Below are 144,179 nucleotides of genomic sequence, written 5' to 3'. Positions count from 1 at the left end.
CCGTAAAATGCCACGAGTTTTTTTGTTCCGTTACACGGCATTCTCATAAAAAAAATAAATAAATACATAAAAAATAAATAGCAAGCACACACCACCCAGTCACCTCTTTGCAGAGTTGCCCCCAGGGGGGCACAGGCCTGGCCTGTGTGAACATCAAAGGAGTCAAGGTAAAACGGCATGTTTACAGGTGGGAGGAAATTGGAAGTTTCCTTACCCTTGCTTGCTTTGAATAGAATAGGAAGTCTTTAGTATGTCTGTGGAGATCAAGGTGCTACGCTCTTTAAAAAAAAAAAAGTCATCTCTGCATATCTTGTCACATGTTCCTCTCTTTTTCACGTGTGCAAAGAAGCACATAAGCTGTGAATGCATGGGCAGAAAATCAGCAACATTATCCGGTGTGTGTCTCCTGGTTTCTTTGTGTTCTGCGTGCGGATAATTGCACTTTGATGGTACACCTGCTCCTGTTTTGAAGCGCCTTGGCTGAAAAAGAAAAAAAAAAAAAAAAAAAAAAGGAAAAAGGAGGTACCTGGAAATGTCTCCTCCTAGCAGCACATTACCTACTGAGGTGAATAAACAGAACTGGCAAGTTGCTGTATGGGAGCCATATTGAGAACCTTGCTGCAAAAGCACCAGCAGGGAAGGATGCTGAGTTTTTGAGGGATTAGTGAAATTCTAACACTTTTTTTTTCTCCTCTCACTCTCTCGTCTTTTTGGTGGGGGGAATCCACAACAATGAGCGCACCTCGGTCGAGCTCGAGTATGTCATTTACTCTGCACCTCTCCACTTTGTGTTTCTCTGTGTGCATGAGAGGACCAGTCGAGCCAAGCGTTCTGCATGAAAGGGAGAGCGTTTAGCTTTTGAGGCTATTTGTGCTTCTGACTCTGTGGTGTTTGTGTCCGATGGGAGGCGCCTGCGCCAGCTTCCTTAAAGGAGTGAGGAGGGGTGGTGGGGAGTAGAGGGGTGGGGGTTTGTTTGTTTCTCCGCCGTGCCAGGAGAAGTGACAGCCATTCCGGCTCTTTCACTCAAACACATTCATCTGTGTGAGAAAGAAAAAGGCGGCCGCTGAACCTCAGATGAAAGGCCATGGGAGCTGCGCTGCACAGGAAGGCAGACTGTACATGGACTTCAGTGCAAAGCACAACATGAGCAGCGGCGTGACATAGACAGACACAGATGGAAGCAGAAAGAAAGAGAGAAAGGAAGAATGAAAGAGGACAGTAATTTCATAAAAATGAGTTTTTATTTATTCTCAGAATTTTCTTGAATCACAATAAAATTATATAAAAAAGGAAGACAAGAAACATGTGACAATGGTGCAACTTGCACTACTTTGCACAGTGGAAGCATTTTTAAGAAACTGAGTATTTAATGTTTGTTGTTATGCAGAGTAGTTGTACTGCACTCACCACTCCTCCTGCCATGACTCATCCAGAATGAGAATACGCCGATTTAAATGTGTGCACATAAACTTCTTACTTTTTATTGTTTTCCTTATTTCTCTATAACTTTTGTAAAAAAAATAAATAAATACATTTTTTTTTTATTGCCGACTTTGCCGTTTATATGGAGATTCGTCTTGTTTCTGTATTTATGGATCTGAATTTCTTAATAAAGCTGGAATGAATGAGGACCACACAAAAAGCCCCGAGCTTCAATTGTAAAATAAAATTAGTAATTGAAATAAAAGCTATATACATCATATTTATCATACTATGACAGGATGTTTTTTTTTAAACATCTGAGTGACTGAATAACTTTATTTCATAGACAAGAATTTTGTCTATGAAATGTAGCTCAGTACATTGTATTATTTGGCTTTTGCGGGTTATTTTAAGGAAAATCGGTTTGACAGCGGCTCTTTGTAAATATTCCCCACCACACGTATTCATTCGGGCACACTCGAATTCAATTAAAGGATGTGGCGTTTGTTTTAAAAGTTTTCTTTGAAAACATGCACACCTACGATTTTGGTTCCCCCTGCAATCCCTCTGTTGTTCCTTGCTGGGAGAGACGAGGGAGGGATTTGGGAAGTCTGGCATTGTGAAAATTAATTTGGCTGAGGAGACAAGAATTTCTAAGGGCCGCCCCCACAGGTAAGCAAAAAAAAAAAAAAAAAGAAAAAGAAAAAAAAAATAATAAAAAAAGATAGATATATAGAGATGGTTTGAGCTTGGACAGATTTTTTGGGGGGGAAACAAAGCAGCATCACAGAAAGTAGGTTTAGCGCTTGGAGTTTGAGCAAGAGAGCGTTTCCCAGAAATATCTAAATCTCTTTTCGAAATAAATGTATATTTCGTTCAAGTTAACTTTCTAAGTACTTGTTTTTAGTTTTAAATGACCAGCGTAATCCTTGCTTGGTTCTGAAGGTTGCTCATGGTTTATTTTAACAATCTTGTAATTCCACAATGGCCGAAACTTTTTATTTTATTTTCACAAGATAAAACGTCAGATTTAGTCTTCCGTGCCACAAACTGTCGCTCATTCCCTTACTGTATACCTTTTGAGTGAACACGTTAACGTGCCACATGCTTAAAAAGGCAAAGGTTTCATTTCTAAATAGGCGGACACGATAAACCTATGACTGAAGACTTCGCATATTAAAACGAGACATCATGGCAAGTTTCAAAATACTGAAGCTATAAAATCATCTGGTTGACCTTGGCGCATAAAAGCGAACGAATTCATGCGTGTTTGGACTTTTGCCTCTTCATGCTGCTTAACTTGTATTTTATTTTATTTATTTATTTATTTTTACATCCATTCATAATTAACACAAGGGAAAAAGTCAGAGTAATAAATCACAATAACTTGATTATCCTTTTAAACACGCGTAAAAGTTGATAAAAGCGCCACGTCACGCAGACGTGTCTGTGTACTTGATGAGCAAATTGACGAACGACTGACACGTGCGCAAACCAACAAGTCTCCATGGTTACATGGTGTTATACACACACACACACACACAAAAGTACCACATTCAAGAAATGGATATGTGAACCAACCCTGCTCCTGTCAAGATGATCATCAATATGTTCCTGTGATATTAGGGTCTGTGACAGCCCAACGTCTCCTGCTTCCCCTCCGTCACCCACATTAGGCAGCCGCAACACTCATCGCCTCTGACGTATGATAGGTGCGCACGCAGTGGCACATGTGGCAGTGATTAAATTGCGTTTCATCGTTCTTTCCCGCTGGTCTCGCTGAACGCATCTGTCATATTTTGACATGAATCATAAAAATTGCAAACAATCTGGATGATCGTTTTTTTATTATTATTATTATTATTATTTTTTGGTTTGTTTGTTTGTATACAATCGCACATAGTTTAAAAACCATTTAAGCTTCTGAGTTTAATTAAATGAATATTTCGCTCATATAGCAAAATGTTAAGAAACTTTTAAAACTTTTTATAATCTTATTTTTTGTTTAATTGCATTTATTTAGTTGTGCAATCTTAGAAATAAAAATACCCCTAAACTTTAATTTATTATTTTTTGTTCACTAATTAAGCCCGACCGGAACTCTCAAATGACCTTACATGATCTCTAGAATCTAACTTTGAACTGAGGCTGGAAAATCGCAGCTGGCCCAATGAGGCAGTGGTTTCTTCATTATTTACAGTATGGCATCCTTACAGTACAAACAACCGCGTACAAAGAGCAGTGAGAAGTATAAGGAAACAAAAAAAAGCGCTTCCTTTCTCTGCGGATCAATATCAGCGCAGCAGGAGCCGAACAGGAACCGACATCGACGCACTGTTGTGGAGCTGACCTTTCCCACTCTCCACGGGTCATACCTTTGCTCAGCCGAGGAGGTCAGCGGGCCAGCCACTAAAGGAGGCGAATATATATATATATATATATATAAAATTGTTTTTGCATACAAACCGATATTTCATACGTGCGCCTCTTGCGAATAATTGTTTAAGTTACGCATTTTCTGCTTCTTTTTAAAAAAAATCAAAACAGAAAATTTGGAGAAAAATAATAAAACAGAAGGAAGAAAAATTGGATTTTGACTGGAAAATAAAATAATAATAATAATAATAATAATAATAATAATAATAATAATAATAATAATAATAATAAGGCACGTGCTACGGCATTTTTAGTGGCTTCTGAGATTTTCGTTGAGATCAGAGCATCTTCCCTGGAGATACCACCAACCCGTTTTTATTTACTATACATGCGCTCCGTGAGCCAAGTAATGTGAGCAGCTTGTACAACAAGAGACAGCGTCGCCTGCAGTCAAGCATCTCCGTGAGGCAGAGTGCCACTTGCTGCTGCTGCTGGTGGTGCTGCAGAGAACCGGCCCGCAACGGATAACAAGTCCCCCAAGTCTGCGTGCTCAACAAGAATGCAAACCACTTATTCCTACAGAAGCGTGCGATAAAACATCAAACAAAACGGCATCAACGCGACAAAAGGTTATTTCCATCCTCCTCCTATTTATAGTCTTAATTTCGGCCTACTTTGACCACTTTGTAAAGCGCCATCTGTTCGAATAAAAGAAAAAAAAGAACGTGTTGCTTTGCAATTATGCTGAATCACAGCAGCTAAAACACACACATACACACGCGCGCACACACACACACGCGCATAGATACACACACACACACCTAAAAAAAAAAAAGCCCCGAAGCAGAATTAATAATATGAAGTTTGGAAGGAAAAAAGAAAGTTAAACCAACAGGTTTAATTCACTTCGATGACTTAAATCGCGACTGCAGCAGATGCGACTCCATGAGAACTCTACCAACATGGAATCCATAAGCAGCAATAGAGAATCCAATTTAGCCAAATGCAGTTCAGGTTAATTTAACTCCAGTCCAACCATCCAGCCCCCATTCAGACGCAACTATGCGCAGTACATTTTGATCCTACTTATTAGCGCAGCACAATCAAAGTCAGCTGGTTCGAGGACAATCTGCTACACAGGCCAGAAAAAAAAAAAATAAAACACACACACACACACACACACACACACACACACAAACGACTGAGCTCATTCAAGTTCAAGTTCATGACTGGTTCCCATCAAAGATCCAGTGCACTATGATGTGGAGGTTTTATTTATAAGGAGCTGAATTTTTTAAATCAACCCGCTATAGCTGAAACTTTACTGGCTCGGTAAAACAAAAACTAACCAGCATCCACAAGTGTTTGCTGACTGCTGTCAGGTTGGTTGCATTTAAAATGATTGCAAATTATATATATATATATATTTTTTTCTCTGTATGAGTTGGATTTGAAAGAGCATGCACCCCAAGAAGCACACATGATGCAAACCTGAATATTAGAATTGAAACCTCAAGCATTTCTGGAAGGCCCTAATCCATTCCAAAGGTAGATGCCAAACACCATGCAGCTCAGACACCAAAACACCAGCAGCCAGCGACATTAACAACAGCAACAAAAAAACAAAAGATGACAAAAGGATTATTAAGCACTTGCAACACCTTTTTATTATATTTGTAAGCAGTAAAATTCTTATCACAATTAAAGGAAGGAAACACCTCTTAAAACTTTGAACAAAAATTAGCACAGAACGAAACAACTGCCCGTGTTCGTAGCTCGTCATTGTACATATTTATAAGTAAAGAAACATTCTTTTTATAAATACTGTTTCATCTGTAGCAAGTAAATACCATAATTTAATTACAAATGGATAAATATGGCAGCTGATATTTACAACAAAAACAATAAAAAAGGAAAGGGTGTGTGGGTAGAGAACAAAAAAAAAACAAAACAAAAAAACAAAACATAAAAATAAATTGAAAAAACGACACAACGTTTATTTGACCTCACAATCTTTCCAGATAGTGTTTTCTCTTTTTTTCTTCTTCTTCTTCTTCTTCTTCACAATTCAAACTTGCAAAGCACAAAACATCACAAGTTAAGCCCCAGCAAACTAAAATATACATTCACGATCATGGTTATTGTGGTCTGTTGGAGTTAGAAGGTTAACTTTGGCACTCTCTCCAGTTTATAGATGTTTTAGTATAGTACAATCAGTTTGCCTCAGGATCACAATATTCAACAGTATTGTACAGGTTTTAATGGTAATATGTGCACTAAGATTCCAGTTAGAGAAACAGCTATCTGAAGGAACATCTATACACCAAAAGACTTGACAAAACTACCACAACCAAATGGGAACGTGGATTTTTTTTCTTTTTTTTCTTTCCTCTCCTTTTAAGTTCCTATTTACAGTATGAAACACACCCTTCTACGGTTTATTTATAATACACATTTTACTCTGTTGGTCATCATCATCATCCTGCCTGGTGGACAATGACATACAAAATAAATGTTTTTTTTGTTTGTTTGTTTTTTTATGTGTGTGTGTGTGTGTCCAAATAAAAAGTATATCCGGTGGAATGCCCCAGTGCTGTGAAGTGTGTGTGGCTTGCTGTTGTTGTTTTTTGTCGAGCTCAGTCCTACACATACCATTCACTGAAATTGGAGGACAGGCCACTGTGGCTGGTGGTGTTGTGCACAGCTGAGGCTGGGGACAGGGTGGTGTTGCTTTGGGTCTCGGTGGTGGGGGACACCAGGCCCGGGGGTGTGGACGATTCGTAACCGGAGCTTGCAGCTGGCGATGAGTCTGACGCAGATGGAGTGGACTCGTGGACCTGGTCGATGAGAGAAGAAGAATCAAGCATTTGAAGATAAAAAAAAAAACAAAAACAAAACACAAACAAGAACAAAAACAGGCAGATGTTGGCATTTGCAAACAGCTGACAAAAGTCTCAGTTATTATGATGCAAAATCTGAGACACAACCAGAGATTTGATCATTGACATCATAGCACACACACACACACACACACACACACACACACACACACACACACACACTGTTCCATAAGCCAGATATTATTTACCTTCATGTGTTTTCGTAGTGAGCTGGGGTGTGTGTAGGACTTGTCGCACATTTTGCACAGATATGGCTTGTCCGACGTGTGGACGTGCATGTGTTTCTTTCGGTCACTGCTGTTCGCGAATCTTCTGTCACATCCTTCGAACTCGCACTGGAAAGGTTTCTCTCCTGCAGAAGAAAAACAACAACAACCAGATATACATATGACTCAAATGTCTTTTTTTTTTCTTAATGTAATCGCCTTAGGTGTTGCATTGATGTAAGTAAAACAACAAGATTTGTGCGTAAAAATTCAATCCCTCCGCCCCCAGCTCTCTCTCTCTCTCTCACTCACTTTCTCTCTCTCTCTTTCTAGCAGTGGTGTTTAAAGTTTAGGCAGCTGATTTTAAAACGAGTGTGGATAAAGGAGGAGGAGGAGGGGATGAGTTGGAAGACTTATTTAGCCTAAATAATGCGCATAGTGATTTAGAAAGGGGGAGGTTTGGGGGGTGGGAAGGCCGTTGTCGATTGGGCCTTTACACTGGAGGCATACCATTTGGTGCGAAGACAATAAAAATCTAATTAGCACGTGATCAATTTCATGTATCCCCCCTCCCCCCAAGAAAATGCGTTCAAATGCGGTTAAAAAAAAGAGAGAGAGAGAGAAAAAAAGTGGCTGATAATGGCCCAGTCTAGCACCTCAGCTCATATCAGAAGGGGCGCAAACAAAAGGCTTTCCTCCTGCTGCTGCTGCTGCGATCCGCAACAACGAGATGCACGAGTCGAGATCGAAATATTTAATTAATAAAGCCCAGATAAAACGCGATGCAACGGGGAGAGGAGCGCAGCGGAGGAGATAAGCGCTATTAAAGCGCGTTCATGAACGAGCTGATGCGATTTACTACGCCGGCCCGGGCTGCTCAGCTGCGCACGCAAAGCGCTCCCACTGTTCTCACTGACCCATTTCTACTGGACGTTAAATAAAAAGTAAACAGCACCAGTTCGGAAGCATTCGGTGCGACCGGGAGGAGGTGGAGAGAAGAGGGTGGTGGGGAGGGGGACCTGCTTTAACATCCGATAGAATAGTTATAAAGGAGTCCAAAGAGAGCACGTTCAATGGTTAAAAACGAATGATAGCCGCTTCGGTTCCAAATCTACTTTAGTAGCCGTAAAATACTCGCTCTTAATCAGATTCTATTGTGAGTTTCTGTGGACAAGACGCGGTTAGGATGTCATGGGGGGAAAAAATAACAGCACATGCAGGCCAATAACAATTACACAAATCCTAATTGTCTAAATCAATTTACAGGTAATTCCCAGAGGCACTATTTTTAAATCTAAGATCCCCCCCCACTCCTCCCCCTCACCCCCTTCGCGCCGTGGATAAAATTAGGGGCCTACCTGTGTGCGTTCTCTTGTGGATCTTCAAGTTTTCCGAGCGGGCGAAGACCTTGCCGCAGCCGGGGAAGGGGCACGGGAAGGGCTTCTCCCCCGTGTGCACCCGAATGTGGTTCACCAGTTTGTATTTCGCCTTGAACGGCTTGCTCTCCCGGGAGCAGTCCTCCCAAAAGCAGATGTGGTTGGTCTGCTCCGGCCCGCCGACGTGCTCCACGGAGACGTGCGTGACCAGCTCGTGCATGGTGCTGAAAGTTTTGTTGCAGCACTTCTTGGGGTTGCTCAGCTGCTCCGGGTCGATCCACTTGCAGATGAGCTCCTGCTTGATGCACTGCTGCCTCATGTAGCGGAAAAAGGCACCGGGGTGATGGTGGTGGTGGGCTGCCATGTTCATGCCCATGTTCATATTCATGGAGCCGTACTGGTTGTGGAGCTGCGCGGCCGAGTACGGGTCGGTCCTCGGGCTGGAGACCTGGTGGTACTGCTCGGAGCGCCCGAAAACTTCACCCGGCAGTCCGAGCCTCATCTGGCCGTTCAGGACGTTCGGGGAGCCGTGGGAGCCGTGCTGGTCGTGGATCCCGGGGAAGAGAATGTGGCTCTGAGTGTCTGTGTGGGAGTGATGAAGGGACCCCGCAGTGGGGCCAAAAATAGCGTGCTGGCCGCTCGCCGGAGAGGATTCTCCAAAGCCGCGGCTGCGAAAGAGAAAGTCCCTGGTGGAGTTGAAAGGGGAGCTCGCGTACGACGTGACATGGGCGGCGTGGGCCCCCAGAGCCGCAGCGGGATAGCCCGGCGCCTGAGTGGTGAAGGCAGAGCTCTGTCCCGGGGAGAGATCGTGGTTCAGCTTGAACGCACCCATGTGTGCGGAGTCTACAAAGCTGTTCTGCGCCAAACTCAAGTCTCTGTCCTGCATCTCGCTCGCAGAGTGATGCCTGGCGAACGTACCCACTCCCAGTCCGGGGAACTGGTGGCCAGCATCAAGTAACATTTTGTTTTTAATTTAATTTACTTTACGAAACCAGCGCAGATGTCCTTTTTTATTATTACAGTAAGAAGAAAGAAGGTGAAAAAAAAGATCAAATGTTGACACGCAACGATGCAACTTCCAGCTTTGGAAACACCATATCAGGCGTGAATCAAAAGCGCTTCTCCGCGCATAACTAAAAGATTTCAATTTAACTAACAAGGGGGGGAAAAAAATCTAATTTACATGGGATCGAAAAATCCAAACGAAAGTGAAGGATTCCCTTGTGTCCTCTCCTCCTGGCTGTGCTTTAGTGGAACTAAGAAGAAGAAGAAAAATACTGTTCGATCAAAACAATTATCTTATTAGACGTCTTCTGCGCACGACGAGCGAGAGTGGTTGAAGCATCTCAAGACTTTAAAAAAAAAAAAGAAAAGGAAAAAAAAAACATTCACCGCGGTCCAGTTTGGGCACGGATTTATGTCTCTGGCTCGGAGTGAGCGCTTTATCGGCGGAGGGTCCCTGTTTCTCCGTGGACTGGCTCTACCTCCTCTTCCGCCCCCTTTAACTGGAGCCCGTTCTCTCTTTCCGCGCAGTCTCATTGGCCACCGCGCCTCATCAATCCCAGGTGCCCCTCCAATGGCAGGTAGAGCTCTGGCGACTTAATAGCGCGACGCCATTTTTCCAAGCAAACGATTACCGCCTACTTTTTAGGGTTGAAGATTTTCTCTCTCCCCCCCTTGTCCCCCAAACCCATGTTTCTTTTGAGCAGGCTTAGAGGAATCACGACAAGGGAGAAGAGAGCGCGTCTTTTTTATTTCTTTTTTTTTTTTTTGTCTTGTTATTGTTGATATTTTCAGGGTGTTACGCTGGTCATGGCAGTGAATGATAATTTGTTAGATAGGAAAATAGTGATTTACTTGATTAATCCTGCCAAAATCTGGCGCAGCAGCTTTGTGTATTTCTAAATGTATTCAAAGTTTAGCAAGTCACATGTCACACAACGTCAATAGATAGATAGATAGATAGATAGATAGATAGATAGATAGATAGATAGATAGATAGATAGATAGATAGATAGATAGATAGATAGATAGATAGATAGATAGATAGATAGATTTTATTGGAATTTCAATCCAACACAAACCAGCACATTATAAAGTTATAGGTAAAACTCCTTTAAATCTTAAAAGCAGCAGCTGTCTGATGAAACCAGAGTTGAACTTCGTGGTCTAAACAAACGAAACTTTTCTAACACAACATATTAGAACATATAGTCACATAAACATTTGCAAACGGACTCACAACCCCATCAACCTCATCCAAAGGACCTATACTAGATGACACCATATTTGAAGTTTGACCCTTAACTCACAGCCGCCACCATCATCATGGTGGTGGCATCATAATGCTGAGGGGCTCGCCGCTGCAGATAGACTCAGTTGACAAAGCATAAATGTGCGGCTCCATGTGGGTTTCGGTGGTTTCCCCCCAAACGACCACAACTGGATCCGGTCGTGGTTCTCCAGTTTTCACCCCACAAACCGCCGGTGCTTGTTGCTGGCGCTTTAATGTTAATGGTTCTGCAGAGGGCTGCTTCTGCTGCTCCCTCTGCGGTTCCCGGCAGCCACCACACCAAATGAAGTTGCATGTTCGTGGTGGTGAACAGCAAACGGATCAAAGTGAGTCCTCGGTGGTCTGTAAATCTGAGGCTGTTTTTTTTTTCCTTTTTTTTTTTGGATGAAACGTGTCGTATTTAGATTGTTTTTAGTTTCATCCTGAAATCTGGCTGAAAAATACGTTCAGACATTTTTTTTTCTTCTTCTCCTTCTTATGCCCGTGTTTTCCTGGCAACTTTCCACTCAGTCTGAGCCGAAACGGTTAACACACACGCCATACATCACAGCTGCTCATTCGCTCCCCAAAGCCAAAAAGGAAGTTTACTTACATTTTCACCACATAAAAATCCACGTAGGCTCCCTTGTCCCGTTCACCACAGAGGAGCCCTCAGTCAGTCTTGACTCTACGGACTCTGGGCGACAAATAACTGCGAAAGCCTAGGGAAAGTTTTTTTTTTTTTTTTTTACTTTTTTTTTCTTCTTAAAAATTGTGTGTCTCCTGGCTCGAAGTTAACGGCGGGAGGCTGGGGCCGCTGTGTGTGCGCCATTCTCCCGAGTCTATTTCAACCCGCACCACAGGAAACGCAGGAGCTGATCCAAGTTCAAAGTCACGTCTGCCGACCCCTATAAGAAGTTCTTTATTTTTGTGGGAAAACCAGGGAGCATTCCCCAGATAGAGAGAAAGGCATAAAGAAAATTAAAAAAAAGAAGAAAAAGGGAAAAAAAATCAATAGGGGAAGACTGCAGCTCTCTTCTAGCTGAAGGAAAATAAAGGAGAAGAAGGGGGAAAAAAAAGAGGGTCTGGCCCATTGCAAAATCCCCCCAAAGAGCAGTATTTCAACAGGTTATTAGAGGCACTATATTACACATTGAGAGCCGTTCTGCAGATGTAGTACCATAAATCACTGGAAATGTGAGTCAAAATGGGAAGTGAGAGCTCACGGAACGCAGTGACAGCCTCAGCACTGCGTGCGGGGGGAAACGCCATCAATAAAACCTGCAATCTTGATCACATAAGGGGCGCTCCGGCTGCGTTACTACAAGGAACGTTCCTCCTCTCTGTTGGCCCGACAGTATCAATATGTTGACACGCTGGAAGGTTACTTGTGTGGCTTCGGCGACCTTGCGTTTCATGGATGTTTGACCTTTGACCCGTTAAGACCACATATGCCGCCCCTTGACTCCTTTTTGTAAAATAACCCAGTTTATGACAAAGCGTCTTTGTTTTAGAGGGAAAGAGAGGGTCTCTGATGCCCCCCCCCTCTCCTCACCCTCAATCCTTATTCTTCTTACTGAGTCTGAGATATCGTCAGCTTTTAAGGTGATAGAGGAACTATAAGTAAACAGTTATTAACTCAAAACGCAAACATTTATGCCTTAATTTCTGCTCGAAAAAAAAGAGGAAATTCTACCCCAGCGTGCAGTCATGCATAAACCAAAACTTGTGTGCGTAAATCGCCCAGCAAGTCCAGTGACGAATTTTATAACCAAAATCAGATTTTTTTTTTAAGTGTGTTTATGGATCACGTCTACATTTATTGGGGCTTGGGAAGCAAAGCTTGCAGAAAAATCATAAACAATGCGCTCCAGCTGCTCCTGTGTGTTTAATGGGCTCCCATGAAGCAAAGCGCTCTTTTGGAGCTGACAGAATGTATTTTTTTTTAACTACATAACAGCTCGTACAAAAGGGTGTAATTTTATTTATTTATTTATTTATTTTTGGAACTTTAAAATTATAGGATAAAATACCAAATTAAATGAGAGTCACTATTGAAGTGAAGTTAAATGACCCTTGTAACTATTTATTTATTTATTTATTTATTTATTTATTTATTTATTTATATCCAAAGATACACATAAATATATATTTATCAGAGGAGCTAATTACAAAGTTCATCAATCATTTTCAGCCTGTGGTGCCATTGTAGTAAGTTTGAATTGAGTCAAACATTTTTTTAAATATAAAATTATGAATTTGAAATAATCTACTGACAGGGTGGGGGGGACAAAAACACTTTTGGTGCATTTTGCAGTTTTATTGCTGCACACAAACCGCCATTTGCAACCCAGGGATCAACAGTTTTAAGGTGTGTTACTGTAGTTCAGAAGGAAGGACAAATAACACATCTGTGATAGGAGAACATGATCGTCTAAAACAGGTACGTGTAGCGTCACAGTACAAGTTGGAGTTGAGGAAGTAAATAAAAACATTTAATTAAAAACTTTTACAAAAGATGCACAGGGTTAAATAGGACAAGATTTTTTTTTCGGAGGCAATGGAAATTGATGATTGGGTGAAGATATAAAAAAAGAGTCATTAAATTTATAGTAGCGTAGTTGTGTGGTTTTACTTACTTCCGTGTGATGAAAGGCAGATTAAGTAACCCCAGATTCACACGTGATTGCAGTTGACGAGCAAAAACTAGGATATTGAGGATATTAATAACATCCGGTTAAGAATAACAAAACCTGGAGTGTTTAGTAGAAAATTTATTTTCTACTGAATCATATGTAACTTTGTCATTTGTATTTTTTGTCCCTGTGCACGCATTTTATTTATTTATTTATTTATTTATTTATTTATCACTGTCATTTTATACCGTAGATTGTCTTGTAATGTTTATATATATTGTGTATTTTTCCACTCGTGCGCAATGGTCATCTTCTATGTTTTTATTTTTATTCATTTTTATTTTTTGGCAGATCTTGTTTACCCAAATTTCTGAATATTAAATAGATTTTTCTTTAAAAAAAAAAAAAAAAAAAAGCACCCCTGGTGTGTGTGCGTATTTCCCTCTCTCTTCTTCAGTCTAGTTGTGGTCTTCTCATCTTATACAAAAATAAGCATCTGGTTTATTTATTTATTTATTTATTTATTTATTTATTTGGTAGAATATTAGTGAGGCATTTGGAAACACCAGCTCTCGGGGTGAACTGGACTGCACTTGTCGCGTAAACTGATATTTCGGTCATCCACACACGCACCAGCGTCAGTAACACACACACACACACACACACACACACACACACACACACACACACACACACACACACACGCACGCACACACACACAGATGAAGAGAGAGAGGGGGGGGCGAGAGAGAGAGAGAGAGAGAGAGAGAGAGAGAGAGAGAGAGAGAGAGAGAGAGAGAGAGACGCACAAACCAGATCCGCTCGGTAACTTTGTGAGTACAACTTTTTGGAGTCAACAGCGATAAAGAGAGTGAGGGGGCGGAACCCTGCTGAGCCCCTGCGCTGAACGACAGCCAATCGCTTCGTTCTCCTAACTGCCAGTCACCGAAATCCGTCCAATACCCGCAGTGCCATTTCTAAACTGTATTCCCCACTGTGTCCTCCAACTGTTGTATGTTCTGCCAATCGCTTGAGGACAGAGTGGGGAAAGGAGCAAGCAGAGTTAGAAGCCGGACAAAAGAACTTATAGAACCCTTATGTACATATTTTCCTCATGTTTTAGAGCGCAAACGCAGCTGCGGTGAGCGCGGATGGACTTGTGTGTGTAAGTTATGGAACCCCCTTTAAGCAAGAGGAACCCGGCGATAAGATTAGCGGATTTGGCAGCAACTCAGCCCCTTCCTCATCAGAATATGACAGGCTTCCCGGGGCTAGGGGGGCATCACCCTCTCTCCCACCATGCCCACCTCCACCCTGGGGAGCTGGGCAACGACCCCGGAGTGGCACTCACTCCATTTGGACCCGAGCACATGGCACAGACAAATGCTCTCAAACTTAGCCCGTCTCAGCACATTCAGAGCCATCCCGAAGCCCAGACCGCGGCATCTTTCACTCCTGCTCAGACCACAGTGGGTTTCCCCGTGGCTCACCCCCACTCAGGCTACTCAAGCAGCAGGGACTTCATCCTCAGGAGAGAACTCTCAGCCTCTGCTATGCATGCACTTGGCGACCAGCATAGTTCCGCCTCCTCCCCTCATCACCATGGCATGTTCATCTCGCCAACAGGTGCTTACGGGCACGCGGAAAGTGGGGCCCATTCACTTTTCACTGGACTCCACGAGCAGGCGTCCCCAGGCGCCCACCACCACCATGCCCTCAACGGGCAGATGCGCCTGGGTCTACCGGGGGACATCTACGGCAGGCCGGAGCACTTCGGGCACAGGCCGGAACACTATGGCGCGTCCTCCCTGCACAGCTACAACTCCATGAACCTCAACGTCAACATCGCCGCCGCAGCAGCCGCTCCTCACGGAGCCGCGGGGGCGTTTCTGAGATACATGCGGCAGCCCATCAAGCAGGAGCTCATCTGCAAGTGGATCGACCAGGAGCAGAGCCAGAAGAAGCCCTGCTCGAAGACCTACAGCACCATGCACGAGCTGGTCAACCACGTCACGGTGGAGCACGTCGGCGGACCCGAGCAGAGCACGCACGTCTGCTTCTGGGAGGAATGTCCGCGGGAGGGGAAGGCTTTCAAGGCGAAGTACAAACTGATCAACCACATCCGAGTTCACACCGGAGAGAAGCCCTTCCCTTGTCCGTTCCCAGGATGCGGGAAAGTGTTCGCCAGGTCGGAAAACCTCAAGATCCACAAGAGAACGCACACAGGTCTGTAAGGCATGCTTTTCTGCGTCCAAAACCTCGAGGGGAAGAAAAAAAAAACAAAAACAAAAAAAAAACGTGATCGCTGAACATTTGCACTGTTTGTTCACCTCCCTAAACAAACGGTTGTGTTCGTGCGTAATTGCGCACAAATGGAAGTAAAACATTTAACGCAAAAAAGAGAGAAAAAGTAATTGCAGAGAAGTAAACATTAATTACGTCTCTTCTTTAATATTAACTTTTTTTTTCCGGCTCACTGGTCCAGGCGCCCGGAGGAGGCGTGAAAGGATTAGCGCATATGATTTGTAAAACGTGCTTACGTACATACTACTGCACGCGTAAATGTAATTGTCCTCGGGCGTAGGACGCTTTACGCCATAGCAGTTGAGATAGACTAGGATCCAAATAGAGTGCATGCAACTGAATGCAAAGCAGTTCATATGACTGAGTTGACCTGATGAGATAATTTTGGATAAGAATTGGACAGTTTCTCTTTTAAACATGCTTTACATGGCGTTTGTTATGAATAGTTCTTCTGTACGGAGATCAAATATATATATATATATATATATATATATATATATATATATATATATATATATATATATATATATATATATATATATATATATATATATGAGGTGATCAGGATGTGATGCCCTTTTTAAAGACAGCAGGGAGGGTAGACATTATGGTAAACATCGCGAGAATAGTGTGTTCTACTTGTGATGTGTTTGGGTCTGCAGTCAGATAAAAACAACTGCGTAACGAAGAGGACTCTGCAAAAGCTGTTTATTGTTGTTTTTACATTTTTAAGATTCCTTTTCTAAGTGACATTTCTATGCTTATCCTCGGAGGTTTTGTTGTTGTTCTTATGCTGCTGTTTGTGTTGGAGATAATCCCTCAACTAATGGTCTATTCCTGTACCGTCCAAGTGGACAGTTTTAAAGTTTTGTTGTTTTTTTTCCCCCAGACTAACTTTCCACTAAGTGACTCCCAATTGCTTTAGGAGTTTAACATCATTGCTGTTTTTCTCTCTCTCTCTTTTCAAGATGATCTTTTTTACTAAATAACTTCTTTGTACCAATTTTGTCTTCATTTCTTTTATTTTTTTTTCCCAGATAGATTTTTTCTTTTTTTCCTCTCCAGTCAACTTTATAGAATTCTTTTTTTAGATTAACTTTCAACTAGTGATCTTATTTTGTTTATATATTAATTTTTAATAGATTAAAATACCCTTCCTACGGGGCATTTTCTGTCCTTACCTTTAGAGTTTTTTTGTTTGTTTTGTTTTTTTTGTTTTTTTATCTTTTGTGATATTTTTTAAGCTTTTGCGGATAACGATGTTACTATTTCACAATAGTGTCATAATTTAAAATATATATATATTTTTTTTTTTATTGACATGAACCAACGCTTTCCGGCTGCTAGGGACATAATCAGGTAAAACTTGATACTGATCAAAAAGAGTATAAAATATAAGTCCAGCTTTAAATAGTTTTAAATTGCACACAGAAGAACTTGTGCCTCAGGAAAAAAAGCAAAAAAAAAAAAAAAAAAAAAAAAAAAGGAAGAAAATGCTGTGCGACATTACACAAGCGTCTCCTGGTGGTCTCCTGAGTGCCTTCCCCCCACCCTTCTCCCAGCCACATGCAAACATGGAAAACCAGAAGGCCTGGAGGCGATGTTACACGTGTTCAACAGAGGAATGAAGCTTATATGTTGAGATAAGTGGGTGTGAAGCAGCGGATAGGCATTCCGTGGCGGAAGAGTAGCTTATCTTTAAGACTTAACGCTGACAAGTTGTGTTGCAGTAGCTCCAGCGTTCATTTTTTTCTGGGTTTGTTCTGGCAGCTTTCAGACCCACAATGATGACTGTGTGCGTTTCTCGTTTGTCCAAAGGAGAAAAACCCTTCAAGTGCGAGTTTGACGGCTGCGATAGAAAGTTCGCCAACAGCAGCGACCGCAAGAAGCACTCTCACGTCCACACGAGTGACAAGCCCTACTACTGCAAGGTGCGGGGCTGCGACAAGTCCTACACGCACCCGAGCTCCCTGCGGAAACACATGAAGGTGCACTGCAAGTCCCCGCCGCCGCCCCCCTCCTCCGCCAACGTCGCCTACATCTCCTCCACGAACACCCTGGTGGCCGAGCACAATCTCTCGCCGGGCTCCGAGGCGCACCGGAGCCGCTCGGCGAACCTCTCCCCGCAGGTCACCAACCTGAACGAGTGGTACGTGTGCCAGGGGAGCGGGGGGCCCAACCACCTGCACACGCCGTCCAGCGACGTGCCGACGTCGGATTCGGACGACGAGGACACTTTCAGAGGCTCAGACCCGAGGACGATGCTCTGATTGCCTGTTTACAACCCGGACCAGACTATGTCCAGCTCGGCATTGACTTGACCCCTTTATAAGTACTGGCCACCAGAACCACCGACAAATGCAGCTCAACGCGTTGAAACAGTACAGACTGTGGATGCAATGCAGGTTCGCCTGCACGAGGAGAGTTCACTCTGAGATGACCCCCCTGACCTTTCACATATATACATGAAGCAATTTCGACCCTTAATCAGACTTTATATTTGAAGATCACTACTTAAAATTAATCTCAATTTGACTTATTTGACTTTATATTAAAGAATTCACACACAGGTTTTTATTAAGTCTTATATTTTGGACTTAAAATTGAATTTTTTTCAATTGAAAATATGTCACATTATGTCACACCAGGGGGTGGAGGTGGGGGCGGGGTACTGTCTGCTGTCTCATGAGTGACAACAAACAGACATTGACGAGAATACACAGGAAAAAAAAAACAGTTTGGTTTTGGCAAAAAGTGATCAACCGAGTGTCTGAGCAGTTCTTGTTTTTCAGATTTCTTTTTTTTTCTTTTTTCTTTTTAAAAAAACGCTTTGGATGGAATTTTTTTGTAATATTTAAGAACTATTTAAGACTGTATTTTATGCAAAAAAAAAACAAAACAAAACAAAAGAAAAAAAACGCGCACACACACATACACACAGGCGAAACACTCGTTTATATAGAGTCCAGTTAAAAAAAACAACAAAACAAAACAAAAGTCCCCCGAGACCCTAAAAATGTCGACTCTGTATGGATTTGTACATATGTAACCGTACCGATGCTTGTGAATGTTGTGTAGTTTTATTGACGGAGGGGTTCGTTTTGTACATTGTAATTTATTTGCTGGTGTCCGTGTTGTTAACTGGAATTACAGAAACACCAAAGAATAATATTAATAATAATATTAATAATAATAATAATGATAATATCAGTTTTGGTGATGTAAAGAGCCCTACTGATGTTCGAATCGTCTTCTTTTTTTTTTTTTTTGCAAATTTATGTTGAAGTTTTTTAAAATCTGTGCTCTGTAAAAGATGAAATCATCTACCTGGATAGGCCGTGAAATGTGAAAAAAAGAAAAGAAAAAAAAAAGTCCCTCCTCTCGCATGCCTTTTTGTAGTGATGTGTCTTTCATATTGAGGTGCATGATGCCGGTGGACAGTATGGATTAAGGACAAAAAAAAAAAAAAAAAAAAACTGAGAGAGGGAGATATGAATCAGTTATGATTGTGCAGACCCTTGATGTTTCAGATTTAATTTACAACCCAAAACTCTTGGTATATTTAATAAAAACAGTCAGGACGAACACAAGCAAACAAGTGTGGAATGATTGCAGCAGAAGCCAAAATACCTATAGTGGCTATTCTCAGGTTTATTACGAGGTTTAAGGAGGTTGTCCCCTCTCCTTTAATAGCCTTTTTAACTTTAATTAAGAGTCTACAAGCCATCAGTCTCAACAGCAGTGGAGAAAGCTGAAGTAGCGCCCTTATTCTCTTTAACATATTCCCAGAATCAGGCCCAACAGGCCAAGGAGGGCTGATATAAACTAATCACTGAGCTAATGGGAAAACTTACAGCCCCCTAATGGCGCTAGTTCCTGAAAAGGCTGCGACGACACAAAGCGGCTCAGGCATGAATCATTCATGGGAAAAATAAAAGATAAAAAGATATCTGACAATGCGCAAAGACTTGTATAGAGTGTATGAAGAAGAAAAAGGGAGGTGGGAAGTAGGTTCCCCTCTCATTTCCTCCATTAAAAAAAACGCAGAATCTCACTTTCAAAGAGTTGCCCCGTCCAGTCTGTAGAATAAAAATTGACCGGCGTCGGTTTATGCGAGCACTTCAAAGCTTCCACAGCTTCTCAAGGGGAAAGGACGCCTGCTTTGACAGTCTCGCACGCCGCGTTAGGATTTCTATGGCAATCGGGCAGTGAGACACTCTCATTTGAATACGTCCGGTTTGCACTGTCACTAAATGGAGTCCAATCAAAGCACTGGTGGGTCGGGAAGGCGATGCCCCCCCCCCCCCCCCACTTCGCCACCTCTTCCTCCTGAAGTGCGTGTTGTCACTGGCGGGTACAGTAGATGACGTTGACACGCAAGCTGAGAACTGTACAGAGTCACAACAGCAAAAAAAAAAAAAAAATCTTCAAAGACACTTTTATTCTTGTGTAGGAAGAACATCATGATAAAATAGGAAAGGGGTGTAAAAGCAGCTATTTCCTGTCAGAATTGAGACACACCTGACTCAGGTCAGTGTGGAGAATTTAATGAGAACTGGAAACTTGCTCTAATGTTCATTTAGAGCACAAGATAAGATGCTCTTAGCTGGTGCAAAGGAACTTTATTAAACACCGACCTCTATGGGTTTTTCTTTGAACGCCATGATAAGTTTTACTGGACATGAAAAAGAAACAAAATACCAAAATATTTCACTTATTTGGGCACCTCATCCAATATGGTGGTGTTATTTCATCATTAGGAGGTTGAGGTCATTAGCAAATCCTTAAAGTTAGCTAACACAGTACTTTTTTTCCTAAGAGTGACCATAAGAGAGGAAAGGATTGCAAAAATGTGCATATTTATCTGTTACAGAAATATGGTTTTGTCTTTTTTTTATTTACTTTTTTGACCTTAGAGCATGCTACAAGTTTTCGCTGTAACTTCTGAGCCTGCTGTCTCCTTATTGTACACGGCAAATCAAATCTGGGATCATTAGCTGTAATTTCACAGCAATTTATCTCAAAATTAATTCTCTCATTAAATGGAGTTTGAACTTGTACATTATATCAGGATCACTACTTGGGTCACACAAAAACATGAGAGAGCACAGCTCAAGTTGCGATCATTAACTTTTGCAGAGGTAAAAAAAAATAAAAATAAAAAAAAAAAACATGAAAAAAATTAAATTCTGCCATAGCAACAAATTGGAGGGACAAGTTACAGCAAGTTACAACATGGGGTCAATTGTAGCCCAGAACTTTTGACGAGGTGTGTAATTGTGTAATTGTGTCAGTGGTGTGTCTTTCCAGTAATTCCGAGACATTCCGTAAAAGATCATTTACACGTTTCCAGACAGTTCCCACTTCATTTCACAGAGATGTGCAGAAGTGGCTGTTTGAGCGCGGTGAAAGCGATACGCTTTCTGCTTAAATACCGAGCTGCAGGATTGATTCGTCGAATACCGTCGTGTTTTATGTTGATGCCGTTAAAAAAAAAAAAAAAAAGTGCAGTTCTGAAAAACACAAACATGTTATATTGTGTGGTAGCTAATAATGATCACTGTGGGAAATGTTAGTGCCTCTAAAACTTTACAGTGTCCAATAAATTATTCCAGACATCATTAAAAGATGAATCCAAAAGCAAAAAAGCCAACAATAAGTAAAGAACCAAGTAAATTACTAAATTAAGGAATGATTACCCGAGTAAAAGTTGCTGGAGTTGCAGTGTTTTTGTTTAAAATTTTGGATTATGTAGGTGTAATCACACACTCATTACAGACGGATGAATGGCATCAATTGACTTTAGATATGTTTTCAATTTATTACCCCATTTCATACTTAAGTTGCCATTTTGGCTCTTCCGGCTTCCGCTTCACACCTGTACATGACAAAGATAGGTCACAGGAAGCTCACAAATCTCACTTATCGTTTTATTTAAATCAATACTGTCAACTGGAAATCATATATTGCACTGTATTCCCATATAGTTTAGGTTCTGATTCTTGTTTGCGCTCGTCCGAATGTAAGCTGCTGACGCATATCATTTTATGAGATGACTTTGAGGAGAACAAAAATTTCACTTTAACTATCCAGTGTCAAAGCAGGTCAGTAGGAAATGCATGGTACCGTTTCGCACCCCAAAAAGTCAGACGAGAAGCAAACAAAAATGCAACAGTACAAAAATCTTAAATAGGAAGAATAGCCAACAGTTGTACTACTGCTACCTATCACTGTATTGTCAATGGATGATTGAAATTTAATATTTACAGGGCAGAAACGGGAAGCATTAGTGTCAATTAATAGTTTCTAAACATGGTTTCAATTACACTTTTTTTCCAGAAATTTTGTAATAAATAAATTAAAAATATAAATCGGTTGCTGTGTTCCACCACCTGGCCGCCCCTTTCTAAAACTCTCTGTAGACGCCCCTGTAAATAGGTAACTCCCCCCCCCCTCACCCCACAACTACCGAAAAAGGGGAGAGAAGCTCCTGTTAGGAAACAGACGCTCCAAAATAAACATGATGGAAAATAAGCAGAGACACTCCGCGGCCGTATTAAAAAAAAAAAAAAAAAAGGAGGGGGACTTAATAAAAAGGAGTGAAGCGGTCACCCTTCAGCGAGAAACGCTTTGAAGTAGAACTTATTATCTGAGGAATACTTTTTGGGTTGTCCTAACGACGCCGCTGAATGGGAAAGGCGCTGCTTTTGTCAGCGATTTGTTCTCCTTTAGTGGGATGTCCGTGGAAATCACTTACATGGGCCACCTTAACATATACTGCCTGCAAATCAGTAACTGGCAAGAGTCAGACATGCAGACGCCACTTTGGAGAGGACAAAGAGGGGGGAGGAGGTGGGAGTTAACTAAAAAGAGGGAGGGAGAGAGAGAGAGAGAGAGAGAGAGAGAGAGAGAGAGAGGTTCCCAGTGAGAACGTTGCTTGCTTCTCTCAATTGCGCCCTTTAAAGGGGTTGAGCGATAATTTCTCAGACGAGCGTGGACCCAAAACAAACGCGGACTTGTCAGCGTTTACAAGCTTTATCCATCTCCTGAATGCTGCCGGCACAATGCGCACGAAAGTTGCATGTGAAGCGACGACAAAAAAAGTTAAAGCGTCCTCTGAGTGTGTGATCAGAGAGCACCTGCAGCCGTGGGACGGCTCACCTCTCCGGGGGAATCAGAACGCAGTCGAGACAAAACAAAAAAACAAAAAAAAAAAAAAAAAAAAGAGATGATAATAATAATAAGAGTATTATATTTATAGAAATGAGAAAGGAAGTGCCACTCTTCACACCGTGCGCCCTAAATCTCCAGATCCCATTCGGCAGACCTGCGAACACCTTGTCACGGTTTTGGCCACACAATAAAATCACACTTTTCCTGATCCCTATTGGGTGAAAACTAAGAACATCGAGTGATAAACGCGAGGCCAAGGCCCCTGAAAATGAGGGTTACGACAGGGTCTGAGTTTAATCAATATTTACCCAACTCCTGTTGGCAGAATGAAGCTGCTCTCTTCACGCCTTTCCCGGTTAAGTTTCACAGGTCTTTTCAAAAACGACATAACGGCGCAGGATTTGCACTTAAAAACCCCCCACAAAAAACAATTTGTGTGCGTCAAAACTGAGCAGAAGTTCGCGCAGAACAATACCTGCTTATCTTACTGTCTCGTGATTTTCTCACGAACACCTTTTTTTTATTTTCTCAGCCACACACACACACACACACACACACACCCCCACACACACACACACACACACACACACACACATATATATTTCACGAGAAGGTCCGAAAACAAAGCAGTCCAGTTGCCTTTGCAACACTCTTCTCTTGTCAACAAAACTTTCTATTCGGAGTTGATTCTCTCTCTCTCTCTCTCTCTCTCTCTCTCTCTCTCTCTCTCTCTCTCTCTCTCTCTCTCTCCTCTCTCTCCCCCCATCGTAAGTGAAGCGCAAGGTTTTCAGTCTGCTCAGCGAAAAGTCAGCCTGGATGTTTCTTTTCTTTTTTTTTTTTTCTCCTCTTTTTCATGCTCGACAGCCTGGAGGGGATATGTTGGTCTTCAAGTTTAAGATGCGAATTTGTCGGAGTTTTTTTTTTTTTTTTTTTTTTGAGCCTTTGAAGAAAGTTTTGAATAGAGACTTTTTCCACCCTCCTTTTGTCGGATGTCTCCAGGGGGAACGTCGCGCCTCTTCAGCCCGGTCTCAGCAGCTGTGCCTTCACCCTTTAGCCCCCATGTGTTTCGCGAAGGAGCTCCACATCGGACAAGAAACTGATCTGCGGAGCGTTATTATTTTTATTAGCTTTTTTCTTTTACTTTTAGTGGAACTTCATTGAATTAATTGAGACACATGTGTCCTTATTAATGCTATATAACTGTCTTCTCCAAACTCTAAGTTCTGTTTGAAGGTGCCTTATATTCAACGCGTTTTTGCCCTGTCTCAGCAGGGGCGTTGCTAGACACAGAGACGTACTGGGGCACAAGATCTGAATCATAAACCACAGTCTACACATAGGTCTGACTTTGTTGTCGGTGCCCTGGAAGCACACGTAGAACACGACATTCATGGGGGGTGGGGGGGAGGGAATAAATAGTGACTTTCTTTCTGTATTTTCTGCAGTAAATCAAAAGTTTCAAAAAGTTTCAAAAGCTTCCATGTTTTAAATGCTTATTTGAATTTTCTGAGGTTGTCCGTGCAAACTCAGTCCCTGTCCACACATTATTCTTTAGTCTGGCATTCATTCTTTAAATATTTTAATCGAAGTTGTGGGACTTTTGTATCATCTTTAAAAGTTGATGTTAAAGCTCTTAGATGAAGCGCAGCCCCAGTGAGATGGGTCTTAGCATCACCTGTGCTTTAGTCCTTTGCACATTATTTACCTGTTAAAGCTCTCATTTGACCTATATTTGACTTGCAGGTGAAAAGTCTCATCATCACGAAAACCATCCATGTTTTTAGAATGAAAAATGGTAAACGAGAAAAATAAAGTAATTAAAATGAGAGAAACAAAAATTCTGTTTAAAGACACAGATACCAGGCAGTTATCCCCTAAATTTTATGAATTTCCAAATTCCGCTAACATAAGCATCAAACTTACACGAACGCTTTTTTTTTAATCTCATCTGTTAAATGATCTGAGTTTCGCAAACGTATGGGGCTTGTTCGCCGTGCTGCACCGCTGCTCAAAGGAGCGTGATGCATCACTCAGAACCTGACATCAAATCTGGTGGCTCAGTAACATCTGTGTGGGTACGGAAACTTGGTGCCGCTCCAAAAAGCCCCATCCCAGGACTGGGAGCCGCTCCAAGTGCTGCAGGTGAGGGGGAGCAAGGTCGTCCACGGACAACCGCATGAGCCAGCCGCCGCCGCCGTACCTTGGCCCTATTATACGGCCCACTGGCCAGAAAGTAGAAAACCAAAGTGCAGATGAGCGTGAGCATGCTTCCCCCGGCCGCCTCTTATTGAATGACAAGGCTTTTCTAAAAGCCTCTAAATGCAGGATGTAGGCCTCAGCGAAACTTGGAAAGTGGGGATGAGAGCGGGTGGAGGGAGATGGTCAGCTACTCCATCAAAGTGCAGCAGATGGACTTTTTAGTGATCTGTATTCTGATTTGTGCCCAGGGATGATGCTGGTTGCATGATGCTGGACGGAACAAGAAGAAACAGCTTCGCTTCTGGCAGCTTCTTTGACTTTCATGACCTTTTTTTTATTATTATTCGAAAATGCTGCACTTTTTTTTGTTTTTGACAGATTTACAGTTTAAATATACTGAGAAAACACGTGGATCTAATCACATCTGACCACAGTGTTTCAGCCATAAATGTTTACAATTTACATATGTCTTACATGTGATCACAGTGCAAAAGTATTATGACTTTTCCACATTTCATTACAACCACAAACTTTAGTGTATCTATGGGGAATTTACTAGAGCATATAGAGCAGAGAGACGTTATACATGGCTGTAAAAAGTTTTTTTTGAACATTTTTGAAAAGTGTGATGCACGTTTGTATTCAGTCCCTCCTGAGTCGACACTTTGTAGAAACAGCTTGTGTTGCACATTCCTCTTTGCATAATAGAATGTGAACTTCGATTTTCAAGACTCATAACAGATTCCCAATTGATTTTTGATTTGGACTTTGACTGGGCCATGCAATTTGCTTAGAATTAAAGAATAGCGGTCCCTCTCTACTCTCTTGCAGCCTCAACAGAGTTTCTTACAGGATTTTCCTCTATTTAAGCTTTATCCATTTCCACCTCAACTCTGACCGGCTTCCCTGTTCCTGTTGACGAAACCCAACGTCACAGCATAATGCTGCTTCCACCATGCCTCACAGTGGAGTGTGTTCAGATGTACTTGCTACGTTGTGGCAAACTTTAAATTTCACTTCTTTCTTTTTTCCTTTTTTCTTTCAGCTCCGGCTTTCTTTTTTCCACCACACATAGAGGCCGACTTGGCAGAGTGCATCACTATAGTTGTTGTGCTGACTGATTCTCCCACATTAGCAGTGGATCACTGCTGCTTCTCTAGAGCCACCACAGGCCTAATGGTTGGTTTAGTGGTTTCTTGAAGGGATTTGGAACACTTTTCAGGGGTTTTTTCTATAACTTAAAAAAAAAATCCAATCCTTTTGATTGTCTGCAATACTTTCTGTTGATCTGCTCCACAGAAACCCTGAAAAAGTTAATTGAACTTTGTGGGTTTCACATTGCAAACTGTAGTCAAGTTTAAGAGATGTGAATACTTTTTCCAAGTCGCGGTAAATCCTCTAGCTTTCTACGTGTCGGATACATACATATGGTTGCAAAGATGCACTTCAGCTCTTCATAAATAAAGGATTACCCAAACCATTATGACCCTTGGTAATGTGATTCAAATCCATGCTTCTCTCTTTTCCCCCCCACCTCTCATATCTTCAAACTTATCTGCGATTGAGAAAAAATTACTTCAGCTGCATAGAGCCAGACTACCACTTTCTTCAATCCCCTCTCTTTTGTATGATCAACCCTCTTCATTGTGGACAGAGATTGGCATCGGAGGCAGACTTGGAAAGAACGGTGTGCCTCCGACATCAGAGGGCTGGCCCCTGAATGCATCTGGGTTTACCGCAAGAAAAGGTCAGCATCCAGAGAGGGGAGAAATCCCTCTTACACAGCTGGGGAGGGAGGAAAGTGGGGTATCTCTTGGGGGGGCAGAAATAGAAGACAAGGGAAGAAAAATACTCATGTCAGTACACAAAGAAGAAACATGAGCGAGGAAAACTCCAGCATGAGTCGGAAAAATAAAGGAAAGACGAGAGAGCGCATGCACTGAGAACAACTCCTCTGCCTTTCACCATAGCTGAACTGTCACATACTCATTGTGGGCAAAGTGGTGAAGCTGGTTAGCAATCAACCTTTGCGTCCAGCTTATCTGTAGGAGTTCTAATTCAGCGCGATAAGCCAGCAAACTAATGCTAAAGCATCCAGGGTGGAGACACCACAGCCTCTTTCAGCACGAGGAGCCAAGACCTCCCTCTGACTTCACGGAAGAGGTCCGTATGGAGCCTCAAAAACATCACAAGCGTCTCACCTACTCGCTCTCGCCGACTTGACTTTGGCGTTGGCTGATATGGCTCCGACTGTCCAGAAGAAAATGTGGCATCTTGATGTTTCCAACTGACCAGGGATAAGCCAGAAAGGAAATATGGTTGGCTGGGCAATAGGATTGAGATACGGAGGTCTCCATCTGGCCCAGAGCTTCAAAGAGACATGGGCTCAGTCTGGTGAGGCCCCAGATGAGGCTTAAGGCAAGAAGTGATTGAATGCTGAGATGACTTTTGGCGTTACTGCTGTCCACAGAAACTATCACCCCTTTACCAACCACTCTGATTTCTTACGACGCTGAATGCACATTTGGCTCTAGAGCATTTTTATTTTTTTTTTAAAGATTGTAAAGACAAAATGTAGCCGGTCTGCTCTTGTCATGTTATGATACGCTTGAGTTTTTGAATGATAATTTTATATCGGGTTAAAAGAGGCAATTTTTAACCATGTAAAGCCAAACATGCTGGTTTTAACTGCAGACATTTCAAAGAGACATGGGCTCCACCATGTCTCAAAGTGGGTCGCTGTCTCTTTAACAAGGGTTGTACTTTCCTTAAAAATCTGCTATTTCATAAATAAGCTGTTGTATTTACAAGTTTTCCTTAAAAAAAAAACTTGGAAAATGGATCATAAAAATTAACCAAGACTATAAGACAGTTTTAAAATCTATGTGTGAACTTTATGTGTTTTTGTTTGTTATTACAATATTGCGAAAGCCTTGGGGGATCATTATGATGCCAAACAAGAAGAGCGGCAAAGTTTGAAAAACAAGATCCAGATGTTTTCTTAAAAGCATTCAGTAGTCAGCTAGCTTCGTTTTAATTTGAATTTTCTATCATAGATTTCTTGTATTTGGCTCTAACAGGATAAGAAATGATGGGTGATTATTCCATGGTATCCACATCATGAGTGTCACGTGTTTTATGCAGCTGGGAATACATCTACACAGTCAAATCTAGCTTTCTTGTAAACAAGAAAGCATAGGTGTTTTACAGCCAGCTGACAGGCAGTGTGCAGCCTTAGGTGGGGGCAACAGCACTGCATCACTCTATGCTCCATTCAGCTGGAGAAAATCCAATCGCTACAACACTTCCTCTGGGATATCTTAAAAAGTAGAGGAAAATGTTGCAGTTATAAAACCACAGCTGTTAAAAATCTTGGAGCACTTTGATGCCAGTCGCTGTCCATAACTTACAGAATCAAAAACACAAACAATGCAGCCTGCGACTCCTTCCTGTGAAGGTACAGATGACAGCCATAATGTGTGCTCCTGTCCCAGAGGACATTTGGTGCTGGACTGTCCCGATCGCAAGACTAATTGTATAATTAGGCTGGCTCCACTGGGGACGGGAACCTTTTGGCCCTTTGGAGACACTTGCCATTGTTAATGACAGTATATCTCTGGAAATATTAAAGCCTATCCATCTTTTGCACTATTAAATCTGAAAGGTTGTGATTTCATTATCATGTTTGACTGATGGCTGGTCGCATTCCTGTCCAAACGGATAACCTGTAACGTTCGTGGTGCACAGGTGAATCTCAATCAATGAAAAATATCAACACAAAATTAATAAGTAAATAAAGAAATACATTTCTTACAATAATTCAATTGAAAATGTGAAACACGTATGTAGATTAGTATCACTCAGAAGGGTGTATTTCAAGTGTGCATTTAAGCTAGTTTCGTCATAATGAAAATTAACCATCAGTTTCTCCAAAGATGAATCAAATTATGACAGGTCACACACACACACACACACACACACACACACACACACACAAAGGACAGTAAATCATAAGAAGTCATTGCTAAACTAGTTAGCTGTTCAGAGAGTGCTGTATCTTAGTCTGTTGGTGGAAAGTTGAATAGAAGGAAAAAGTGTGACAGCAGAAAAGTGCACAAGCAACCTGATTACACCTGATTTACCAGCCACATACAGAATCTGAGAGGTTTGGTCTAGAGGAAGTTGAAAAGCGCCTGACACTCTTTACACCTCAGCAGATTTAGAGGCTGACCGCCTCAGCAACACAAAATACTAAAGCAGCAATCCATACAAAAGGAGTCCTGAGTATTGAGAGCGGATACTGTGCAGCACATGGGCTAAAGAGTATGGTAACATTATTGAATATAAATAATAATTCTTTATTCATATTTAATTTTGCGTATCTTCTATATTTCAGAAATGAACTCCTGAAATGTCCCAATTTGTCTTTCACAAATCTATGCGAGTTTCACGTTTTAGCTACTGAAATAAACTTTCAATGATGTTCTAATTCTTTGGGATGTAATAATAATAATAATAATAATAATAATAATAAAGAGATTTGCTCACTTTCTCATTCCCCTCAGGTTTGAGGGAGGAGAAGAGTAGTCATGCCTTGTGTTCATTACGTTGGGAGTGAGGGAGCGGTGAAGGGGGGTTGGGGGTGAGGGTTGGGGGGGAGGGATGCCCATCTCCTCCTTCGATTTTCAAAATAAGCATATGCAGCGTTAGACTTTGTCACAAGTAGAAGTTGGAGGCATGAACTCTTGACGACGAGGGCGGTGACAGGAGGAAGCCAGGAGGGAGACCAGAGACGCGCAGGTGCCCCAGTTCCGTCTGGGGCCGTGGCGAGGTTAGGCCGCTTCTCTATCCAGGAGGGGCCCCATAGGTGCCCTCATTAAGCAGGCCCCTGTTGCATCGGCTGAGGAGAGGTGCGACTCCTCACGCTGGAAATCCCCCTCCCTCACCTGGCCCCTGTCCGTCTGTCGCGGCTCCTACAGGGAGCTCTCCCAATCTGAATGATAATAAGCATAACACCAACAATAACCCTGTGCAGGGATAACCTCCTGTTAGCCTAATGAAGCACTCCAATAAACTAAATCATCTCTTGGAAAAACAACAATAAAAGCAGAACTTTAGCTCACTGACCCAATTCCAATCTGCAGCTCATTCTCTACCCCACCTCCCACCCCCATCTCGCTCCCTCTGCTTATGTCTAAAGATGCACATCTGGAAAAAAAAGCAACAAATAAAAGTTTGTTGAAAACTTCCCCTGCAGCACGCTGTGACCGAGATTCAAAGGGCAAGCGGTGCTTCATTAACCGCATCTCCATTTACTTTCCATCCCCCCTGAGTCTGCCACAGAGCGGATTAATGTCAATTACCTGTCGTTTTGCAGCATCCAAGCCAACAATATGGCGATGCTGCCATACATTTCCCAGACATGACGTCAAAAAGTGGAAACGGTGTGAGATGCAGTTTAAGTTCAGCTCATTTTTTTTTCTTTTTAATGAATTCAAGTTATTAATTTCCCAAGGTGTAGTTACGTTTTTGCTTAAAGATTTAGTCAATTTTAAAATAGATTCTTGATGTTTATGGGCATAGGCCCAACCTATTCAAACAGAGGGCTCATTAAGCGCACGCACTTCACGTGTTTAATTGATTCCTAAATCCCAATTAGCAGGCGGTTTGGATTACAAGTTTTAAATGTTAAATAAATAAAAAAGAAAAGAAAAGAAAAGAAAAAAAGGAAAGAAAAGAAAAGAAGCCCGAGATGTTGCCAGATTCATTCAGACAGCCGCGCCGGAACGTGGTTCCTCTGTAAAGAGCCACATTAAAAGGACTGACCGTATATAGTGCAGGACAAAGAAAACACTATCCAGCTCGAGGACCAATGAGGGCTTCCTTTCACTTTTCAATCACTCGTGGTCCTTGCTCGGGATTAAGAGAGGGCTCTTGACTCCGTCTTTGACACAAAACCAGGAGTGCTTGTCTGCAAGTTGAAGAGGGGCTGGGGCGGAATGAAAAGGGGGAAGAGAATAAAACGTGAGTCCAGGGTTATCGTGTTTAATTGGATTAGATAGTGTCATGTCGAAGCGCGGAGAGATTCACCGGGATAAGCACACTATTACCCAAAGTGGATATTTGAATAAGCGAAATTAATTTAAGGAATATGCCTTTTAATAAATAAATAAATTGCTCAATGCGCTCTTTTTCTTATGGGAAAGAAAAAAAAACACCCGCAAGTTTCTAGTCACTCCGGAGCTGCGCCCGACTGAGCGTCAAGCAGCGACGGCGATAACAAGGTGCGCGCAGCTGTGCGTGCAGGTGCGCGGCCTCCACCTGCTCAGCGGCGATGAGGGAGGGGGAAGGCCGGTGCGAATCAAAAGCATCGGGGACTTGATTATGCGGAGAGATCAATGTGTTAGTCCGCTTATAAAATAAATAAATAAATAAAATTAAAAAAAAAGCGCCGATAAAACTTTGATCTATATATATATATATATATATATATATATATATATATATATATATATATATATATATATATATATATATATATATATATATATATATATATATATATATATAAAATGTTTCATGTCCTTGAGCAGAAATTAAGTTTAAAAGTTCAACGGCCCGTGGCACCACCAAGATGAGTGGGGCGTTGACCAATGAATATGCATTTTTACAGAGGAAAAGAAGCGTGTCAGATGAATGATTAAACTGTTTTGAAATGAACCAAAGTGTCAAAAGAGGATCTCATTACTGTATTCCGAAATATTTTTTGCAGGATTTTTCTTTTTTTAAAAAAACATAATTAACATATCGAACGAACTGATTTTTAGTGCAAGTACCTGGAGTGATGGGAACTCTAAGGATCGGGGTTCCTAAATTTTAAAGTCCCCTTAGAGTCAAACTTAATGCAACTCTTGGGATTGCATTAAGGCTGGTCATGTATTGTCTGAAGGATCCCTAAACGAAACAGCTCCAACTAATTGTTTAAAATGTATTCTTACACGGCAGATGGTGAATAAGAATATCTAGTGATATTAGCCTGAACGAAGACTTTCACTTGAAATCTCATCGAAATGCTTAAGTTTACTATAGTAGCTAGTGTTGTGAGAACTTAACCTACATTGAAAAAGCTAAAATGCAAGACTCGTATATTAATTTCTTGAATGGCTTATATTCCATATCTTCACAAATTCATTTTTATAGTGTGAAGGAGGCAAACTTATCTTGATCCGAGCACAATGAATGAGAGAAGTCCCTGCATCAGTAACGGTAGAGATCTAAATCTTTACGTGATTCTTCTTCAAACTGTCAAGTTGCGTGATGGACGAAAAGTTTTTCCACGGAGGAGAGGAGGACCCTACAGGACCTCGTAGGAAAGAAAAAAAAAGATTAACTATATGTGTTACAACCATTTTCTGCCAATCAAATTTGTAGTTGGAGGCAGGTGTTAGACTGTGATCTCACCTCCTTGTCATGTGACCACACACCTCAGCTGACGTCTGCCTTTTATTGGTTGCTCCTGCACCCCCCCCCCATCTCCCCCACACTTCTGTCTCAACTTTGTCCCATGCATGTGCGTTCAGGAACAGCGGATATTATGCCACTTTTATTAGTTTCATTCCATGACTTAAGCTAAGAGGTGTTACATCGGGTAGAGTAGTATTTTTTTTTTTTTTTTTGGCCAGGCTGCAGGGAACTAATTAAAAAAAAAAGTAACACGAGATATTCTGACAATAAAGACGACTAAAATAATACATACGAGAGTCAAACGCGACTTAAAGAAGAAAGATTAAAAAAAAAAAAAAAATGTTGTGGAGACCGTTTCATTACACCACCCCTCCTCCTCCTCCTCCTCCTCCTCCTCTTCCTCACCCCTGGCAACAGCAGACAAAGCGGGCGGGTTTTAGTGGTCTCCGCCGGGCCGGTCAGCCTTTGATCTGGGCCTGTTAAGAAGAAGTGAATCGTGGAGAGGGGGCTCCACCCAGGAAAGGAGCAGTGGAGGAAGGTAATGTCTCCAAGAAATATCGTGGTTTTTCTTTTTGTTTGTTGTTGTTTGTTTTGTTCTCAGTAATTACATAAAAAGAGAAAATCATATTCGTTTTAGTTAAAGGGCAGATAATCTGAAAATTAAGGTGATTCAATCCTAAAACTGCTGATAATAAATCCACACTATAAAAAAAGGAATACGGGGTATTAAATTTTAGCCACTAAAGTATAGTTCTTTCCTAAAAACAAATTATGTTAATGTAGAAATAGTGTTCAGTGGTGGCTAGATCCTAAAAGCACTGTCTGTTTTATTGGGGTAACAAATCCTGAACTTTCTAAACTGAAGATTTTGGTTCCGTTAACATTTAGCATCGTTTGACATGCTAAAGGTCAAACGGGACCACAGCAAAGGATCTATGTTTATATGGGCTGAATTGTGAATGGATGAACTTGGTAAAAAGTTAAAAACCTACTATCACACTTTAATTTCTTTGTTGGAGTTTAAATCCAAGTCTAGCTTGCTTAGCAACAATGCTAATGCTAAACTCAAACGTGTTAGCAAGCTGTACTTCTCGACCCCAATAGCTGTTGCCAATCGCTATCTTAGCTTCTGTCAGGAAAAAGATTTCTGCAATTTTGCTTGAGTAGACTTAAAAAGTTTATCGCTATTTTAGTAGCCTATAATGCTTAACTAGCTTAGCAAAAACAACAAAAACAAAAACACAATTTTGCTGGCTAACTGAACTTTCTATACTCTGTGGCAGTTTACATCACACCAGCTAATTCTTACTTTTTTTGTTTCTTTTCAACACTGATGAAACTTCAAAAGGTACATATTGTAATTTAGCTGTTTTACACTAATAACCTAAAGTAATTTGCACTCAGATTCAAATGTGTTGCCCTATAACATATAGGAACATCATTTTCTTTTTCAGGTAAACTCTAAAAGTTTGTTTTAACAGCGCACAGGTTGAAAACTCAAGAACAGAGATGGCCTGTAAAGGGCCACAGAGTTGGTGGGTAAACGCTGAAAAGGCCAAAGTGGATCATGCTTTATATATATATATATATATATATATGCAGCCTCTTGTGCAAATGGAAAAACAAATCAAAACAAAATCAAGCGAAAAGTTATTTATTTTTATTTTTGTCAAACATATGGTAAATGTAAGTTATAGTAATTACATTTTTTTTCTGTCTTTGCTAAAAAAAAGGAACATTTAAAGCCCCTTTTAAATTGAGTTAGTGATGGTATAATGTGCCAGCTGACGCAGCAGAGACAGGCCTTGGTAGATTTCACGTCCAGCCAAGCTCACTGCTACGGTCATCAAAGCGGCTTCACAAATGGCTTATAATCAGAATGAAACATTAAGATATATAAAGTCGGTTGCCGGGGTTCATGTTGTCACGTATGTGTTTAAAAAAAAAGAGCTCGCTGTGATATTGTTTAAAAGGCCCGAGGCTTTTTCTTTCTTTTCTTTTTTTACTTCAAAATGCATCGTTTCATGTCATATTATGAACTATTTACTGGTTAAACTTGAAGAACGCAAAGCAGAAATTCACTTCTTTTTTTTATTATTATTTAAAGCGTTTTAACTTTCAGCTGATGGGCGTAAGGGAGCGTTCAGCTGTCCGCCTGAGGGGCCGCGCATGAACGACCCTTCTGTCAGTTTCTCTGAGGCCTGAGCTTACATCGCTTCAACAGCAACAGCAGCTCCACAGCTAATGCAAACAGCATTAATGGACGTTAATTGGCACAAGTCAGACGTGTTCCTCTCCCTCTCAGCTCCCGTTATATAAAAAAATAAACAAATAAATAAATCCTCTCCTCTCAAACTGCGCCACACGCGCACATAACTGCGGCGTTTCTTATTGCTTCGGAATAAAATCTGCCGGTGCAATTAGTCCGTCACACATCGCCATTAGAAGTCTATTAAAACATCAAGTCATTATTTGAGCATCCCCGGGCAGGAGGGAGGCGGGGGGAATTAGAAGAAAACTATCTGTGCCGCACGGGTCCCATTTGGATTAATGGGGAAATATGTAAAACATTTCGTTTTAATTTTCCTCTCACGGTGTTTTGCATACGAGCCTTTTCTCTCTCTCCTTCCCTCCGCTGAAGCGCTCATTATTTATGAAAGCAATCTCGACCGGCACATTACCGGGCTATGAAACGCAGCTCGCTGCCTAATTGATTCCCCGTCACATTTTTTTTTTTTTCCTGTGAGCTTCTAATCGTGTTAATTGTAATTTAATCTCTCAGGGAATACCGGAGACGTGTATTTAAATAAGACTGCCGAGCGAAGACGTGAATTTGTATTACTGTTAATATTATTATCATCATCGCGTTATTATATAATAGAAATGTCACGCAGAATTACGCAGCAGAGTCAGACTGGGATAAATTCCTGTAATCTACAGAGATGTTAGGGTGGAAAAACAGGAGAAGGGGTTTCTACTGCATTTCTTAAAAAAAACAACAACATATAAACCTGTCCAAATCATTTGCTCCTTTATCCTCATGAGGAGCTTGCTTTGTCCCTGAATGATGCCGTGTTGCAGTCCCCCCACCCTCTTCTGCTCTGAGGTCTTCCTTCCTGTCAGTGGGTGGGGGGCACCTGTTGGAGCAGAGCAGCTTGCAGAGTCAAGTTGTCCCGTCAAACTGGGCTCCTGCAAAACTAAAGTCACTCTGCTACGCTCTGGTGGGCTTGCAGCGTGGGGCATTCACAGCCATGTGAGGCTAAATGGCTTTCTGAGGGCCTTTCATGCACCTCCACAGCACTCTGAATAGGGGCTGTGAGAAAGCTGTTTTACTGTAGAAAATAATGTTTTAATTGCCTTAGAAATTCACCTGAATGCGGCAACATAAAGCCAAAGTTGCTCTCGCTAAGTAGGACATTTTTAATTTGACACTTATTGCACCTCAGGTGGTTCTACAGATTCAGTACGGTAAACAGGATTTGAATAGGAAAAGACAGTGATGGCAGCTAAAACAAACAAACAAACAAACAAAAACGGTTGTTGGGTGTACCCAGATTTTTTTCTGTCCTGGATTCTGTTTCAGAGCTGTAACATAAACTGGATCAGAGCATTGTAAGTGGAGACAGCTGTCTGAACGGTTGCACTTCAAATTATTGCAGTTATTTTTTTTTTTTGAGAATTTCCTAAATATAACCAACATACAATACACAAAAAGAACTAAAGTCAACAACTTTCCTAAAAAAACACCAAAAGACATATTTAACTATTTAATATCAAAATAATGAATCGATATGTCTTGTTATTTTACGGTAAACATCTTGGGCTAGCAGAAATGTGTGTTAAGGTCGACTGGACATTCTGGGTTCATCACAACATCATCAGTGAAATCTTAAGCCGGAGCAACAAAAAAAAAAAATAAATAAATAAATATAAGTAGTCATTTCTGAAAAATAAAATGAATGAATAATAGAAATATAGACAAAATTAACATATAACTTTAAATGGTAACAAACTAACCGTTTAAAAATTCAGTACTTTTTCTGACTCTTTATGAACTTGGTTCACATGTTTGTGTTTCATACATCTCACCTATTCTTTTTTTTTATTACTTGATCCCAGAGATCAAGTTAACGTATTAATTGTATAACTTACTTGACCTAAAACTACAAGCATATTTGGATTTAACATTTTTAACTGGAGCGATTTTTTATTTTTTTTTTTTTTTTTAATGCAAATGTACGAAAGTTTCACAAGCAAGAGGAAAACATTTCAAAGAGAGAAAAAACATGGCAACAAGCTGCATTCTAAGCAATCAAGGCAAACTTATATGTTAACTGTTTTAGAGTTTACACATTTGATAACATCACAGAAAGTCCAAAAACGGCTTCAAATATGACATTTCAATCAAACAAAACATTTTTCTTTTCATTAGAGTTTGAAAACAAGCTCAATATGTTCATATGGCAGCAAAGAGGGAACCAGTTTCGAGTCACCAATGTGGCCGATTGCCAGTGCGACGGCTTACTGTCGGGGTCTTTGGCTGGACGCGGGAGCCGTTTCTGTCTGTCTTTCTCTCTTTTTTATTTTGTCTGGACGGGACTGGCATGGACACTGGGTCTGTCCCAGACACAATTCATCATACAGTAAAGGGAAAGAAACATGAAAAAAAAAAGAGAGAGAGAGAGAGTGCGGATGAGGTGGGGTAGAGGTGGTATGGCGCCTTTCATTACCATGGTCACCAATGGCACTATTAACCATTCGACACCCCCTCAATTATCCTCCCATCCGCAGTCAGAGAGACAAAGCCTCGGTCCTGGTCTGCTGGAGCAACATGGCCACTAATCTGTCTCTCCTCGAACATCACACCCACTTCACAGCCTCTGCGAGTCAGACAAGTGTTCCACAAAGACCCCTTTTGTGCTTTCATTTGTGACTTCTTCACTCTGCTCATTAAGGAGTTCATTTTTCATGTTCCGCTGAAGCTATTTTCGACGAACGCCGCTGTAAGTCCACGTCGCCACCAATGCAGAAAATGAGTGAAAATGTTGCTGCGCACAATTTACCTTGTAGTCAAAAATAAAAACACAAACAAAATTGAGTTTCTTCTTTAGTTTTTATGATGCAAAAACGTGAGGATGTTCATCTGAAGGCAGGCGGAGGAACCCGAGTGGAGCTACGAGGCCCGAGGAATGGACCCACCACAACAGAGTGGTGTTGTTTGTTTACCCTTTGCCCCCCCTTCCCTGCCCTCCCCCTGCCAGGACGTGCTGATGGGAGAGCATTCATCACGACTTTTGAAGCGACGGAGGGTGTGGGCGCGCAGGCTGCACGGTGACATGATGGTGAACGCGCACTGCTCACACTACTCACACACACACACCACAGCAAATTCAAGTAAGATTCTGATAATAGCTACATATTCCCGTCATAACACAAATATAAACCATGTTTTCCACTGTAATCTTGCACGAGGGGGACAGTTTGCAAAGTTTTTCGAAGTGCTCATTTTGTCTGTGAGATTTCCAGTCTCCTCTGTCCTGCTTCAGACCATGCGGCCCTCCCGATTATTTCTTGGACACCGCCGCAGCGAGGGTCAGGATGTTCTGAGCCTGCTTCAGCGAGGGCAAGTCAATCATGCTGCCGCGGAAGGTGAACGCACCCTGAGGAGAAACAAACATTGCACGTTTCATACATATAATCAGTTGCAGCAGGTCAAAATTCTGTCAATGTTTTGGGAGTTAGTATATTGGCATGGTTTTGTTTTGTTTTTTCTCAGACATGAAACTGGACAGACAAAGAAAGAGTAAGAAATAAATAAAATACACACAGAAACACGCGAAGGGCTCGACTGAGGGAAGGGCTAAGATGCGAATCCCTTCGGGCGCTGCCCTGGCAGGGAGACAGAGGTGGCGGGCAGATTGTGTATTACCTCAGCAGACAGCCCACAGAGCTCGGCACACAGGCTCCAACCATGCACTAAATTAGGGACAATAATATTGTACACTTAATTGGCCCAACTCCCCTCCCCTCACTGTCCTGAGAGTCACCCGGGGGTGTACAGTACGCAGCCTGAGCCATGGAGGTGCGCGCACAAAGGATCAGTGTGAGCGTCGGAGCAGAGAAACAGCCGTGTCATCGCAGCGTACGGGCAGCAGAGAGATGCTGGCCAGTTACAGATGGGTCCTGTAATAGCTGCTCTTTTATAATACAAACAACCAGGCAGGAGCCAGTGTTAGATTTCTATGGCATCACACTCTGAAGTAAAAACACTGCAGTTTCATTACATTGGGCTATTTATGCAAAATAAAAGAAAGAAAAAAAAGGAATATGTGTAGCTTTAATCTTTTATACTAGTTTTTATTCATACACAAAGAACAATTATCCCTGCTGTTGTTGTTACAGTTAAAATAATTACATAGAACATTTGGATATTGTTATTTTGAATTAGACGCACAGACCTAAAAAACAGCATGAGCACAAACTAATTTTACTAGTAGTTTTCAACCTTTTAGTTATTTTCTCATTTTAAATTAGCACCTATAATCTTGCCTTGTTAATTAGTCAGGCTATCTGCTCAGGGAGAGCATGCAGTTGACTTTTTCACATATACATGGCCTCCCAACTGTAGTTTTAATTGTATGTTGCCAAAATGTTTTTTTTTTTAATATATATATATATATACAAAATGTTCTCTCTAAAAATGCAAATATGCATTTCTTGACAGGAGTGACGGCAGAGATGCCATTCATTTCTAAACACGTCTGGTTTTATCGAGACCAGAAATGTTTGAAAATAATGAAGTTCAGCTTTTTTATGAGAGAGGGGAGGGTGTAGATGATGAGCAGTGCGTAGAAATAAGTAGGGGAGAGGGGAGCTCTGCATTACTTTATGTTTCATACAGTCAAATAAAACAGTTCTGATCATGTCAGGGCTTCATTACTTTAATCTGTGGGAACTGTGCAATGTAAAATGGTAAGAGTTTTAATCATCAACTTTTTGAATCTCCATCAGTAACAACCCCCATGCCTAAACACAATAAATAATATTAAAGTCTCGTTTGGCGTTTAAAATCATTTCAGACAAATGATTCATGATTCTACACCTATTATTACCTTTCCTTCTTTCTGATGCTGGTCAAAAGCAGCAATGAGCTCCTCGGCCCACTGGACCCTGTCTTGACTCGGGGAGAACTCCTCCTGCACAGCCTGGATCTGCCCGGGGTGAATGACCTGCTTACCTGCAAAGAGACACACACACACACTGGAACATTTAGCTCTTTTAGTCGAAGCTGCATGTTTTGTTTTTTTTCCAGCATAATGCTGGTAATTTTTGCCCTTTCAGCATTTCATTTTGTTAAGTTTTTCTTTCTTTTTTTTTTTTTTTCCAAAAAAAAAAAAAAAAAAAAAAAAAAAGGGAGCAATCTTCCTGGGGACGTTTCATACACACCATGCATCAATCGGTACCTGCTTTAACAACTGTCATTCTCTCTCTTCTGCTCATTCATGCAGTTTTATGACTTTGATCAACGTCATTTAATAGCAGGTGATCCCTCAGTTGTTTTGTTTCGATTAAAGGTAGAGCTGGATTGTGTGCCAAACACAGGTTGTCATCACAATATCAATTTGTGCAACACTGCAGCAGCAAAGGATTGCTTATTTGGAAAAAAAAATGTAGGATGTGTGTAAATAATGCATTTGGAAATATTTTTAGTGCCCTCCTTTGCTGATACTCGACGTCTATTTTTAGCGGCTGAGATTCTAAAGCTTTAAAGTGGTGGGTACATTGTGATGAAGGGCGAAGCATTTTAGTGCACTGGTAATCAGAGGTCATGTTTCAAGACTCAAGTGGGCCACATGTGATGGAAATATCACAGGGTGTATTAACACAATGGATGACATGATTATTCATCGGCATTTTGTGTCAAAAGAACTTATCTACCAATGCAAACGAAGCAAAATAAAATAGCTGAGTTCAAAACGGTTTGTCTACTGGCACAAATTCAAAGCAGAACTGGACAAAATGGAAATGAGAGAGAGAAATATCCTGGTGTGAATTGACCCAGAGTATTCAAAAATCAATGATCTGAAATATATACCCGTTTTCCCTCAAAAAAAAGCAATATTTTTGTTATTACTTTCTACTTTATAGCAAACACAACAATGTGCAGCTATAGATCAAAAAAGAGAAAATAGGTTGGGGAAATCAGTTTAGAGCTTCTATGCAAGAGATGCATTATGAACAGGAAGATAAAAAGGTAATAAGAGAGGAGGAGATGGAAATACACAACTGACTTGTCTCTGACAGCATGTCCAAACAGACTGGGGTGAAACAGATGGGAATGAAAACACAACTACACCAAAAGAAAAGTCTGCCTCTAAAAAACTGAAACTGAAGACTAACAAGGAGTTATATCTCTGTTGGTCACAATCTCACACACACACACAGCCATCTTCTCCGTTAAATGTGGGCGAAGGCTGCGGATATAATCCCGTGTACATTTGCAGATCAAACTTGTAGTGATAAAGTTGAGGGTTATGAACATGTCTGGCGAGAGCGGCGGCTCAGCGGCAGCCAGCGGGAACCCGACACTTTAGGGCTTAGCTCTGTCGCCAGCAACAAATCCTTCAAGGTGGCAGTGCAGGCGGGCTGCACGAGCGAGTAGGGTTAAAAAAAAAAAAAGGAAAAGGAAAAGAAAAGAGGGCAGGGGAAATGGGGGGTAGGAGAGAACTCAGTTGCTTCATCAAGCTCTGCCCACCCTACGTTAGCCCATGAAGAAAAGATCTGGCAAAGATCACATTAACTCTGAGGTGCTTGGTTTGCATTTTCACATCATACTAAACATAGTACAAAAGCTGGTGTGACCATAAATGTAGGAATGCATTTTAATTGAGAAAGCATGCTATATTACAATAGAATAATGACAATGATTTTGCTTTCATATTTTTAAGCTATTTTTTCAAAAAACAGACAAAAACAAGAACTTGGCTGGGGGTAGCCAACCTACAGGATGAACAGATTTATGTCTCAGACCTAAAAAGCTTGAAGTATTATTTCCATATGACCATATTTTGTAGAAAATATGGTCATATTTTACCACAAAAAAGTGCATCTTTCTGTCAGCCCGTGTGTGTGTGCGTGTGTGTGTGTGTGTGTGTTTGTGTGTGCAGCTGTTTAGGACAACAAGAGAACGATGGTTCCAACAGGGCAGGCTGGGTGACTCAGGTGCCCTTAGTTACAATCCATTGGTTCTCCCAAAATGCATCATTCACGCCCTGCAGCCAATCCCGGGCTGCCGTGTGGGGTTGGCACCTTATTGGAGGACGGCTATTTAGCAAAGTGCTCTCAGGCGAGTGATGGACAGGGTCCTAGGGACTGAAGTGAAATGTGGTCCCTGAGAGCAGAGGAAATGTTTTTCTATCTCTAAAAAAAAAAAAACTGCAAACCAAGAGCTCAGACTATATAAAATAAGAAGTTAATAAAATATTTAACTACACTATTATGAAAGATGATACTGCATTATCTTCTGATGTGCACATCAGTTCAAAACAATTCTGTCCTAAGCTCCCCAGTACGGAGCACTGGTGTTCTGTACTCTGCGCTTAATGGGTGCTGCTCCCAGCTTAGGTTGTGCCAAGGTCAATTACTGCACAGGTAGAGCTTCTGGCAGCGCCGTATTATTGCTTAAGCACACATGGGCCAGTAATAGCTACTAACCAAGATTATACCGAGTGCCCACGGCTCGCACGGCACTAATCCACTGCTTTAAATGCTTCTGCTCCCTTTCAAACCGAACCATTTATTTCATCAACCAGCTGTTTCCCCCTCCCCAGCTTTGCAGACCTCATGCGCCGAGAGATAAACTGCAAATCTGTCAGGCCCAAACAAACACAAACAATTAACAAAAAGGGCTTTTCGGTCTATTCTCTGCCTAAGCTTGAGGAATCGTGTGCCGAGTGTAGCTCTTAAGATGCAGAAATAGGATAGACAACAAAACACACGCACACACCCGTGCAACACACGGTAGGGCGGAAGTGGCAAACAAGGTCACCTGGGTGAGTTTCAGTGGGAAGCAGCAAGAAGTGCAACCTACACACTGATATAACATGATGTGCAGGTATTTTGTGTGCTTCGATACATGCCCCGTGAAGAGCAGGTCATTGATTCAATGTCTCTTTGCCATTTTTTTTCCCCTTTCATGGCAACTAATGCCTTGAGGAACTCTCACTGCTGTAGAAACCATGAGATTCAGCTACTTAGGTCCCCACTTCCAAATGGAGATATATTTAATTTTGACTTCTTGATGGATAAAATAACTAAATGAGATTAAAATAACAAAGCTAGAAAACGTGGCAAGAATTGCTATGAAACACATTCACGAAAAAAAGAAAAAAAAAACCTTCAAACCTTTTCTTAAATAACTTGTTAGAAATAGTAAAGGCTATTGATCTGCCAGTACCAGTCAGAATTTTGTATATGATCCAGCTATGTAGGTACATATTTGACATTTTAACTAGCGATGGTGGGGCAGTGCTTTCCACTGAATGGACACAAAACTGGGATAAAGGAAATTTGTTAAGCGTGCAACTGAAAATGTCGACATTTTATGAGAGCTAATGCTGCCCCCCAAGGATATACCGCTCTGGACAGAGAGCCACGGGCTAAAAAACCGGCACTGACTAGAACACAGACTCCTCGGGATGCAGTTGTCTAAATTATTAATATTTACCGAGAGTGGAAGCAGACTCTAAATTGATCAGTTGTGAAGCACAGATAGATATCATTTCATGCCGATGCCGTCGTTACAAAAGAACAAATCTAAATAGTGGGACATCTTGAGTGCTTTTTGCAGATGAGACCTTTGTAATGTTCTCCCACAGGGAGGATGCAGAAACGATACGGCACACAATTAACAACAAAAACCGATAACGGGAAGCGAGCGCAGTTATCAAAGGAGCACCTGGAGGATATTAGTCATGATTACAGTCAGAGAAAGAGGCAGAGATGTTACCGGTGAAACCCATGAGAGCTCCCTCCTTGGCCTGTAGCCTCAGTCCCTCCACATCTTTATAGTCGATGTAAACCAGGTCGATGGCCTGCAGCCCAAAAGCCTTGGTGGTCACCACCACCTTCTGCCTCGCGTAGAGCAGCTCTCTGGCATCCTTAGTCCGCGTGGCACCTGAGGAGGGCCGGGAGGCAAAGGCAAGAATGCTGAGGCAGAGGAGTGAGAGGTAATAAATAACACATACAGTGGCTCTACACTTAGAAGGAGGCTCTTCAAATCACCCAACAGGAGGGATAAACATTGAAATATACAGATTTTCATACAAATCCTTTACTTATCTTTCAAAATGTTCACATTTTGTTTGATTACAACAAACATTCAGTTCTTTTTTGTAAGGGAATTATGTGATGGATCGAAACAAAGCGTTCGTTTTAAAGTGAAAGGAAAACGATACATGCCTTTTCACCACTATAAATCTGAAAAGTGCGGTGTGCAATTGTATTCAGCCGCCACGAGTCAACATGTACAAGAACCGCATTTTCACAGAAGAAAACAGCAAGTGCTTAGGAGTACATCTCTACAGGGGTTAGTTGTTTAGAGGCGGATCGTTTTCGCCCTTTTCTCCTTTGCAAAATAGCGTAAGCGTAGCACTCTGCGAGTTCATTTTCAAGTCCCGCCAAATATTCCCCAGTTTAATTCAGGTCTAGACTTTGACTGGACCGTTTTAACAAGCCATTGTTTTCATCTGGAGGCGAGCCTTCAGCTTCAGTCTCAAGTTCTCCGCAGCTGCTAACAGGTTTGTTTCTGTATTGAACTCCATCTTCCGTTTATACTCTGACCAACTTTCCTGCTTCTTTTGAAGAAAAGCATCTCACAGCATGATGCTGCCACTACCACGTATCTATCAGCTTTGTGTGTGCTTAGTGATGTTACATCTTGGTTTTCCGTTTTATAAATGAAAAGGCCTGTTTAGTTCATGGCTAATAGTTTTCCTGTAACCAGGGAACAAGGGCATCGTGGCTGCTTCTCTGATTAATGATCTCCTTACCCTGCCTGTCAGCTTAGGTGAAAGGTGATGTCTTAGTCTGTTTGTTTAATAATCTAACCCTGTCTAAAACTTCTCCGCAGTATTGTCCCAGCGGCATCTGGCGTACTCCTCGGTCGTCATGATGCTGATTATCCACTAATGTTACGTGACAAACTGCTGAGGCCTTCGCAGAACAGCTGGATTTACACAGAGACTAAACTGAACACACGTGGGCTTTGTGAACTAGCGAAGCGATTCCTGAAGACAAATGACTGCACCAGATATTATTTAGGTGTATGCATATGCACACCACACTTGCCACAACTCTGCGTCGCCCAGTCAGTTTCAAATCCAAACAAAAAATATGTTGTTTGTTGTTTTAAAGTCAAAAAGGTGGAAAGGTTTAAGTGACTTGAATATTTTTGCAAAGCACTGCACAAAAAGTAATAGTGTGAATATCTAATCTGCTGGTATTTAAGAGTGTGGAAATGTAAGCGCAGAGTGCGACCGACACCTATGCTGGCACAGAAGTCATCGGAGCCAAACACCACGCCGTCATGGTGGAGCCCAGCCCTGGGAGAGAGTTGGCGGATTTCCTCACACACGGCCTGACAGAGAACAAAATACACTCAGCATAACAGCAGCAGGAGCAGCCGGACAGCAGAGACACATTTTCAACGTCAAAAACACAGAAACAACCACGAGCAAACAAAACAAAAAATAATAATAATAATCTGTGAATTCATCGCATGGATTAGTTCTGATGTTTTATCAGGAATAGATAGTCTTGAACTCTACAGGATTTTTGCAAAACTGCATTCCCCCCCCTCCTCTGTTATCTCATGTTTCTTTTAAATTATATTTTGACTTGAAGGACAAAATTGCATTTGTGCACACATCTAACAGCACCAGTAGGGAAATATTAACCGTTTCATCCAGGAAATTGCTCGTTAATTTATTGTTTTTGGCCAGAAATCAGCTCGGGGTTCGCTAAAAGATTGGAACAAAACATAATTAAAAGCCACACAGGTGTTATAGATAAAAGCGCATTAGACTAGCAGCCGCAGTCACGACTGAAAGAACAAAAACCTGGACTGTCTGTAGTAAAGAGTGACATTTAGTCGGATGTTTTTCAGGCTTTTTTTTTTTTTTCTTTTTTTTCCCAGCTACAAATTAATACCGCCTCTAGCTGTGCTACAGCAAGTTTGTTACCTGGTGTTCAGTCTGGGCGAAAATAAAGGGTTTGCTCAAGAAAGCAGAAACAGGCAAACCCTCGTATCCCCCCCTCCCCTCCTAACCGCCAACAAAACACACATGCACAGGCACAAGCACAGGCACACACACACACACACACACACACACACACACACACACACACACACACACACGATCACAAACGCGGTCGGAGAATTATACTGAAGAATTGACAGATGAACCAAAAGAAGGACTGCCAGCTGGTTGCTCCCCAAATCTGCTCTCTTTACCCCTCCAAGAAGCTGAAGGTCATGCTGCACTGTTAGGGAAATCTGACTGACTCCAACTGAAATGTCCTGAAGAATTTTCTCACTATGAGGATATTAAATTAGCACTAATTAAACAATGTCAGGACGACTGAGGACGGAGGGCATTTTGAGAGGCGGTGGAGGAGCTTCAGATCCTGTTTCTTTCCGGATGTTGTCGAGTTCTCCTCACGCTGATGGGAGTCTTTAATCTAAAGCCAACGATGAACAAACAGCAAAAAAAAAAAAAAAAAAAAAAATCTCTAACGTTTGCAGTTTTCCCTTTTATTCACTCGTAATCTACCTTAAAATTGAGCAGGCCCGCAGCGGTTTCCACGAAGGTGACGAGGCGAACGGGTTCTGTCAGCGTCCGTCCTTTCAAGTTGTGCTGAAACCTGTCAACAAACTGAACACACGGGCAACGTCTCAGGCTCCGCTCATTAACAGCACCCACGGTTCTGTGTGACTGGGAGACAATAAAGCACTCAGCAATCGCAATAAATTAATTTACTTGCAGCGCTTTCAGCCAATCATGTTTACACAGTCCAGATAAGTGGGAAAATAGGTTTTTAGTGACACAAATACCTTTAACTCTGAGGGGGAAAACAAACAAATGTTTTCTCATTCCATTTTTTATGTAACCCGACACTCTTTTTAACATTTGGTTGAATTTGTCAGTGTACTTTTATCACTTCATTAGTATTTACAAATTATATTAACAGCATAACACATTATAATGACAATAACCTTTATTTCACCAGACAAAAACCATTTTCATGATGGACCTGGTGACGTAGCAGCACCTTTTACAAGTATCAACATTTACATTCAACCAGAGAAATAGAATTGTTTAGTTTTAAAAGCACCAGGCACTAGAGTTTATCCAGGGGTAGCAGAATAAAGGGGGATGGACAGAAATGATACAAACAGCAAATAGGAGCCAAGAAATGGCACAAAGAGTTGCAATGGAAATGGGCCGAATGCAAATTCAACAAACAACAAGATCCAGCTACAAAACTGTGCACTGGATTTTAGTTAAGGGTAGCCAAGTAAAAGGGGCTGAATACAAATTTTGTAAACAACAAAAGCTAGGTAAAAAACACTGCAATGGGTTTTAGTTGGGGGTGGATCAGGCAAGTGGGGAGGGGGCTCAATATGAATTGTACAAACAGCAAAAGCTAGCTAGGAAATTATGGAGTGGATTTTATTCATAGGTGGCAGAGGAAAAGGGGTTTGAATGCATAAAACATCATGAAAACAACGTAATCATTTTCTTTCAATTGCACGCCTTTGCAATGTCGAAAACTCTGTCACTTTAAATTTAGATGCGTTGTTCTGCGGTAACAACCGCAAAGGATTACAACAGTTTTCAAAAACGGCGGAGCGGGGTGGGGGGCCGGGGGGGGAATGTCTTCATACGTTAAAATTCCTCGTTTGACGGAAATCCCGACACCTTTATTACCTGCGCCTTGGCAGTTTCAGTCCTTATTCAGAAACACATCTGTGGAGGCTCACGTGGCGCAGGGAGCAAGCACAGGAGAGCAGCAACAAAAGCGAAGAAATAAAATATTTTACATTAACACCAGGGTTCCCCCCTTCGTCTGAAGTGTTCTGCTCTACCTTCTTTCAGAGGTTCTCCTCCACTACAGCTTGTGCTCCCCTGAGAGAGCATGCAGACATGTAAATGCACCCACGCACACACGCACAGAGAAGAAACAAAAGTGCAGGAAAAGGAAGAAGAAACAAGACTTGGGACGTCTTTGAGCGTGTTTTTACCACCGCATTATTCTGTTTTCCGCGTGCCTCCTCCGTGGCGGGGAACAGGGGAGAGCGCAGCAACAATCAGAGAACGATGTGACACTTTGCCGAGGCCTTTATGCTGCACGACTCCTGCTAATATGCAAGCTCACCTAAAGTAGGGTTTTAAAACCCGAGTTTAATTCTTTGAAGACCAAAGCATTCCGATTTTTTCCAACAGACCAGTTCACAGCTAGCCCTGGACTGCCAGTGGGGTTGCCCAAATTCCTAAATCTATCATCTGGAAACACACAAAAGCCCCCTCCGTCAGATATTTCCTTTCAAAGCCAGACAAAAAGGGAAAAAAAAAAAAAAGACAGAAAGAAGAGAGAGAGCAAAAGCTCAGAGAAGAAATGTCTACCTCAGAGTTCCCCCTTCCTCTCCGTCTGCTCCTTTAAGACATCAGAAATAAAAATAAATAAACGTATAAACATTACAAATAACCCCAGGTACATCATGACTATTTGTCCGAATGAGGAGCACAATAGCCCTCACACTCACCACTCTTGTTCTGAAAACTGAAAGAGTGGACCTCCATTGAAGAGGTTCGGAAAAGAAAAAAAAAAAAATAGAGGCAATTTTAATCATCTCTCCATTCAATCTCGGTTGGATAAATCATATCGGGGAGATTTGCATAAATACAAACCATCAAAGACTTTTCATCTTCAAAGAGGTTTTCAAGACCCAATAGGCTTTGTACTGTAATCATCTGAGGTCACAACCCTGTGGGAGCAAGGCTGCTATGGCAACATAAAAACTAACGCTGGGGGTTTTAGCATAATATGCCCCCCTCCCTCGCCAACACAGGAAGGGTTTTTTTTTTTGGGGAGGTTGGGGTGGGAGTGGGGCTTGAGGGGATGGGGCGGGGGTCTGAGACGGAGTGTGAAAAGAGGGTGTAGATAAACCCATTTCTGTGACAGAGGAGACCCAGACTGATGTGGCCTCGTTGTCGGGGAATCCAGCAGACGTCGCCGCTGGCCGGGCGAGCGGTTTGGATCCTACCGAGAGAGCCAGGTGATGGCTCCACGGGACAAAAAGAAGAAGAAGAAAAGAAACAGAACACTTCCATGATTACATGTTTCTGTCCTTCCTCAAAACTCTCCTCTTCAACTATTATACACCTTAAGGGTCCGATTTACTAGCATAAGAGGCGCTATAGTGGCTGTTGTCACTCTGACACTCACAGCAACCATTAACTGTCGATGGCTATCAAAACTAAGACCCTTTACGGTGCCATTCAGGGCAGAATTGAAAAAATAAATAAATAAATAAATAAAAGAATTGTTACAAGGGAAGAAATAACACCTCTCCTTGCCTTTGAGAGCCACGATGCAAACAAGCCCTCTGACAATTTTCGACTCGCAATCATGAAAAGAGAAGGAGGGAGAGACGGGCGCGAGAAAGGAGGCTATAGTGGGACAAGTTTCAATTAATTTTCTTCAAAAGGGGGCCAGATTAAATGTTTCCGGCCTGCTGAAGTGTTCATTTCACAGAGGGGAAGCGGAGAGAAGGGGATGAGGGGAGGGGACGGGAGGAGGAGTAGAAGAGGAGGAGGAGCGGGACAGGGCGCGATTCTTTTGGTCCCCGGTGCACACCAAATAGTGTGGTGGGCAAAGAATGCGCACGGCTCCGAATCTGTGTGAGAATTGTCCTCGAACAAAAGAGTGCGTGTGTGGAGGGGGGTTTACGCCTGTTACAGCCCAATAAGGCCTGTCAGTCACACAAGGGGCTGGAGGAGAGCAGAAAGGCCGGGCAAAAGAGTTCAGCACAAAGAGAAACAAGCAAGTCCATCTTTTAGCGACAAATCAGGCTGAAGGTTCCTGTGCCAATATCAATAAAAAAAAAAAGGGGTGAAAAATAAACAAGTGACGGATTTACTGCCCGGCCTAACAAGAACGGAGAGAATCAGACACATGCTTACAACACAAACACACACACACACACACACACACACACACACACACACACACACACACACACAGAGGGAAAAGTCTGGGTAAGGGCACAGACGGAAAGAGCTGTGAGGGACCGAGGTGACATCAGATGAGCATGCATGACAGAGTCGAAGCCCAGTGCAGAACTTGTCTTCTGTCTCTGGAGCGTGCGTGCGCCCGCTGGTGCAGAAACGCACAAATAAATCACGACAGAAGCGCGGTAAGCTTAATAGCCAGAGTGTAGGTGGACTTGAATAAACGTACAATCAAGCGCATTAGTGTCACGAAAGGGGGGAGGGGGGAATAGCAGGCAGTTATCTGTGTCATACAGCTTTTAATTAGCCATCAGGTTTTTTTTTTTTTTTTTAATCTTCCAATAATAACAATAATAATTTTAAAAGGAAAAAAATGCATGACAAAAGTGTCTTTTTGAAGAGAATAAAAGTAGTGCAGGATGAAAAGCTGGAGCAGTGAATAAGCGAACACCTGTCAGCAATTATGCTGGGAAGAAAGAAAGGGCAGCAGGAAATAGACGTGTTCTAATTAAAACCACTAGTTAAAAACTTCCTGCGCCTGCCACTAGACCATGTATGCGTACATATTAGTGTGTGTATGTGTGTGTGTGTATGTGTGGGTGTGGGTGTGTGCGGGGACGTTCGTGTGTTTGCGAAGGTTTCCGACCAGACCAGACCAGACACATGCCTTTCACAACAGATTTAACCGAAGCCTTTAAAAGGGCTATATTAGCCACTTAAGAAAAAAGAAAAAAAGTTGAACAGAACATTTGCCTGTAATAAAATCAAAAGCTCAAGTATTCAGAAGTTTGAAGCATATTTATTATCTTTGAACTATTGCCATGCAAATAATGAAAAAAAGAAAAGAACAAAAAAACTGACATTTGTAGTTTTTATTTTGTGGTAAGTGAAGCATATGGAGCTGATCAAAAAGGTCTACATTAATGATGTCCCTCTCTCCTGACCTTTGAGAGCTTGACATCCGTACAGCAGCCTTTTACGAAAACCCACAGGCACGGTCGATGACAAATGCCTCTTAACTACATGTATTTATGTTATTTCCAAAAACATGATTATTAAAAACCCTTTTAAAGGCGTCAGACAAGCTCTTGGATAACTGTATTCTTTTATGCAATTGCACCACAATATTTGATAATTACACCAAAATATTTGGAAAAATTCCAGTCTTCAATTTGTGTTACATTCATTTTGTATGAATATTATATATATATATATATATATATATATATATATATATATATATATATATATATATATATATATATATATATATATATATATATATATTTGTTTGGATATGATTTATTTGAGCAAAATTATCTGAGCCACAAATAGTAGCACCACCAAATGTTTCTATATAGCAAATGCATCTATGACATGTTTTCCATTTATACTTAATTTTCTTATGCTGACTCCAGTGTCTACATAGTAATCCATGACTTCCTGTTTTCACTGGGTAAAAATATGACACGCTGTGTTCTTGTCACTCTTCAAAATGGAAAAGACAAGAGAACATGTCAAATACGGAGTACGAACAGACTTTTTTTTTTTTTGCATAATTAGCATAAATATATAAATAAAAAGATTTTGGCAATAACAGTGATAAGCTCAAACTGATGATGCTTTCAAACCCAAAACATCTTAGTGTGGATGTGATTGTTACTTTCGCAGTTTGAAACATTTTGTCAGTTTCATGTGAGCATCAGTAAATGCTCTGCTTGGGTTTCAAAAAGAAAACAGAAATGCAATTTCGCTGTAGATCTGAACTATTAATGCAGCTGCTGCACATACCTATTTTTGATAATGGATAAGTACAATTTTTAGAACAGTATTTGTTTTTGTGATGCTCTGACGGTGTAAAGTTATAAATTTATAGAAAAAAAAAAAGACTGAGGAGAATAGGAAGGTTAAACAATCTTCAAAGTGACTTTAAGAACTGTTGTGGGGTGAGGGGGTCACAAAGTCTCCATAGCAACCACTCTTTTTAGGGAATCACATCTTTACCAGAGTCGCCAATAACTGGGAATGTGCTCCCTAGATGTAACAATTTACAGCACAGCCATGTTTCATGATAGTCAACGCATGTTTGTGTGTTAAACAGCATATAAAGCACTTGGCTACTCATGGAAGTGGAGTATCACTGGGCCCTAACAAATTTAACCACACACTCTTGTTTTCATCAGTATAAAGAATTTCAATTACAGTATATTAAACTAAGACAGAAAAAAACTAGAGAAGCTTAATAACCTGGCTTGTAACCAGATTCAGATCATTTCCTTGCCTGATCAGCAGGTCAGAAGAGCCAAAATGCAACATTCTCTAAGAAGTAAATTGTACCTTATAAAGTGCTAAGTAGTTGTGATTAAAACTATTTTTAGTGTAGATGTGGCTCCTGAGTGAAGGAGCCTCAAAGTTAGCTACTTTCGTAACAGTAAGGTATTTATGATGAAGCACAAAAGCTGTTTGAAGAGTTTGTTGAAACATATCTACGGTTCTACCAGGCAGCGAGAGACAACAGGAAGGATAAATGGAGTACAGCAAAGTTCTGTTTAATCCCTATTAGCTCTAAACTTCAGCTCGTCCAGAAACACCCATTTGTAAATGTTGGAAACCTCAGAGTGGAGATCAACATTCTCTACGAAATCCACACGAAGGCTGTAATATTTACAGTATTTACAATGTAGCTACGACCCAAAATATACTTCTAACCCAAACACAAAACCAAAGAAACACCAAATACCAATGAAAGTCCTGCTTAAGTGTTTAAAGTATTTTTTAGTTTATCTGATGGTGAAAAAAATAATAAAAATGTACATTATTATTGAACGCTGGAAAAATAAATAGATTTTGGACAGCTGGCTCTGAAGCTCACCCATTTGACTTCGTGAATGTCCTCCACTTTGGGCAGCATGATGGCTGGAGGAAGAACCTCTGCTTGAAGAACCACTTGCAGGTCAGCCTCAGTGAGGCCACTGGAAACCGAATTTACCCTCACACACTTCTCAGTCCGGCCCAAGTCCAGCTCCCCCAACATCCGAGCGATGGTCTCTCTGGCTTCAGCCTACCAAACAGAGACATACAAGACACACACACACACACACACACACACACACACACACACACACACACACACACACACACACACACGCACACACACACACACATCAATTGTGATTATTTTAGGAACCTTTTGACTCTACTGCAGGTTGAAATTAACGCAAAACGCGTTCAATCATTTTAACTGTGTGAAGTTATCACCTTCACTGTGGACGAAATGAGGTTATTTTAATGATGGCTTGCGTATTTCAGCAGCCACTTAACATTCAAAACAATAATCATTTATATTCATCAAATTATAATTGAAAAACACGACAGGAATGCAATCAAAGTCAAATGTCCTTAATAGATATGTAGCTTTTTAAATTGCGTTGAGCACAAGCACAAAAATAATAATAAATGAGTGATCAAAGAGTTTATGCATCAATTTGGCGTAAATAATATGTGATAAAGCATTTGAGAACTCCCACTGTGAAAAAGAAAAAGTTTTTCTTTCCTTTTTACCACGTCTATACAGTCTGAAGAGCGGGCAACATGAGAAAATAAGCAGTCAGTTGATTGGCTGAACATTTCCATTTATGAATCAAAAGAGTTATTATTCTGGAAAGATTGGCTAAAATACATTTTGTACTTTCCTGATAAAAAAAAAAAAACTATGAACGTCACAGAAACATTTTGTGCAATAATTGCTTATAATATATCTGACTGTGTGAATAAATCTTATGACACTACAGCAAACATAGGTTTTAAATGAATAAAAATGTACTGCAATAAGTATAGACTTTGCAATGTTTACGTCTAAATGTAAAATACATGCAGATCAAATGAGTCATGCATCTTCAACACAGCAACATCCAACATTCAGTCTGGCTGTACCAAAATGAAGATTTTTGCATCAGTTGTCAAGACAACATGTAAACATATGCAAAATAAGCAATTGTATATTTCTAACTGATCGAAGCTGTTTTCAATATAAACTTCAGATCCTTTAGTCGCTCTTAACCCTGACAGGAAATAATATTCTCCTGTCCATAAAAAACAGATGTGTTTTGAACAGAGTAGATCTGAAATTATCTCTCAAATGTACAGAAAATAAGATTCTGCTGAGAAGTTCACAAACACTAACCATCAGCATGAATCCCAGAATACCTGCGTCACCGTCCACAATGAGCTGTGGTTTTCCATCTCCAGGTTACAGAGAGAGTGCCGACCGAGAAAGAAGCACCTGCTCCAAATTCAACATTCAAACTTTCAAGCTCCAATTGTATATGCAGCTGCCAATATGGACAAACTAAATCCCATCTGGAGAACAGTTTTATGCTCAGATGAAGCAAATCACTTTAAGGTATGAGCTAAATACCATTTTGAAATATTAATGATTTGTAAAAAGCAGTGAGGAAGGTAGAAGTCAACGAGACACTGCTACACACTGCACAAGGTGGAGAGACTAATATAATATATTTTAACTTAAATTAAAAGGAATTTTGAGGAAAACTGAACACAGTCGAGGGTTGCAATCAGACAGTGACCACAAACATGCATCTTAAATGGTTCTGGAAGGAATGAACCGTGTTACCATAAATATTCTAGAGTTCAACTCAATTGAAGATTTTGAATCTTGCTTAAAAGTGTTAAAATTTAGAATGTGACTGGTTTCTCTGGAGCTTGCAGAGGGAAAATTAGTCAAATATAGGAGTGAATGTGTAAATTTGAGACTGTATGTATAATTATGACCCTGTGTGAATCTTAGAAAACCCACAACATGTTCTAAAATTCTACTTTGAAAGACAAAAAAAAGTGTTTCACTGCAGCTGCTAATGAATTTTGTATTTTAACTTTGGTCCGCCTCATATGTAGCATTAGCTTATAGTGACTATGGGTTGGAGCCGTGTGGTGATTGGTGATCTTAATAATAAGTTAATGGCTGCATTACTCAATTCTAAGACTTTAGCTACTACTTCCATTCACTCTTAATGTGTTTCAAACAATTACTAAATGGGTCGTTAAAAGTAAACTGTTCTAGTAACACTTTCTCTCTTGCTCTAAATGAAGGCGGACACTTTTTCCCTCTGCTCCCTCCCTGCCCTTGTCTGCCCTGCTTGCTCTGTTTTTGTCCTGACTTCTATATTTTTGGAGCCTTTCCTTGTACATCATGCAGATCTACAAATTATGGATCTGGTCAACCGGTCTCTCAATGCAATGGATCAAATTTTCGACGAGAAGTCTGGGCACAGGAGAGCCCTCTTGTCCTGTGGGGACACACCTGGCGGGATTCACTCTGAATTTATTCATGATAACAGGATTTCTGCTGTTTGTAGTTTGTGGATTCCTGGATTATCGACAAATTTGTGACTGACTTGGCCGAACTAGTGAACACTCAAACTGTTTGTGTGGACAGAGACGAGGACTCTAAATCTCACTAACGACTTGGAATCGATCTAGGAGAAGTTGCTAGTTTCGGCTCAGTGGAACGACCAAACTAATTTGGATGATTGAGAACTGAGATGTATCGGAGAGACTTTAGGGAAGATTGAAATTTATAATCTTCCCGACCTAAGACATTCTGTTTATGAATTGGCTTTCCCCGTGTGGCCTTGGAAGGGCTGCATATCTCTAATCTCCTTGAAGATATGTAAACATAATGCTCCTTCCCACCTCACCCTCTCCTGTATCCATGGAGTTGTGAAGCTGAGCGCTCCCAAGGACATCATTCCTCGATAACAACACCTTTATCGGACTTTGCTAGGAGCCTCGGCCACCTGGCTTCATGGCCCTGTGACGTCACCGCCTTCACTTGTGTCTTTGTTTTGCCCTTTGTTTTGTCTGAATGTTGCCATCTGCTCTAATGTGTCCCTTTCTCTTTTTATTAGAAACGGTGGAGTACTCCCTATTTAACCGAGAAAAGGATTATTTTAGTTTATTAGTAATATCAGAAATTGTGGAGTACGCGCTATTTAGATCAATACTACACAGCCCAGAAATGGAATCAGAAATAGAATAACTACGAACTTGGAATCCAGAAATACTTAACATGAACAGTCACTGCTTAGTTTATATTACTTTTAACCCAGAAAAGGATTTAGAACAAACTTAGAATTGTGGAGTACTCACTTTAACCCAGAAAAGGAATTAGATCAGTCACTCTTTAGCTTATTTTATCAGAAACTGTAGAGTACTCACTATTTAGAAATGGAATTAGATACTTAGCAACCCTGAACAGGAGCACTTAGTTTACATACTTTAGAACATTAGATTAGTTTTCTTTCCTCTTTTTTCTTTCCTTTGGTTTGTTATTTTGTTTGTATTTCCTTTTAACTCATGTAAAGCACTTTGAATTGCCTTGTTGTTGAAAATGTGCGATATAAATAAAATTACCTTACTAGAATTTTTGTTCTGAAGGGATTTTGACAGATACATTACTATAGTAAAATTTTACCCGCACAAGTAAAACATCTGCCTAAATGCTGCTGTAAATCCTTATTAGACAGCTAGTTGGCTAAGTCTCTCAAGCTACTGTTTTGAAACCGTTCACCTGACTTCTTCCTCCTCACTGAATGAATATCCATATAAAATTTCACCTCATGAATTCAGCCTGAACTACAGGCTTGCCTTTATTAATTTCATCTTGTGCTGGCATTGTGTCATGCAGACTCAAGTTTCACATAACTCTTCAGCAACTTTTAGTTACGTTTTCTACTCACGTGAACTCGGTTGTCTTTTTCCATACAATTTTTGACATTTCTCAATTCTGCACATGAAAAGAAATATGGACATTTTGAAACAAAAGTTGCAAAACGGTATACACCTTTAAGGGTTTGTCGATTTTAAATGGAGGCAGTGATTTAAAAATATATACTTATACATCTCATATTTATGTTTAAATCAAACCCAACATAATAATGTCCGAGGCTACCCAAAGAAATTGATAACTTGTGCATGTGTGGAGCAATAGCTCCACACATGCAATATTTACTTATCATTGACTGTGTGATATGACCCTTGACTGTTTACCCTTTTCATCATTTGCAATACTTTTATCTGCTTTAGTGCCGTTTTTAAATCCCACTCTTGCATTTATCCATTTGCACCAACAAGAGTGGTTTCCCAGTTCTGTAAGAATGTTTTAATAATAACCATAAGCTGAGCCTAAAATGCAAATATATATTAGGAAAAAAGACAAAATACCGGATGCAGTCTCATGTTGTTTTTCTGAGAGTCAAAACACCATGAGGGTGCAAAAAAAAAAAAAAATGAAAGGAAGCCTACACACCCAATTTCTATCAGCAACCAAGTGGCACAAGCAGCTTTACTCAAACCAGATGCTGCAGCTGCAGGAATTAAGAGAAAACATTATGGAGTGGAGAGAAAAAGTCCAGCTATGGGAGAGGAAAGAGCTCCTGTGGGAAAAATGTGGTCTGAGTTAAGCAGTTTGAGGAAACAGTGGCTTGAAAGTTGTCAGCTCACATTAGAGACTATAGTCTGATATTTTTGCATTATATACATGTCTGCATAAATGCAATACATCATATATATATATATATATATATATATATATATATATATATATATATATATATATATATATATATATATATAATTAAATTATTGAGAAACTATTCTCGTGTGTTTATTGTTTTGCATCAGTGCAGAATATCTTAACTGTGTTTTGATTGGTGGACTGACCATTGAAGTAATGCAAGTGTTGGCAGCACAGAAGAAAATACGTGGAGGGAAGCAGCATGGAGGGACTGCAGTTCACAGCCTCTTGTAAAAACTTCAGAGAATGAAAGTAAACTTGACTTCAGTTTTATCTGAGCGTTGGGGAAGCTGTCAGGAGTCACAGGACTGAACAGTTTATGCTCTGATCTCCTGGAATGCAGAACTATACTTGATATTTTGAACGCTCCTCCAGTATCAATAAAATCCAGTATCAAACTACATATCAAAGATTTAGCCAGACTTAACAGGGGTCACGAGGCGGCTGAACTGCTCTGTGTCGTCTACGCCTCCCTTTTTCCATCGCTGAACTAGACGAGAGGGATCGTCACACCGTATGATGAGTATGCTGTGATCTTTGACTTTTATGCAAGCCCTTCTCTCTCCTTCTTTGTCTGGCTGCCGGCCTCAGGACCTGCGACTGTACGGAGGTAACTTGAAACGGATGGGGCGATTTATGAAGCCCTTAAATCACTAATCATAAACCTGCTACTTGGTGGATGAAATTCTGTCTGTCCCTCCGCTGTTCGTGGCAAAAGGGGGGGAAAACCGATCTGTGAGAACTACAGACCGCTCTGTGTGCCCAAAGTCACAGAGATCCTTAGCCAAACAAGATAAACAGAGGACCAGATGAGATCAATAAACAGGGTTTATACTATTCACAGATCAAATGAGACAGTAGTAACGCAAGCTGCCACTTCAAAAAGGGAGCCTCTGTGAATATTTTCTTTCTTGTTTCATGTAAAGTGAGACTCATCATATGGATAGCCTCTTGAACTTTTCTCAATTGCTGAATCTATGATACCAGAAACGGGCAGGTGATGATGCACTATCCTTCCCTTCATCTGCCTTTCCGCCTAAAGAAAGAGATTATTCTGCCAGATACCTTGACCCCGGAGGTATCCTGTACTCCAAGCTTGAATAAAGCCCTTTGAAAGCAAGATATTTTACATTAATGGACAGCCATCCAACAAGTTGCTTCAAAGCTCCCTCCGCAATCGCCTGGTCTCCCACGGAGAGCTCCACCTCAACGTCAGCTCCGTCTACCCTTTGATTCCCTCCATCATCCCCATCATTACGGGCCGACACACACACACACACACACACACAAGCGAGTGAGCGAGCAAGCGAGCCAGGCGGACAGGGCCGTGGAACGCGTAGACGCACACGAGAAGCTTTTCAAGTGCAGAAGAGCTGACCTTCCAGGAGAGCGAGGGCAGCTTCTTAACACGCAGCCTGAGCCTTGACGCTCAGGTTCCTACGGAGTGCTGTGTATATGTGACACAGCATGGCTGCTGCCTTGTAGACACCACATCAGACCGGAACGTCCAAACTGATGTGTGTACAGTCCACAGCAGGACCGGCTTCCTCTTCAACGTCAGATCATGGATGTCTCGCCCTCCTGTCAAGCTGCTTGAAACAAGCGTTGCCTATGGAGAGCCTATGTGCGCAAGTTCACTTAGTTGACACGTTGAATTTAAATCATTTCTCCTTGCAGCCAGAAGTGCAGCATACACTGAATACAAAGTAGATGAGATGAGGTGAGTGATATAGATATTTTAATGAGCCAATAGGGGAATAAGCAGCGATTGCATGCCATTAGTCAAATTTCTATCCCACAACAATTCTAGTGTCTGAATCCATGTTTCACCTTAAACAAAGGAGTGATTGAGGTTTGCTCAGTTTGTTAGTTTTTTTGTATTGTAACTCTCTAAGTCAAGTCCTAAGATCACTGTTTTCTACCTTCTTATTTCTGCTCCTTTTGCCCTTAATCTTCTAATCAACTCTCCCAGTTTAAAGGTTTAGAGGCCCAGAGAGCTCCGATAATCAGTCAAAACCGAGGTATTTATTTCCCATAACTTCCCTGCTCCCTTTTTTGGTGGTAAGTATTTTTGAAGTGTCTCGTGTTTCTTCTTCTAAGTGTTGTTGTGGCTTGAGATTTCTACATTTGTCTTCTGCCTTATCGTCTACTTTTTAACAACTGCAATGTTTGGCTGATTAGTCACAGAGATATTCTTTTTTTTTTTTTTTTTTTTTTTCTGAAGTTCAAGTCAAGTGTCAAATCTTTCCCCTCCAAGTGCAGGTCAAACATCGTCTCTAATGTCTTAAATCATTTTATCAAGTGTGTTCCATCTCGTGTGCCATTGTTGTAGGCTGGGAACTCTAACCTGTCTTAAATGAAGACGTGAACACTTTACTGCATTTCACTATCCGTTAAAGAAGAACAGCAGAGTGAAATAACATCCACAGATGTAGAATTTCTGAATGAATCAGTGTTTCAAATCATACATTTTTGGAATGTAAATCTAAATCCAGTTGGAAAGTTGACTTTTACTACTTAAGAGTAACTTTAACGCAAGTCTGAAACTTGAGTCACCGCTCCTCTTAACCCATTTTGAATTTTTCCATCTGCATGTAGATGTCCCAGTCGATCCAAGTCACTTCCATTCATTCTCCACTCGGATTGCAGGATCTGAGTGGATCTAATTCGTACTTGATGTTTCTGGTTGTGGCATCTGTATATAGATCACATAACTTTCTTTTGAAAGAAGCTAAACACATTAGCTACATTTGAGATATGTCTCAGATGTTTACCTCTGGGTTATGTGTAACTGTCCAGAACAGCCCAGATATTCCCAAACGTTGGTAGTTCCACATTTCAGCTGTTGTCACCTCGTCTCTCTCTTTTTAGCACATTTGAGCACATTCATCCATTCCTAATACCATCCTAATGACCTTGTTGTACAGCCTGCTGACATGGATCAGTGAGTTGTCTCATTCATCATGTCATCAATACAGTAGAAGTGGCTGATCATTACTGCCTCTGAAAGCCAATATCCAGAGTCACTCTTTTTGAACATCTGCCTTTATACCACAATTGCATGTGTCAAGAGTGGGAAAAAAAACATGTTTGTTTAGATGTAAAGAGAGTTGGAAATCTTGATTCACAGTAAAAGTGGTTGTTTTCCACTCTTTCTTTTTTTTTGTACCTTTTAAGAACCGGCATTTTGCTACCTGCTGCGCAACTCACAATGCCATTTAAAATGAGCTGTAGACGCTTGCAAGTGAAGACTGCCTGCCTGAATTGTTGCTGCATAACCATTTGTTTTTCTTTTGTCAGTGCATGCGTGTCAGGAAGTGTGTGTGTGTGTCTATGCACGTGCACATACATACGTGCGTGTTAGCGGGCTTCAAGTCATAGTGAATGCATTCTGACAAGTGACATGCTGCACTCCAGAAAGCCGGAGTGAGATGACTGTCTAATTCAAGCTACTCTGATAACTGAGATGTAGCAGGAGGAGACTCAGACCTTCAATCTGTCAGTTGGAGGCACAATGCGTTATGTGTTATCCCGTCACGGAGAGACAAGAAGACACGGGTAATCGGATAGAGAGTGGGAGAAATTTGTAAATCGTGATACCTGCTTATCAGCGTTGGTAAAAACTGACAGGGTTGGGTAGGAAAGCAGCAGTTTTTACACACAGTTATCATGCTGGTTAAGCATGAAAATGTATAATTAATGCTCTTTGGAGTACAGTTTGTCCTATCTGTAATGGGAAGTGACTAAGCAGATGCCCATCTACCTTGTGAAATTTGTTAAGTGAATATTTAATTTCTGCTCACTTTGCATCAATTTACCTTGTTCCACAAAATCTAAAAGCAGTATAACAATAACAATCTCAGGGGACGTACTGACAGGAATGTGGATGTAATTTTAAAGGGTTAGCTTGGATTTTCTGAAATGGAGTTTTGTAAAGTTATCATTGGTAATAGTTTCCTGTCCAGCAGAAGAAAAATGTCACATCACCTTGAACAAGAAACAATATTGCTTCTCATGTTGCAAAACCTCGCGCCATGTCAATTCATTACATTAGTAAAGAATTTGAAAAATGAGCATCTTCAATATTGTTACTAAATACTCCTGCCACCACATCGACTCTCTCCTCAAGTGTTTTCTCCAAATCCCACAATGCATCCAAAGTTCCTCGGATGCAGCAAGGAGATGGGGGGCGGAGGGGTGGCAAGTATCTCTTATTTCTTGCAAAACAGGAGATATTTGCTTATTTTGCACTATTCTCTCACCCACATCTGTGCTAACCCTCATTCTTTGATGCTCCCTTCTTCTTGTAGCCCTCCCTTCTCCGGCATAAGTTGCTCCCTGGTGTTGAGTGTACTGAGAAGCCCACTGCCATGGAATGATGTGGGTTATGGCTGCCAGTGAAAACACGAGGGTGTAACAGGATAATGGAAGTGTTCGGGAGAGCCTCAGCCCTCACCTTTCATTCCTTTTCTTACTACTGCTGCTGCTATTTCATTACACTTGAACTGACGTTTGAAAGACTTGCAAAAGTTGCCGCGGAATCAACGAGCAATTCGTAAGAAACACGCTAAAATGAACTTCGCCATCACTCATCTGAGCCCCATGACCTCTTGTTCGACCACAGTGCTCTCCCCATGAGGTCTCCAGTAGTTACATGACACCTAAAATCACACGTACACTTTGACAGACAGTAAAGCTCGGGTTGGAAGGGCTTTCTGATCTGACCAGCATGGAGTCCATTTTCTGGTTGAGCAGCTCGCATCCCGTTTGTGAATCTTGGCAGCCTAACTGGGAGTTTCTCTCAAGTCTCTGTGGTCATGTGAGGTGTCGGGCAGGAGTAAAAAAAAAAAAAAAACTTAAGGAAAATGTGTATTCATCCACAGTGGCTTGGAAAAGGATCCATACCCACTGAACATTTTCAAATTTTGTCATGTTACAACCACAAACTTCAATGCACCTTTGGGAAGATTTGATGTGATACACAAAAACAAAGTAGTTGTGTACTTCCATCCACTGTACTAACTGTAGGGTTGAAAGAAAATGATAAATGGGTCTTAACTCTGTTTTTTTTTGTTGTTTTTTTTACTACGAATACAAATCTGCAAAGTCTGGCATGACATAATTGTTTTAATGTCCCTGAGTCAATACATGATTTTCTATGGCAATTATGGTGCCCAGGCTATTGAAGTATTTCTTAACCATTAGAATAATATTTGTAAAGTCTTTGCAAACTGATTATTCTTAGTCAAATTTGATGGGTATCATCTCTCAGCATGGGTTGTTTATGTTGCCAACTGGATTTAGCTCTACACTTTCCTTTGACCATTCTAACACATGAATACATTTTGATCTAAACCATATTTGGAGAACCATTGTTGTAGATCTCTACAGTTCAGGTTAGCTGCCTTACTGATTTATGCTTTAAAAGTCAGATCTTGGTAGGTTTGCATTTGCTCGATAATCTAATTTCGGATTGTGGATTCAATGGTGCTAACCAAAACATTCAAAGCCAGGGATGTTGTTTCATAATCTAATCATCTCCCCATCTCTGACTAGTCGGTTGTGTTCCTTAGTCTTCATGATGTCATTTACTCCCCAATGATCTCTAAAAAAAAAAAACCTCTGGGGCCTTCACAGAACAGCTGGGTTTACAGGGAGTTTAAACTGCACACAGGTTGACTACTTACCAATTAGGCAACTTCCGAAGGTAGTTAATGGAACAGTATTTTATTTAGGGGCATCAGAGCAAAGGGTGCTGACACAACACAAATAAATACAACACTGAAAACCACTTCATACTTATGTGCTGCTTTGTGTTGACCTGCAACGTAAAATCTCAGTAAAGCCACTGATGCTCATGGTTGTAATCTGAGAAAGTGGGAAAAAAGTTAAAGCGATGCGAATACTTTTGCAAAGCACTGTACATGTCTTTCATATTCCAGCTTTGCAATATCACTTCCCAGGAGCACTCTCCGTTAAGACCGTACCTGACCGAGTCTGGTTTTAAAGAAGGGAGCAAAGCTTTCTGTGTCCTTTGGAAAAGCACAGTGAGCATTGAATCGAGGTCATGCAGCAATTGACAGTTGACTGCATAATTTATGTTAAGTTGAAAATCTCTGGTGTCAGACACAATTCATGCATACGGCACAGCTCATGCTGACTGACAATCAGACAAAGGTAATAGACTGTAATAATGTAATCCGTACAACAATGACCTGTTTGTCATTCAACCGCTTTTAATGGAGGCATGAGAGGACCCGCTCCAGACCACCGGTAAATGGTCCAATTGGGCATATAGAATCACAGAAAACACCACTTTTAACCTCCTCCCTCCACCCCCCACTACCCACTTTCACCCCACCCCCTGCCCACTTTTACCCCATGATAAAGGAGTCATTCCAGCAAGAGTACGGTTAAGGAGGAAAGTACCACAGAATATTCAGCAAGTAATGTAGAAAATTTATGCCTGATGGAGTATTCTCTGATTTTTACTTATGTGTATATTTGTCTTGACTACATTTATTGGCACAGCTTAATAAAGCTGTGCCAATAAATGCTCAATAGTACATTTATTGAACATTATGCTTCTACTATTGAGCAATATGCTTCAAAGTTGTTAAACTTTTTAAGTATTACTCTTCCTGGAAGTATGGGCCATTATCAAGTTATACCAAGGTTTATGCAGTTATTGTTCCAGATACTTCCATTTTCCATCATACCATATATATATGTTAAAGTTCTTTTAGTGGTATGCCGGAGCAAGAGTCACACCGTAGTCCCCCCTTCACCTGTTGCTGCGCCCTGCATGTCAGCTGGCTTAACTGAAGTTTGCTACACATTCTGCTTGCTTGAGAAATTCAGCTGTTTGAAAATGTTTCTGCTTTCAACAATATCACAACTGAAATGAAAGGAGAGCCAGCATCACTCTTTTGGTGTTTTAAAACTATAGAAAACAGTAACAACAATTTGTACGTTTATCCCCCAAAAAAGGAAAACAGTCTAAATTTAGCCTGTGTTTATTTTATGTTAAAAAATTATTGTTGTAACATTGTAGCAATAAAGTAGTTAAGCCTTACTTTTCTCTTTTATATAAATAGATCATAATGTACAGAACAGAACAGTCTAAGACAAATGGTCACCTTTAGCCAACTTAAAGCATACGTTAAAATAAAGTTTAAGATGCATTTATTTTATAGGAACTGTAAGTGTCAGTAATAAATCATGACAACAATCAAATCTGTCGTTCATTCTCGCTAGTCATTCCGATTAGATATGGATAATTATCACTTTTGTTAAGTGTTGTTGCTAAAACAATGAAAACAAACTAATTGATGGTTTTTACAAGCTCCTTAATCTAACAGTATGGCTGGGATTAGAGTACCTTTGCTGTTAGAGGTATTTTACCACTACTGGTAATACGATGCTGGCAGTGGGCATCATAAATACAGCCCATTGTTTGAATATTAGGAAAGGAAAACTTTATATTTTCAGTCATATTTTGGTTAATAAGTTAAAGTATTGTGCAATGGCCTAACTCATCCCCTCTGTGATGTTCTTATGGCGTGTGAGGTGAAAATGTAATCAAAATAAGAATACTGTTATATGAGGGGAAAAATAAGAGATGATTACGTGAATGAATTTATGTATAAATATCTAGGACTGAAAAAAAAATTCTTGAAGGTGCTCAACTTTTTTGACTGAGAAAAAGTACCTTAAGTATGACCAAAAACAAATCTGTAGCCACTTGAGATGACTCCACCACAACATGAATAGAACCACTGAAGGGAAAGGAAGCTACTGGTTCGTTCAGCTCAAGTCAGAGACTAAATGTGACAAGAAATAATCACCATCATATCTGCAAAATAAAACAAACAGTATCAGCTTAAAATATCAGCAATAGGTCTAAGTTCTAAATATCGGCATCCGTTTCAATTTCTTTGCAAGTTGCTTCAATAATTTTACAAAATCCTGCAGCCGTCATTTGTTAACCTCATATCTTGGTTCGTGTTTTGTTACTTACAGGATCAAAAATCTACATTACCACAATTGAAGCACACTTCCTGATTTAAAAGCTTTAAAAAGCTGCTGAGTGTCCACTGCTGGAGCACTGACACTTCACTAAGCAGCTACGTTTCACACTTCAGCGAAGTTAATTTGCCGTATCTACCCAATAGCTCATCGTCCCCGAGGAAATGTAGCGAACCCGGGGTGAAAACCCAAGGGGGGGGACGCTGGGTTCAGGGTGCCGTTTGTTGTCTGAATGTACCTAAACTGAACTGCACGCAGTTTTCTCCATCTCTATTTTATTCTTACCAATTCTGCTTTTTATGTGCAAACGTCTGTGTGTGTTTGTGTGTGTGCACGCTCGCGCGAGCGTTAGCACGTACAGACGCGTGCGCATGTTTCTATTGTGCCCGTCTTGTGTGCGTTTGCTGGTGTGTGAGAGGCGCTCCCCGTCGCGTCGGCCGCGCCACTATGCCATCTGGAGAGGAAATCGAGTGTGAAGTACAGTATAGTTTGGGACCAAGCTCCGTGGCAGCGGCTCAGCAGTTAGTTCATTAGTTCCAAACTTCCAGGGATTAGGAGAGACTCTCTGCGGCAGGGAGGCAGGGGGGAGTCATCGAGGATGGAGGGACCCATGTGGGGAAAGGAGAAGGGGAAAGAGGAACACCAGGAGGAATACTGGACCAAAGGGCACTACGAGACGGAGAGGGAACATGGGGGGAGGGAGAGATAAACAATCGTAACCCTAAGGACACCAAAGAGGGGGAGACGGGCAATATAGAGAACAAGACGGCAAGGGAGAGAGGAGGAGAGAGGACAGGTGTAGCCGTCAGTTCCGCTCCAGGGTTTTAACCTGCCCTCCTTATTCCTCCACCCCACTGATCATACAGATATGATGATATGTGTAAAAGTGTTAGAGCAGTCAGCCTTGTCTTCCCCTGCTCTCCTTTCCTCCACCTCCTCCTCCTCCCCATCAGGTCCACAGTGACAGTTAGCAAACTCTGGCTTCACTCCCCTGTCTTACCCCTCTACCCACTTAAACACTCACCGTTTCAGCCAATCTGAAGTGCAGACATTTCATGAGTCAAAGTGGCAATTACCAACACACAGTTCCAGATTTCAACTTCCAACAGAGTGGGAGGGAGGCCTTGTCATGTACTTTTTTATTTTGGTTTAAATTCATAAACTTCCTTTTCAGGTGAAGGTGACGAGTAATTAATAGAATGCATTAGTGGACGTATAATAAAACGGTGGTGGTCAGCAGCCTATTTAAGGGACATCCATGCGTACGCAGCGACTAAGTTCACACTTCACCCAGCCCATTGTGGCCTTCGTCTAAACACAGCTTCAAGATGACATTTAAAAAGCCAAGCCTGTGCTTTTCTCCCATTAGACATGCATTACGAGACTTTGAGTCATTGTCGAGGGCCTTGTGAGCCTTGCCGAACCCACAGAGCGGACTGTGTGGTTGTCATGGTGAATATAATCGCGACGAGGCTAGACACTGTAGACACTGTCAGCGCGAATACACACACAGCAACGTAGATTGTAATAGCTAGAACTGCCATTCATTTACCGATCAGTGGGACCCATTGGCTTAATAAAAGACGTTATGAGGTCTGTTTGGAAAGCTTCCAGCAAATATGTCGGCACAGATAAGGTGAAAGTGTATTTAACAACATCTGAGCTTAGTAGAAAGTATGCTTTGCATTGAATTTGGTGAATGATTGTCATCACAATTTACTAAGACACCCATTCAATCAAATTAAGGACAAAAATGTGCCAAAACGTCTTAGACTTTAAAAGTTAACTGACTTACAACACATTTACAAGAGAGGAGGGACTGAGGACATTATTTTTTCATGTTTTTAGGTAGAAAAACAGATGGATATCTAGGAAAATGTCGCAAACTTTAGGGGTGCACCTTGCTATCATTTTATAAACTCCAAACGAAGAGTTGATGTCAAACTTAAGGCATGTTTTCATCATGTTTTTCTGAACATATACCCTCAAAAATTGAATTGGTCCAAGACCTCAACCTGACACATGAGAAAAGTGAAAGTCTCCCTCTGGGGAAAAAAAAAACAAGAGCTGACATTTCCAACAATTAAAGTTCCAGATGATTCAAAAAGTCTTCATTCTGTGACATATGTAAAGTCACTTTAAACCTCTTGTAAATATGGAAAAATTATCTTCCAAGTGTTTCTAAAGAAAAATCTGTGATCTAAAAAGCAATCAAAATCCTGGAGGGACTGATAAATACTACAAAACACTAAGCGAAATGTCTCATTCTTTTCTGCTCTCCTTGTGTGTTTACAACGCAATTCAGCAGTAAGCTTAACTCCACTGGAATGAACACTTGAATCAGGATACAGGTTCTTTACTTCTGCTTTATTCCGGTGACCCAAGCACTCGTACAACATGGAGTAAACTGTAACATAAATAAAACAGCTGCATTTACTATGAGTACAAAAGAGTTCAAACGAAAAACAGATTCTTAATAAATAAGACACTAAATAAAATCTACTCTTAAATATTAAATGAAAACTTACAGACGGTGATGTCGATGGCATAAACAAAAGGCTGATTGTAACCGATTCACCTCCTCACGTGTGACAGTAAAAAACAAAACGAAACTTAACGACTTCCTGTCCTAGACCTAGCTTGACCTTCAAAATAAAAGCCTTATTACTCTTAACATAAAATTAAAGGGCATAACACTCCCCGCCTGGTATCTGTCAAGATGCCACATATCAGTACTTAAAACACAAACTTATAAACTTGCTAGTCCTAATTCTTTAAAAGCATAACAACTTCTGTGATAGGTCTGAGAAACTTTTTAGCGGTTCCATCCTTGATGACCTTGACCTCAATCCTGCGGACCTTGCCATCATTGCCTGGGAAAGTGTCGGTCACGAGAGCCATGGGCCAATCATTGCGACATATACGATCATCCTTCAGCAAAACGTCATCCTTTTTAACGTTGGGACTTGACTCTTGCCATTTGTGGCGAAGTTGTAGGGTGTGAAGGTATTCGTGTCTCCAACGATACCAGAATTTGTCAGCCAATCTTTGAACTTGACGCCACTGCTGCTTATACAGATCCTTTTCAGTGAATACTCCTGGAGGAGGTAAAACACTCTGCTTCTGAGTGAGAAGCATTGTTGGGGTAAGTATCTGTGGAACATCTGGATCTGAGGAGACAGAAACTAGAGGTCTTGAGTTGATGATGGCTGTCACCTCTGCCATCAGGGTGCACAGGACTTCATGAGATAAGCTGGAGGAGGGAGTACGCATCAACATCGAGTCTAAGATTCTTCTTGCGATTCCAATCATGCGTTCCCACACACCCCCCATGTGAGAAGAGTGAGGTGGATTGAAACACCACGTACATCCCTGATTGTTTGTGTACCTTTGGACTTCTGAGTCTGTTACCACTTTGTGGAACTCCAGCTCTCTGCAGGCACCTACGAAATTGGTCCCACAGTCTGAGTGTAGCTGCTTGGAAGGACCACGGATTGAAAAGAATCTTCTTAAAGCGTTGATGAATGAAGAAGTGTTTAAGGAGTCGATGACTTCGATGTGGACTGCACGTGTGCTCATGCAGGTGAACAATACAGCCCAGCGCTTGCTCTGAGCCATGCCTCCTCTTGTGCGCCTAGCTGTCACACTCCAAGGACCGAAAACATCCAGACCAGTGTAGGTGAAAGGCGGTGAACTGCTCAGTCGTTCTTGCGGGAGATCTGACATCTTCTGCTTCTCTCTGTTTCTACGAAGTTTTCGGCAGATGACACATGCATGAAGAACAGCACTTATACAACGCTTGCCACCTACTAACCATATGCCAGCAGCTCGAATGGCACCTTCAGTGAATGTCCGACCTTGATGCTCAACCTGCTCATGATAGTGTCTGATGAGCAACATGGACACATGGTGTTTTCCTAAAAGAATGACTGGGTGCTTTTCTCTGTCGCTTAAATCGGAAAGTTGAAGCCTTCCTCCAATCCTTAGCAAGCCTTCGGAATCAACAATCGGACTTAGTTTAGTCAGTGGGCTTCCTTTGGGAATATCATCTCCCTTTGAGAGAATGTCTAGCTCTTTAGAGAAGGAGGCTCGCTGCACAGCAAAAACAATCGCTGTTGTGGCCTTCGACAACTCATCAGTGGTGAAAGGTTTTGGACACCAATGCCAACCACTACATTCTGTGGTCCTTCTTTCCTTCTTGAAGGAATCCTTAACATGAATGAGTGTTGTAACTGCTCTTTGTAAAGACTTCCAAGAAGAGAACTTTGTAAACCTTTGAGGATCCAGTTGGTTGACCGTTTGACTTGTAACACAGCTTGTCACTTGTGGTCGGATTTCCACATCAGAATCTGGATTGATGAGCTCAAAGGTCTCTTGCTGTTCAATGGTTGTCCGTGGTTTGCGTAAGAACGCTGGGCCTGCGAGCCAGCTGATCTTGGTGAGCTTTGAGGCTTGAACTGACCTAGAAGCATGGTCAGCTGGATTATGCTCTGTAGGCACATATTTCCATTGGTTTGGTTCTGTAGACTGACGGATTCTCTGTACCCTGTTGTGGACGTACACATAAAAACGTTTTGACTCATTATGAATGTAACCCAGCACCACTTTGCTGTCGCAGTAGAAAGTAACTGCATCAACTTCAATGTCGATTTCTTGAACGATGAGTTCGGCCATTTCTACGGCTAGCACTGCCGCACAGAGTTCTAATCTGGGTATGGTTGGTTCAGTTGGAGGTGCAAGTTTAGCTTTTCCAAAGACAAAACCCACGTCTATCTGGCCGTTTTCGTCTGTAGTCTTCAGGTATACTACGGCACTGATTGCTTTGGACGAAGCGTCTGAAAACACACATAGCTCTTTCCGACTGGCATTGGAACAAGTAGTAGTATAAGCTCGAGGAATGTTAAGATATTGTAGTTCCTGTAGCGAATCTCTCCATGTCTCCCAAACCTCAGCTTTGTCTCGTGGAAGTGGGCTGTCCCATTCCGTTCCATCCATGGTGAGCTCCCTCAGCAACGACTTCCCTTGAATGCTTACAGGAGCAACAAAACCGAGAGGATCGAAGAGACTGTTTATGGTGGAAAGGACACCGCGTCTGGTAAATGGTTTGTCACTGATGGATACTTGGAAGGTGAATACATCGCTTTTGACATCCCAACTCAATCCAAGGCTTCGCTGTGTGGGTACTACATCTTGATCCAAGCAGAGGTCTTTAATACCCTTAGCATGATCTTCAGCTGGAAAGGCTCCTAAGACTTTGATGCTGTTGGATGTGATCTTGTGAAGTCTTAGGTTTGACTCTGAAAGAGATGCTTGTGTTTTCTGTAACAGAGAAATTGCCTCTTCTTCTGTTGGTGTGGAAACAAGACCATCGTCGACGTAGAACTCTCGCTCTACAAAGCGTTTGGTGTCTGGCCCATACTGTTGCTCTCCCTTCATTGCAGCTCTCCTGAGACAATACGTTGCCACAGCTGGAGAAGGGCTGTTTCCGAATACATGAACCCTCATCCTGTATTCAATGATGTCCTTACTGGGGTCATTATCTCGGTACCAAAGGAAACGCAAGTAGTCTCTGTGATCTTCTTTTACAACAAAACAATGAAACATCTGTTCGATGTCGGCCATGACTGCTATTCGTTCTCTTCTGAAACGGATGAGGACTCCCAATAGACTGTTATTCAAGTCTGGTCCGCTGAGCAGCACGTTGTTTAGGGAGATGCCATTGTATTGAGCACTTGAGTCAAACACAACCCTGATTTGGTCAGGCTTCCTTGGATGGTAGACTCCAAACATCGGCAAGTACCAGCACTCTTTTCCTTTTGATAGTGGGGATGCTGCCTCTGCGTGGTTGTTGTCAAATATCTTTTGCATAAAGGCAAAAAACTGGTCTTTCATTTTTGGCTTACGCTCCAATGTGCGCTGAAGTGAAGTAAGGCGGTTCATTGCTTGTTCACGATTATTAGGCAAAGGCGGCCTAGGGGACTTGAATGGAAGTGGAGCCACCCAACTATTGGAGTCGTCCTGAAAAACCTCATTGTCCATTATTTGCAGAAACTGTTTGTCTTCTATGGAGAAAGCCCGCTTATTATCATCTGCTGTTCTCTTAAAGACTGTGAGGCCGAGTGAGTCGTGATCCACCACAGCAGTGTGGTAACTGTGAGATAGTCCATTAACTGGGCTGAAGTTGGCCGTTTGCTTGAGATGGATGTGTTTCTCACAGGGTCTGAACAGTGAGGGTCTTCCATCTTCTAGAATGTTTGTCTTACAGTTATGGACAATTGGCTTATGGACCTTTCCCAAACACACATCACCCATTAACACCCATCCGAGATCAAGCTTTTGTGCAAAAGGAGCATTGCCTGGACTATTGATCTGCTGTCTCACCTTGTGAGCCCGGAGAACGTCCCTACCAAGCAGGAGAAGAATCCTTGCGTCATTGTCCAATGGCGGAATTTCACTGACCAGGCTCTTTAGATGCGGATGATGAAAAGCAGCCTCTGGGGTTGGTATTTCATCACGATTGTCCGGTAAATCATCACACTCGATCAGTGTTGGGAGTGGAAAACTAGTTCCATCATTCACTGCCTCAATTTGGTAGCCATTTGCTCTCCTGCCAGAGGTTGACACTAAGCCAGCACAAGTCTTCAGGGTGTAGGGATATGAGTCTGCTTTGATTTTAAATAAGTTGAAAAACTCTGACCTGGCCAGAGATTTGTTGCTCTGGTCATCGATCATAGCATACATTTTGATAGCTTGTTGTGGTTGCTCTAGTGGGTAGACCTTGACTAGACAGATCTTTGAACAGGATTTTGAAGTGAAGCGGTCGCCACAAACTTCAGTGCACAGAGGACTTGCGACTGGTCCTGGCATAGTGTCCTCCTTTTCAGGCTCCCCGCCGTCATCCATCACAGGACTTGCAGGTTTGATGGACCAGTGGGGTGGACCAGGGTGAAGAGCCGCGATGTGCTTGTCACTGTTGCATTCATCACACTTCAGTGTGACTTTGCAGTCACGAGCGAGATGAGTAGTGGACGAGCAACATTTAAAACAGATTCCTTGATCCTTCATATAAGTCTTGCGTTCTTCTATGGTTTTTAGCCTGAAGCCACGACACTTCTTTAACGGGTGAGGTTTGTTATGGATGGGGCAATGTTTGGCCACATCACCTTTAAGTGGTACTTCTTTTTGTATCACTCCAGAGAAGACATTGGTCTTGTGCACTAAGACTGGGGTTCTGAAATTACTGTGACGTGAGATTGGATTTTCCGTCACAGAACTGCTTCCAGAAAGGGCGAAGCTGGGATCGTTTCTTGTTTTGGCTTGGTAGCAAATGAAGGAGGTGAAAAAGGAGAAGGGTGGGTAACCAACCTTGTATTCCTCTTTATACTTTGACCCCTGAGTGATCCATTTTTCTTGCAGGTTGTATGGCAACTTTTCCAGAATGGGTTTGATGCCACGAGCTGTGTCCAAGTAAGCCAAGCCGGGCAAGTAGCCATCCTCTTTTGCTGAGAGTAACTCCATCAGCAGATCCCCGAGCTCTCTTAACTTGCGATTATCTTTGTTTGTGATTTTAGGAAAGTTGTCCAACTTTTTGAAAAGAGCACTTTCTATGACTTCTGGAGCACCATAATATTCATCAAGCCTTTCCCAGGTCATTTTTAGTGCAATATTTGGGTTGTCAATATGAACAGCTCTTAAGCGTCTGACATATGCAGAAGACTCCTTACCAAGCCATTTTGAGATTAAATCCAACTCTTCACTGGCAGTGAGATCCAAATCTTTGATGGTGTTTGAAAAGGCAGATTTCCATGCTCTATAGGACTCTGGACGATCGTCAAAGTGTGTTAAGCCAGTGCTCACAAGCTCTTTGCGTGCCAAGTATTTTGCCATGTTCATCATTACTGAAGACTCTGGCGGGTTTGTGTGAGAAGTGTCAGAGTACTGTGGAAAAGCTAACTTGGTATTTGGCCGAAGTATATTGGACTTTGGTTCTCGAAACTGATCCTCACTTTGAACTGGGAAGTCATCTTCTCTTGTTAGGTGAGCCGGTGTAGTCCAGATGTGAGCACTCCGAAATGGGTTAAAAGCTTCTGAACTTCGTTGTGGCTGAAACGGTGGAGGCCAGCATTCTTTCACAATATACTCCTCTTTCTTGATGTCCTTGGTTGGTGGTTGAGGTTTATTTTCAATGGGATGCTCTGATATCAATGACATATTGACAGATTCACTGTGTTGGTTAAGCTGCATAGATTGATCTTTGATGTAGTCACTTACACGTTCATGTGTCTGGACCACGTTGGGGAGGCTTTTCCAACTACGGTGTTCTTCGTTCTCTAAATCTGCTGCTGCTTCCAAAACTTCGGCTTGAGCAATAGCAGCTGCAGCTTCTTTTTCAAGATTGAGAGCTTCAAGACTAGCTTCTAGTCTAGCTTTGTCAACTTTAATGCTGATCTCTCTCTGGACGAATGAAACACGTGCACGAGCTGCTTCGGCTTTGGCCCTAGCGCGTGCTGCTGCAGCACCAACTGATGACGTACTTGAGCGTTTTGAACTGGAACCAGCACTTTTACTGCTTTTAACTGACGCTCCATCTTGAAAAGACTTCATGTCTTTTGGTCTTGCTCCTTCAAGGTGTGCTTCCTCCATATTTGTTAATGTAGCTGCTTTAATGCTGTTCAGCCAACTGCGCACCGTCTTTTACTTTTCTGCTCTCCTTGTGTGTTTACAACGCAATTCAGCAGTAAGCTTAACTCCACTGGAATGAACACTTGAATCAGGATACAGGTTCTTTACTTCTGCTTTATTCCGGTGACCCAAGCACTCGTACAACATGGAGTAAACTGTAACATAAATAAAACAGCTGCATTTACTATGAGTACAAAAGAGTTCAAACGAAAAACAGATTCTTAATAAATAAGACACTAAATAAAATCTACTCTTAAATATTAAATGAAAACTTACAGACGGTGATGTCGATGGCATAAACAAAAGGCTGATTGTAACCGATTCACCTCCTCACGTGTGACAGTAAAAAACAAAACGAAACTTAACGACTTCCTGTCCTAGACCTAGCTTGACCTTCAAAATAAAAGCCTTATTACTCTTAACATAAAATTAAAGGGCATAACACATTCTTTTAGGCAAACCTTACATGTATATTTGACAGGTAAAAAGCATCAGCCTCATGTGGACATGTGGAAAATGAAGGGGTCTGAATATGTTCTATAAGCACTGCAGGTGACGTTTATTATCCATTTAGAGAGAGTCAAATGTTGAATTTTAAATTGCTTAACTATTATAAAAAACAATGAAAAAGGTTGATTGCTCTTCATTTACATTAAACAATTATACATTTTTTAGGTGTTCCAGTCACAAAATGTGGTATTTGCCTTTTACATAGTTAAATGAAAAAGTCCTTAAAACATGAACATTTAAATATGGCTAAAAACTAAATGTTTCATGACCATCAAAATTAAGGAAATCTGGAGAATGGCTGCAATTTAACTGCCTATAAATCCTCTGCAAAAATTCTCCGTCTAGGAAAGATAAATGTCTTGAAATTCAAATCTCTGACACCCAAAACCAATATGATGCCCCAAATAAGGTACTGATTTTAGAAGAAACGCTATAAACCAACAACTATTGACAGCTAATTCTGGCAGGACAAAAGAAAAGGATGTCAATACCGTGAAAGTATTGAAAGAAAGGCAGCAGGGAAGGCAAATTTATTTATGGAGCAAATTACAGCACAACAAAGAAAACATAATGTAGCTCCGAAGCATTCCACACCGAGCTGAAAGCTAACACGGCGAATAGCAATGCGGTGGCAAAACCCTGTGCTGTGCTGATGTTTAAAAATGAGAAAAGGAGGAAGTAATGGGATTATTGGGTAGAAAAACCACTGATGTAGAATGCAATTTTCCTGAAGTTAGTGTTGGTATTTTGATGTGCATTACTCAGAGGGCTGCATGTGGAAGACGGAGTGGTAAACCTGCTGAGGAACATTATTTTCCATCTTAAAAGGAATGGTTCTACCCTGTTGCTAATGCATTTTTGTCTTCAATTGCAACAGCACATGTCAGGGTGACAAGTGCAACCCACCAGCTAATCGCTGACATAAAAAAAAAAGAAAAAGAAAAAAAAAGGCTTTTCAGAAAAATCATTCATGTCTTATTCAAAATATATAATAATTCCCACCAAATCCAGTCGGATATACAGTGATTGGCCAGTGTGGGCTATAGTGTGCGAAATGTGTAGGTTGGAGCGGAGCGGTTTTGGCAGGAGTCCAGCCTCAGACTTTTTCCACTAGCCTGCATGGCGCCTTCTGTGCTGCATTCTCCTCCACGTTTCCCCCCTTCAACACATTATAAAGACAGAAGCTCCGAGATCCACCAGCGCAGGGTCACAGTTTCTGGCCTGTCAGTCACACAGGCCATCAGCTTATTGTCTTTGTCTGCTACAGGAACAGCCTCCAGCCATATCAATCATCTTTATTATCATGACTTAAAAACCTTTGTTGTTTAACTTTTTTTGCCTGGGCTGCCTCTTTATCCTGCGCTCCAATCACGATTTCATGGGCAGTTCAGCCGGGCCAATGGGGAGGTTGAGTGGGCCGGAGGAGAATGCTTTTAACCTGCTGCATCTGGCGCTTTCCCACTGCTCACCCAGTGGGACGTGGTCACCTTGCTTTAAAAGGCTGATGGGGGGGTGCCGGGGGGGGCACCCGGGGCTTTTCTGCAACCACAATGGGGTGAAATGTGCTCGTTTTAAACATCTCACTTAGGTAGTTTTCCTTTTCAGTGATTAAGAGCAAGCACCTGTCTGGCAGAGGGAGGTGGAATTAAAATCAGGCCAAGATCACAAAATAAAGCATGTGTTTGTGTGTTCCCTGCTATCCCGTTTACAGCAAGCTGATTTTCATTTATGCGAGGCACAATAGGTGTTTTTTTTTTTGTACCTTTTTGGTGAGGGCCACGCCATCCTCACAGTCCAGAACGGCGCAGTCGACATCCAGCAAGGCCAGTTTCTTCAATTTTCGTTCATCATTGCCAGGGCAGTAGAGAACTGCCCTACGGGGGATGTAGCGCAGCGAGGAGCCGGGAGACTGATGGTGATGACAGCATGCTTGGGTATACAACTGCCAGACTGCAGGCGGGAGCCAGCCGTTCGTCCTGTCAGCACAGATATATACAAATGTAAGTGCACACTGGCACAGGGACATGGGCATACCTTTGTGAATGTGACACACCTAAACAAAAATCAAAGCATCAACTTTTTTTTTTTTTTTTTTTGCATTTCATCATGTTAGAAGCTCAAACTTCAGTATATTAGTGGAGTTTCATGTGACAGCTCAAAACAATGTATTGCATCATTGTGAATTGAAAATTAAATGAAAATGAAATAACAAAACTGTGGTTTGTATTCGTAATTATCCCATTTGTCCTTATCCTGATACCTCTTAATAAAATCCAGGGTTGCCGTAACAAGTCGCATAAATACAGTTGTGTTGTTCTGTGAAGGCTGTAAAAAATTCCTTGGAGATCATTAGTAAACAAAAGACATCAGGAAGACTAAGGAATACAACAGACCGGTCAGGGAAAATGTTGAAGAGAAGTTTAAAACAGGCTTATGTTCTCAAACAATGTCCAAAGCTCTGTTCAATCCATCATCGGAGTATGGAAACAGCATATTCACACCAAACAATATATGATTGTCCACATAAACTACAAGACCAGGCATGGAGCATTATTAAGAGTCAAAAAGTGCATGGTAACTTTGGAGGAGCTGCAGGGATCCACATCTCAAGCAAGACAATCTGTTGAAGTACAGATAGAGTATTAGTCTTTGACTCCAGGTAAAAAGCATCACCACTCCTCCTTACAGAGGCAGGAAACCGGTGAGAATTGTTGGGAAAATGAATGGAACCTGCTAAAGTCTCAAAGCTGGGGAAGACGCACAGCTTCCTCTGTTGCAGTGACCCAACACTGTAGCAACCACAGATGCTAGTGGATTATTTAGATTGCAGATGTCAAACTGTAATCCTAGAGGGTCAGTGTCCTGCGACCTTTAGATGTGTCGCAGCTTCAACAGACCTGGATCACAAACGTTACTCATTAGCAGAATTCTGTAGAACTTAATTGTATGTTGAAGAGCTGATTTAGCAAAGTGTGGTAGATTTACCAAGTCAAATTGCAGATCTAAATCAACCTGGGAAACTGCAGAAAGTGTCCTATAGACACTTTACATCCAGTCTGACTAAGCTCAGCTATTTTGCAAAGAAAAGTTCCATCTGTACATCTGCAAAGCTGGTAGGGACACAAACCAACATAATTGCAGATAGGTCCTCCTATGAAGTGTGCACTTAAGGAGCTGCATCTATGTTTTTTTCCCCACATCAGAGGTATGCAGTATAACTTTATGTTAATGTTGTTCTGCCTTCACCTCAGCCACATGGAGAACAAAGGATTAAACTGCACCTAAACTACAAAGAAACTGGTAAAGATTCCCAGGAATAGCCCAATTGCATCACGATCTCTAAGGAAAGATGGGTTTTCACACAGCTGGTGATAGGTATAAAACCAAACACAGAGCACTGTTCTGTCTCTTTTGCAGCTATGTTGCTGCACAGGAGGGACCTCCGGACCTGAACGCCTTGATCTCGCTGGACAAATAACAGACTGAATTGGCTCCAGTTGGAAGACAATCCGAGCAGAGATTCTCCAAGAAGAGACAGGCGTCTCTGACTATGTCAACAAAGCCAGTTTCCCCACTACCTGAGAGAAGGAGACGCAGGAACAGCAGCGCTGTGTGCGGAAAGCGCCCCTAAGCAACCGCTTACTGTTATTCAGAACCAGTAAGCGATTGTGTTTGGCCAGAGGTAATTAGATTAGGGCAAAAACAAGTTAAGTATTGTGTATTTCACTGTGTTTGGTTGTGTTTTACATTTTTCCAACAAGAGCAAGCCCCAGAGTTGCTAACTTGAGGCCATCAATGCTGCAGGCTAAAAGTATTTCAGTACTAGTAGTCTGGCACTGTGAGATTATCCCGTTGCGTCTGCATTTTGTCTTCCTGTTCCCTTACTAACTCGCATGAATACATGATAGCATAAAAATTAGATATGGGTGAAACGGTTGTCATTTGACCCACTTGCTAATGCTACAGCTCTCCAATGGCCAAATTCGACACGTGGCATTGCTACATCTTCCATCCGCCCACAACTTTGCAAGTTCATGCACAACTTTTGATGTCATCTTGATAGTCCATAGTTACCTTGCACCCATCACCATGACGGCAGATCAATACAGCATTAAGATTGTAAAATGTTAGTGATTTCTAAGGTTGAGCTGAAAGTTTTATTTTCTTAATAAAAACTGGTTTCCAAGAGAATTTGTTTGTAATCTCTACTGTGTATATGTTTCTTTCTGTAGGGAATGCCAGTGTGCAGATGTACTCCTTATCTTTTGTTCTGCAGTACCATCTCACCAAGGAGGTATTCATAGAGCAATAAGTGACACATACAGAGCAGTGCAAAAACACAGTCATACTCACCACTTTAATCCAGCTCTATAATAATAGTCTTGATAAAAAATATGCCTGTTAATCATCAAATACACCCAATTACAGCGGTAAACACCATCTCTGCCAATAATTCTCTCTCGATATAAGAAGGGTAGACAGTACGTTTTATCTGAGCTGGGCAGAAGAAAAGCAAGAACAAAAAGGGACATCTGTAAAATAAGGGTGCTGAATTATTCTCTCTTTTTTTGTCTTTGGCTCTCCAACGGAGCTTAAGTGACTTCAATAGCTTACTAATCCTGTCAACTATGCTTCCCTGTGCCCTCCAGCTCCAATAAAATTTAATCTACACAGAGATGTTGCAGTTGGAGCAGGTAGTTAGAACCAATTCAGAAGGTTTCAAACACTTCAGTGCTTCTAGGCATAAACCCTACAATCCAAAGGCCTGGGAGAAAGTAACGAAGATGAGGCAAATAGATTTTGACTAAAACCATGGGAACTATTGGACATATAAATCACTGTAAATACAATTCTTTAAAACAGGTAAAATGAGTATTAAAGACAATTTCATTTCATACCAGACATCAGTAGCAGCCCAAAGAAACAAAGAATTAGAGGAAAATACTTAAAAAAATGAAGTGATGGATAATAAAAAATATCCACAGGGAGTATCTGAAATAACATATCTGAAATGTTATTCAAAAGGGCATAAGAAAGTCAAGAACCCATCTGAAATCTGTCAATGTAAAGCATTCCTGCTGCTATGTACACATTAACATCAGCAGGTTTAATATAATAACATGGCCTATAAAAGGGTTCGTCATAATCAAAGTATTGCACTAATTGGTACAATAACTAAAAGCAAAGAGACTTTCTCAAGACAAAGTCTTGCTGTTGCAAATTGGAGAAATCATTTGGAAAAAAAGAAAAACACAACTCCACCCTGAACTAGTCACCACAATATTATTTTAATCTATAAAAAATAAAAAGAGACTAAGCAAAGACGGGGTTCAAGACAGAAGTCCGTGCTTTCTAAAGACAATGTGTGAGGGAGGTAATTCAACACAATTTTGACTTGTATACCAACTGCTGGCCAGCTATTTTATCCCTTCAATGATCCTATCAGAAGTGTGAATAGAAACTGATAAAAAGTCCCAGAAGGTATGCAGTTCTTCTCTCCAGTAGGTAAGCAGAGTGAGGGAGACCCCAGGACTCTTAGTTCAGGGGTGTTTTATCTTATTATTTGCTTCTTTTTTCTTTTTTTCCCCTCCTTTTTACATCACAGGTTATCATACCATGGGGCTGTACTGCAGCTGTAAAGCGGTTAGACTCAGCCACAGTGACAATGTTTACTACTCTAAGATCAGAGGTAGTTGTGTAGTTAGTGGGGTTATATATTGCTCGAAGGGGCTGCTTCCTATTAACACAGAGACCGCAGCAGACATAGCGCCACAAAAAAGAAAACGGAGGGAGGATCGAGGTACGAATTCAGGAAGAAGGGGCCGAGTCATGCATTTGACTCCCTATGGTTAGTTTAAAACCTAACTCATATGTTTTATATTTGGTTCTAATACCACATCATTTTAGTCTTACAATCTTGTTGCTTTTCTTAGTATGACAGCTCTGCCCATTGGATCAGCAGCGCTTTGCAAGCATTTCTGTGTGCATTTCTCTCCAGCAAAGGACAACCGTTCCCCAGGTAACAACCGAGCAATTGATCTTCAATACAACAGGAAAGGCTCAGATGATCTGACACTCTTGTTTCAACATCTCTGTACAGCCTGAGTGTGTTACGTACACCTTGAAACACACATACTTGGACCCGGGGCTTTTTTCTTATTTGTTAGCTTGGTGATTTATGTACCAGTTTTTTATATCAACCTTCTTACCTTTGAAAATACTTGCCATTTTAATCCTGACTTGTCAATTTTTTTTTACATTTTTAGTAGCTCAAAACATGTTATGCCATTTTAAAAGTCTGAAGTTGAGAATATTGGCAGCATTAGTTATTTGAAATGCATTAGCTTTCAACATACTTACTGTAAATACAAAACATGATGATGAATAGCAGTGGTAAAGCTTTAAATATGTAACACAATTGAGATTTTAGGCAGTAAGGATGGATGGATGACAAAATGGTGGAATTAATGAATGAAGGAGGGATGGAAGAAGGAGGGAAGGACGGCATTAAAGAAGAAAAAAATGAAATGAAATAAAGGAAGGATGCAATAAGGAAAGGATGGAAGCACTGAAGGAAAGAAGAAAGGAGGGAAAGAAGGAAGCAGCAACCAATTTGAAATACAGATGGGAGGATGGAAGCAAAAACTGAGGATAAAAACTGCATATTTTCTATGCTCTATATTTAATCTTTCTTTTCCAGAACTGAAAAAAAGTATCTGAATCAAATTCCAATCATTTCCAGACAGCTTAGGACACAGAGTGTCTCGTACCATCTCATCCCACATCCAGCTGCTAACCATCGACTTTGGCCATTTGCAACTATTGGTGTGTTTACTGAGAAGCTTAAAATGCTTCTAGTGAAGTTATGAACTGAGGGAGTTCAACCCGGCACTTAAAATCCATGAACTAGAATCTTCCTGGAGGAACCTTAAAATATGCTGAGCTGGATATTCAACCATCATCATTGCTGTGTCTAACTATAAACAGGTCACACTGTAAAGATCCTTGCCACGGATTAGAATGAATTTCTATTAAATATTGCATAAATATTGCATTACAGACAGTTTGTAGTAATTGCTTCATTGTAATGACCTGAAGAACACTATTTCTCGCAACTCTCCTGGCTTCCACATGGCAGCATAATCGCCTAATTCAGGTGCTAATATTCATCCTATGACATGAATTACTGCAGATAACAAGAGGCCCACTTGAAAACACACTCTGAAGACAGCCTCCCTCTCAATATGCAGATTTCCACAATTATCTCCAGCCTGGCGGCGCGGGCAGAAGCTGTGTCTAAAACGCACAAAATTAAAGATCTGCGTTTCCAACCCCACAATAATAAGGCACTTCTTAATGCGTGTACCCCGTTTGGTGGTCTGCAGTGCTTAAGAATCCAGATTAAATTTGGTGAAAGAATAAAAGATGAATAAAGAACAGGGAGGAAATCGATGTTTCTGAAGTACCAACAAGCTCTCTTCCCCCCCTTGCCCCCCTCCGCCCGTTCACCGAAAGCTGTCAGCAGGGAGGAAATAAAATGGTCAAGAAGTCATCAATATTTACCAAGCTACACGTCTACCTGCCTGTCTGACACTTGGTTTTTGAAAGAAAAAGAAAGCTGAAGCATTCCCTCGCATCTACTCAACCTCCCAGCGTGATGCTGCAATGTGTCTTTTCCTGAATTCCCCCCCCCCCATCCCCACCCCTTCCCCCTCGCTACGCTGCCTCAGAACTGGAAACACAAGCGATGGTACGGAAATGTTGAAAAATTAACCAGAGACATCCAAGACAGGTCAGAGGACAGAATCAAACACTTCTTTTCTACTTCTTTTGCCCCCCTGCTTCCTTTGCTTGCCCTCCAGCAAGTTGGAAGCTCAGGATGAGCAATCCATTCCCCTCCAGATTAGAACAGCTGGGGGCTGCGGTGTTTACAGCGGCCAGGCTCTCGTTTACAAAAGAAGGAGCAGGGGAGACAATAGCATTCTGGATATGTTACACTTTTATTAATGTACTGCTAGTCCTGCGTTGCTGGACAAAAAAATAAATAAATAAATAAATAAATAAAAAACAAACAACGCTCCTTTTGAGCATATCAATACATCTGAGCAGCTCTATATTAACAGACGGTGTTTATTTGTGTTACTGGTAGAGTATTTACACAAAGACGTTAAAAGAAAACAATTATTACCAATGCACCTAAAGTGGCGAAACATTTTAGTAAGCGAGGGAAAAGTGTAGCAGCCTTCCTTCAACAAGCTAAGCCAGCGGTGCACAGCAACAGGTGTGGGAGGGGTGGCGGCATGTTTGTCAATGCTCCATACAGTCGGAGACAACTCTGGTCACTAAAGAACTAGATACATTTTCTCAAAGTGTTATTAGAGTATTACTATGGTAGGCCTGATCATTGGCTGAATTCAATAACAGCCAAAACATATTTGATATCGCCTTTACTTGTGGTAATCACTGCAACTGAATCACAAAATATTACAGCTTAAACAAGGTAATGTTACTATGCATTTCAGAATAAAAAAAAAAGTGCAGTTTCTTGCATTTCAATGTTTAGTCTGATACTGTTTATCCAAGCTGTAATCCAACAGGTGTGGGAGGGGAACACCATTCTGTTGTCTACAGAGAGAAACTTTACCTTTGACTTCAGCAAAGAACAGAACAACAACAAAACTTAGTAGGGCTGCATGATATCAGGAAGCTTGATTGCAATATTTTTCACCTCAACACTTTATTTAACCCTTACCGTCTTGGCCACCATCATCTGTGCTTTTTTATTATAAGGGACATTGGTAGCAAATCATGTACAACATTTACAAAATAAAAGTAGTATATTTGGGCTTGCAGGCTGAATTAATACTAAATGTATTTTTGGTTTCAAATTTTTATGTTGACCACAGCAGACAAGTCGGGAAAAGGCAGAGCCACAACTGTGGCCAAGGGGTCTTAAAAGGCCTACATCTGCAGTAAAAGGTTATTGGTTTTTAAACCATAACTCTTTAAATCTGAGGTATTCATTGATCCCGATAACTGGCCCCCCGCCTGATTTATAACGTCATAAAAATGGAAGCTCCGTGTATCCGCCTTCAACCCAAGTCTGCGGCTCTTTTCCTTCGGCTCCAATTTTCTTTCCAGTTGCTCAGATCACACCGATGGTTCTGTGTTGTTCTCAGCTAGTTAAATCTAGCAACAATAGTCCTCACAATCAACTAAAGCCTTTCCTTATCCTCTCATCCATGTCCTCTCACCCCTTTCCAGTCTCATTAGTTCAGGTTTTAGGCCTTAATCTACACAATGAGGTTGAAGTCATGGCAGTTATCTTCGCCAGCCAATGCCTGTCTACCTGTAATCCGTCCCAAAATCCCAGGAGTTTTCCCAGCTCACAAATTGGCATATAATGCTTTTATGCAAGGTCTCTATTGAAGTGACCTTTTCTCTCCTCTTTTTTTTAATTCCTTTGCATAAAATCAGCTAACCCCACTTCTTGCTTAGAAGAATAAATACATCTTAATCTACATCACAAGATAAGAAAAAGTCAGAATGCAAAAGACTTTGTGGTTTTTTTATGACTGTAGGTAAAGTTAATTAGTTGTTGTAACATAATAAAATCAATCAAAGAAGTTCATCACTAAATGTGTGGAGAATACTAATCCTTAGCTAACGTTTAAAAAAGAAAAGCAGAATGAATTCATCATTAAAAGTTAATAAAGAGGGGGCTTTGAAAGGTCAAACCAGCCACTCTATTCCAAGAGGGCATAAGGGGGTTAGCTTTCAACTTAGCATTTTTATTGACTCTGGCAAAACAAAATGAGCAGACTCTGAAGAATTGTGCACTCTGCATTGGTCATTTAGGCCCTCAGAGCCCATTGTAGTTGTTTGAAATGAATGAAAGGAAACCCCACTGGTGGAAATGCAGTGGAACAGTCCCACAACAGACCACAACTGTTCCCTTATGCATGAAAGGCAGGGACATAAAAGACAAGATGGACTTCTGAGGTAGGGCCAAAAACAAAGGCAACAAAAGTGCTGATCACGAGGGAATGACACGACTTGTCTCGGCAGAAGGAGCAGGGAGAAAAGGGGCAGGGGACAATAGCACTCCCGGCCAAATGACATGACGAAGAATTGAAAAATCTACACAAGAAGCGTCTTCTCAATTCACTAAACCCACAAGAGCCGAGTGATTGTGGGCTGGATCTCGGTCAAACCGAGGAGCGGGTGGGCAAAAAGCAGCCCACAGCTTTTCTCTTGTCTAACTTTTCTTTCCAAAATCTTTTTGCCGTTTTGGCAAACAACTTGGCAAGAGCAGAGACTGGCTGGGGTGATGCCTTTAGTCTGCTCACACCAAACCGAACCCAAACCAAGACTAATCAAAGAACGACGGGTTCCGCTCCCGCAGCTTCTGTTTTGATTTGCTGGATGTCTGTGTGTTTGAGGCATTTCTTGTTTGTGGCCTAAGTGCAATTATGCTTCTGCCCAAACTCCATGGAAACAGTCAGATGGACAAAAATGTTTGCTTTCACTCAAAGACCATCCTTGTTTTAGCGACTCCGAGTTGCTAATATTAAAGCCAGTATCTTACCAGTTTATTAAATGCTTCACTGATCTCTGTAGCCGTTTTCACCTTGATGATCGCTCCATTGGGAAAAATGCCTAAAGACCGTCTGTCTTACCACCTACAAGACTGTCTTCTCTGTAGATTATCTGTGGTCCAGCTGTTGTCAGTCCTGGTCGTCAGGGCTCACTGTCCTGCATGTTTTTGTGTTTCCTTGCTGTCACACACCTGACTTAGGCAATTAGTAAATTTTTGAAGCACCTGAAGTAATTGAATCATTTAAAATCTGGTTTGCTTGAGCACAGATCCATCTACAACATGAAGGGCAGTGGATCCAGAGGACTCTCCTTCTTACATGCCATGGATTCTCCATGGTATTTTAGAAGAAAAATGTCTGACATGAGGAAGTTATCTAGGGGAGTTTATCCTCATTATATTAAGAATCCTGTCACAGCATGATCCAGAGACCAAAACCCACCAGCCGTCCATTGACCTGGGTCAGAACTTGCAGCCAGCCTGCCTGAGGGAGACACCCAGCCAAATTTAAACAGCTTTTTAAGCACAGACTTTATTGACAGTCAAGTCCAAAGATATTCAGCTGGTGTAGCAGCTCGATCTCTGATCAAGCAGGGCCAAATTTCCTCTTCTATTGTTGCGATTCTGTTGCTGAAAACACACAAGGGTCAAGTCAGAGTCCAAATTTTGGTCATCTCAAATCACGTTCCTCTTAAATTGGGATCTAAAATCCTTTACTTAGGCTTAGAAGTGACAGATAAGATTTTGTTAAATAAGCTTTATTCTTTTTAGATAATATTTTAAACAGTCATCCCCTCTTCGTAATTCAGGTCAGTAGTGTGTAAAGTAGTATAATAGCAGGTATTTTTATACATTTGTCCATATTGGTTTTTGAATACATATTGCAATATTTTGTCACTGCTAGAACAAAATATTTGGCAGCAACACATGCTCTTCTCTTTAGACATATTCATTTTGCTATGAAGTTAAATAATAAACTTCACAACATAACTATAAAAAACAAATGGAACAGAAAATATCTCAACTTTAAGTGAGAGAAAAATGCCATCTTTGTGCAAAGAAAAGTCATCTTAAGCTTTAAAATAAATGACTATCACTTGTTGAGTCACAATCCTAAGAGGTCACTCTACAAGTGAGGGCCCTCCTCCCAAGCAGCCCGAGGCCTATCCCACAATTCTTCACATACCCATGGGCCCTTTCACTGGCCATCACCCAGGCTGATTAATGGATCGATGTGGGAATTGATTAGTGAAGAGGAGGTGGGAACGGTAACATAGGTCAAACGTCAATAATGTTGCACCGACAAAAGGTGGAAGACATAAAATGTACCAGTGATAGCCTGCAGCCAGACCTCTGCCCATCAAAGCTCTGGTAGGGACGACATAAAGGCCCCAGTGCATTCTCCAGCCTACCCTGCCCTCCCTCCTCTCTGCTTCTTTTCTCTTGGTAATGCTGTGTGTTAAAGTGGCAGGAACCATTCTGGGAGCTGCTTGTCAACTCACCTTCATAAAACAAGCCGTAAAGCAGCAAATAACAGGCTTATATGGCTTCATTACGCCGGCTACGCAGGATCGCAGCCCTGGGCTGAGGGGTGAGGGGTTTGTGCCGGTAGTGGAGGGGCATGGGGAACTGTTGGCAGAACAGCATTTTTCTCGCGGAAATCTGTTGTTCCCAAGCTAACACATGCATACTAACAATGCCGACACACTTGACCCCCTTCAACTTTGCATTAAGTAACAAATATAGCAGAAAGGAAAAGGTGCATTGAGTAGCTGTCGATACATCCTAACGTATCATCCAACTTCTTTCTATTCATGCATTATTTTTAGTTATTGCAGCAGCTTTCTTTTCCTTCCAAGTCTTCCTAAAAGGCTCTGTTGGATCTGTGTTAAGCTCAGCATCTTTCATGGACGGAATTAATGATGAAACTATTACTGCTAACAACTCTGTGTACTCTTTGTTTTTCTCATCAATAAAAAGTAGTCCTGGTTTAGTGCTGTCTCTTCCATTGCAGTGAATGAATGTGAATATAAGTTAAATGGATCTGGATTCTATATAATTGAATAAGAATTGCTTGTGCTTGTCTTGTAAAGTGTTACGGAGAGAGATTTGCTGTGAAGTGGTGCTATACAAACAGATTGAATGAATTGAATGGGTAAAATGACAACAATAGTCTTCTGGCAAACATTACTCATAGCCCTGAATAAGAAGTGATATTGTAGCATGAATGAGCCAGATAGCGCGTACATATCTGACAGTAAACTGTTTGCCTCAAACAGGGTTTGGATATGAGAGAAATGTTTATTTATTTCATGCAAATATGTTCAGCTTGTTTCACAACCTGACAGCAGGGGTTTAAACATGGTCAATACTTCAGGTTCTATCTCCAAAACAAATATCTTTGCTTATTTTTTTTTATTTATTTTTTTGTTAGACTGTCTGGTCAACCAATGGGTGCATTAGCAAATATGCATTTAACAGTCTACCATGAATTTAGAGTAGCAGCCAAATCATTCCCCTCGAGTAAAAAACTCAACTCTTGTTTTTGAAGGACTTGCTTGGTATAAAATTAATCTTATTTTGTTCTGCTTCAGATGTTGTTGGGTTTTTTTTACATATAAAGTGTAACCATTATTCTACATATAAATTATGAAAAGTCCGTTGAAGTTTAAAGCTTCAACAAAAACTATAAATAGCCCGCTTACATTAGCAAGTCAAATGTGCGGCACGGAGGGCTGGAGGAACATCTGGTGAGGAAGCTTACACTATAGATCCACAAAGGTAAATCTCCCAATGTGTGCTTATCTGTCATGCGCGCAGTCCCAGTCGTGTTGCGATGGGCTGCGTGTCGGTTGCTGTAAGGCAGCAGCACAAGCACAATCACTGTGATCAGTGTTTAGTTAATTACCACCTCAATCAGCATTAGCACTCTCTAACCTGGGGGTGGAGGGGGAACTGCGCACTCCTTTTGAACGCTGACACTTGTTCTCTGAGGGGAGGGTTTCAGTGTCAGTATTACAGTGCACTGGAGAGAAGAGGAAGATGAGAGGTGGGAAGCGCACTGCACAACTCATGTCACCGATTCTGTGTCAGGGGGAGACAAAAGGAGACAGGGAGCCGGAGAGGATTGATTGGTGTTTACTTTTAAGCAGCCTCTCAAACAATGGGCAAACCAAAGAAACCAGCATGCACTGGACCATCTCCCCCTGACACGCTCTCACGGATCAACAAATTCATCCCCCCAACAAGATACAGACTGTTATCGCGTGTGTCACATGATCACACACCGGTCATATGGCCTAATGGAGCCTAGCTGGACACAAACTCCAGAGCAAAAAAAAAAAAAAAAAACACACATAAGGTTGGCAAGGCTTCAGTGTTAAAACAGTAACACATATGGACAAGCACAATATAATCATTACACACATTTGGCACAGGGCCAAACGGACTCAAACGTGTCGCCATCAAACCATATGGACGCACATATCCTAGGCTAATCTTAACAAACACTGCGACGCAGACGCACATTCACGCCTGCCCGCAAACACACATATCCGGACCGCTGAACAGAAATGCCATCTTGAGCCCCCTGGATCACCGGGGCCATCTGACACTGTGGTGCCTGAATGCATTACGACTGGCAAGGTGGCTCCACTTTCCATCTCAGTTAGAGCTGTTACATAATCCTCCTTGATATGAATGCATTAACAGCATTCGTTCTGCAGGTGAGAACACTTTGCACCGCTCATAAAATAGCGCCGCGTCAAACAGGCACAATGGATATGGTTGCCGTTAAGATGAGTGAATGTAAGGCAAATGTTGCTGCCTCCTAAAAGGTTAAAGTCTTCTGACTATATCCAATCCAAATTTGTTTTCAAGGAAGTCACTGAAATGAATAAGGCTTTAAATGACCATTTTCCTCTCGATATGATTTTTTTCTTTGCAACTCATTAAATGGATCAAAATTAAGAACTCCCACCATTTTCAGTCTATAAATGCGTCAAACCACATCACTTCTTACTATAAAATTTGTTATAAATGTACAGGATATGTGATATTATGTATAAATGGGGATAGTATTTCAGTATCAAAGTAACTGCTGCATATTTTTTTGGCATGTGGTACAGTCCACATATGCCAGGAAAAAGAAAAAAAAGAAGAAAAAAAAAATCTGTATAGCTCAGAATCAGAATCAGCAGGTCAGAACTCAGAAGATTGGAAACTAGTATCATCCTGATAAACTTTGATTAGTGCATCTAGATTCTGCAGGGGTTAAGTTGGTATTCCAAAGTGTCTAACTTTGTAAAAAAGGAGATTACTTGCCGCCGTAGCAACAAGACTAAAAACACTCACTTGCTGAATTAAAATCGTGTTTAGTCCAGGATTGTATTCAGCAATGTTTATATACACAACACCGACAGTTAATCATACTTAGCTGGGATTATTTAAATATCTGGCTGTAATGTGAACGGTACCATGTCTGGTCTTTTGCTCCAAAACTCAAGCGCTGACTCAAACACTTAATACTCCTTCCTCGGGCCCTAGGAAAACATATCTGGCAGATGGGTGAACTACAAAGTTCCACTAAGAAAACCTAAACATAACGAGGCATTATCTCAGGTTAGGTAGAGTTTTGAATGTAGAAGGAAACTTTAACTCCAGAGTAGCAAAACAAAAACCAAACAGCTGTGACATTTGTCCAGTTTTCACTCTTGTGGTTTATGAGTCATGTACAAGCATAAGGGGACAGCTTTGGATCACATTCCATGTAATTAATAAACCAAAACCAAAACAGTCACACTCCAGCCTAACGCTACCTCAGACCTCACCATGTAAGTTACCTCTGCCCCCAAGTGGCTGAACATGATAACTACATGCATTTAACATAGAAAATGTATTTAGATGTGACAGTTCAATTGCTGTAAAAGCTATTTACTACTGCGTCTACTTTGAAATGCACCATTACGTTAAAGCATCTCTTTGTACATTTTAAAAGTGACCAGAGAAAGTGTTTACAAATTAGGAGGGATCTTTAAGCGGTACAATAATATGCTTACATTTCAGATCAAGTTACAGCTGAAATGTATGTTTGTAAAATAAAGAGGTTATCCTGTTTTTATTAAATGTTTTTTAGCAAAATGTGGCAATCAAAACGCGCATTGATAAATCACCATTCCTGCGTGTCACTACTGAATAGGGGGGCACTTTAAGGAGGAATTTGAGGTAATAAAGCTGATGCTCCCTATAGTGTTATAATGACAGATGCTTCATTCTTTTAACCAACAGGGATGCCTTTTGCCCTCGACTTCTGCCCAGCCCCAAGCCTTTAATTAAGACTGGCTTAGGGCTGACTGATCCTGACACACCAGGAAGTTTCTTAAAAATCTGACTGCCAAAACCATGGAAGTATTATATAGGCCAGCACCCCCCATAGAAGCTTGCAGTCACTCTGCAAAGTCCACATAAAGGGGACTGTAAGCTGAAAGCCCCTCCAGTCAGTCTATGGGCCCCAGTATTAATAAGTTTGGCTTTGGCATTTTGCATTAACCCTTAACTGCAATGTGTAGTTTTTAATTTCCCAATCTTTTGAATTCTTGGAAATTGCCTTATGCTCTACAGTACAGAGCTTTTGCATATGCTGGATGGTTAAGTATGTGAGATTAAAATAAAATGTTAATTACCTCATGTAAAGTCAGTTTAAATCTTATACAGCAGTATTGTCCAAAACAGAGCACCTCATCATGAAATAAGCATCGCATTTCCCACAGAAAAAGCAGTAATGCATGCAGGAAGCTGTAGTAGAACTGTGATATTGTCAGAGTGTCTGAGTTCGGCGGGAGTTGCGCACCACATGGAGAGAATTCCTGTTCCATCTCTCTGCATAACACAGCCATGAAAGAGAAGAAGCTCGGCAAACAGTTTGCAGCTTTTTCATGGGCTGTAAAATTGCTCTAAATCGGAATTGTTTGACAAGATCAGTTTTTACAAATAAAATGCATACCGCAATACAAATCACCCAGAGACTTTTAAATGGTCTACAATAAAGCTGATGAAAGGTTATTTCACACTCCGAGATCTGACAAGAGAATTGATATTCTACAGCTGATTTCAGCTTTAGGCCAAAACAGACAGAAAGCTACGCAGAGCTGTCATCAGTGCTCACACTTGCAATAACTCGTAAGATTTCCACTTTCTAGACTTTGATTCAAATGCCAGGCATTGTCATTACTGATCAATTTGAATTACCGAAAGTCAAATGTAGATTTGAAGTATCTTTTGGGTGTCTGTAGTGTTTCAACTGATGCAGGAAATGAACTTTAGAAAGTAAAGCATCCAAATATGTTTTACCAAAACAAAAACAAAAAAAGACAAAAGCCTTTGTCTTGTCATCTAAATCAGCTGGATTTGGGGGTCTATGCATTTCTAAAATGCAGGACAAACAAACTGAAAGGTTTATTTCATGCAAGGCTGAAGAAGAAAAAAAGTTTTGAATTTTTTTTAAATGTATTAACTTAATAAAAGATTCATAAATACGTTTAAAAACTGCAAACACTTTGTCATAAACATTGCATGTGTCTGTCCTGTTCAACAGACACTACAATTATTCTTCCTTGTAATTTGATCTAGTGCTAAATTACAGTTTTAAAGCAAAAGGAAACAGATTACACACAATTTTCTCACACACAGACAACTACAGTTGTATTTATAGTTCCAAGTGATAATCTAAACCTGTAAAAGTTGCCATACGTTAGCCTCATGGTGAAGCACAAGTGTCATTCAATCATAACACTAACAGTTGCAGAGTGTGAATAGATGAAACGCTCAGAAACAAAAACACAAACCCAACCACGATGTGGAAAGTGACGGGGAAAATGGCAAGGCCCTGTGTTGCCCTATTGCTCCCCTGAGGGTGTGGTGTAGGTGGGTTCCTTCCCTTATTGGGAGGATCATGGAAACTTAGCTCAAAGTCCTTTTTTTAATTTTGTTTTGCACCAACTCATTTTAGAAGCCCGAAATAATAGTTTTGAAGCAAACACACAAGAGTAAAGACAGAAGTGTACTATCTGCCACATTATTATAGAAAGTGATAGACAAACTGTTCACAGAGATAATTTTTTTTTACAAAAGAAACCTGTAACAGGGAGATGAATTTGTTGCTGGTCATTTCAGCTCAGATTTCTTTTTGTTTTTCAGTTTTGGACTTTTTGTACATACATCTGTGGGTTTCAAAACGGAGATGCTCAACACAGGAATTTTTGGTGCTCCCCTGAGTCTATTTATATCTGCTTTATCAACTGATGATTACAAGTTATTTCCCCTGGCCATCTCATCATTTACTGCATGAAATTGTGCTTATGTGACTCCAGTACATAACCACTATCTAGAGGTTACCTACACTTTTTTTTTTTTTTGGATTTCATTAAGAGTCAAACATTTTCATATTTGACAAAAATCAACAAAATTGAGGGCATCAGAATAACAACCAGTGGAATTTGGATCAGTGTAACATAGCTGAACTCAAAATTACTCACATACCAGGCAGAATTTTGTTATTCCAACATGTTGACTGGAAAATCTGTAATGTTTACCCAATGATTATTGAGATGGGTATGTACAAATGTTATGGTGTTTTTTTTTTTTTAATAATACCAGTAAATAACAACGGATATTTTATTTGACTGATACTACTTTTTCCATTGGTTTATTATGTTTTAAGAAAGCACTCATCTTATTTTCTATCAGAAAACATCCATCCATTTTCTCTGCTCCCTAACTTTGCAGTCATGGCTGGAGGGACTGGAGGCGTGTCTCCAGTGGCCACTGGGCAAGACACAAGGTGCACCCCAGACAGGTCATGAGTCCATCTCTGGGTAATACATACAGGACAAACAACAATGCATGGACACTCTCACACTTAAAGGGAAAATTAGAGAAATCAATTAATCTAACAGTGATGATTTTGGACAGGAAGAAGCCGGAGTACCCGGAGAGAACCTACACCTGCACGGGGAAAACATGCAAACTCCAAGCAGAGAGACCCCAGGCCTGGATTTGATTCATGTGTGAGACTAGAACATTTTTATGGTTATTTATTTCCAAAATTTATACTAAGACTTATAAGCCACGGTTAAGTTCATGGGCATGAAATTGTCTATATATGCTTGTCAAATGAAAGTAGACGAGGGTGAAAGGGCAAATGTGTACAAAATGAGTGTATGAACTATGAACAAGTTCATTCTATGTTTACTTAAGGGTGCAGAAAGTTTAGCAGAGAATTAGTTGTTTTCAACTAATGGGCACAATTTTTTTCTTTTCCAGAGCTCAATTATAAATGTTTTCTTTTGTTTAATGAAAGATTGATTCGTATGTGACAGTTTCAGATAAAAACTCCATTGTGGACTTTAATGTTTATGACTAGAACCGTTTTAATCCTCACAGCTGAAACTTGTAATCTTTTCTGAACAGCTTTTTATCACCGTCACCCTTTTATGACCTTTGATGGCTGAGCCTTGGTAGCCTGTCACTTCTCCGAGTATACGGAAATATGAGCGAATCTATTACGAAAATATATCAAATACAGTAACTATTAAAATAGCAATTTCTTTTCCAAATGTTATCTTGTTAACGTGCATTTCTGCTGCTTATTCTTATAGCACTGACTTGAATTTTAAAAGGTGTAGAAGTAGGGCATTTCTAAATAGCTTACACACAGACTGCTTCCTAAAAGAGCATAGACCACAATAAATTCTCTGTCTTTTGAAATTGGTGTCCTACATATATTTTTACAGTTGAGCAAGCTGTTGAGTCATGAACACGTGAGCCCAAAACACGGAGAACAATTAAACTAAAGTGGTTACAGTTACTTGAGTCAGCCTTTGTTTTGTATGTAGGTTATTGAGGATGTTCAGAAGAGAAACAGTCCTCTGATTGTCGACTTAACATGATCACTTAGTGAAAATCCACGACTATTGACTGACCAGTTATCCGAATTTGTTTCTGAGGCTAAAAAAAACAAAAAAAACAAGAAAAAAAAACTCAGCAACAAACCCACTCCTTGATATTGACCATGTTACCGCCTGCAAATGGCAGTGCAAACAACGGGTCCATTACTGGCTCACATGTAGCCAGCGGAGCAGACATCAGGTACAGGACGTCATTAAGAAGATTCCATTTGAAGTTTGCGAGATCTTTCCTGAACAGCACAGAATGGGTGTCGGCATATTGTTACTGGAAATGCCTGCTGATTGACACGGGGCATGATGAGTGTCGTGCTGCAGACTGTTTTGACTGGACTGAAGCCTAGAACGATCAACGAGTGAGTGAAACTGTCGACGTGAGGATTTTTATAGATCTCGCAGAGGCACTGGGATTCACTATTATTCTTTCCCAAGAGCCAAAGAAAAGTCACTCCGTACGCAAATACAGGAGGAAGGTAAGGTTTCTGTATGGTTTAGCAGGTGGCTGTAGAGGAGCCCCCCTCCCCTACCCGTCTATGCACCTACACCCCTCGCTTCCCCCTTTGTAGTAAAGCTAAACTTCAAGAGTCTTATCACTGTCACATTCCCTTGGAAAAGAACACAGAAATGGAGACCGGATGCAAAGGCTTACACTAGGTCAGGCTAACACAAGAAGTAAAGTGTAGAAATGCTTTGAATTTTGGCTTGTAAAGGGAAGAGGCTCCTGTACAGGCCTCCTGACCTTCCTACTCAACTTCCTTCCTGACAAGTGAAGGAATACTGTGTCACATTTAATAAATTGGTAGGTGAATGCGTTTTAAAGGTCTCTCAGAAGTCTAATTCAGTCAAGATAAGATTTCAAGACAGAGAAACCAAAGCGGTTTGGTGGAATAAAATCCATAAGCCTCATAAGAAGAAGTGGTGTTTATGGTTTACGGGATAGGTTTGGACTAAGGTGTAAACTGAGTTCAGGTTAGATTTAGGGTTAGGCATGTACTGGTAACGTTTAGGGTCAGTGTGTAGAAATTAATGAAAAATTAAAAGAAGAAGTCAATGCAAAGTCTTGTGAAGATAGAAATAAACTGTGTGTGCGTGTGTGTGTGTGTGTGTGTGTGCATGCACATGTGTATGTAGGATGATAATTACCAATTGTTTGGAAATGGCATAACTTTCAAAAAATTGTTGGCTGTAAAAATGTTTTACAAAGCCTATAACTAATTATTGCAGTATTATTAAAAGTATCCATCCATTAAAACTTTTTTGTTTACTCTCAGAGAAATTCAGTCCCCTAATGATGCAGATTTATCTTGGGAGTTTTCACCAAGACATCCTGAATAATGTGGAGAAGGGGGACTCCAGAAACTAATGGCGATAACGATTATGTTGCTTCTGTGCAATTTTGCACTACAATATAGAAGATCAAGGGAAAATGTGGAGTTTTGATCTTTTCTTTTAAAATACCCTCGTACCTGTCTCCCTGGCTCTTTATTCTCTTTTCTAAGGCCAATTCTGTCTTACACAGAGTCCCCACTTTGACTGTGACTTTATCCTGTATTTTCCAATTATCACCTTTTAAAGGCCAGCTGGGTGCATACCAAACCATTGGGGGGCAATTCCATTTGCATTGCTCAAAGTCATGGCCAAGTACTTTCATGCTTAAGTTCATATCAGAAAATCTTAAAGGATGTCATAGTTGCAGCTGAAAGTCAAACTAGCTCAACAGCTTCAACCAAATAAACTGATAGGATACTGCTCTTTCTCTTGAAATGTGATCCAAGAGGTTTGAAGAACAAACTTGTCAATGCTGAGAATGGCTTGAAAGTAAAAATGTATACACAAATCAGCATGACAGCATTCAAGCATTCTAATTTTTTCACTTGGATCACTACAATTGTTATTGGATTTATGTTTACAACTTCAGCTACGTATTTTTTTACTTCTCAATAATTATATATTTTTTAAACACTAACTACCTATCATTATTTCTGCCCTTTCTGTATTCAGTGGGTCAACCTTTTACAGTCAAAACAGCTCTAACCAATCAGGGGATGGACAAAGAATCTGATATTGCCCTGGTTTCAGAAACACTGGAACAAGAGGGACAGATTCTTACGATCCCGTGGGTTGTGAAGTCAACTCTCTTGCTCTCTGCAGATGAGAACAGATTATACCGCTCATAAATATATCTATTAATGGTGAAGACCCCACCCACACCCGTCATTAACACGTGTCCTGAGTGATCAGAAAATGCCGGTTAAATTCAATTTGGACAGGAACTCTAGGCCAGAAAAGTATTTTTTTTAAAAAACCATAAACAATGATGTCCATGGATGTCCAGTGTATGAAGAGAAGATTTAATTGTGTTTTCTTGAAACTACTTCCAAGTTATTTCAGCAGGTCTCCTCACCTTCAGTTTGAGTGGGAGGCTATTGCTGTAGGGCAGCATTGCTGCCAAGTAGGGTTGAGATCATCTGCTTAATATTAAGGTTGGTGTTGAGAAATGCCAACATTTCATGCCAACATACAGCCTTTCAGCACTTTCTTTACATGTTAGTGATCATGTTGTTATTGCTGTGTTGCTTTTATAAGCTCATCAGTTTTGCACAGTACTGAACAATAACTTTCCTGTCTGCGTTCAGTCCACCCTGTGCTTAATACAAAACATATTCGCTAGTGCAAATCCGTGTTTGACTTCCTCTCTTCCCTCCCCCTCAGACTGAATATAGTAGCATTTAGCTGTGAATTAATTTTCATGTTTGCTTATACCCTGCTGAGGTGTGATGCCAGTGGTGCATAATCAAAAACTGCAACACTGCATACAAGTAGATAGGCCTTGCCGGCATTTATCCTGTGCAGAATTTGTCAAGCAGGGAAAAACTGAAACGACAGAATGAGAGTCAATAACCAGGACACACCGCAGAAGTCAGCAGAAGGGAAAATGGACATTTACCTCAATCTGTTTCCTAATAGAGGGCCGTAGAGCAGAGAATATCTTCTGCAGTGTGGCGTGCAGCTGCGAGTGTGTCCTTGCGACAATGCACACGTCTCTGGCCATAGGACAAGACAAGCACCCAAAAGCCACAACCCAAACACCAGCCGCCCTTAACACAGTGTGTCTAATGCTCCCATTTAGTGTTTGGGGAGCAGTGGCGCATGGCCTTAGGTTTTCGGGCGGGGAGCGAGGGTAGCACCTAGCCTGACAGCTGTGCCCTAAACGGAGGACAAAAGCCCGAGGAAGTACCGCATCAGCGAAGATGGGACTGAAAGGCACGGCAATTTGCTTGTGGTCACTCTGCCATCTGATTTTGACCGTTATCGGCTGTTCCCCTCTAATGTGTTTTAGTCGCAAACGCTTTTTCCTCACCTTGTAAGGCATCATTAAGTGAGTTCTGGCATAAAGGATCGGCATCAGCACTGCATTTAGAAGATCAAAGTGTAAACTACTAATTCATAACAGAGTATTTCGAGCAAATGCGGTGAACACAGGCCACCTCCAGCGAACAAATCCTTTTATTGTAGTTTATTTGTAATCTTTTCATAGGAGGGAGTCGTTTTTTTTTCTTTGTCAGTCGCTGTACATCAAAGATGAACTAAACCCACCATGCTGGTTGTGTTTGTATGTCTGTGTTCAAGTGTTTAACACCACAGAGCAGAGCATGTTTTTAATCTATTGATAAAATAAGTGTCCACATATCAGGTTAACACCTAAACAAATAAATCAATTTGGACATAGTGTTTTTTTGTTTGTTTGTTTTGATTTTTTTTTTTTTTTTTAGGGGGAAACACTTTTTGAATTTGATGAACACCCAACAGACCATGAAGCAGTACAGCCTTGTTTCTTCTAAGAACAAAGACTCTCCTTGCCGTTTGTTCATAAATGCCAATTTTGTTCATTTTTTTTCCCTCCTCCAACAACTTATTTTCGTTTGAAGCACTGACAAGAACACAACACTAACCACACATTTCTGTGTGCGGTCAAGCTGAAGATAAAACTGTAAAGCCACTTAGCACCCATAATCAGTTGGTATAAAAGCTAATCTAACATTATATTTGCAGAGGGTACAACAGTCTGCAGGAAGGGCTAAGAAAAGCAAAAAGAGATAATAAGCATTCATTTGTTGCCACATCAGCCACCAGGCGATAATTATGCTGGGGTGAGAATTTTGAATCCTAAATGGTTTCTTTGATCTGAACAGGTGTTCGCAGATGGATATGTAAGATTATTGCTTTAATTATTACCAGAGATCAAAGCCTGTGTAAAGCCTGTGTCTGATTCTTAAATATCTAGCTTCCCGCACAATCTTTGGGAAATAATACTAAGCAAATATTGGAAAATACATCTGTCAGACCTCCTGTTAGGTGACGTGTAAGACCATTTTATTGTGATTACTTTTGATATACTGAAGTATTATGTGAATGGAAGCCCAGCAAGGTAGTTGAAACATCAATGTGGGGGCAGAAAGGGGGCTGTGGTCACATTTCTTACCACACATTTCAGTAGCTATCCCAGAAATAAAATGGAGAGCCAAATGTTTAGCATCTCATCCAAACAGGAAGGTAGTGTGTGTGTGTGTGTGTGCGTGTGCGTGTGTGTGTGTGTGTGTGTGTGTGTGCGTGTGTGTGTGTGTGTGTGTTGTGGTTGGATGGTGATTTGAGGCAGAGGAAAAGCCATCAACTGTCAGAACGTTTATAGGTGAAATGGTTTAAAAATCGCCAACACATTAGGGTAAAATGTTAACATCCCTTAAAACCTTTTGCTTTTTTCCTGTAATTATGTGGCTTCACTTGCCTCAAAAATCACAAGATTAAAAGTCAGTTTAATTATCCCATACTGGAAAAAAAATTACTTTACATATCTGCATTTAGAAAAGTCATCGTGTAGCCTGTAGATTTGACGTTTATGGAACAAAAATCCAACAGCCTCCCATTACTGATTATTGTTACGCCTCTGCTGAAGCAAGATGAATTACAATCCAGCCAGACAATTCTGTGTAACAGACACATGAACTGGAAAGTTATGAGACATCTAACGGCAGCATGCTTGTCTGTAAAATTCAACCTGAACTCCGTATTCGTCACACTGCCTGCGCCGATGGAAGTTACTGCGACTTGACATTGCAAGTGTTCACTTCTTTCCTTCATAGACAGTTGGGTAGATTTTAATTGCGTAATTTGCAATCAGGACACTACAACGCCTTGCAAACGTACTCGCATCCATGAACTTTCTTACATTTTGTGACATTAAAACCACAATTTTATAGGGACTTTACTAGGATTGAGGCAGGAGGATGGATGACCACACAGCAGTTCTTGTTATGTGGAATGCAAAAGGATCCATGATATTTAAAATGTTTCTCAAAAGAAGAGGTGAAGTGAAAAAAAAAAAGTGGCATTCATCTCTGCTGAGTCAGAGTTTTGTAGAACCCTCTTTCACTTTCAATACAGCGATAAGTGTTTTGTGGTATGACTCTATGGTTCATTTATGAACAACTACAGACAGGTTTGCTCATTTAATAGTTCAAGCTCAGTCAGAGTGGATGACTGGATAACACTATTCCAGTGTCATCCATCCATCTACTATTGCTCTCACCATCTGACCTGTCCCTCAATCCCCCACAGTATGATGCTGCCACCACCATGTCTCCTGGTGGTGAAATGCACAGGACAAACATGTTGCATGTAGAACAAAATCTTCATCAAATTTCACCACAGCACCTTCTCCCACAACTTAGCTGTGTCCTGTACAGGGCTAGTGCCAATCCATTCACCAGTTTTGTTCATTTATTTATTTGTTTATTAAACAGTGCTCTGTGAGAGATTCAGATATTTGGATATTGCTCTATACCTAACCATGCATTAAATTTCTCCAAAACTTTATCTATGACCTGTCTGCTGTGTTCCTTAGTCGTCATGTTTGTTTACTAATGTCATCTTTCAAACTTCAGAGGCTTTCATAAAATAGCTGCATTTTTCAAGAGATAATATTAAATACGCTATTATTTTTATTTTATTTTGAAGATAATGGTTCAGCTGTACTTGCCACATATCAGGATAAATTTTCAGATTTTAGGTGATGTACTTTGCTTCCACTTAATCAAATGCTACTTTGTGGCGGCTTACCACATCTACTGCAACTAAAATAGACTAAAAAAAAAAAAAGAAAACTGTGACACCATATGGAAATGATGATAAACATTTGCTGAAATACATTAGCTTTAGGCTTACATGTGATGTTTTATCACCATTCGAGTTCAGCTTAGCTTATTAAAACAACCCATAACCATTCAAACAGAGACAAATGAACAATGCTTCTTGATCCTAATATGAACTGACTGCAGAGGTCATGACCACAAGCTGTTGTTAATTCTGCCAACTGTAGATGGTCATTTCAAAAAGAATGAACAGCCATTAAAAGTTAAAGGACTACAGTCAAACTCTAAACAACTACTGCACAAGTCATTTTTAAAATAATTTAAAAACAGAAGATTTTGTAGTTTTTCTCAAGAAAAGAAAATCAACACGTCAACCTCTCTCTCTCTCTTTTTTTTCCCCATTTCAAAAGCATTTCTGACTTGACCAAATAACAAACGTGAGGTATGTCCCTTTGTGTTTTGTTGGGTTTTATACTCCAAAACAAAAAAAATGATCATCTAAACCATAATGAAAGAGTCTGAAATGTTAAAAATCTGCATCTCTGAGACAGCGAGTGTCCTCAGAGAGCATTAGCACGGGCATTATCTCGTTGAGCCAGACTGTTCGGTAGTAAACACCCTGGCAATTGGCCTTGTAGTAAACTCTCGGCGGAACTGCCACAGCAGAGCTTGGAGTGTTGTAACCGTCCTGGCACGGAGATGTGGGTCACGCTAGGCTGTCCTCTCCCTCACCCCGGCACCGCAGCCCCAAACCCTGATGAGATTAGCCGGCCAGCCAGAGGCTCAGTGGTGGTAAAACACAAACACCAGTGATTACGTGGACATTAAAGTCCGATCCCCTCACACTTTAGCTCGGATCCCCTTGTGCGGGGTCACAAACAGGTTACTGTCACGACTATGCTACCATTAGCGTCATATTTTATGCAGAACTGCCTTCCCTCCCCCTGCCTCCCCCCAATTACAGACATCAAAAAATATAGCAAGTTTCTCCAAACAAAAAAATACTTTAAACTTTCCAGCAACCTAAAAAAAAAAAAATACATATCTACTCAACCTATCTGGTAGTCACTTGATATAAAAAAAAACCAAGAAGCTGCTTATTTGTCCTCCTATTAGTCTTGCATGCTTGGCTAAAAAAAAAAAAAAAAAATTAATGACCATGATGACTGGCGAGTTAAAAATCAGTGTCAGAAATGGGATTAGGCAGGTTGGAATGCCAGGCTAATCACTCATCAGCGACGGCCAGGAGAAACGACCTCCTTAAGGAGGAGGGGCGGCTTTTATAAAGCTTTGATTACTGCGCCGTCTTAAAACCGCATCCGATGAGTAAAGACAAGCGCTGGTCCACCCCCACGTTTACTGGGCCAGTTGCCCCCTGGATTCCTGTAAATACGTGATGTCATAGAGCTTAATGATGCCCAGACTAACACAGTTGAGGAAAAAAATAAATAAATATTGCAGAGCTGAAGTAAAAAAAAGAGAAAAAAAAAAGAAAAAGAAATCCCTAAAAATTACAGTATTTAAAGCAGAATTCAGTCTAATAAAAGGTTGCGTCTCCACAATGAATTTTATGTCTCTGTGGGACGGCTAATCATGGTGACGAGAATCATCACTTTCCTCTGAGCACGGACTGCTCCGTCAGGAACGAAACACAAACAGCAAAGGTTATAGATGGAGAGTGCCCAAAAAAGAGAGACGCTCTCCCAAGCGCAGACTGGAATGGACAGTTGTTTCCAGTTGCTGCATTTAAAAGGGCCCATCATAAAGACTGGCGAGAGGAAACAGGATAAGCGCTCGAGCCAAAGCAGTAAAAAAGAAAAACTCTCTGGGAAACTTGAAAGCCACACAAATGAAGTCTGTGTCTGCCATCTGGAAACAATAAACAAACAAAACCCAGCAGCCAAACAAACACCACAAAATGGCAGGGGGGGGGAGAGAGAAACAAAGAGAGATTTAAAAAAGAGCGAGAAATGGTTTCAGACATTTGGACTGTGAGTATGTTGAATGAATGACAGCGAGAGGGTAGGGTGTCGGCGTTAAAAATGTGTGCGGCATGCATCATTAGCAGACACTGATGGGAGGACAGACACAGACACAGGCCTTTGTATAAAACATCCTTTGATGCTAGGGAGATGGCCCTGCTGTTTGAATGTGTGTGGTACCACTGAAACCTGGTTCTAATGAAGTGCAGCGCTAACAGGAGGCTGCCTGTCTGTAACCAGCGCCGAGATGAGAAGTTACAAACAAGTCCCAAATTCAGCAAAATACCAAAACAAAGTAGCCGGCTATCTGCTCTTTGTTCAGACGAATCAGAGAAACACATCATGTCTGACATGTTCTAACAAGAGGTTTTATTTTGTTTTGTTTTTGTTTTTTTTACAGGAAAACCGCTACAGTGTACCTCAAATTTCACAGAACTTATTTATGTTATGTTTAGTATAAACACTGAAAGAAAAATGAACCTTATCGGCACCCTTTTGCTTCCTACTGCCAGTAAGCTGGCTGAAAGAAGGCTGCTACACTTTACCTTCACTTACAAGAAAGACAGATTCAACGATCTGGATACAAAAGCCGACAGTCATTGGATGGGAACTATGGGTGTTTTCATACCTCAGATGTTCAGTCCACTTAGCAGCAACTGTATTGACACCACCTCAGTTGCAAACAAAAAACCCTACAGAAGTTTGTTTATGGTGCAAACACAATCCACCCTTAATCCGACAACCTCCAGGTAAACAACACAAGCTTGAGTGAACGACTTTCCCGTAAAACAATACGGACAATCCTGAACATTCCCTTCATGGCTGTTACCAAACAAGAGAGTGTGTTCAGTCAGTGTTGACTTCAGGACCTCTGAAACACTGACTGCTACAAGACATCCTTACTGCCTGCAGCAATCAACATCTACAATAACTCCAAAGAAAATAGGATGAGTGAAGACAACATTTCATTAATAAAATATATTCGATTTGAGCTGAATTAAACTTTACGGGTTGCAGTAAACAAACTAACACCATGGCAACATGTTATATGTAAGGCATAAAACATTATGCAACTTTCATGATGTCTTATTTGGTATATCGTCTCAGATAATTTCGCCTGAATCTCACTATGGGGCTCCATGTCAGCTCACAACACAGAATGTGCTTCCTGTAGTTGCATTTGGAATATAAAAATAATTTCAGTTTTGTTTTCTGTGGTCTCAATCACAGAGCTGTGGCATCAATTACATCATAACTTGATGTCTATTTGTGGCCTTTCGCCCTGTTCTCACCGCCAACTGTTAATCTTCCTGAACCGAGCCCTAAAGGGCTTTATGGGCTGTAAACAACAACAAATAAAGTTTTGCTTAGTTTTTTTAAATCTGAATTTCTACCTTGCAACAATATGTAAATTAGGTATTTAAATTGAAGTTTTGAAATTCTTACTTTTAGGTGCGTCTGTGTGAACCTGGCAAACAAATATATAACCTATGATGTAGCAGCCTTCTCCGAGCAGGCCAAAAGTTATTAAACATGCTAGAAACCCTAAACCACAATGGTGCTAATTTTACAAGTTGTCTAACATCTGTCTCACCCAGTGCTGTCCCAAATGTCAACTTGTACCTTCAATGTCGGTCTGAAGAGGTTAATGATGGAGAGGAAATCGTAAAGAATGTAAAAGAGCAAAAACTGTTCTGGGAGATTCACAAGCAATGGTTTATCCACCATCAAGACTGTCCTACCTCTATATGTTGATGAAACTTGCTAAATGCTTCCTTCATCACAAACTATTGACACATCTGAAAAAAAGTGTAGCACAGTACAACATAGTAAGCCTACTTCATCACTTTAATGAAATTAACCCATACACACAAGACACAGCAGATTTACGGATCTTGTAGAATTAAAGGAATGATTCTGTCCAGGTCCACTGGGACAAATTAAACGACTAAAAAACTGAGAAGGTCCATACCATGAATTGTAATAGAATGAAATGACATTATTTAATCACTTAGCAGTCACCTAGTTTAAATGTATATACAGGCCATCAAGTCAGATGCATTAGCAAATGCCCATTAAATTAATGTGAAATGTCCAATTGTGCATTAAAAAGTGAGGAGTAAAATCATGCAATTGTTAAATAACAAACATATTAAAATTTTTAAGCAATAAATGTAACTAAAACACTAGTTTATCAACTTTCTTTCTCGTTTTACTGTATTTCTTTAGGATTACTATGGATATATAGTTTAATAACTCACTCAAATTCAAGTTCCAGTAATAAGGCCATTCATTACTTACTGGCATTACTTGGTACCTTGGTAACAACATATTTCTCACAGCAAGAAGAGAACTTGCTACACAACACTGCATACTGAGAATTACTTTCAGGTTCTCCAAACAACATTTCCGCGACCAATTATTGAATTCAAGATACTGATTAGATAAAGCATTTGGAAAAAATAACCTACCTACCCGTTTCTCTTCCAAAGGTCTAGTGACAACACTGACACCAAGAGGTTCACTTCAGGACTGCAGCCCTGGTTTTATACATTAGGAATAACCTCACATAACGCACATATTTAACATGTGTGTGTGAAAAGGGAACAACAACAAAAAAAAGAAACATACATTAAAACAAAAAAAAGCCACACATGAACATAAATCCCCTGCTGAGTTTAGTTAAATACTCGGCTATAAAAAGGGCCTCTCATTAGTGTTCTGTGTATCAGACCGGAAATTCTGGGTAAAGTATACCTCATTGTCCTAAAACTACTCACCATCCACATGGCCATAAGAACAATGCATGGCTGTCAGAAGACTGAAACACAACTCCGGCAAAGGAGAGGATGGAATAAGATTCAAATTATTAATCCAAGTTAAATCAGTCCCATCTGCTTTACTACATTCACTTTTAAACATGGTCTGCTTTATAAACTCCACCAATTCTGACCTAACTCTGATTTGTCAAGACATAAAAAAAGCCAGTCATTAGAACAACATGTAATAAAAACATAAAGCATTGCATAATCCTTACAAATGATAACCTAATCGCCACACTCGTATCGGCTCACATCTGCAAGCAGAAACATGGGTCTCCCACTTGTGTTGTCATTAAAAACAGAAACTGTTTCCCCAGCTCCTCATTTGATCCAACCCCCACGTTCAAATCCTTAACCACATAAACCACCCGTTAGCCAAGTCCACCCCATGTTTCGAGAACAAAATTCTTTTGAGGCGATTGTTCACACATTCCTCCCTCGTTGTGTTTATACAGATGCAGCTCCATGTGCTCTCCGGGGTCGTAAGAAGTCCTACACCGCGGCCTGAAGATGTGCTGTTGATCAAAGGCGTTAGAGTTCGAGGAGGAGCGCTCGTTTCCAGTTGTTTTTGTTCCCTCTTTCTTCTTCTGTGGGATACAGGTTACCGCATCCATCTGCTGGCCTCATGTATCCACCTTAGTCAGAGCAGAGGCAAGTGTAGGCCTCTCTTTCTTGCTGTCTCAACCGTGTTTACTCAGCTGGTTTCCACGGCAATCGCCAGGACTTTGTTTCTGCACAGCAACATGTGTTAACTTAATGCTCTGTAATGGATTTCAAAGGCAAGCTTACCAGGTAATAGGGCAATTTATCGATTCGTTTGCTTAAAATTAGTCTTAATTGTAAAAGAAAAATAAAACACACCTCTAAGAAGATTTAGGCTCAAGACGGAAAAAAAACAACAAGCAAACAAAAGCTAACGCATTTTTCCAAGCTGCGCAAACAATTAAAGAATAAGTAAACCAAATAATAGTCAAGAAGACATGAGGGTTAAAGTTGCCTGGCCAGTGTGCTCAGCCCTTCCCATATGTGCTGAATTTGGTTACAAAGTCCCAGTGGTTGTTTTCTTGCTTGATTGGATTATGGCCACACACCTTAAGCTCAGCTTCCACCACCAATCAATGAGGAAATGAGGTGTCAACACTCTGGTGTTTATTCAACACTCATTTATTTTTCTACCGGAAGCTAAGAAAAGCTCGGCCACAGAGGACTGCCAGATGGGCAAGAGGTAGTCTGGTGAAGCGTTTAGAAGAACAGGAGATTATTAACGGCGTTAGCGAGTCTTTATCGTATGGAATTAGTCAAATACACAGTTCATTTTCTTTATTGCGCATTTGCGAAGCGCAATAATGTTTTTATAATGACTTCTTAACTACATTAACACGGTGTAACATTACCGAGATATGCTAGCATTTATCTCCGGAGCGGAGACGTGCTTTAAAGCTTCAAGCTGAGCATCCATTTGACAAAGCTAAAAAAATGTTGATGAGAAGACAGCAGAAAGTCTGTAATGCTTCCAGTCAGCATGAGGTGCCATCAACATAAAATTCTGCACAGTAGCCGCCACTTAATACAACCGGGGCAATCGAAAATTCCCCTTCCAGTTATAGACCAATGCCGCTGCATTACTATTGTAGCATGAATGCCAAGCGTCTGCATGGCTTTATGCTCCCTCTCTTAATTGAAAACGTTATAGGGGTGCATTACACTTAGGCTTTTTATAGGTAGTGCTATAAAGCCCTAGCAGGCCCTGTGAGGGGAAACTGCCCATTAACTTATAAGGTCCAGGCCTTGGCTCTCTTAATTGACAACCTCTAGGCTACTTTCATCACTTGTCGACTTCATAGTGGCAGCCAATGCTTCCTCCAGGATGCTGTTGCATCTTTGACATGAGGGTGTTTGTGACAAAGAGCAGTCTGCCGCCAACGCCGTGACGAGAGCTCTAGGCTGTCCATAAAACAAGCACATGCATTCCTTCCAAGAAGGCTGCATTTAACCACGGGGTCACAGAAATACACGACCAAAATTTAGTACCAACACTTTCTGCTTAAGAGAGCCAGCTGTAGTGTATTTCTGCAAAAGAAGATATCCTGAAATGTTAGTCTAGCTTCATATACGCTTAGAAACTTTGAAGTGCAAAACTAAAAAGGAGATAGAGTAACGGTATGCAAGCACAGTGTTAAACACTTAAGGCAGACCTACAAGACTGGTGCGAAAATCACTTCACACTTGAACTTAGCAAGACAGTCAGTGTTGTGCCTGTGGAAATTTATGCCTCCTCAATTACACCCACATGTCACAAAGTAGCTGACGGTCTCACAACTACCTCTGGAATATTAAAAACACTCACACAGAAATTAAGCCGTTGTAAGTTCACTCCTCCCACGAAACACTAAAACGGTAGAATTTCTATCAGTAAAACTCCTGAAGTGTAATTTTGAAGGATCATTCAAGATCGGTCAGTTGAAATGAAATTATTTTTTTTTCTAATAGTAAGAACTTTACAAAGATTCTAAAAGTGTATTCACACAAGTCCTGTTAAGTCAACTTTAGTCAAAATTTCAAAGGTTAATTTGGGAAGGTGTGACTACACAATTGAACTCTGATGTGGAACACAAAAGCAAACTCTGGACCACCTAAAAACCTACGTCTTGGTTTGGTTGAAGTGAACTGTAGTGCAGTTTGGGTGATATATGTGAATGCAAGCAGACTGGAAAATGAACTGGTTTTTACAAAGGGTTTGGTTGGTTTAACACAGTGCAGTGTGAAAGCAAGCCATGCTTTCACACTCTAAAAACGTCACAAATGTAATTTTGGTTAACAACTGTATCAAGTCTACTCCGTGTCAGATATGAAAACCTGACACCAAAAGAGAAGAACTTAAGTCCTTCTACTGTCAGTTAGAGGCAGGATTACCACTACCTTTTCCATGTCTAAAATTCCTACTTTTACTTTTGAATGTATGGATGGATGGATGGATGGATGGATGGATGGATGGATGGATGGATGGATAAAGCATTTATACAATGGGATTCTGAATAAATTTAAATTAAAAAAATATATGTTCATGTATTTGGGAGACACTTTCATCCAAACTGTTTTACGAATCAGTTTGGATAAAAAACTGGTCTTAGCAGAAAGCCAGGTTCTGTCAGAGGTGACTGTGTAGAAACAGAGTTTAGCTATAGAGGGAGAGAGAACCTACACTCTACGGCGCAGGTACTCGGGTAAGAGGGATAATATGATGTAAATGAGCAAAAGTCCAGAATCAAACCTGGGCCAGTTGTGTCGAGGGCTGAAGCTTCCTTATGCTGCACCTGCTCTACCACTACCCACTATTATATTTGTCCAGACTGTATTTTGCTTTTCCATACTTATCCACAACTTGAAAATACTTCAAACCAGAGATGTCAAACTAAGTCCAGTCTTTTGGAGCTGGCAGCCTTGTTTAACTTTTAACTTTCATCCAATACACCTGACTCAAATAGTGAATTATATCTTCAGTGTGACATACGATGATATTTAATTCAGGTTTATTGAAACCGAGGCATCTAAACACTGGAGTACACTGGTTCTCAAGGACTGGAGTTTGAAAGTTGTGCTTCAGGCAAATTTTCTAATTTTATAAGAACACTTATTACAAAAGAAATAACACAATTTGCCATGTTGATCTTAATGTAGCTGGACTGCTACTTCAGTTAACGCAAAGAGATATACCTATTACACTCATAAGCGTAAAAATTTGCAGTCAATGATAATTGTCAAAAATCGAATTCTTAAATATAAGGTCACAAAAGTATACAATTGTTTATCAAAATCAAACAACTTTTCTCATGTAGCATGAACACTTATGAGAAATCACAGAGCAAGAAGTTATGGCTGCTGCCACACAAAAACTGAGACTCCATGAATGGAAGGTTTGTGACTGCTATTGAAAAGAATGGCAGGTATGCTGACTACTGATTTATTCAAATGCCTGTCTGGTTATTTGTTAAGGCTATGTTTATTATCCTCACTTTAATAAATAAAAAGAAACAAATTAGATGGATTTTTTTCCACAGAAATTCTGCACACTTAAACTTTCCCAATAATTGTTCACATATAAATATTCTCTCAGTAGCACACACAATCTTTCTACTTGCTTCAGAAGGAAGCTATAAGAATTATAAATGCATTAGATTATTATCGTCCAGCCAGTTAAATTGTTATTGCCTTGCACATTTAAAGATTTTAGGATTTAGCTGAACTTAGAAGTCCATTGACAATGTTCAAAGCTTGTAATAAGCTCTTTACTTGTTAAAAAAACAACTAAAGGTCAGGATAAATACTAAAAACAACGTTTAGTTATCATATTTCATTTTCTTCTATGAGTTTGTCTAAAGACTTAGCAATAACTCCTTAGGGATGGCTTTTTTGAAAAATATACAGGAAAAACGCTACTATTTTGATTTTGACAATGCTGTGGATACTAAAAGAACTTAGCAACCAGATATTTTTCTGAAATGTTTAAAAATGACCAAAGTAAAATAAGTACCTTTATTTTCTGAAATATATAGACTCGAAGTGCATTAGCATTTCGTATTACTCCAAGAAATAAATAGCTTAATAATTGTGCACGTACTGTATGTCCAAACATATTAAAGTCGGTCAATTTTAAATTATCACATGACATTAAGACTATATTGATAGTTGTTTATTTCACATCTTGAATCTGTTAAATATTGCCATGACCAAAGTTGAGTATTGGAACATATGTTTACATGACATACATGACCCTTTTCTCCAGTACGTTTCTCACAGATGTTGATTTTAGTTTGACAAAAAGCATGTCTAAGCATATTAGTTGTATCGTGTAGCCAAAAAAACCTTTATAAGCATTGTTAATTCAAGTTCAAACCCTACTGAACGCTTCTGTTGAGCAAACAAAGCAAGTGACCTTCAGCCGACCGCTGCGACGTAGCAACAGCCAAAAATGTTGTCTGGAAATTATTTCTACACGCAGCAAAAAATACTAAGAGCTATGTAAACATTCAGAAACAGACTTACTGTGCAGGAAGACGTCTCACAGCTCTGACAATGTGCGCCGCCATGTTTTTCTGTGACGCATGAGGCAACTATGCAGCGATTGGCCTCAAAAGGTTCTCCCACGTGCTGCTTTAGTCATGTGATTGGATAGAGTAGTACGAGGGGCGGGGCTTGGGCTCCTACAAGCACATGGTGAAGTAAACAGAGAATATGCACAGAACTTGCTGGCAGCAAGAGACTGCTTAGAGCAGTAAATCCGTATATTTAAAAGTTAGAGTGAAATTCATATCTTTTTTTTATTATTATTACGTGCTGGTTGCCCTCTTTTTGGCTGCCATGTCTCAGAGAGAAACCTAAAAAATACTTTTGGAAAAAAGCTCAGAGAGAGAGAGAAAGAGATTGTGGACAAGGCATTTCACCCCAGGAGTTGTCTCTCACAGCAGTGGTGAATTACTACCACCACCATCAGCCAGGTTCTGGTGTTGTGGACAAATGACACGCATGATTTCCCGTGAGGAGGTCTGCAGGGGATTGGCTTCAAATGTCAGAGTTCAAGGGCAGTTTTTGTAGCCTGATTTTAGAAATGTGTGCTGATGCTCGCTTGTCTTACTGTACACCTTGAAAACCAGAAAACAAAATGTTTTAGTTACTTTTTTATGCCATTTCCTATCAATAAGAACAATTTTATGTACAGAGCCAATAATTTAACAAGATGTGGTACAAATATGTTGGGGTTTTTTCAGTCATTGTTTAAGGTAAATTGCTGTCCCAAATGACTTAAAGAATATGAACTGTTGTACAAGAACAGAGTTTTTGCAGATATTAATCAATTATCTCTTTAGATAACTTGCAAACAATTAAAAGGGGAAAAATATCATATTACCATGCTTTAACTATATTTTTTGTTATTTCATTATGATTCATAGGTGTACAAAAATTATAGAACAAATTCATTTTGTATGCATTTTCAGACATTCTGCTTGTTGTCTACGGTCATTTGAAGACTGTGTTCACCTAATATTAGTGGTGCTCCTTTAGTATACAAAGTATGATTCATGGTGCTATTTAAGACTGGAAATATATTCAAGATGGCAAATTTATTTATTTATTTATTTATTTATTTATTTATTTTATTTTAAGCAAGACAAAAGTGTAGGGACCCTCTTTAAGCTCTGCTAGTGCATAGCAACATTTCGGTGGCTTTCTCTCACATCTTTTAGAAAAGAGCTTAATTATATGATGGGATATTTTTAAGAGTTTGAAATCTTGGTATGCCTTGATACCAGAAAACATGCCAAAACAAGATGATTTCAAATAAATATGAAAAAAAAAGACATCGAGCTAAAAACGAAAGATCCATTACCAAGAAAAATTGAGAATATTTCGACATCTAAATAAATCAAGGAAAGGTTCAAATCAATTCTTGTGAGGGATGAAAAAAAAATGCATCAAAGTAGGAAAATTCCATCTATGGGTTACTTGGAAACTACTTCATTCCCTCCCCCTTCTGTTCATTGAACACAATTGTTGTCCACTAATCCAGTTTTGATAGCATTTGGCACACTTTCTTTGGATCACAGCAAGATGCTCAACTTCCATTCTGGTCTCCCCTAGGAACCTCTGAGCCCGAGAAAGGCAGCCGACACCAGGTCGCGCCAGAGCGGGGGTTGGGGGGGTGGGGGGGGGGGAGTTAAGGTTCTCTGTGTCCTCATAAAGCACAGAAAATTATTTTTTGATCCGAGTCAACCCCAGACACATGCACGTACACACGGACCTGCTCGCAGGCTCATCAGACTGGCAGTTAATTTGGGATATATGCTGAATGCACGTTTATTCTTGTCAGTCTGTTCTGTTGTTTAACGTCGCTATCACCTAATGACCCCCCAAAAGGCAACAGAATATAAAATATTATGTCAAAAGGGTAAGCTTTTTTTTTTTTTGCCCGTATCCCCCTCTGTAGCCCCCCCCCCATCCAAATGTACAATGCATCACTAGGCCTTGATGCCTCAGAAGTCTGGGTTCATTAAAATCTTGAACGAGTGCCAAAGCTGTAGTCAGAGATAAAAAGAATATGAAAGGATAACAAAATTTATGGATGGCAAGACACCACCTCACCCTGGCATTTATAATAAACAAATGGTTTCTGTTTCCAATTTAAATTTCTCATTATACTGTGACTTTTGGAAAATGTGTTTTGATTTACCAACATTTTATCTGAAAAAACTGTATAATTGATTAGATTTACATGGCTCTGATTTTGATGCTGATCACCTGGCTCTTCCCCCCCAACCCCTCTGCAGCAGCCCCCAACCCACCTCCCCAACCTCTACCCCCTCCCAAAAAAAAAAAAAAAAGAGGAGAAAGATCTGAACAGCTCCTGAGGCACATTAACATCATATAAAACAAACCTACATATCAAACGGGCTTTTTTTCTGATAAAATAATTGGTTTAAAACCGACACAGAAGCCAATTCAGCCCTTTGAACGGAACCTCTGTGAGGGCACCACAAGAAAAAAAAAAGAAAGAAAAATAGTGAGATAGACTTCACAGCCCAAGTGAGATGGACATCAATGCAGTGTGCCAGCAATGGCTGTATTAACCCATGGCTAAATCCCATCAGACAAATGTCAATGTATCCGTTATGAAACCATGACATTTAGATCCAAGGTCTCCATTGTGGTTTTAGAGGGAGTCGATGTTTGTCCATTCTTCGCCTCCATCAAGCCCGCGTATAGCCTCACAGCCAACTGTACTCTGAACATGAAAAGATTAGAGATCATAGGGCTAGATTTATTGCATCATACACTTTTGATATTTTGGTGACACTGCAAAAAAAAACAATTGTAGGCAAAATGTAATTATAATTTTCTTATTCAATTTTAAAAAATAAAATATTTAGTCTGATCTGCAATGCCTTGGACTAGTATAAATACTGCTTGAAACTTTTCACAATTTGTCACACTACCTGAAACTTCGATCTCTACGTTTCAGATCGACAAGCACAAAGCACCACAAAGTGGAATCCTTGTAACACTTAACTGTGGTTTAATCCAAATCATTCTATCAAGCTCAGGCTACTTAGGAATTTTGTTCAGAAAGGTGAACTTCCACTCCAGTCTTATGGAGCCTCAGATTTTCATCCAACACTTTTTTCTTTTTTTAGTCATCCATCTTCCCTTCACCTTTGTCCAACTTTCATGCCCCTCCTAAAGAAATGCTTCCCCACAGAATAACGCTGCCACCTCCATGCTTTATGGCAAAAACAGGTTGTTTAAGATGGAGCTATTCAAATGTTAAGACACTGTTTAAAACAAATACAACTTTATGCTTCTCTACTGTTTTTCTTGATCTTTGTGATGCTCTTTGTTCACTAATGTTCACTTTAGAAGTGACCTCTAGAGACAGTCGGCTTCCATTTTTATTCATAGGTGTTAGAATAAAGGGGTCTGAATACAAATGCATACCACTTATTAAAAATCATTACTTATTAAAAAAAACAACTATTGGACTTGTTTTGACTGTCTCTCACATAAACAAGGGAAATGCAAAAAAAAAAATAATAATAAAAAAGAAGCAATTCCTTTTAAAGCCGTTGTAGGAATCCAGTGGAAAAATATGATAGTGATTAACAGAAATAACATTTATTTACAAAAAAAAAAAAAAAAAAAAAAAAAAAAAAAATATATATATATATATATATATATATATATATATATATATATATATAAGAATTATTAGCATAGTGTTTTATTTTGAGCATTTTAAGTACATATAACAAAAAGGATGAAAGCAGAAAAAATGAAAAAATGTGCAAAAATATCACACCTACTTTAGCACCAACTCAGTGGCAGCCATACTTCCAAGACATGCCAACATGTGGAAAAACTCCTCCTAATTTACCCCAGACAACCTTTCCAAACATCACCATCGTCACGGCAGCACACGATGCACGAACCCCATGCGACACATCACGACTGCTCAGGTGTCACGAGCTGTGAGGAGCAAAAACCACATTCAAGAATTAGACAGTGTGTCATAAAGATCTCATGTTAAGAGGGCAGCACCTATGAGCCACTTGGTTGAGAATCACGTGACGTTTAATTATTGCCTCCTTACATTAGTTTAAACCCACCTCCCTCTATGGCTTCCCCTCTCAAGCATCAGTTGCGGTGAGACTGTAGGGTTGAGGCAGCGGGAAGCAGAGATTGGTGTAGTTGGCAAAGAGGAATAATATATTTATATATATTTTAAAAAATAAAAAAAAAACCTTCATTACTCTGCTTTTTCCTCCTCATTTTCTGGCGGCGGCCTAAATCAGGAATTACAAATGATATCATGACAATTTTTCATGCTCTTCAGACCAGTGATGTTTTACCGACTCATTTGCTATGATACCTTGTTACAGATCCAGCTGTGAATCAGGGACGATTCACGGGGCTAGAAGCCCGCCCCCTGCTGAGCCTGGCCAATGACCTGGAAGGCAATAGGGGATGCCAGTGCCTGCAGCATGTGCTGCACTGACAAAGCAGCAGGGCACCGTCAAAAACCCTCTCGTACAAACTTTGCAGATCACTCCGTTTTTAACAGATGAGTAAGCACTGGTGCTGACTTTATTTTTTTCTTTTCTTTTTTTCCCCCTTTTCCTCTGCCCTCACACGAGATCCATGGATTTTCCCTTCGCGAGTGTGCGGCTGTGGCTGATGCACAGCAAAACCCCTTGCCCACGAGGCGAATAGTGTAGCGGTGCGTCGGCCGTAGAAGGGTGCAGATAGCATGTGGCAGGGTCACTGAGCGGGTTAAGCAACAATTCAGTCGAGTGCCCATAAAAGAAGCAGAGTGCTGTTGGGAAAGACCAGAACACCAGCTAAAGAGGCCCAGCGATCCAGATTAAACTTTGACCTTTGAACTGGAATTTACAGTTAGCAATTTTTCTTTTTTTTTTTTCTAAAATGCAATAACTTATTTTCCTCGCCAGATTTCTTCTGTAATGTTTTTTTTTTATTTTGTTTTTTGAAACTGTACCATGTGAGACAAAGCGCGTCCTAATCCATTCATTAATTTTTGTATTCATCAACAGGATTTCAATGGAGTTAAGGCTGTTTGGGTTTCCAGTTCAAAGCCCTCACGCAATCCCAGGCCCTGGTGACTTCTGCATTACTAAAATGATGCTGCCAGGACTGATGGAGCTGAGAGTGTCAGTAGGCATTAGCCTTCACGACCCAAAGCTGGTGGACAAGATCAGACTGCGCCCCTTGACCCAGTCCGCCGCCAAGTTACTGACACAACAATCAAAACAGGCAGAGAGGAAAAGGGCAGCGCAACAAAGGACTTTTTTTTTGTCTTTTTCTTTTTTTTCTTTTTTTTTTAAAGTTTACCCAACAAAGATTAGAAAAATATGACAACATGAAATATTAATGTGGAATAAGCCAAGAAAAAGAAGAGGAGAAAACATGTATTGAGACATCTCTGCATGCTAGTCAAATCACAGGAAATGCTTTAAAGTTTTTTCTTTTTTTTTTTTTGCCCTGCTTGGTTCACTCTGATTCTTCCTCTCTCACTTCATTTAACTAAATTAATGAGCAGAGCGAGCCAGAACTCTGAAAATTAACTTCCTGGCCACTTTATTGGTGATTGATTTTTCATATTTCACTGTGCTCGTGTAATTTGGCAATAAATAAATGCATTTCCTATGGTGGCTTGTAAATAGATGTTGTTGTTTTTTAACAATTTTTTAAGCAAAGCAATTTAGGAAGCAAAACAAATAAGGAAGACAAACGTCACAACGGTTGTGCGATCCGTAGGCTCCGGGATGCGAGCTTGTATAGGAATGTCCTCATGGTGCTTTTAGTCCACACTGACACTGAGCACAGTGGGGAAGTGGCCTTGCAACATAGCACTGCTGCAGTGAGAAACACCTACATCAGAGGGGACCTAAAGCTGTGTACACATGGTTCACCTCAGGACAAACGTGCTTATAGTACAACGTCAGTGATGGGCTCCCTCTGTGCTCTCTGCCTGTGATAGTGCGCTGGATGATGTTCTGTAGCATGCTGAGCGGTAAATCACACAGCCATGAAGGATAGAGTGTCATTGTCATGAAACTTGTTTGTAAGGTGATGCTTTTATGCAAAAGTGTGTGGTTAGTAGAAAGCATATGCTTAATCCCACTGGTTGCTGAGGACAATCTAACTGAAATGTTAATTTCAGGGAGCGTTGGTTGGACATTTTGAGCTTAAGGAGCAAGTTATACAAATGTATACATACATTTTGTTCTTTATAAGAACTCAATGCAGAGTTCCTGGGTTGTGCTGATAGATCCCCTCTGTGTTGACAATTGCATAAAATAATTGTCAGACATCTCATAATCTAATCCCTCAGAATAATCTGTTCTATGCCATTGGAAATACAAACATCACAAATGTCTCTGTTGTTGTAGATTAGCTCTGGCTCCAAATTTTTTTTGCATTTCCCCTGACAAAATAACACGTAAAGAGGTTGCAGTGTGTTAGCATTGCTGCCTTGCTCTAAAAAAGTTCTTTGGTTGAAATCTTGACCGTTCTGTGTACAGTTTGTTTCCCTTGTGTCCTCAAATATGCCAGAGGCATGTTGGGTAATTTATATAGGAGTGAGTAATTTGATGGCCTGGTGACTTGTCTGCCACTAATCCCTCTGCAGCTGTGAGTGGCTACAATAATTTACACCAAATGGATGGATGGATATATCTTTTGTCATTTCTGGGGTTGCCAACTCTCACTCTTACACAGTGAGACTCAAATTACTCTCCCATTAAAGAGCTACTCCAAATAAGGAAAGCACCTCACCTCAGTGTTTTTTGTTTACTTCTGTTTGCCAATGTGTAAAATAAGCAAGAAATTCTCTGGCATCATGTGCAAATGCCTGCAGACTTCCTCTCAAACGTCCTCAAACTTCCTCGTTTTCAAATCGGCGTCGATGCGTTCTGCATTTTCTCATGCTCAAAAGTTGACTTAGCCTTGTTATTAATGAAACAGGTGACTGGTTTCCACGTCTGCATGCTTTCACCAGTCGTGAGTAAGGCACCGTATATGGATTTGAATATTCCAGGATGATGATGTCCACAGTCATGAGTTAACAGTGTTCAGAAGACGCCTTGTACCTCAAGCCTGTGTCAGAGAGCAAATAATGGCATGCAACTTTACAGTGTCATTAGTCTAGTAAACCACAAAGCATTGACTGCCCAGCTTGTTCAGCTCCAACTCCAAAAGTTGGAGTGCTGCACTCTGCGGCTTCAAACGTACTTCCAGCTACAAACTCATTTTTACTACGGTGGCGGTCCAGGTTTCACTGTGGTTCAACTCAACTTGTGATCAGCAGGTTTCATTTATCGAAGTCTTACTTTTGCAAATACTAAAATCCCTTTAAAATAAGAAGGCATTTCAAGCCACAGCAGCCTCAGTCGTAAGCAAATTTGTCACAGGCTTATCAAGGCCTAATTACCAAAATGAGCTGGCGGATAACCTCACTCCCCCCTCGTCCCCTCTCCCTTCTCCCCCACAGCAGTGGTCAGCCTGTAAAACCAGGATGTGTTGTCACCTTTATGATATAAATACTAACACACCCTGGGCATAAGAAAGCTGTCAACAGAACATTTGTTTTCCATTTTTCACCACCCAAGGCACTTTAATTGGCAAAGGAAGAAAAAGAAGCAGACAAGGCGTTAAGAATGTGCCACAACACTAACTATTTTGCCCTTTGGTGAGCTCGGATGATTAAACAGATGGGGCTCGTATTCATTCTGTTTTATCGGGTGCAGTACGTTTGTTTGGCTTTCCATTCAACCGGTTCTCACCTCAACACGTCGCTTGTGATTCCTGCATCGAGACCGGAGGCACAAAAACACACGAGTGTGTAATTTTAAACGAGAATCTGAAAGCGTGGGGAGCATTTATATTCGACTATCCACGACATCTGTGACAGCATCTTTAAGCATCCCTTTGTAATTCATGCTCTGAACTTTGACTGGGCCATTCTAGCACTTGGATGAGCTTTGATATAAAATATTTTATTGTGTCACGACAGAAGGAGTTTCTAACAGGTTTCCTTTTTGTTCTGATAATGTGCTGTGTTTAGCTCCTTCCCATCAACTCTCACCAGCTTTCTCACAGCATCACACTACCACCACCATGTTGTGCAATGAAAATGGTGAGTTCATGATGATGTGCGGTGCTGGTTTTCCGCCACACGTACACAGTGGCAGTTCTCACATGAATCATGCCCTGTTCAAGCCTCTTCTTTTGCCACCTCTCGCTTAAAATAAACAGAAAAATTTAAATTCTACGATTTGGATGAACTGCAGTTCGGTGCCACACAAAGCACAGAGGCCAGTCTCCTTGTTTTGTAGCAGCAAGCAGGAGATGTCAACACATTCATACAAGCAATCGAAAAAGTTGCAGAAACAACTTACAGATACATTTCTATCTGATGTCAAGGTGCCTATTTTCTCATGACACCCTGTGCAACTTAAAAAAAAAAAAAAAGCTAATTTCAAAAACCACCTCATGAGGTCACATACCGTGATCAGATTACACACTGATGGAGGTTTTTCTCCGACTTTTTGAGGCAGTTGCACTGGATTTTGTTAACGGGTATCAAAGTAAACTTAACACAAATCCAATCAAGAAATTCCAGCTTTTTATTTAAAAAAAAAAATACAAGCAAACAAACAAAACAAACTTTTCACTTGTGTTGACATATCACTTGAAATGTACTTTTATTTGGGGTTTTTTATGTGTGTGTGTGTGTGTGTGTGTGTGTGTGTGTGTGTGTGTGTGTGTGTGTGTGTGTGTGTGGGAAAAAGAAACACATTTGTTTTTCATTTTATGCCCACACAAACCACAAACGTGTTTTGCTGATTATAATTCACGAGTGCATGTCAAGCGAACTGAAAGACAAGGACTCTGCCAGGAGCTGCAAGATTTGACCCACGCATGCAAGTAAGGCGTAATGACCCGACCGCCCCCGCCGTACCCCAGCCACTCCTCCCCACCATAAATAGATCAAAGCACATCTGTTTTGGTGTCCAGCAGCCACACATCTATAATTGCAAACTGGCCTTAATGGCTCAGAGCGACCCATCAGACACTAAGCAGTTTGGACACAGGGGATACTAAAGCATATGAGCATGGTGGAACCAACAGTAATTGTTGGACAGGGAATTCTCTGGAGCCACAGCAGCGACCTGTCTGGTCTCCGCTGGACTGAAATAGATATCACAACTTCAGCCTGGGGATGCTGGCCCGTAGGCGCTGAGGCTGACCACGCAGCTGGGATTGAGGATCTTCAGCGTCGGGAAGAGGGGTCAAAACTTAAAAGTCAGGAATGTGTTTCAGATTCAGGGAAACTACAAGAAAAGAAGCGAAAGCATGTGGGATGTCGGAAACCGAATTGGTTTGCCAGTGTTTCCGACTCCTGAGCACGATCTTAAAAGTTTGTGTTTTGGACAAGAGCATTAACGGTTAATGATGTCAAATTAGCTGTGGGAGTATTTGAGCTGGTGTTGGTTGAACGGAGTGAAGCAGCGACTGACTGACGAAAGAAACCTCAAGTTGGCCACTTGTCACAGTGTGACACTGATTCGGCCTAATGAGCGTAGTGCTGTCACCGCACATCTGCCTCTCATTCACTTGTAGAATCTGGCAGACTCAAGGAAAAAAAAAAAAACCTGCTGGAGTCGCTGCTCGATGCTGGAAGTTGAGACGCTGCCCACCTCCGTGCTTGCCAGATTGGAAAAGAAACTCAACAAATTGTAGTCTAACAAGAGAATCAAACTCAATGGCAACGGCTCCAAATTTTTGAGCTGAACCTTTTGTCCTACAAACGCAGGATAGACGTTGCAATAAGGCAGGCTGAGGAAAGGTAAATGATACAGCACAAGTGTAAGTTTTTTATTGGTCACTGAGGAATTACATTCGTCCTCGGGGCAGGCCTGAGGTAGATGCAGTGTTTTTTAGGGCCAACTAATTTGGGTGCCCGAGGATACGTTGAATTCCATACCTGCTTATTCTTGCAGGATTTTCAGCAGCCAAGGGCTCCACATGATTAGAAGAAAAATACAGCAACAAGCAATTGCATAGCAGTGGAAAAGTAAGTTGAAGAACAGACTAAACTGTAGGATGTTCCAATTGTCGTTAATCAGAGATACTTTCAAACAAATGGGTTTTTATGCTTGCTTTAAAGGAACTCAGTGTTTGAGCAGTTTTGCAGGTTTCTGGAAGTTTGTTCCAGATCAGAGGAGCATAAAAGCTGAATGCTGCTTCTTCACGTTTGGTTCTGATTCTGGTGGTGCACAGCAGACTTAAACCAGAAGGCCTGAGAGGTCTTCTGGAAGGTCGATGCATGTATTTTGGTGATAAGTCATTCATTTATGTATAAACTATAAACAAAATCTATTCTCTAAGCCACGTGGGGAAGAAATCATTTTTGACTAAAGATAAAGACATTACTTATTTAATCCTCGAAATGTTCTTTAGGTTGCTGACTCTAAATCGTTCCTCTTTTGTTTCAATGATATTAAGTTCGGTTTTGTTTCTGTTCAGCTGCAGACAGTTATGGCACATTCACGCGTTGACTTGTTCTATGCAGCTGTTCAATGCTTGAATGGGTTCATGGTCACCTGGTGATATCCTGTGTCATCTGCGCAGGGGAAAACGCCTCATCATAGGGACGAGTTCACTACCGATCAAAAGCAAGGAAAAAAAAAATTTAAGATTGAATGAAAATGAAATTCATCGACTTCTAGCAGGGATACAGAGACATTTCAAAGGGCTTTAGTTCTTTGGTGACATCCTAGATGAGTCAACAAAGTGCTCTTGGAGTAAATTGGGTTGGCTTGCCCCTCCTGAGAAGGTTCACTACTGCTTTATGTTTTGGAAATGGCTTTGAAACCCTGTCAAGACAGACAGAAGTATGTCCTTGAATTTCTTCAGATTGGAGCACAATGTGTTTTCAAGGTCTTCATGTCGTTACACAAGTGCCGTTTATGTGATTTGACTGATACAGATCAGGAAGCAATTAGACTGGCATGTGTAACCACATTTTATTCAAACAATAAAACGTGGCTAATCACAGTCACAGTCATGATTTAAGAAGTTGTGGGATGGGGAGGGGAAGTTCAATGATGTTTTCACAAAGGGGAGTTTTTGATCATTTTCTTTTTTCCTGTGCTTGATGATCTGTAACACTTTGGTGCAATAAAAAGGTAATAACTGTATAAATCCCTTAATACATTTTCACAACACTGTAAAACAGCCCTTTATTTAACAACCTTATTACTCTTGAGTACGTGTTTCGCCACCATATGAAGTGAACACTGATGATCAGTCAAAATAATGGCCTAAATCAATTTTCCTTTTGTGAAAAAAAAAGAAAAGAAAAAAAAAATCCGCAATGTTTTTACCTAATACATAAAATGTCAGGTTGAATAAAAACAAGCAGGCGAGACCGTAAGCTCTGTTAAGGTTATGACGATCAGGTCATTTTGCCTGCTGCAGAAGACAGCAGATCTCCCGTCTGCCCCGACTCCGAAGGCGTCTTCACAGACCGAGGAGCAGCTATGAAAAATTCCTCCTGGGCATCCTCCTGGAAACTAACACAAAGGTTTACTAAACATCATTGTGGCGGTGGCACCAATTATTGTTAATATACATCAAATGAGCCCCGGCTCAGCACACTAAACAGACTGATCAAACCGATGATGGCAACTGTCAGTCTGCTCCCCAGTGAAGAGAGCTGTTGAAATAATTAGTCCTTGCCCGGCGAATAAAACAATAATTCAACAGCAGACATGACATCCGAAATATGCGCACTGCCTCAGATGGCTAAAAAAGAAAAAAAAAAAGAAAAAAAGCTGCCGAAGCACGTTGTGGTCTAAAACCTCATGTTTTCGTTTTTTTTTCCTCAGAAACTGAGAACATGGGCACTGCTGGGTTTTCTTTGGTGAAATGGTTGATGGTGCAATACCAATAAAGAGGAACAGATACCAGCAGGAGGAACAGATACTACACTACAGGTTGTGTGAATGAGTTTATATTTTTAAAGGCTGCTTTTAAAGATATTGTTTCTTTTTGGGATTTGTAGAAAATATGAATGACAATATGTTTTGTTGCGTTTTTTTGTTGTTTTTTTATACCCAAATCCTGAAGATGGTGCTGCTCAGCTGCCTTTCTGATCCTTCTAAGGACGTGAAAAGTAAAGAAAAAACAACACTCCAGACTCCAAAACTGGAAGACCACTTTGCATATTTCATGTCCTGAACTAGTCATACAGAGCACTTCAAAGATCTACTTAAGTTTCAGTCATGATGTTTCGTAGCTGGTAAAGAGAAAAAGTAACTTAAATAGTATTGGCCTGAAAATTTACTCTGTACAAAACAAGAATCTAAAGCCTTTTTTTTTTACAGAAGTTTGTGTATGCAGTTAGAGATTTTTTTATTTTCACAATCCATATTGTCCATATTATAGGATTAGGGTTAGAAATAACCATTAAGTATTTTTCTCTGGAATGCATTTTCTCTGCTGAACATGATTACAAGGACCTGCTTTCACTATGACCACATGACAGTAACGCTACATAATACATACGACAATAAGGAAATTATATTTTTATTATTAAGAAAGCTAGTATTTTATTTCAATTTGTAGTTTATTGAAGACATTACTTTGGTGACTGATATGTATCAGTGATTCTTGAGAATAGGGACAAAATGGGTTTTAATTTTCCCATATTTTTTTTTTATTATTTCTCAACCTTATGTATGCAAATATGACAAATAATGTTTAGAAAATATGAAGATGCTAAGGTACAGGCTCCCAGTTGCGAATTTTTTTTAAAAAATTACATTTTTAATCGACCTGACCCAGAACTTTGTCATCACCATCTGACAAAAATAAATCTAAAATGATTTTTAAAATACCCCATTAGTGATATTTTTACTCAATTTACAGACAAATGCTTCTCAAGAAATAAAATAAATATTATTTAAAACAAAAAACAAGAAAAAGTCCATCTGATGGAGTTGACAGTGCATGACGGAGTTGACACAGAACTGAAGGTGGTGACAAACTAGTGAGTAAAATGAAAAACTTGGTACATGTGAAGTAATGCAATTCATGTAAAATACATTAAAATGAATTAGTTGCACAATTAAGTGAGATTTGACAACAATTTCACTGAAAGAGTCAGAAAAACTCTGACGGAGTTGACATCTGACGGAGTTGACGAAATGCCAAACTACCTCAATTTATATGATGTTATTCTGAAGGAGGCCATATTGTAGCTCGTCAGGTCCATTAAATCTTTACAGTTTACCAAAATTAAGCTTTTATTTCGCAAAATTTCATCAAAGTTTTGTAAATTGTCAGTTATGGAGTTGACACATCATGGTTGTGACAAACAACTTAGGAATAAAACAGAAGAAAAAACTAAAGAATAACTTAAGCTAACCGGAGCTAACTAGCCCTCCTAGCAAAGGAAGAGAAAAGACAACGTCATGGGGTCCTCAGAAGTTCTGGTGCCCCCCAATAATGCCTGATTTTTTTACATTCTTTTCATTTCTGACGGTGTTGACAAAAACTAAGGACAAATTTTAACGGAGTTGGAAAATATCTAAAAATTATTTTTAATTCAATTTATCGATACTTTTATAATTATTTATATGACTACTTATACTTAATTGTCATAATATATAATTTCAGTATTTCTTTAATTGTTTTAAACTATAAGAATGTGTTGAGTTCTGCTCCTGGACAAGGGCTTTTACAGGCATCATCCACCGACTACAATGTTTAAAATAAAAAAATATTCAGCAAAAAAAAGAAAAATATACATTGTTGTGCTCACATGACCCAGGTTAGTTTAGTTAGATATTTGAAAAAAATATATTTTGTGTATATTTTATTCAAATTTCATGCTTTATCCATAGGACCTGTTTTGTCCCTATTCTCAAGAATCACTGGTATACAGAAACCTGGCAAAGACCCGTAAAAGGCCTTAAAATAAATTCAATATATAAAAACATATAAAAGACAACATTCAACTTGACCATATCTACTGTAAGAGCAACAATTAATAAGCTCAGAAAAACTGTAACTGTGATAATGAAGGCTGGTCAAGAATTCAACTTTAGCCACGAAGTCCTGTAAGGAAGAAGTTACAAAACACACATACACACACACAAAAAAAACAAACTCAAAAGCACAGGTTCAGAAACTTATCATTTTATGGTAGCAAAATAACTTTGCTTCAAAACTATTCTCATATCTTTACCAGAAAGGTCAATAAACATGAGAAACTGATTAACCTTTAATGCTACCTACAAATACGCAAAGAATCTTGTAGAATGTTGAAAAAATTTAGTCCACTTTTAGCCAACTTTGCATGTTTAAAAATGGCACTTTGCGTGTACTGTTATGTTGAAGCAAGCAGACTTTTATAAGGCTCTTACTTCTGTATTGTTTCCCCGGCAGGTTCTATTGAAAAGCAGAAGTGAAACAGAAAAAAAATAAAACAAAATGAAGCCGGATTCTCTAATTTCAGAAGCTTTGTGAGAGTCTTTGTCCTAAAATGCTAAAGCTCTATCCTAAATCCCAAAACTACTTTTTAGTTTTCAAACATGAACGCTAATTCGAGTTGAAAACCTGATGAGCATATGTACCAAGAAGTTAGAAAATTGTTGTTTTTTTTTCTGTGCATGTTGATGGGTGTGAAGTTGTGAGCAGTTGAAAGCTCTCAGGCCACAGAAAGCTGGTGTGTGTTTTTAGCCACCAGCCCTGGTGTCAACACCATGACATGCTAGATCAAGATTAGCTCAGGATGGAACTAGGAAGCATTGTAGGCATTTTTTGGGGGGAAAAAAAGTCTGCTGTAGAAATAAAGTTACTCTAAAGCACACAACCTTCCTAAGCCTGAGCTAAGGCTCAGGAAGGGGCTCGGAAAGTGTTTGGTGGAAAAACAGCAAACAGCTCACCAGTGATTAGGGTGACGAACACGAAGCAAAGTGTGAACGTGAAGTATTCACGCGAGTGCGGTGAAACAGCAGACAGGGTCTGAGCAAGGCAGGCGGCGGCGGCGGCGGCGGCTGATGTGTAGGGGTGGTGGGGTGGAGTGGTGATGATGAGACCAGACACGAGCCACATGAGGTCCCCCTGACCACGCAGGAGTCCCCTGCGGTATGTCCAACAGCCTGCATACACATACGCATACATCACACTGAAACACACACAAGCAAGCACGCAACTCATTTACTAAACAGACAAATACACAAAACCACGAGCAGGAGATGATGAATAAAAATGAACCGAAGTATTAAGAGTTTGCTCAAATGTTGTTTGGTCTTCAGCGCTCGTGGAATTCTTTTCCGATTTATAATGATTGCTCCCCCTCTAGTGGCTATTTTTATCATTACAATTATTCTGATGTCTGCCTCTGACTGAATTTTTAAAACCCCAAATTCAGGTTCTGAGGAAATTTTATCTACTAAATCTATTAAAAATCAGAAAATAAGTATCTCGGTGTGTACACGATATGTACTGAGTAGTTCATACAGGCCAGTTTTTTGCATTATTTACTACAGGAATACAACATGGCATGGAGATCAGACTGTGGCGCTTCTGAGAAGTTAAGCAAGCCCAAGTTGCTTTAATCAGCACTCTTCACCTCGTTTGCGCTGTTGCTGCTCTAGTGGTGTGGGCAGGTGCCAGGTTCTGTTGGGAAACAAAATCAGAATTTCCATAAGGATTTGTAAAAGATAGAATTGCTCCAAAATAGCCCCATGACCCCAGATGAAGTTGGCCCTCAGGAACCAAACTTTTCTGCAGCCTTTCTATCCTAAATCTCAAAATCCCAGTTACAAACTGAAATCATACAAACTGAGCCAAAGTTTAGTCTTTTTTTCCCCTCTGCATAGGTAAGATGTTCCTCACATTTTCTTTGGCTGAGGACAGATTTAATACAAGTGACGGCACAGTTGCAAATCATGTTCTTGACACATCTGTATGGGATAACTCTTGAATAACTGTCTCCCAAACTCCTGAATAGGTTTTGCCTCACACTTTTTTTCTTCCACTAAATGTTCTCTTGTCTTACATTCTTAGACAAAGCACTCTAAGGACAGCCATCTTCTTTTGCAACGACCTATTGTGGAAACTATGCAGTCTTAACATTGCCATAGCAGTTCTTTATTTGATTTTTTTTATTGTCTTGAAGTCCTAATCATCAAATCTAACATCAATAAATCCTTGTAAAATCATAGACATTTCATATTTTGAATGGAATTACTGAAATACATTACATTTTTGATTAAATTCAAATTTTACTGAGCTACGCCTGTGCCGAGAATCTATTAATTTCCTTCAGTTCTGATTTTATTTCCCAGCTGCCTTAGCCAACAGGAGCAGCCAAGTTAGTGTGATAAACTGACCCCAAAGTTGAAGTGTACGTGCGGTGATAGGAGGGGTGGGGATGGTGTTGGGTGGATTTCTTACAGAATTCATTTTGGCAGCAAAAAAACACTCCAGATCTGGTTAGGCACCGGTTTGTGGAACCACGCTGGCTTTTCCACACATGTTGTGGACACCAGAAGTCATTCCCAGTTTGGCTCACCAACACACCACTGGTCTCCCTTCCAACATGAGGGTGCCTTTAAAGCGATATGCCTTCCGGGGTTGTTCTTCCATGGGCTTGAACTGCACCATTCACTATTGTATAACTCTCTTCAAATCAGTTTGTTCTACTCTACCCGTTCTCCCTCCTCCCACCCCATACACTTTTTTTTTCTTTTTCTTTTTCTTTTTTTTTTTTTAGCCCACCCCTGACTTAACATCCAGAAAAAGGTCACATTTCTGAGAAGTGACTTCCATGCGTGTCCCATGCTGGGTCGTCACTTTCAATTTCCTAAGACCTTTCATGTCACACAGCCATCAACCCGGAAAACTCCCAAACACTTCACTACACGCTTCCTAAGGCGACTTCTCAGGAAACAAAATGAAATCACAAAAGTCATTCAAAGCAGCTTTATTATTACTGCTGGATTAAAAACATAGATTCTGGCTGATTTTTTTTTTTGTTTGCTTGTTTGTTTCATTTTTTTAAACTGAAGTCATTTGCATAACTTTTTCACAGTTCCTCCTGTATCTGCGGAGAGCGTGCACGAGGAGCAACAATCGTCTCATTCTTTCCATGCCTTCATAGGACGCTGCAGCATTTAACACCGAGAGACCCTTGGGGACGCCTGGTGGGGCCCCAACAGACGGCTGTCCTTTCCTTTTTCCACAGCACCGTTCACTTGGTATGAGATGTTTAACTCTGGGCACAGAATTAATGGAGCATGAAATGCAGGCCTTAAGTGCAGCAGGCTCCTAACCTGTAGGTGACACTGTCTGCATGGAGTGTTTAGCCGTGACCTAAGTGAGATGTATTATAACTGCATTTGACTGGTGACAATTAGTGACCTTTTGCTGATCCAGCAGCCATCCTTTTAAATTACGCTTGTGTGACGTTCTTCGGCGAGGACACGCGATGAGATACTACAGCACCGAAGGCTTCTACTGTACTTCTACTGTTGTCCCGGCGGCACAGGGGAGCGAGAGCGCACCGGGTCAAAAGTAGAGGTAGTAGCAGAAAAAAAAGGCCACATGTGAAGTAGAAGAGGATTTATCACAGTGCAGCCTTGTGAAAAAGTTTTTTTTTTTTTTCCCCTTGCATTTTGCTTGTTTTCGCTGTTTTGTCTTTATGTCTTTTCAATATGAGACGAGAATGACGTCATTGGGTACAAAGTACATTTTTCAAGTGATGACTCCATTTATTAAAGTAAAAACGAATTCCTTTTAAATCAGGCATGGCAGACCCGTTTTCTTCTTCTTGTTGAACCATAACCTTTGACCTGAACTGAGTCAAATTAAGTCTCCAGAGCTTTATCTTTAGCTTTTGTGACAAAGCTAAAGATAAAGCGGTGGGATTTCCGGAGCCTTAAAGTCAAAGAAAAGTATTTGAAGACCTTTTGCCTTAGAGACTGAAAATCGTCAATGTGTTCGTTTCTCCTCTTATATTAAATTACTTTACGTTGCGTTATGATGTGCTTTTTTTATATAAAATGTACTAGCTCTTTTCTCTTAAATAAAAAGGGAAAATGTCAATTGGAACTGCATTTGTTTTGCTTTTTTTTTTATTATTAAATGATATTAAAATTAGTTTCCTCTTGTGAAATGTTGGTGTGAGAAAATAAAACAGTTGAATTCTTCAGGGAGGGGAAATCATTTTCTCACATCAGTGTGCTTTTCCTGTCTTCTGCTTAATAGACAACAAGTTCTGTGAGCATTTATTTCAGCATTTCCTATTTCATGTAATGTTTTTAAAGTTCTGTTTTTTTGGGGGGGGGGGTGCAGGGGGTTTGCTATCTTCGGATTACAACTTCCGTTTAAAAGAGAAGATAAATTAACTACATGACACTTCTTGAATGACATGTTTATCAAAATAAAGTTGTTGTTTTTTTCTTCTTTTAAGACTGCAGTACATCATGTTGAATAAGAAATCTCAAAAGAAGATCTGTAATGGTAGCTAATTTAATTGATTTTTAAAAAATTATCATTAGTTTCAGTTTATTCAGAATTTCAGTATGAGGTCCCATTTTTTATATATAAAAAAATAGCAAAGGCTATCTTTTTACACTGCATCCTCTTTAAATTTATACTTTTGAGTAAGTTTAAAGTAGACTTACTCTCAATAAACACAACTGAATGAAATTATGTCATTGAATTTACATGACACAAGACCATCCTTTCGACCTTGTGTTTAAATATAGCCTCTTTTTCAGCAGAAGAATATAAATATTGGTTTTAAAGGGGGATATTACGCACTGTTTTAGGCACATTTCACCATTTTATAGCACAGCTATATTACGTCCAGTTATAAAAACGTTGTTTATTAAACTAAGCTTCACTTCGCGTCGTCTGATGCTTTGAAATTGATTTCTGTCTCTTTACAAAGAAAAACTCTAACCCTTTCTGACACTCTCCTTTTCACCACGTCATCACAACAATGCTTCTCCATGCCATCCATCAGTTTACAACCGTTCTTTGGAGCGTTGTAGTTTGTCTGAAAAAAGCTCAGCAACACCTGGAATGCAGTTCCAGTTCCAGGTGTTGCTACCTGCTGCTGCCACTAGTCTGATGGAGCTGTGTGGGGGGAGTGGAGGAGAGAAGTGCTTTGTGAGGCGGGAACTCAGCTGGGAACTGAAGCTTCAAGGTGGAGCTTTGGCTAAATAGGTGGTGAATTGTTCGAGCAAGTGCTAAGGCGCCAACGGACATTTAACAATTACTCAAATATGCATGAACTGATCAATGCAGCACTCTGAATTTGTGTATTGTGAGGAAATCACAGTATAACATGATATAAAGCTCAAAAAAGTCGATTTTACATAATGATCCCCTGTAATGTCCTAATCTGGAAATGCCCTGCACAGTAGAAGAGTCTCTTTGGCTGCCACAGATGAATTTACATATCAATTTTACACCTAATAACTTTGCATTTTCTGGTTTTAATAGGTTACTCAGAATTGTTTGGTTTAATGGGAAAGTACCTCAGGCAAGTACAGTAATAATGTGATACGATCTGGAGTTTTCCAGTTACGGCATATTGAGTTACTTCTCATCTTTTCTGTTGTTCAGTCATAATTTGACTCGTATTTTAAGTAATTTGCTTGTAACGTCTCCGCATTTTTAATAAGCTTACAAGCTGCTACAAGAGGCCCCACATTGCGGCTGCCTGACTTTCTTACATGAAGCAAACTTACACAACCGAATTTCTACATCTATCATTATTCTCAGAAGTCAGAGCTGCTTAATGGGAAGGTGAAAAAAAAAGGGTTTCTTTTTTTCAGCTTTAGCGTATTTTTGCATTTTGATTTTTGTGCCGGTGGTTGAGATGTCTGTGTAAATGTGACACTGACTGTTGGTGACTCATCCACACATCACAGAACGGTGGCGACGGTTTTAACTCTTTTACAAGATGCCAATAATGCTTCGGCTTCCTCTCGTATCTTCCACCAGCATCGCCAGGGAGCTGCCTGCGTTCAACCCGACTTCACAGCTCGCAAGCTTGAGAAACCTCAGTGACAGGAACTTAATATAAAACCTCATTATCTCTCCATCTAACCTTTCTCCCCACCAAAAAAAAAAAAAAAAGTGCTACACCTACTGCTTTTTACTGCTGCGTATGATATTTTTATGTTAAACAGATGGACTTGTTTTTGTTGAAAACCCGTTGAGATCAGTAGAGAATGCATATACCTTCTTTGTGGTGTTTTTCCAGTTCTTTACTCCAGAGGTCTCCACTAGTCTTATTGTGGGAGTTTGTACTTAGATAGTGTCTGAAAAAAAAAAAGTTGGTTTATCATGCTTTTTATTCTGTTCTTTATTTCTCCAAGTTTAGATCAGATATGTTCTTCAAAGGAGAACTAACTGGAGGTTAGATGCAATGTCTCCATCCTGCAAAGCAGGTCTGTGCTTCTACAGTTGCAGCAGACTAATCTGTTAGTGAGAAAACGCAAAAAAAATTTAAAAGGTACCTTGTTGCATAAATGCGCTCCATGTTGATGGTGTCTTTACATCCAAGAAAACAAGCAATGTTCTTGAATTCATTCCTGCCGTCAGTTTTACTGATTTAGGCAAACTTTACATACAGAGCATACAGAGGCACATGCTCCACAACTTACATAAAAGAGGAAGCACTGATGTTGTCATTACTCTCTGACACCTCTAAGTTTCCTGTTGTAAGTCACATTGGACCACCAACATTTATATTTACTAAATGCCAAAATAATAAAACGACATCTTTAAATCTTATTTTAACCGCATATGTTTACATCGCCTTTTTTAGTTCTTGCTAAGACTGTATTTATAGTGTATAACTTGGACTAAACTTTCTGGGTTTCCCCTCACAATACTTAACTACTTACCCCTTACTTTTTATACTCTGAAATCTGTATCCTTTTGAGAATTCATCAAACTGACCTGCTGTCTGCAAATTTTCCCCAATTATTCTTAAGATCATTGTCTACCTGGGAGACCTATTGGGTGCTGGTTAGTTGAAACTTTCCAAATAATGTTCTATCGCCATGATTGCACCAATGATGCCTGGTACCAAACAAACCTCATACTCCACAGCTAGGAAGGTGTTTTCAGGCTTGGGAGCTTCAGTATCTTCAAAACAGGATGACAGGATGTCTGTTATATTTATAAGAGGACTCCTGAACTCACATGTTCCGAGGGGGCGGGGGGAAGCTTCAATATGAGCCTTAAATGATGCAAAAAGAATATTTAGGAGGATATGAAACAAACTTACACAACCGTAAAGAGTCTCAAGTTTAATTCAATTGTGAAATGCATTCAGACAATGAAAAGTTATTGTAGCACGAATGTTTCAGATCTCTGTCATCTGGAATAAAACCAGAAACTGAAACTTCATCACTTTTAGGTGATATGATGAAATAAAAAAACATGTTCATGAGGAAATATTTTGGGGTCCCAGTAAAGACACACCACACGAACAGCAGCGACTGAAACCGTCCTTTGCCAGCGGAAGCAGAGTCACTCTGATATCTGATCAAACTGGTGCTTCTCAACAGAGCTCCTCACCACATCCATGGCCTTAATCAGTGTGTGACCTTCTCTGCAACCGCATTCCTGTCTTCTGCAAATACACACGCAGGTAACGTAAAAATTTCTATTGTTATTGTGATATTATGTCAACAAAGTCTTTTATTGGGCATGTAAAAATGCATCTAAATTATTATGAAGTTAGTAATGAGTGAACAGCAATTAGTACAAAATCACGAAGCAATGTATTAAAAAGCAGAAGAACATAACTGAGCATTGACAGAGGTTTAAGTACATTTATAAGAGCAACTTTTGACAGTTTGAGGGTAAGCATTTAGAAACAAACAATTAACATGATGTCAACAAGGGAAAACATCTGCGATGAACTGGAAACAAAAAAAAGCATTCCTGTTGATCATCAATTTCTTAATGATTTTTTAAAAAATGTTGGAGTCCATATTTCAGCAGGCAAAAACACTAGAAACAAACAGAAATGAGTCAAAACAGGAGCAGGCGTCCAAGCAAAGTTCATTCAGGGGTTAGACTGTGAAGCTGAGAACTTCTGTCTAAAACCTCAGAGCCCAGACCAACCGTTAGCTGTAGTGAAAACCAAATGGTAGACCTCAACAATAGAGTAGAACAGAGTGCAGTTTTTGATATCAGCTCACTTGTGGTGTCCTGAGTCATATATTAAAACCATCATCTTCCCTTATCAATTTAAATATTTAAATGTATGTTCCATGTACATTGTGCCATTTTATACCGCAATTAAGTAATTATGTTACCATCAGTTGTAATAAAAAAAGCTGCATATATCAAACATAACTTAAAACAAAAGTGACTTTGAAATTTGATCCCTTGGAATCAGCCTCTGTCTCTTTAAGAAGCTCCCACTCTTTCCGTTGCTCCCCCTTCAGAAAAACAGTCCTCCTCCATTATGCTCTTCTTAGTCCAAGAGCTTTGGACAAAGAAAGCTTAGTCCAAAGCTTTCTTTGTCCAAGAGCTTAGTCCAAGCTCTTGGACTAAGCTCTTCTTAGTCCAAGAGCTTTGGACTAAGAAGTCATTTCTGTGATGAGTTCAGCAGATGCACAGTTCCCACAGGTGCTTGCCAATTGCTGCTGCCACCAGTCTGGAGGAGCTGAGTGGCAGCTCCTCCTCCTGGAGGAGGAGGGATGCTCTGTGAGGCAAAAAAAACTTGGTTGGAGCCTGCAGCTTTTCATAAATGCAAACTCAAACATTGCTTCATTTCATTTTTTTTCTTTTTTAGTCAGAAAATTGCAACAATGAGTCGAAAATACTCTGTATATTTCCTCATTTTAAAGCCAAAAACTGATTCAGTCAAAGAGATGTTATGTGTACAGTACTGCTCTTATTCTAAAAATGTTCACATTTAAATTAAATGTCTATCTGTAATTTGGACTAAATTGTTCTCTTAGGTGTCCAAGAACCATTTACAGATTGCTTTGATGTATTTTCATCATAAAAAATGTTCCCTGGAAGCGATCCCTAGCAGTCAGAATTTTAAGAAAAGGTGATCATAGGTTGTAGGTTTCTCACCAAACCAAACCTAAAAATCTAAAAAAAAAATAAGGCAAAAATGAGGCAAAAATCCTTAACCAATCCAACTGGTTGAACTGGAAGACCAGTTGTACATATAATGTGGCTCACAGGGGTACTTACTCCTGGTTTCTGCATCAATACAAAGACAGACACATGAAGTTAATGGTTCTCTCGACATTCCCCTTAAGATGTGTGCACACCTTTTGTACCTACCTAGTGCCTTTTTTGGCAGCTGTTGGGAATGTGAAATTCTGTAAAACTTTTTTTAAGTAGATGTGTTACATTTCTGTGTGTGTGCACATGCGTGCGTGGGTGTGTGTGTGTGTGTGTGTGCGTGTGGGGGTGTGTGTGTGTGTGTGTGTGTGTGTGTGTGTGTGTGTGTGCCCCGCCTGTAGCACTGAGGCAACTAACTTCTGTGGATAACGTGACAAAGCTTGAAAGGCTGGATTAAAAGAAGAGGTGGGATTTTAACCCTTCATACATATGGCTCTGTTATAAAGGTGCTTCAAGCCTCTCAGCTCACAGTAAAAGCTGAACACAAAGCCTCAGCAGCAGTGACAGTGAAATACCTCCGCTGCTTTCCTGATCCTTGTAAGTATTGTGTGTTGACTTGATGTTAATTTGGCGGATTGCTCTTTTGTTTATTCGCTTCTGTCCAAAGGGTGCATCATTAACCATGCTCTTCTTTCGTTCTTGTCCAGGTTGAAATGGCTGCTGAGAACTTTACCTCGGGTCCCACCGAAGCCCCTCCAAACGGCAGCAGCTGTGACGTCTTCGTCTACCAGAGGGCCGCGGTGGTCCTCTTCCCTATTTTCTACTCCGTTGTTTTTATCATCAGCGTGTGTGGGAACTGCCTGGTGCTCTGTGTCATCTGCCAGAGGAAGCAGAAGTTCAACTCCACGTCGATCTACTTGGTGAACCTCGCGCTGTCCGACGCTCTTTTCACGCTGGCGTTGCCAGGCAGAATCACCTACTATATACGTCACTTTGATTGGCCCTTCGGTGACCTCCTCTGCAGACTCACCACGCTTCTCTTCTTTGCAAACACGTATGCAGGTAACACGGAGCTCCACACATCTTTACACCACAAGAGGTTACTTTGTTTTTATGTCAAGGTGGCGCAGCTGTAGGACCAAATTAAAGGGACTAGATTGCGAAACTGCTTAAAAACAAATGGCTGTTTTTAATCCGATGCCAATCCTCTCCATTTCCAACAGGCATCGGCTTCATGACCTGCATCAGCCTGGACAGGTACCTCGCCATGGTGCATCCTCACCGCCTGCAGTGCTTACGCAGCACGAAAGTTGTCCGCAGGGTCTGCTGCCTGGTCTGGTTTCTGGTATCCCTGGAGGTCTCCCCGCTGTTATTCCGCAGCATGCTGCACGTGAGGGGCGACAAGCGGACCTGCATGGAGTACTTTAACTTCGAGGGCTCTCGTCACACCCCTTACCTCTTACTCCTGGCGTGCTTCATCTCGTTTTGCTGCCCGCTCACGGTCATAATGGCGTGCTACGCTAGGATCAATCTGAAACTGCGGGATGCGGCCAAGAAGAACTCTGTGACGGGCCGAACGAGCCGAAACCACAGGGCCAACACCATCATCCTCCTCATCCTCCTCACGTTTGTGCTCTGCTTCAGCCCGTACCACCTCAACATAATGCAGTTCATGTTCAGAAAGATCAGCCATCAGCCGACTTGTGAGGAACTCACAGCCTTTAAGATGTCCTTGCAGGTAAGAGGCATACTCTCTGTTGACTTCACACGTTCCTCTATTTTGTTTGTTTGTTGGTTTGTTTGTTTGTTTTCTCCTTTGTTGTAATCAATTCTCACGATCCAATCCACAGATCACGGTCTCGTTAATGAACATCAACTGCTGCCTGGATCCCGTCATCTACTTCTTTGCCATAAAGACGTACAAGAAGCGAGTGATGAGCCTGTTTAAGGACTATCTGTATACTTCCGCCGCCTCCTCCAAAGCGACAGCCGAGAATAGCAGCAGCAACACCTGAGCCAAACCACAGAGAAAAACCGAGCTTAAGGGGTTATAAAAAGACCCGTTTTCTCTCACCTGATGAAGCTGTTTCTGCAAATGACTTTGGTGGCGGACTTTATGTTCAGGGTCAGCATTAATGGTCTCAGTTTAGCTGCATTACATATTGCCTTTCCAATAATGCTATGGATTTTTGGTACAGTCGACCATGTGATAAGTATATTGTCTCAACTCCAGTTGTTTATATATTTAAATATATATATATATATATGTGTGTGTGTGTGTGTGTGTGTGTGTGTGTGTGTGTGTTTTTTTTCCTTTATACAAAAGTCACAAATGATAAACCAGTAGTAGTAGTAGTAGTAGTAGTAGTGGAAAGATGAAGTATCTTTGTTTTCTGTGTTCATAGTTTGATGAAGTGCAGAATGAATAAACTATCATTTCCTGTAATGATTATTATAATAATATGTTGTTGTTTTTTTATTATAGCAATATTGTGATTGCTTGGTGTCAATGAAAGAACGAATGCGGTAGAGTTTCCAAATGTAAGCTCTACTAAAATCAAGGCCAATGTGCGTCACAGCAGCTTAAGCACGATGGCAAAAACCTAACAATATTCATGAAATTTGCCAAAATGAGAACATGTTGCGTTTCTCTTTGCCGCCCACATTTGTCTTCTGCGTAGGAGTACGTAGATGAAAATCACCACTTCCTCACCCACCTTTCCTGCTCCCCCGACTCAGGGGCCTCATTCCTGCTGCCTTCCACATCTTGCGGTGAGGCTTTGGTGTGCGTGTGGGTCTAGCAAACATGCGCAGGTGTACTCTTTGTTTCGAGCAAGTCCCATATTTAAACATAACCTTTAGCACTTCCTGAGTTTTTTGGAAAAGAAGCCCGATAGGTTTGCATAAAACTGTTATGAAGAAATTGTGTAATATGCAAAGATTGAAGCAGCTATTGTGCAATTATGTCACAAGGGAAAACATGTGGGCTACGTACTTTTTTTTTGTTTTTAGATATGTTTATAATTAATTACTAAACATTAAACAAGACATGAATCAAAATGATGTGGTTTATTCGGATTTTTATTCATCATTAAACATTATACTCAGAAATTCCTTAGAAAAAAACGTTGTCATATATTAGATGCTAAAATGGAAATGTTATCTGCACATTGTAGATATAAGATGAAAGGGACAAAAAAAAGCAGCTATGAATTCTTGTAATCTATTCAATAAATCAGGAAGTGAAACATTCCATAAACTAAACAGAAAATCATCATGTTCTGCTTTAACAAGAACCAAACAACAACATATCACCTTCCAGACAAAAATAATTCCACAGGCAGATTTATTTTTGTATTATCTTCTACTTTGACCAAATCTGACAGGAAATAATATAACGTTTTGGAGTGACCTACCCAGGGTCATCACTCAAATTTCACAGAGAATTATTATAATTGTTTTTTCCTCTCTGAAGTCAGTGTCAGGTTAAATTTATTAGCTCCATATTTTATTACAGTAGCATAATCACATGCTGCAAGATGTAGACGTATCCAATATTCAACTAGAGGACATTTATTCTGTGGATGAAAAAAAAAATCCCACATTATAAAATTACAGTATTGTGTAAAATCACTACATCAATATTCAGGCTCTCCACATCCTGAATATCGCCTGTCTTTAAGTCTACAAAAACTCAAACTGCCTTTATTACATTCAACAAAAACAAGAAAAAGTGGAAGAGATGCGTGTTAAAAATCAAGTCCACCGTAATAAGTTTCTTTAACGGCTCAAGCAGTTTTCTTGTCTGGAGTCTTCGGCCGCCAACACGAACACAGGGCAGGAGGGCATCAGTGTTGACTTCTGTTTTGGTTACCTATCAATCACACCAGGGTTTGAGACACTCTGTGATGTCCCTCCCTCATGCGCATCTTCAGTGGCGGCTGAAACACAACAGATGAAAAGGAAAAGTTTCAAGATCTTGCAGTGGCCTAGTTAAAGTTCGTACCTCAGCCCGATTCTAAAGCCGTCTCTTAGCGAAAACCCGCAAACTTCAAAGAACAGACGGCAAGTTGAAAAGCAAAGCGGTCTAAAGTTTATCCACATGACGTAAATCAGAAGATGGCATGGAGACGGTGACTAATTTAAGCACTTTTATTGCTGGAGGTGGTTATTCTATGGCTATTGAGTCACTGGGTGTAGTTAGCTTTCCTTACACATTTTTGTCATCTTTAGTTATTTATTTATTGCTTGGAGGATGTTTTTGTAAATTTAAGGTGAAATTAAAACTGTGGTAGCGCCTGGTAAAAATCAAACCATGTGTTTAAAACGGGACAGATTTATCATTACAGTGACTGTTTGAGCTTTTTAAAACAACGTGACGTCAAAAGCACATATAGATGACGTATAGATGGTGACGTAAGACAGGAATAACCCAATTCTGACCTGAATGTGAGACGAGGTGACGTAGCTCAGAGACTATCGATCTTAGTTGGAGATGTATCAGCTAACTCAACTCAACCCCAATGACACATTTACCACTAAGAAAGCCGTCGATGCTAAATGGTTTCGTGAAACATTTTTACTGGCTATGCTAAAATAAAAAATAAATTTAAAAAAATGTAGACGTGGCCAAATAATGCTGTATTTTTCATCTTAGGTAACGAAATGAGTCAGTTTTATTACATCAGCTTGGGAAAAAGGTTAACAACTTCTGTTAGATGAAACAGATGTGTTGCCTCATTTTAGAGATAGGTTTAGGTGAAATGTCGTATTACCCTCCACCCCACCACACTCCATCCACTTACTCATATGTTTAGTGCATTGGCATGAATGTTGGCGGTGGGGCTTCCAAAATGAGTTGTGATGTGCAGGAGACAGAACGTTTCTTCACTGCGTCGGAAACAAAGAGTTAGTTTACTGTTCTGATAAATGCACCGATATCAGACCGATCAGAGTAACCAGAATGGGGAAAGCACTGGGTTGTAGAAATCCAAAAAATTGTAGCGGTTCAAGCCAACAGTTTTATCGAGCATTTCTGGGCTGTCTTTTTCAAGAACAAGGGTTGTTGTGGTCATAGCATTTGGGTTACCGTAGTTGTTGGCGAGGTTTTTTTTCTACCTCACAACATCAGTAATTCACTATCAGTATCTTTGTTTTTCTACAATGATCCCATATGGATGTCCTTCCATTATTTTGTTAACAATCATTATTTTTTTAAAAGGAAAACAAACTGAATTATCTAAACAAAATGCATCAGGATATGAACATGAAAAACCTTTACTGCATTTATGTTGGGGGTTTTTTTTATTATTGTTTGACTCATAATTATTTAATTTATTTCAACTTTAAAAATCTACCTGACTGTCTGGAAAACCAAGCCTCCTCCCATCCTAGTAATTGTTTTCTGTGTTTTTTGGATCTAACAACTGCAGTCAAGATTTTGCAACAACTGGCAAAAAGTCTTTTACATCACTGTGCAGACTTTTTGCCCACTCTTCCTGGCAGAATGACTTTAATTCATCCATAACGAGGTGTTTTTGTGCATGGGTGATCTCTTCAAAGTCATACAACAATAACTGGTACGCATTTAAGTCCAGACTTTGATTAGACCACTCAAAAAAACAAAACACAAAACCTGTGTTGAACCAGATCATTGTGCAAAATCAAATCAATCTTCAGTTTAAGCTGAAGCTGGTGGTCAGAACAGAGCCTTCAGTGTATTCTGCATTCTGCCAGGATGTAGAATTCATTGTTACATCAATTACTGCCATCTAGGTCATGAAGAAGTACGTAAACCCATCTCACATCATGACATTGTACCACCACAATGTTTGGCTGTTGCTGTGTTGTTGTTGTTTTCCAGAAGTGCTGTGCTAGTTTTAGTCCAGCTGTAACACGATGCACATAGGTCTACTTCTGTTTCACCAGTTTTACACAGTAGCTTTTGAAAAGTTCTTCGGCATTACCAACTTGTGTGTTGGTCAAACATGAAGCAGTCCTTACTGACCTCCTTGGTCAGCAGCTCTTATTATTCAACCATGGAGTCAAGAGCCGTCTTCAATGATTTCAATGTTCTGGTCTCTTTTATTCCCCCTTGAAATAATTTCGCCACTGTTTTATGTTCTCTGCATTCGCGGATATTGTTCTCGCTTTGACTTAGTGATCATTGATTTGTTTTTGATCTGTTGTTTAATTTCCTTAGAGTGTTTCTCTTACCCACTTCCTGTCATTAGGCAGACTCTGTTTCAGTGTTTTTTTCAGGTTTTTCTACAGGTCTCACCACAACGTGTTCATAGTGAAACTGAACAAAATAAATGCCATCAGTCACGGCTAACTAATTTTTTTTACAGGTGGGACTGTCAGACATTTACATTAGAGTAGATTGGTTTCTACGTCTTTTTTTTTTTCATTTGAAAATCACATTTTAAATTTATTCAGATTATCATTATGGGATGTATGTTACAAAAAAAGCACAGCACAGTATAAACAGATAAACAGAACAATATGGTGAAACTGAATCATGACTTTAATCTAAGCTGACAACTGTTATTTATCTTTTTTGTTGAAACTCTTCACAATAGTCAAACATTTTCTCAGGGCTACCACCTAATTAAATACATATTTAATCATCTGGAAAGTTGCACAATTGTAGATTTGTTGTTGTCATATTCAAACGTTTCTTGTTTCACCATAGCGACTATTTTTTTTGCATTTTATGTCCCTTTTGCATAACTGTACCACCACAGCGGTTCACATATGTATTAACATACATATGCCAAGTTATTTGCCATGCTAGAGCTAATTCTGTTTCAAACAGGAAACAGCCTCATTGAGGTTTCCTAACATTTCTTCATGCTACAAATCTGTTTCACCTTGTTCAGGGTTGTGTCAGGGACAGAGCTTGGTTCTAGTTCAGCTATGACTGTGCAGGAGGCCAGCACTCGCTGTGAAAGTTGACAGTCAATCATAACGACGCACAAAACAAAACAAAACTAAGCTAAACTAAGGTGCGTGCATAGATTTTCACATAAACGTCCGCCGCATGCATGTGCAATATGAGGGATCGCTGCAAAATGAATGACTTGATGCAGTTGGGTGTCTCCTGTCGCTGCATGCGCATTATGGGGACGGATTTCTGCAAAGTCAGTCACTCAGTGCAGTTAAGTATGTTTCCTTTGTTGGGCCTTTTAAGAAGTGATGTAAAAAAAAAAAAAAAACTGAACTTGACTGCATTGTTTGAATAAATAGTTTGTGGCCGTTTTAATAAACTTGATCCGTTTGTTTTAAAGGACATCTGTTGTGATTCACTGAATTCAGTGTAGTCATTGATTCAACTACAGTAACATGATTATATGTTATTAGAAGAAGACCCAGACATAAAAATTGCAAGGAGAGAGAGAGAACATGCAAACACCTCAAATCAATGACGCAACAACATCACAACTAGAAGTTCTCTTACTTGCCTCTCAGGCAACTTATTTGCTTTTTCCTTTTTGTCCCTTTTCTTAAATGATGACATGTAGAGCACTAGTTAGTTGCAAGCAAGCTTGTTGCACACAGTTGTCCCTAAAAGTTCATTGAGATTTGTCAAAGCCAACCATGGTGCTAATTTCCAACATGTCATACGTCAGTTTGCTCCTTACGGTGTTATCGTTTTCTCGAATGAACACAGCTACAGGTTGTGATGACGCGCTCAGCCTGCTTTTTGTGTCTAGCTTTAGATCAGCTCAGACTCTCAGTTCCACAGGCTTAATTTCAAAGATAAAGTTAGTGATTTTGAAAGTGAAAAACATTGCGTCTGTTTTTCTTGTGGTGATCAGAGAACATCGACACACGCCAGATTATACAGATGAAGAATCGGTGGTTAGAAGCAAGAACGTCTCGGCCGGCGCGGCGGATCAACGGCAGGTTATGTTTGTTGGCACGTTGCACATGGCTGGGCGGCAATGTTGTGATTTTTGGTTCAGAAAACCGAGACAAATGAAAATAGAAACAATTCTGCCGTGGATTTTTGAAAATGCTCACTCAAGGTGGCAATAAACTTTGTTAGATTTGCTTTAAATTGCAAAAATGTGCTTTCGAATGGAATACATTATTTCATTTTAATCCACTAGGTATAAAGGTCTTGGAAATATCAAATCAATGATGGACTGGCGACCTGTCCAGGGTGTGTCTTCATACCAAGACAGGCACTGGTCCACCACATAACCCTGCAAGGATAAGCAGGAAGATTTTAAAACAATTTTTGGGCAAAAAAAGGGAACTTTTCAAACAACCGAATGAGCACCTTTATGAAAACTGACCACTCTCTATCGTTGTCAAGATAAAACGGACAGTTTCTTTTATAAAATAACAACTTTCTAACTGCAAACTGGTTTAAAAGAACATAAAGTACAAACTATCCCATTAAACTTTGCTAACAGTTAATTTCTTGGGAGTTAACTTTGATGAATTTTTATTACGTCGGTCATGATGAAATATTTAAGAAGAAACTCAAGGTGACGTTATCAGCACAAGATTGCATTTGTTTTTTAAAGAGGAACTCACTAAATGCTGCTTCATGGGATATGACTTAAAGAAATAAACAAACCTGCCCAACAGTTAAACTTATTGAACTGTGCACTGTTATAAAAGCAACTGCTCTAAAATTCAAACTCTAATGCCAAACAGATGATAAGAAATCTGCAAGATGGCTCCGATTTTTAACTTTCTGTAACATTCAGTCTATAATATGGCATCATTTCATTGTATGGGTATGAAATGGAAGAGAAATCATTTTTGCACACAATCTAAATGACCTGAAATGAATAGACATCAACCGCACGAACAGACCAGAAAACTGCTGGGCCGGAAAAAAAACGTTATCCCTTTAAATTCACTGAATGTTGTGATGTCGAGAGGTAGAGAACAGGAATAACACTGCTGCCATCCTGTGCCTTCCTCATGTTACAACACAAGTGCTTACTGTACACATTGTACAGCGGGCAACGGGCTGAACCCCCCGCAGTCGCAGTACCTGTCACGAGCCAGAGGAGAGCGCAGTATGGCTGCGACACATCATGATCTAAAATGATTACATCCCTTTAACGACGAGGAAAACAGGATGTCTTCTGATAATTTCACAAAAAGTGTTGTTTCAACACATCCTGTGCTGCAAGTGAAATTGGGTCCTGCCAAGCCTTGGTGTAACTGGGACATGCCTACCACTGTGAAAGGCCTGCGGTCCAACTTAAAGTTGTTTTTTTTTTTTTGTGTCCATTATTTGACTACAGGGGAAACAGATGCTTGAAGGTGTTCATATCAGTTTTCTTAAAAGGTTTTGATCATTACCTCTTGCAGGTTGAGATGGGAAATGGTAGGTGTGAATCTGCATTTACTAGTTTGTTCGTTTTTCTTCATAAAAGGAGAAGCAGCAAGCCTCAGGAAGCAGCTTAAAGGCCTGTACTCACTTGCATGAGTCCAGCTTTTTTTTTTCTTTTGAATTAGTAATAAAATATGAAAACATGGCTGATGTAAGTTTTGTAACAGTTTTTTTTTTCTTCTTCTTTTTTTTTTTTTAAAGAAGATCTTTTACCACAGATGTTTCCTGTTCTGTTGCAATCATATCTGACAGCCACATGGTAAAAAAAAAAAAAAACATCAGAAAAACCTTCCATCAGATTATCGTGGCCTTTATTTACAAGCAAGTTTTTGAATATTTTAATTTTGGGGTGATAGCACAACCTTTGAGGAAGCAGACAGTTCACTTTTAGTCATGGAAGATTTCTGTTTTTTTTTTTTCTTCCGATTTCCTTTTGTGCTGTTCTAACTTGAAGAGAGGAGAAGTCTGCGAAGCTGCACTGCTGGGTAGTGGGCTGCCTTGAGTCACTGCCCTAATTTATGCTGTTGCATATAGAGGAGGCAGCTGAAATACCATGACATCCATACACAACGCACAACTGTAGGTTTTTGCTCAGGAGGAAATCCTTTTTGAGGTGTTTTGCTCTCTCTCAAACTTTCCCTTTACCAATTGCAGGATGTGCAGAACGCAGATTATCATCAGATGGGCCAGAAGATTGGTCGTCCCTTGAAGATAGATTTTGTTTTTGTTTTTCTGTTTCCCAATTATGGTTCTAGCTCCTTTAGTAAAATGACTTAAAAATATTAAAATATTAAAAAAAAAAAAAAAAAAAGCAGAGAAGAAATATGTGTGACTATTTATTAGTGCAGTGTAACATCACTGTGTGCACAAATTTGAAATAACAGCGGCGGCTAGGTTTTTGTTTTTTGGGTTATCAGTCAGCCATGGGTGTGATCCAGCCGTCTGAGCCTCCATGAGTCAGAACCACATGGCCTGGTCATGAGGAAGTCAAACTGCTTCCTCTCCCTCACCACCGGAGTTGTTTTGAACAAAAGACGTTTGTGGTCATCATGTAGGTAAATGTCTATTTTGAAATACTGTAAGCATGTTTCAAAAAGATTCTCCAGTTTTCTTTTTTTTTTTATTTTGGAGCAGAAGCATTTCCTTTTTTTGCCTCACACCTGCACAGGTTATGCAGAAGGTGTATCTATTAAACCTTTTTTTTTCTTTTTTTTTTTTTTTTTTAGAAAAAGGAAAAATGCCTTCAAGATATTCTGGTGCAACATACACATGCCATTAATCTGCACATTTTGTTTTCGAGCATGTCTTTGCAGCGCCCTAAGAAGGGCGGGAGTGATTTCAAGGTGTTAAAACCACGCAAAGACACTTGCGCACAAATTGTGCTGGGTGAAAATAGCAAGGTGACAGTGTTTCTTTTACTCCTGAGCAAATGATTAAGAATACTTTTGATGATTAGTCTAAATCATCAAAAATATCCATTCAAGATGTTTATTTAATGTGTTCACTAGCAGCCAAAGTAATCTCTGTCCAGAAATCTTCAAGCAGAAGTTTTTGCGTGTATAGTTACACACTTAATGTTGAAGCCGAATGAATGAGAAATGAAAATGCAAATAAGTTTCCCCCTTTTTTTTTTTTTGATTTGTCTAAATGTTTTGCGATAATTAGCTTT

General features: G+C 40.4%; 4 protein-coding genes and 2 long non-coding RNA genes across 6 annotated transcripts; 2 read left to right on the top strand and 4 right to left on the bottom strand.

Annotated features, from left to right (window-relative positions):
* Positions 1-5,825: 5,825 nt before the first annotated feature.
* zic2a (zic family member 2 (odd-paired homolog, Drosophila), a) lies at positions 5,826-10,352 on the bottom strand. The gene is made up of 3 exons (XM_014970585.2): positions 8,263-10,352; positions 6,887-7,050; positions 5,826-6,635 (listed from the first exon to the last, which is right to left on the bottom strand). The coding sequence occupies exons 1-3, from the start codon at positions 9,239-9,241 to the stop codon at positions 6,441-6,443; spliced, it is 1,338 nt and encodes a 445-aa protein (XP_014826071.1). The 5' UTR covers positions 9,242-10,352; the 3' UTR covers positions 5,826-6,440.
* Positions 10,353-13,836: 3,484 nt separating this feature from the next.
* Positions 13,837-17,927, top strand: zic5 (Zic family zinc finger 5). Its single transcript, XM_014970583.2, has 2 exons — positions 13,837-15,414; positions 17,311-17,927. Exons 1-2 carry the CDS (start codon positions 14,361-14,363, stop codon positions 17,760-17,762), a joined length of 1,506 nt encoding a protein of 501 aa, XP_014826069.1. The 5' UTR covers positions 13,837-14,360; the 3' UTR covers positions 17,763-17,927.
* A 17,801-nt stretch (positions 17,928-35,728) lies between these two features.
* On the bottom strand, positions 35,729-110,074 carry clybl (citrate lyase beta like). Its single transcript, XM_088010435.1, has 8 exons — positions 109,990-110,074; positions 76,199-76,412; positions 52,495-52,683; positions 46,161-46,262; positions 44,872-44,965; positions 43,337-43,504; positions 39,441-39,565; positions 35,729-37,988 (listed from the first exon to the last, which is right to left on the bottom strand). Exons 1-8 carry the CDS (start codon positions 110,031-110,033, stop codon positions 37,893-37,895), a joined length of 1,032 nt encoding a protein of 343 aa, XP_087866561.1. The 5' UTR covers positions 110,034-110,074; the 3' UTR covers positions 35,729-37,892.
* LOC148160393 (uncharacterized) lies at positions 67,591-68,160 on the bottom strand. The gene is made up of 2 exons (XR_015764673.1): positions 67,773-68,160; positions 67,591-67,651 (listed from the first exon to the last, which is right to left on the bottom strand). It is a non-coding gene; the product is annotated as an uncharacterized LOC148160393 (long non-coding RNA).
* LOC148160392 (uncharacterized) lies at positions 72,421-74,366 on the bottom strand. The gene is made up of 2 exons (XR_015762371.1): positions 74,203-74,366; positions 72,421-74,081 (listed from the first exon to the last, which is right to left on the bottom strand). It is a non-coding gene; the product is annotated as an uncharacterized LOC148160392 (long non-coding RNA).
* A 22,757-nt stretch (positions 110,075-132,831) lies between the features above and the next one.
* Positions 132,832-136,209, top strand: LOC106906873 (G protein-coupled receptor 183). Its single transcript, XM_014972335.2, has 4 exons — positions 132,832-133,746; positions 133,857-134,211; positions 134,373-134,887; positions 135,000-136,209. The coding sequence occupies exons 2-4, from the start codon at positions 133,863-133,865 to the stop codon at positions 135,162-135,164; spliced, it is 1,029 nt and encodes a 342-aa protein (XP_014827821.2). The 5' UTR covers positions 132,832-133,746; positions 133,857-133,862; the 3' UTR covers positions 135,165-136,209.
* The last annotated feature ends 7,970 nt before the right edge of the window (positions 136,210-144,179 follow it).

Source organism: Poecilia mexicana, unplaced genomic scaffold, assembly GCF_051168715.1.
Source record: "Poecilia mexicana isolate PSO_F unplaced genomic scaffold, ASM5116871v1 scaffold_2, whole genome shotgun sequence".
Lineage (NCBI taxonomy): Eukaryota > Metazoa > Chordata > Actinopteri > Cyprinodontiformes > Poeciliidae > Poecilia > Poecilia mexicana.
Note: the sequence above shows the minus strand (reverse complement) of the source record. Positions and strands in the feature narration are given on the sequence as shown.

Bases quoted from the DNA above. Each gene is read 5' to 3' on its own strand.
- zic2a (XM_014970585.2), bottom strand. From the start codon at position 9,241: ATGTTACTTGATGCTGGCCACCAGTTCCCCGGACTGGGAGTGGGTACG. The intron at 7,051-8,262 runs GTAGGCCCCTAA...TTTCTTCTGCAG, and splicing joins CCACAAGAGAACGCACACAG to GAGAGAAACCTTTCCAGTGC. The intron at 6,636-6,886 runs GTAAATAATATC...CTCATCGACCAG, and splicing joins CACTACGAAAACACATGAAG to GTCCACGAGTCCACTCCATC.
- zic5 (XM_014970583.2), top strand. From the start codon at position 14,361: ATGGAACCCCCTTTAAGCAAGAGGAACCCGGCGATAAGATTAGCGGAT. The intron at 15,415-17,310 runs GTCTGTAAGGCA...GTTTGTCCAAAG, and splicing joins CCACAAGAGAACGCACACAG to GAGAAAAACCCTTCAAGTGC.
- clybl (XM_088010435.1), bottom strand. From the start codon at position 110,033: ATGGCGGCGCACATTGTCAGAGCTGTGAGACGTCTTCCTGCACA. The intron at 52,684-76,198 runs GTACAAAAAAAA...TCTGTTTGGTAG, and splicing joins GCGTGGCCCTCACCAAAAAG to GCTGAAGCCAGAGAGACCAT. The intron at 37,989-39,440 runs GTAATAATAGGT...GTTTCTCCTCAG, and splicing joins AGCATCAGAAAGAAGGAAAG to GGTGCGTTCACCTTCCGCGG.
- LOC106906873 (XM_014972335.2), top strand. From the start codon at position 133,863: ATGGCTGCTGAGAACTTTACCTCGGGTCCCACCGAAGCCCCTCCAAAC. The intron at 134,212-134,372 runs GTAACACGGAGC...CATTTCCAACAG, and splicing joins CTTTGCAAACACGTATGCAG to GCATCGGCTTCATGACCTGC. The intron at 134,888-134,999 runs GTAAGAGGCATA...TCCAATCCACAG, and splicing joins CCTTTAAGATGTCCTTGCAG to ATCACGGTCTCGTTAATGAA.